At 54.9% G+C, this 136,716-nt stretch overlaps 9 protein-coding genes and 2 long non-coding RNA genes across 15 annotated transcripts; 4 read left to right on the forward strand and 7 right to left on the reverse strand.

Moving 5' to 3' along the window:
• Window positions 1-2,555: 2,555 nt before the first annotated feature.
• IL27RA (interleukin 27 receptor subunit alpha) lies at window positions 2,556-19,898 on the forward strand. The gene is given in 15 exon segments (XM_082652340.1): window positions 2,556-2,807; window positions 3,220-3,337; window positions 6,597-6,754; window positions 6,837-6,994; window positions 8,457-8,616; window positions 8,923-8,996; window positions 12,743-12,926; window positions 13,022-13,210; window positions 15,108-15,209; window positions 15,284-15,442; window positions 18,204-18,329; window positions 18,698-18,791; window positions 18,977-19,070; window positions 19,190-19,348; window positions 19,350-19,898. Coding segments are annotated over 15 exon segments (1,938 nt in total). The 5' UTR covers window positions 2,556-2,707; the 3' UTR covers window positions 19,413-19,898.
• Window positions 19,899-20,085: 187 nt separating this feature from the next.
• On the reverse strand, window positions 20,086-28,629 carry PALM3 (paralemmin 3). Its single transcript, XM_082651048.1, has 7 exons — window positions 28,465-28,629; window positions 25,810-25,858; window positions 24,830-24,910; window positions 24,168-24,310; window positions 23,945-24,029; window positions 22,233-22,278; window positions 20,086-22,136 (listed from the first exon to the last, which is right to left on the reverse strand). The coding sequence occupies exons 1-7, from the start codon at window positions 28,503-28,505 to the stop codon at window positions 20,287-20,289; spliced, it is 2,295 nt and encodes a 764-aa protein (XP_082507174.1). The 5' UTR covers window positions 28,506-28,629; the 3' UTR covers window positions 20,086-20,286.
• Window positions 28,630-33,700: 5,071 nt separating this feature from the next.
• Window positions 33,701-36,062, forward strand: MISP3 (MISP family member 3). Of its 2 annotated transcripts, XM_082652527.1 has the most exons (3): window positions 34,141-34,844; window positions 35,357-35,430; window positions 35,690-36,062. In XM_082652527.1, the coding sequence occupies exons 1-3, from the start codon at window positions 34,277-34,279 to the stop codon at window positions 35,705-35,707; spliced, it is 660 nt and encodes a 219-aa protein (XP_082508653.1). In that variant the 5' UTR covers window positions 34,141-34,276; the 3' UTR covers window positions 35,708-36,062. The 2 variants fall into 2 exon arrangements, with proteins under 2 accessions (XP_082508652.1, XP_082508653.1); XM_082652526.1 differs by lacking the exon at window positions 35,690-36,062 and having other exon boundaries at window positions 33,701-34,844; window positions 35,357-35,676.
• Window positions 36,063-39,305: 3,243 nt separating this feature from the next.
• LOC309820583 (UPF0575 protein C19orf67 homolog) lies at window positions 39,306-42,075 on the reverse strand (the record flags this gene model as incomplete). Its single annotated transcript, XM_082651410.1, has 6 exons — window positions 39,306-39,480; window positions 39,945-40,079; window positions 40,421-40,606; window positions 40,693-40,793; window positions 40,911-41,055; window positions 41,741-42,075. 6 exons carry the CDS (start codon window positions 42,073-42,075, stop codon window positions 39,306-39,308), a joined length of 1,077 nt encoding a protein of 358 aa, XP_082507536.1.
• Window positions 42,076-43,266: 1,191 nt separating this feature from the next.
• Window positions 43,267-46,549, reverse strand: SAMD1 (sterile alpha motif domain containing 1). The gene is made up of 6 exons (XM_082651366.1): window positions 46,511-46,549; window positions 45,269-46,381; window positions 44,555-44,849; window positions 44,368-44,464; window positions 44,158-44,269; window positions 43,267-44,003 (listed from the first exon to the last, which is right to left on the reverse strand). Exons 2-6 carry the CDS (start codon window positions 46,223-46,225, stop codon window positions 43,845-43,847), a joined length of 1,620 nt encoding a protein of 539 aa, XP_082507492.1. The 5' UTR covers window positions 46,226-46,381; window positions 46,511-46,549; the 3' UTR covers window positions 43,267-43,844.
• Window positions 46,550-48,378: 1,829 nt separating this feature from the next.
• Window positions 48,379-65,148, reverse strand: PRKACA (protein kinase cAMP-activated catalytic subunit alpha). Of its 3 annotated transcripts, none has more exons than XM_082650499.1 (10): window positions 64,980-65,148; window positions 57,470-57,531; window positions 56,887-57,015; window positions 54,115-54,213; window positions 53,005-53,087; window positions 52,102-52,228; window positions 51,914-52,009; window positions 51,688-51,810; window positions 49,479-49,643; window positions 48,379-49,065 (listed from the first exon to the last, which is right to left on the reverse strand). In XM_082650499.1, the coding sequence occupies exons 1-10, from the start codon at window positions 65,023-65,025 to the stop codon at window positions 48,940-48,942; spliced, it is 1,056 nt and encodes a 351-aa protein (XP_082506625.1). In that variant the 5' UTR covers window positions 65,026-65,148; the 3' UTR covers window positions 48,379-48,939. The 3 variants fall into 3 exon arrangements, with proteins under 3 accessions (XP_082506625.1, XP_082506626.1, XP_082506627.1); XM_082650500.1 differs by lacking the exon at window positions 64,980-65,148 and adding an exon at window positions 61,546-61,587; XM_082650501.1 differs by lacking the exon at window positions 64,980-65,148 and adding an exon at window positions 57,655-57,865.
• On the reverse strand, window positions 57,591-60,003 carry SMIM46 (small integral membrane protein 46; the record flags this gene model as incomplete). Its single annotated transcript, XM_082652005.1, has 2 exons — window positions 57,591-57,596; window positions 59,761-60,003. The coding sequence occupies 2 exons, from the start codon at window positions 60,001-60,003 to the stop codon at window positions 57,591-57,593; spliced, it is 249 nt and encodes an 82-aa protein (XP_082508131.1).
• A 2,937-nt stretch (window positions 65,149-68,085) lies between the features above and the next one.
• On the reverse strand, window positions 68,086-76,202 carry ASF1B (anti-silencing function 1B histone chaperone; the record flags this gene model as incomplete). Its single annotated transcript, XM_082651604.1, has 4 exons — window positions 68,086-68,292; window positions 68,674-68,850; window positions 70,789-70,904; window positions 76,094-76,202. The coding sequence occupies 4 exons, from the start codon at window positions 76,200-76,202 to the stop codon at window positions 68,086-68,088; spliced, it is 609 nt and encodes a 202-aa protein (XP_082507730.1).
• A 675-nt stretch (window positions 76,203-76,877) lies between these two features.
• Window positions 76,878-91,450, forward strand: LOC309819764. Its single transcript, XR_014296473.1, has 3 exons — window positions 76,878-76,953; window positions 77,771-77,874; window positions 91,323-91,450. It is a non-coding gene; the product is annotated as an uncharacterized lncRNA (long non-coding RNA).
• Window positions 91,451-93,632: 2,182 nt separating this feature from the next.
• ADGRL1 (adhesion G protein-coupled receptor L1) lies at window positions 93,633-120,693 on the reverse strand. 2 transcript variants are annotated; one of them, XM_082650218.1, is made up of 23 exons: window positions 120,566-120,693; window positions 116,391-116,604; window positions 112,351-112,460; window positions 108,657-108,671; window positions 104,263-105,063; window positions 103,100-103,414; window positions 102,230-102,333; window positions 101,758-101,943; window positions 101,391-101,429; window positions 101,038-101,221; window positions 100,732-100,854; window positions 99,994-100,208; window positions 99,529-99,699; window positions 98,881-99,090; window positions 98,568-98,788; window positions 98,294-98,360; window positions 97,807-97,898; window positions 96,972-97,140; window positions 95,566-95,694; window positions 95,283-95,379; window positions 95,061-95,189; window positions 94,905-94,922; window positions 93,633-94,417 (listed from the first exon to the last, which is right to left on the reverse strand). In XM_082650218.1, exons 1-23 carry the CDS (start codon window positions 120,633-120,635, stop codon window positions 93,675-93,677), a joined length of 4,422 nt encoding a protein of 1,473 aa, XP_082506344.1. In that variant the 5' UTR covers window positions 120,636-120,693; the 3' UTR covers window positions 93,633-93,674. The 2 variants fall into 2 exon arrangements, with proteins under 2 accessions (XP_082506344.1, XP_082506343.1); XM_082650217.1 differs by lacking the exon at window positions 108,657-108,671.
• Window positions 97,014-99,458, forward strand: LOC309819763. Its single transcript, XR_014296472.1, has 3 exons — window positions 97,014-97,092; window positions 98,911-99,049; window positions 99,258-99,458. It is a non-coding gene; the product is annotated as an uncharacterized lncRNA (long non-coding RNA).
• Window positions 120,694-136,716: the final 16,023 nt, after the last annotated feature.

Here is a 136,716-nt window from a genome sequence, read left to right on the forward strand (position 1 = left end):
TCCGCAACGGGAGAGGCCACAACAGTGAGAGGCCCGCACACCATAAAAAAAAAAAAAAAAAAAAAAGTTAAAAAAAAAAAAGTGTGGTTTCTGGACCGGCAGCATTAGCATGGCCTGGAAATTTGCTGTCAATGCAGATTTTCAGACACTCTGCACATAGGGCCCAGTGATGTGTGTTTTAACAAGCCCTCCAGGAGATTCTGAGACTTGCTCAAATGAGAACTATTATCATAGGCTGTTGGGAGGATTAAATCAATTAAACAAATATACATATTTAGAGCAGTGCCTGGCCCCACAGTGCATACTGTGTAAGCACTCATTATTCTTGTTATTATGGAGAAGGCCTGGGACCCTAGCAGTATGGTGGTGATGGGGGGGCTGGCTGTGCCCTCTCTCCCGGTCTGGTGGGGGTCTGGGTTCCTGGTCTCTGCTAAGTGGAGGCCTTCTCACCTCTCTCTGTTGAAGATGACAGTGAGCTGGACCACGTCACCCCATCCCTGGTGAAAGGTTATTGCTTGGTCCGGGAAACGGGAAAGGTCAGTGCTGGAGGGGTGGAGGGGGCCGTGTGCCTGCCTCCTCTCTGCTAGTGGAGATAAAGGAGGTCACTTCGCTCCCCCATGACAGGCATGACAAGAGGGGGGAGCTAAGATGTATAAATGGGGGACCAGGAGGCGGTGGCGGCACCAACCACAGGAAGCTGCCTTGCTGTGCCGCCTCTCACATCTCAGGCAGCCCTGTCCAGCATGGCCAAACGTCCTCTGCTGCTGCTGCTGGCCATGGGGGTGCTGGCTGGGGAGCTGTGGACAGAGGCCCAGGCAGCACCCTACGGAGTGAAGCTTTGCGGCCGTGAATTCATCCGAGCAGTCATCTTCACCTGTGGGGGCTCCTGGTGGAGACGGTCAGACATCCTGGCCTACGAAGCTATGGGTGAGGCTGGGGAGGTGCTGTGTGTGTGTTAGGGGCATTGACAGGACACAAGATGGGTCCAAGGAGCCAGGGACAGAGGTGAGATGAGGGGCTGGGGCAGGAGAGTCCCTCCTCCACCACATGCAGCTGGGGAGATGGGCCAGGCCCTCAAAGCTGTGTCAAGGCTGGGGGAGCCGTATAGGGGAGGGGCAGCAAGCCATCCACACCAGCTAAAAGTCTGCTTCTACTTGGGAGCCCTGTGCCCTGCATTAGGCAAGGCTGCTCTTTGCACAACACTGGGAGGTGCCTTTCAGAAGCCGAAACTAACGTGCTTTCCAAGCCTTCAGGGAAGGGAGTGTGAGGGATGTGGTGAGTACAAGGCTAGATTTGCCACCTAGTAGGTGACCCTCCTACCAAGTTGCTTTCCTCCCCTGATCCTCTTTATCTGCAAAAGGGAGGCACAGCCCCTGTATCTTGCAGGTTTGTTAAGCGGCAAAATTCAGTGAAAACAGATTAGGACAAAGTTGAGTGCCTACCATGTGCCAGACACTATTCTAAGTTTTTTTTTTTTTAAATGGGTATTAATTAAATCATCTACTCTGTATAAAACCCTGGAAGGTAGGAGTTATTATTATCCCCGTTTTGCCAACAAGGAAACGGAAGCTGAGAGATGATAATGGGATTGGTGCTCAGTCAGTTCAGCTCCCAAACACATGTTCTTAACCATCAGGTCCTCAGTAAATAAATAGTAGGGGAAAAGATATGACAGAAGAGGAAAGTCAAGCTCAATGAGGTTGAGTAAGCTGCCCATCAAAGCGGGAACCCAGGCCTGAATGGAATCAAAATCTTTATTCAGGAGGCTGAGTCACAAGAACAGAGAAGTACCTGGACCAGCCAGGAGCCTGGACTCTGGGTTTGACAGATGAAATCAGCAGCCTCTGCTAGAAGGGGAACTGGGCAGCCAGGGAGCACCAGGGTGAATGCCCCAGCCCTGCCATCCACCTAACCGGTATCCAGCTGGGCACCTGTTTCTGGCCCCTCATGCATTCATTCATCAGCGAGTCTCAGAGGTCAGGCACTGTGGACTTGGACAGAGTCCCCCCACCCAATCCTGACCTTTGAGCAGCCTGCCTATCCTGACCCTACCCTGACCCTGACCTCTCCGCAGCCCATATCATGCCTTTCCTGTCCTATACCGTCTCCTGCTGCAAAGGATGCCCATACTCTACCCAACCTGGCCACACTGAGACCCTTACCCAAACTGTGACTCTCTCCTGTCCCAACTGTGACCACTGTCCCCTTGCCAGCCCCAATTATACCACCACCCCATTCCAGCCTTTGCCCGCTCCCGTCCCCCTGTCGGCCAGCCCCTCTTCCTCCGACCTCGCCTGCTGGGGGTTCTAAAGCTGCGGACCCCAGGGTTGGTGGAGGGACCCCTGGGTTCCCTTCATATCCTGGGGTGGGAAGCTCAGTGGGGAGAACGGATCAGAACCTTCTCCAACCCCAAAGATAAAAAGTTCCAAAGGACTCGGCATCCTGTTGGGGGAGGGGAGGGGCAGGTGTCTGCGGAGCTCGGCCACGCCTCAGCGCCGCCCACCCCCTACTACCCCTCCTCAGCCCCCGCGAGGGACTTTCCGGTGCAGCGGAGGGGCGGGGAGCCGAAGCGCAAGGTGCGGAGGCGGCTGGGAGGGGCGGCTCCGCTTCCCTTTGCTGTTCGGGCGCTGGACCCCGAGAGACAAGCGGGCGGCGCTGCAGCGCTGGGCCTGGCAGGGCCGGGCCGGACTGGGGGCGCGGGGACGCCATGCGGGGAACCCAGGCCGCTCCCTTCCCGCCGTGGCGGCGGCCGAAGCTGGTTTTGCTGCCTCTGTTGATGCTGCTGTTCTGCAGGACTCGGCCCCAGGGTGAGTTACGGAGCGAACTCGTGTCGGCGCTCTGCCGCCGCGCTCCGCGGAAACGCATATCCTCCAGGGTGAACCGCAATTTTTTGGAATGAATGACAAAGGTCCGGATGCCACTCTGCTCCCCCCCGGGACAGGGACCGGGCGATGAGAGGAGTTGGGGAATGGGCGGCAGCGAGGTGGGAGCCAGGGTCCGGGGTTGGGCGGGGGTAGGGGAAAGGGCTCTTCGGGTGGTAACAGGATGTAGCTGGTAGAGGGAGGGGAGGAGTTATGCCCGAAGCCTGGGGAGCGGTGCCCAACGCCCCCTTCCTGCTGATCACTTCCGTAAGGGGTAGGGGGAGTTCAAGTTCTGGGGTGTGAGGGCGGCTGGGGGAATTGACCCCCTTCCCTCGGACCCTCCCTCCTCCCTCTCCAGGCAGCCCTGGGCCATTGCAGTGCTATGGATTTGGACCCTTGGGCGACTTGAACTGCTCATGGGAGCCTCTTGGGGACCTGGGAGCCCCTTCCACGCTGTACCTCCAGAGCCAGAAGTAGTGAGTACAATGGAGTGATTTGGGGAAACAGAGGCTTTGGAAGAGTGACCACTCAGGTTCTAGACTTCTCAGGTTGAGAGGACCCATTAGTCCTGCCCACCCGCACCCCCCAGCCCTGCCCCACTCTCAAGCCCTTCACTTCCAGGTTCCCTCATTTCCTTGCTGTGTTACCCTGGACCAGTCACTTTCCCTCTCTGAGCCTCTGTTTCTTCTTCTATCAAGTAGTGATAATAATGGAACCTGCCTCTCAAGGCTGGTTCTGAGAATTCAATGAGTTAGGCACTTGGGAAAGAAAATGCTTAATGATTAGAAGCTGTTTTTATTGCTGTGTGACCTTAGGCAAATAGCTTAACCTCTCTGAGCATATGAAAAGATCATTTGGTCTGGTGCCAGGGATGCAGCAGTGAAAGAGACACAGAAAGCCTTGTGGAGCCCACATTCTGAGGGGGTGACTGATGTTGCTTCACAATGAATCACACCTGGAAACACAAATTCATTTCAAATTTGGCTAAGTGAGAGGAGAGGGAAAGGAACATTTGAAGATGGGAACTGGGATGGGAGGCTGGTCTTTTTTTTTTTTTAACGATGGTAAAATACACATAAAATTTACCACTTTTTCTCAGCCTTTTTTAAGTGTACAGTTCAGTGGAATTAAGTACAGTCACGTTGTGCAACCATCACCACCACCCATGTCCAGAAGAGGGGCGGGGGCTAGGGTTTTAAATTGGTAGAGGATGAGGGAGTAAGAGAAGGTCTTCCCCTTTTTTTTTAACGAGGTGAAATTCACATAACATGAAATTAACCATTTGCCAGTGAACGGTTCAGTGGCATTGAGTACATTCACAATGTTGTGCAACCAGTGCCTCTATCTAGTTCCGAAACATGTCCATCACCCCAAAACGAAGTTCCATCCCCAACAGCGGTCACTTCCCATTCCCTGACAACTACTAATCTACTTTCTGTCTCTGAGTTTGCCTGTTCTGGACATTTCACATAAATGGGATCATATGTGGTCTTTTGTATCTGGCATGTGGTCTTTTGTATCTGGCTTCTTTCACTTAGCATGTTTCTCAGGTTCATTTATGTCGTAGCGAATCAGAACTTCGTTCCTTTTTGTGGCTGAACAATATTCCACTGTATGGATATACTACGTTCATCCACTCATCTGTTGATGGACATTTGGGTTGTTTCCACCGTTGGGCAATTGCAATTGGGCGATCGTGACTAGCACTGCTTTGAACATAATGTATACACGTTTTTGAGTCCTGTTTTCAGTTCTTTGGGGTATATGCCTAGGAGTAAGATGGCTGGGGCATATGGCAGTTCTGTGTTTAACTTTTTGAGGAACCACCTAACTGTTTTCTGCAACAGCTATGCCGTTTTATGTTCCTACTAGCAACATAACATAACACATGTGTTTTTGTTGTTTTTTTCTGAAGGCCTTGATTTGAACCTTTGAAATCCAACCCTTCGGGATGTCCTCAACTCCTCTCTCTCTCTCTGTCACCCACAGCAGGCCTTGCCGGCTCTACCTTCTACATTATGCAGAATCTGGCACTCCTCACTTCCTCAGCACCCACCATAGTCCAGTTCCATCATCGCTGGCCTGGACCGTGCGGTCACCTCCTCCCTGGACTCGGTTTCCACCCTTAGCCCCACAGTCTGTTCTCCACCACAGCATCCAGGAAACACCTGTGAACTTCGGTTTTATTTTTTTTTTTAATATTTCTTTCTTTCTTTATTTGGCTGTTCTGGGTTTTAGTTGCAGCATGTGGGATCTTCGTTGCGGCATGCGGGATCTAGTTCCCTGACCAGGGATCGAACCCGGGCCCCCTGAATTGGGAGCACGGAGTCTTTATTTTATTTTTTTTTATTTTATTTTTGGCTGCGTTGGGTCTTCATTGCTGTGCACCGGCTTTCTCTAGTTGTGGCGATTGGGGGCTACTCTTCTTTGCGGTGCGTGGGCTTCTCATCGCAGTGGCTTCTCTTGTTGCGGAGCACAGGCTCTAGGCGCGCAGTATTCAGTAGTTGTGGCACACAAGCTCAGTATTTGTGGCTCACGGGCTTAGTTGCTCTGCGGGGCATGTGGGATCTTAACGGACCAGGCCTGGAACCCCTGTCCCCTGCATCGGCAGGCGGATTCTTAACCACTGGACCACCAGGGAAGTCCCGCACCTGTGAACTTCTGAATCAGGGCATGTCCCTCCCCAGCTCACAGCCCTCCAGGGCTCCCACCTCACTCAGGGTAAAAGCCGAAATCCTTCCTGCAGCCCATCAGGCCCTGTATAATCTGCCTGTCACCTCCCTGCCCTCACCTCCTCCCACTTGCTCGCTCACTCACTCTACCCCAGAGGACAAGCCTCCTCCTCACTGTTCTTCGTAAAACACCAGGCACAGTTTGGCCACAGGACCTTTGCACCAGCTGCTCCCTCTTCCTAAAATGCTCTTCCCGAGGTATTGCGTTGTTCCACACCGCATCCTTCAGGCCTTTATTCAAATGTCTCATCAGAGAGCTTTCCTGACCACCTTTCCTAAAATAGCACTGTCACTCTTCATCTTATCATCACACTGAATCCCTCTCACCCTGCTTTATTGTTCTCTGTATCGCTTATACCACCATCAGTTATATATTTATGAGTTTCTCATTTGCCTCCCCCACTGGAACACCAGCTCCGGATAGTGGATCCTTGCCTGCTTTGGTCGTAGTCCTATTCCCAGCTTCTACAACAGAAGTATATATTTGCTGAGTGAACAGTTGCGTAGATGTCAATGTGCGTATACGTAATAGGTGCTCAGTAAACAAAATAACCAATGCTCATGTAACATGTATCGTGTCCCTGACACTTGCTGTTCTAAATGCGGTCCATTTCTCATCTCATTGTTCCCCTCCCCATTCAGCCCTTTCAGCAAGCACTTTTAAAAAAAGACATTTATTTATTTGGCTGTGCCAGGTCTTAGTTGCGGCACGCTCGTTGGGACACGCGGGATCTAGTTCCCTAACCAGGGATCGAACCGTGGTCATTGGGAGCACCGAGTCTGAACCACTGGACCACCAGGGAAGTCCCTCAGGAGGCAATTTTATCACCCTCGTTTTGTAGATGAGGAACCTGAGGCACAGAGAAGTTAAGTTGCTTGCTCAGGTCACACAGCTCTGAAGAAGGAGAACTGGGATTTGAGCCCAGGCAGAAAATATGTTATCATTACGGCTCTGGGCCCAGCCCACCGTATGCTGCCCCGATTCTCGCATCTCTCCTCACAGCCATTCCAACAAAACCTGGACAGTGGCAGTGCCCACTGGGCAGAGCCGGGTGACCATTCCACGGGAACAGCTCACCACGTCTGACGAACTCCTTGTCTGGGTGGCCAGGGCAGGCCAACCTCTCTGGCCCCCAGTCTTCGTGAACCTCGAAACCCGAAGTAACAGGCGGGAGTGGGGGTTTGCTATGTGTGGGGTGGGTGGTCTTGGAGGCCCTGGCTCAATGCACCTCCCCTTCCTCAGTGAAGCCGGATGCCCCCCAACTGTACCCTGATGTGGACTTCTCAGAGGATGACCCCCTAGAGGCCACTGTCCAATGGGCCCCTCCTATGTGGCCACCCCATAAGGTCTTGGTCTGCCAGTTCTACTACCGAAGGTGCCAGGAGATGGCCTGGATGCTGGTGAGTGTCAGGGACCCTTTTCCCCCACCCTACTCTGGGCGGGGCCCGGGACATCATTCCCAAATCAGACACCTAGCTCAGAGCTCATTCCTCAGCTGGCCCTGGAGTCTGTCCACATTCCTCACAGAAGGCCTGTACATGCATCTCGTTCAGTTAAAAAATGTTCCCCCAAGATAATCTATAAATTCCATGCAGTCCCAATCCAAATTCCACTTGGAATTTTTTTTTTTTTTTTTTTGGCCACGCCGCGAGGTTGTGCTTGCGGGATCTTAGTTCCTCGACCAGGGATTGAACCCGGGCCCTCGGTAGTGAAAGCAAGGAGTCCTAACCACTGGACCTCCAGGGAATTCCTTCCACTTGGAATTTTTGAGAAACTCGGTAAACTTCCTCTAACATTTTTGTGAATGAATAAAAATCCTCAAATAGCTTACCTTAACCTTAAAATAAGAGGTTAACAGCAGACACTTAGCATCTACTGTGTGCTGTCTATTGAATCCTTACAAGAACTCTTTGAGGTAGATGTGTTTTATGCCTACCCATTTTACAGGTGATGAACAGAGCCTGGTTTTCAGTAAACGATCAAAAGTAATAAAAGCAGCTCACATTTCTGAGCACCTGCCACACGTCAGGGCCCAAGCTAAGCAATCTTGATGAGTACCAACCTCCCTATATAGTAGATGCTTTTAAGATCTCTATTTTATAGTTGGGGAAGCTGAACCTCAGAGAGGTTAAACAACTTTCCCAAGTTCACACAGCAAAAAAAATGGAAGACAACTCCAGTGCAATGGGACCCCAGGAGTTGGGGAGCCTGCCCATGCACTTTAAGAGCACAGCACCAAAGTTGCAAGTATTTTTCATCTCATATCTCATTGGCCAGAACTTAGTCACATGGTCTCACCTGATTGCAAGGGAGACTGGGAAATGTAGTCTTTATTCTTGACACACGTTCCTGACAGATACTCAAGGGTTCTATTTCCAAAGGAAGAAGGGGAGAATGGATATTGGGGATAACCCACTGTTTCAGTTACAGCTTTTCATGCAAAACACTACAATATAGAGCAGAGTTGTTGTCACTATGAATATTCATGCAATTCAGAGCAATGCTCAGATGCAGTCTTTGCAATCTAACTGCCTGGGTATGAATCTCAGCTCCAGAACTCACCAGCTATGTGACCTTGGGTATGTCACTTCCCCGCTCTTGGCTTCAGTTTTCCTCATCTGTAAAATGAGAAGAATATTAATAATAGAATTTACCACCTACTGCTATACCTGGCACAGAGGATAATCAACTTGTCTCTTTTTTCCAGGGATTGTCCCAATTTTAAAACCAAAAGCCCTGTGTCCTAGGAACCCACTTGATCCCAGGCAAAGCAGGACAGTATTGGTCATGCTATTGACATATAAGGCCAGGTACTTTCAATTCAATCTTCAGCCTCATCATTCTCCCCTGTCTCTCCCCCAGCTGGAACCTGAAGTGAAATCCATACCCCTGACCCCTGTTGATATCCAGGACCTGGAGCTAGCCACTGGCTATGAGGTATCTGGCCGCTGTCACGTGGAGGAAGAAGAGGATCTGTGGAGCGAGTGGAGCCCCATTCTGTCCTTCCAGACGCCACCCTCTGGTGAGGATCTCTGGGCTTACCCCTACACCCTCAGCCCCTCTCCTGGAAGTCTGGCCAATCATGCCATTCTTATTTGTCATATTTTATAGTTGGGAAAGCTGAACCTCAGAGAGGTTAAGCAACTTTCCTAAGCTCACACAGCAAAAAAAAAAATTGAAGACAACTCCAGCGCAGTGGGACCCCAGGAGTCGGGGAGCCTGCCCTTGCACTTTAAGAGCACAACCCCAGAGTTGCATGTATCTTTCATCTCATATCTCATTGGCTAGAACTTAGTCACATGGTCTCTCCTTTTTTCATCCTTTCCAGCTCCAAAAGATGTGTGGATATCAGGGAACATCTGTGGGGCACCAGGCGGACAGGAACCCCTGCTTCTGTGGAAGGTGAGTTGTGAGGACCATGTCTCTGCACGTGTCAGGAAACCCCAAATAACAGTGACGTAGAGGACTTCCCTGGTGGTCCAGTGGCTAAGGCTCCGTACTCCCAGTGCAGGGGGCCCGGGTTTGATCCCTGGTCGGGGAACTAGATCCCACATGCTGCAGCTAAAGATCCCACATACTGCAACTAAAAGATTCCTCATGCCACAACGAAGATCTTGCGTGCTGCAACTAAGACCCAACACAGCCAAATAAATAAAATAAATAAGTATTAAAAAACCAAAAAACAATGTTGTAGGGAGTTCCCTGGTGGTCCTGTGGTTAGGACTCTGGGCTTTCTCTGCCGAGAGCCTGGGTTCAGTGCCTGGTTGGGAATGAAAATCCTGCTGAGCAGTGGGGCAAAAAAAAACAAACCAACCAAGAAAACAAAAAAACAAGCCAAACCAAAAAACCCCCCCCAAAACAATGATGTAAACAAGACGAAGGTTACTATGCTGCCCTCTTGAGGTTGCTTCAGGGCTTCAAGGAGGGGATGCTCAGAGAGGTCCTGGCATAGTGCTGGGTGCAGAGAAAGACTCCACCAATGTTGGCTGAATCTAGGAGATCTGAGCTGAGACATGAAGATGGGTACAAGTGTTCCAGTCGGGGGGACACCAGGTGCAAAGATTTAGAAGCAAGACTAGGCTCAGCTCCACAAAATACAGCAGAATATGCGAAGGACTTTGATGCTAGTATTAAAGGGCATTGTGAGATGACAGACAAGAGTGAAACAGTCCTCACTGATGCAAATCTGCTGAGCACCTACCGTGTTCCAGACATTTCAAGGCCCTGGCTCACAGTAAATATGGCAAGAGACAAAACAACAGGGCTCATACTTTCTTGGGCCACACAATCTAATATCACTAACTTTAACCATGCATAATACTTACAGAGCTCTTATTATGTGCCAGGTCCTCGCCTCCAACACTTATTTACATTCACTAACTTTACAGATGAGAAAATGAGACATAGAGAGGCTACCCCAAACCAAACAACAGCTATGTGGCAGAGCTGAGGTTCTCTGGCTTTCAAACCTTAATTCACAGTTTCAGTGCCTCTTTTATTTTTTTTTTAATTCATTTTTTTTCTTACTTTTTTGGCCATGCTGCACGACATGTGGGATCTTAGTTCCCCAACCGGGGATCAAACCTGTGCCCCCTGCATTGGAAGTGCAGAGTCTTAACCACTGGACTGCCAGGGACGTCCCTCGTGCCTCTATTTTATAACACATACTTTGTAATGCCCCCTTACTATACTGAAATGAAATACATAGCTAATATAACCCATATATACATATATTTTAAAATGTGTATAATACAGTGTATTGTATTATAGCATACTGTGTAGAGTGTATTGTAATATTCAGTAGAAAATAAAGGGGAAATAAGGCTACTACATAATGGCAAAATATTCAGTTCACCAGTATGATATGAATAGTAAATCTGTATGTACCTCATAACGTGGCTTTAAAATACATAAAGTAAAAATCGAGGGACTTCCCTGGTGGCGCAGTGGTTGGGAGTCCGCCTGCCGATGCAGGGGACGCGGGTTCGCGCCCCGGTCCGGGAGGATCCCATATGCCGCGGAGCGGCTGGGCCCGTGAGCCATGGCCGCTGAGCCTGCGCGTCCGGAGCCTGTGCTCCGCAACGGGAGAGGCCCGCATACCGCAAAAAAAAAAAAAAAAATCGATAGAACTACAAGGAGAACTCCATAGAGTCCACAACCGTTGTGGGAGATTTTAACATACCCCTCTAAGTAATTTCATAACAAGCAGATGGAAAAACAAGTCAAGATCCAGAGAATCTGAACATATGCATAACAAACAACCTAATGGACTCACATAGGAAACATCAGAACATGCATTCTTTCCGAAAGCCAACAGGACATTTACCCAAATCATCCACATGCTAGGCTATTGAGCTGGTTTCCAAGGACTTCAAAGGGATGAGGTGATGCTGGGCACATTGAAAAATTCTCTGATCAGAACACAGATTGTGCTGGAAATAGATAATAAAAAGTGCTTAGAAAGTCCCCGTATGTTCTGAATATTTCAAAATTCAGTGAATGTTAAAACCAGATCCCAAAAGTTTTCGTATTTATACATCAAAATGTGTTTGGTTCTAGGATCAGTTAAAATTATTAGACAGGGTTTTTCATCTATAGAAGTCTCCAGTTGGGATGACCTTCAAAAGTTACAAGGGACGTGGGACAATTTTTTTATTTCTAGGAGAGGGTAGTGTCCCTGGCTCTTGCCCATCAAATACCAATCATTGAGGCAACCAAATATTCTCACAAGTTTCCCCAAAGCACTCTGGAGGGTACTATCCTCTTTGCTATGCGTAATTACTCCTCTATACAACAGTGGGAATTTTGCAGTCCCTGAGAACTGCACAAGACAGACTAAGGTAAGGTGAGGGAAGACAGGGTCATATAAGTGCATGGTCAGATCCTGCCTGTCGTTAGTTAAAATCTTTTTTATTTATTTATTTATTTTACTTATATTTTTGGCTGCATTGGGTCTTCGTTGCTGCACGCGGGCTTTCTCTAGTTGCGGCGAGCAGGGACTACTCTTCGTTGTGGTGCGCGGGCTTCTCATTGCAGTGGCTCCTCTTGTTGCAGAGCATGGGCTCTAGGCGCACGGGCTTCAGTAGTTGTGGCACGCAGGCTCAGTAGTTGTGGCTCACGGGCTTAGTTGCTCCGTGGCATGTGGGATCTTCCCGGACCAGGGCTTGAACCCATGTCCCCTGCATTGGCAGGTGGATTCTTAACCACTGTGCCACCAGGGAAGTCCTAGTTAAAATCTTGATAATTTGTTTGTCATGGTTTTTCTTTTTTGCATTAATTTTTTTTAATTAAAAAAAATTTTTTTTGACCACGCCGAGCCTCACGGGGGATCTTAGTTCCCCGACCAGGGATCAAACCCATGCCCCCTGCATTGGAAGCGCAGAGACTTAACCACTGGACTGCCAGGGAAATCCCTGCATTAATTTTTTTTTTTTTTTTTTTTTTTTTTTGTGGTACTTGGGCCTCTCACTGTTGTGGCCTCTCCCATTGCGGAGCACAGGCTCCGGACCCGCAGGCTCAGCGGCCATGGCTCACAGGCCCAGCCGCTCCGCGGCATGTGGGATCTTCCCAGACCGGGGCACGAACCCGTGTCCCCTGCATCGGCAGGCGGACTCTCAACCACTGCGCCACCAGGGAAGCCCCCTGCATTAATTTTGATTGATTAAAATATTGCGTACAGCAGGGTCCTACTGTATAGCACAGGGAACTATATTCAATACCCTGGATAAACCATAATGGAAAAGAATATGAAAAAGAATGTACACATATGTATAACTGAGTCACTTTGCTGTACAGCAGTAATTAACACAACATTGTAATTCAACTATACTTCAACTACAACTATACTGAAAAATAAAAAAAAATTTTTTTAAATATTGCATTAAAATATAATTCATCTTGATTGAATTTTTGGTATCCTCTTGTTTTGTCACCAAGGTGAGTGCCTCACTCACCTCACCCTAGTTCTGGCCCAGGAGCTGTATTCTAATTCCACCTCTGCCACTGAGCCACTCTTGAGACTCGGTTTCTTCATCTTAGAGTGAAACAAAAACATTTCACAGACTGGTTTGTCAGGTGACCTCACTGAGAAGCACAGTATGTGCCTGATAAATGGGAGATATTAACCACTTCTTCCCCTCATCCCTCAGGCCTCGGGACACTGCGTGCAGGTGAGCTACAGAGTCTGGTTCCAGATTAAAGATCAGGAGGTGATCCAGGAGGAGACCTCATGTTGCAACATCTCCATCCCCACTCAAGCGGAGTGGGCTGGGGTGTCCGCCATCAACGCCACAAGCTGGGAGCCTCCTACCAACCTCTCTTTGGCCTGCTTGGGTAAGAGGCTGTGAGCTTCCTCTGAGCAATGCTCTGGAGGTGCAAGAGGGGACTTCCCGAGTGGACAGCTGAGATTTCTCCTCCTTATCCTCTAGGTCCAGGCTTTGCCCCTCGTGGTGTGGTGGTCAGCATCATCCCTGTAAGCTCGGATCTGCTGGTGACTTGGCAACAGGGGTCCGGGGGGCTGCAGGAGCATGTGGTGGACTGGGCTCGAGATGGTGACCCCCTGGAGGATCTCAACTGGGTCTGGCTTCCTCCTGGAAACCTCAGTGCTGTGTTGCCAGGTGAGGCCCCAGGACACCTGGGTTCCCATTTCAGCTGTTGGAGAGTGGACTGATGGCTGGATTTGCAGAAGAGAGTGTTCAAGTATCATTAATTCGTGCAAGAAATATTCATTGACTACCTACTGTGTGCCAGGCCATGTTCTAGACAATGGTACACAGTGATGGTCACTGATGCGTATTGGCATTTACCATAAGCATTAAATCATACAAACTTCCTTATAAAGTAGGTTTCTGCTATTATCATACAGAGAAAGAAAAAGGCCCAGAGAGGTTAAGCAACTCACCTGAGGCCATACAGCAAGTATGTGGTAGAACCAGGATTTGAACGACATAGTCGGGCTCCTGAAGCTAAACCCTGAACCATCACCCTACTGTCCTCTCAGCAGCATCCCCACCCTCATCCCCACCAACATCTCCATCCTCATCTTGTAGGGCAGGCACCCAATGAAACAAAAAACAAGTACATCTGTAATGTAATTGGGGCAAAGTAAATCAGGGTAAGGGAGAGGAGGGAGGATAGCTATGTCAGAAAAAAAAGGTAGGAAAGGTCTCTCTGGGAAAGTGCCATTTGAACTAAGATCTGAAGGAGGCGAGACAGAGAGCCATGAGGATGTCTAAGGGAAAAGCAAGAGGGAACAAACAGTGCAAAGGCCCTGGGGCAGGATTGTGCCTGATGTGTTAGAGCAGCAGTGAGGAGGCCAGTGTGGCTGGAGTGGAATGAGCAAGGGGGAAAGTGGGAGGAGGTGAGGGCAGGGAGGTGATGGGGCAGAGTGTGCAAAGCCTTGTGGGTCATGCGGAGAACTTTGGCTTTTGCTCTGAGTCAGGTGGGAGCCACAGAGGGTTCTGTGCAGAGGAAGGGTGTGTCCTGACTCAGGTGCTTACAGGCGCCCCCTGGCTGCTGTGGGAAGAACAGACTGGGAGGGCAAGGGTTGGAGGTAAGAGACCCAGGAGAAGGGACTGTGTATGTCCAGGTGGGACATGGTGGGAACTGGACCAGGTGGGGACCAAGGAAGGGAGAGAAGCAGGCAGATTCTTGTTGGGGAGTCTTAGAGCAGAATTTGGGGGACCCGTTTGGATATGTTGCACCTCATGTGCTCATCCAAGTGGAATTGTCCATGGGACTATCAGATACTCAAGTCTCAGGTCTAGCAATAAGTTCTAGGCGGAGATTTAACACTGGGGAGTCTGTCCTTGGTGTAAAGAACTTGAGAGAGTGTGAGAAGGTGTTGAGCGAGAGATATAGCACAGAGTCCCAAGACCCATGAGTATATATGGACAAAAGAAGAGGAGCCCCAATTCTGGAAAATTCCCAGTTGGGGAAGCCCATATGGCAGCATTAGGTTTTGAGAAGGGATTTCAGGAGCCTTACTTACTGTAATGAGCGGTGTCAGGGCCCCACTCATAGTCCAGCATTTGACTATCTCCCAGCCTCTGGCACCTGCATTCCTGGCCTGAGGGCTTTTTCTGATCTGAAGCATTTTGCCTGCCTGGACAGCTGGAAGTGCCGGGGAATCAAAGCCCCTCAGAAGCGGCCCTCTACCAATGACTGATGTTGGTTGATGGATAAATACCCCAGCTCCCACCCTCCTCGGGTGGGACGGTGCTCAGGATCATGCTCTCTGCTGCCACATAGAGTTCGCCAGCAGGACTGAGCCTTGGTTGGCCATGTTGGGAACTTGTTCTCTAACACATATTTACTGGGTGACTCTCCTTCCCTGCTTCACTTCCCCACTGCCCTATTGGTGTTTTCTGGGGTTGCCTCCCAGATCAGTTACATTTATTCAAATTCTTATATCAAGGTGTCCTTCTGGGGACACAAATGAAGATTCCTACAAAATAAGAAATGAGTCGGGAAGGGGAGCCAACTCTAACTGGTCTTTGCTCCTCCCCCACTCAGGGGATTTCGAAGGAGGGGTGCCCTACCAAATCACGGTGACAGCAGTCTCTCCTTGGGGCTTGGCCCCTGCCCCCTCCGTCTGGAAGTTCAGAGAGGAACTAGGTAAGTGGTGGGGCTGGAGGATGGAGGGTCCTGGAACCCTGGCAGAACTTGACCCGCTGACTTTCTCTCACCAGTACCCCTGGCAGGGCCAGTGCTTTGGCGACTCCAGGATAGCCCCCCAGGGACCCCTGCTGTAGCGTGGGGAGAGGTCCCAAGGCACCAACTTCGGGGCCATCTCACCCACTACACCCTGTGTGCACAGAGTGGGACCAGGCCTTCTGTCTGCATGAATGGTGAGCTCCACTGCCGCCTGCCCCTGTTCCCAGCCCCCACAAGACCCACCCATCAGCCTACCCCTCCCCTTACCCCCAGATGGGCCCCTTTGGCTCCCTCTCAGCCCCTGGGAGAACACACACTATCATGGGTTCCCTAGTGGATAATAACCCCGGTGGCTATCAACGTAATAGACTGTCATTTGGCTATTAAAAAAGGAGACTCCGATCTATATTTATTGACATTGAAAGATGCCTGTCATATCTTATTAAGTGAAAAAGATAAAAGGATTGTAAAACTTTGTGGGGTTCCGTTTTTGTAAAATAAACCCAGCACTGAGTGAAGCAGAGGCACAAATATGAAAAGAAATTCCCCCACAATGTCAATAGGGACTGTAGGATTACATATGATTTTTTTTTTTTTTTTTTTTTTTTGCGGTATGCGGGCCTCTCACTGTTGTGGCCTCTCCCGTTGCGGAGCACAGACTCCGGACGCGCAGGCTCAGCAGCCATGGCTCACGGGCCCAGCCGCTCCGCGGCATGTGGGATCCTCCCGGACCAGGGCCCGAACCCGTGTCCCCTGCATCGGCAGGCGGACTCTCAACCACTGCGCCACCAGGGAAGCCCACAAATTCCTTTTTAAAATACCTTTTTTACCCTTTCCACTCCAGTTTTATTGAGATGTAATTGACAGCATCACCGTGTAAGTTTAAGGTATACAGTGTAACGGTTTGGCTTACGAATATTGTGAAATGATTCCCATAAGTTTAGTTAACATCCATCATCTCATATAGATACAATAAAAAGAAAGAGCAGAACAATAATAAAAATTAAAAATATCCTTTTTTTCTAATTACCAAAGTTATCTGTTCTTTTTTTAAAAACTGACACATTGAAGTATACTCAAGTATATCGTCATTCTCATCATTTCACTGATACGGACAATGCAGCTTCCATATTTTGCCATGTGTACGTTAACATAGAGATAGGAGTTGTGCTTTTTGAAAATTTTAAACTTCTTTATTATAGAAAATTTCAAGCACAAACAAAAGTTGGAAAAAGGGCTTCCCTGGTGGCGCAGTGGTTGAGAGTCCGCCTGTCGATGCAGGGGACACGGGTTCGGGCCCCGGTCCGGGAAGATCCCACATTCCGCGGAGCGGCTGGGCCCGTGAGCCATGGCCGCTGAGCCTGCGCGTCCAGAGCCTGTGCTCCGCAACGGGAGAGGCCACAACAGTGTGAGGCCCGCATATCACAAAAAAAAAAAAAAAAAAAAGTTGGAAAAACAGTATAACAAATCCTTGTGTACCCACCATCCAGTTTCAATGGTTTTCTGCATTTTATCAATCATGTTTCAATTTATCCCCCCCCTTTTTTTTTCTAGAGCCTTTGGCATCATTTCACCCCTAAATAATTTGGTACTTCAGCATTTGTCTCTAACCGATAAAGCCTTTTTTTTTAACATAGATACTTTGCCATGATTGCACCTTGCACAAGTATATAGATATCCTTAGGTTAAAAATCATATATATTTATGTGTACATGTACCTATAATTAAAAGAGGACTATGTTATAGGCCCCTGAAGCTTATGAACGTGATGTTTTGCAACTTTCTTTTTCTCACCCGATTTCACTTGGACACCTTTCTGTGGCAGTATATCTTGATCTGTATTCATGTCTCCTGTAATCCTATAACAAACCAAAAAGCTGCTTCCTCTCTTGGCTTAAAAACCAAAAAGGGCAATTCAGTTAAAAAGTAAACAAAAACAGTTCCGGGAGATGCAAATGTATTCCCCTCGTCTGGGGTGAATTTCCCTTCACTGGATTCTGTGCAGGTGAGGGATATGATACTCATGCATCCTTTTATTTATGCAAATATACAGTCGACCCTTGAACAGCAGGTTCGAACTGCGCAGGTCCAGTTATACATGACTTTTTTCAATAGTAAATAGTACAGTACTATCTGCGTTTGGTTGAATCTGCAAATGTGGAACTGGGCATCCAGAGGAACCACAGATAAGGAGGGTGGACTATAAATTATACTGTACTTAGATTTTTTAAAGAGTGGAGGGTCGGCACCCCTAACCTCTGCATTGTTCAAAGGTCAACTGTATATCTTTTTTTTTTTGGTTTCGTTGGGTCTTTGTTGCTGCACGCGGGCTTTCTCTAGTTGCGGCGAGCGGGGGCTACTCTTTGTTGCGGTGCACGGGCTTCTCATTGTGGTGGCTTCTCTTGTTGCGGAGCGTGGGCTCTAGGCGTGCAGGCTCAGTAGTTGTGGCGCACAGGCTTAGTTGCTCCACGGCATGTGGGATCTTCCCGGACCAGGGCTTGAACCGGGGCTTGAACCCGTGTCCCCTGCGTTGGCAGGCGGATTCTAAACCACTGTGCCACCAGGTTAAGTCCCCTGTATATCATTTTTGAGTGCTTTTTATGTGCAGGCGCTGATCCAGGTGCTGGGAATATGGCCCTCGTGGAGCTAACTTTCTAATGGGGGACATGAAGGTATAGACAAATAAGGTCTAAGCAGTGTGTCAGATGGTGATAAGTGGTGGATGGAGAATAAAGCAAGGAAGATGAGTGGTGAAGCAGGCGCTATTTTACTGGCGGGGCGGGGGCGGTCAGGGAAGGCCTCACTGAGAAGGTGACCTTGCAGCAAAGAGCTGAAGGAGATGAGGAAGGAGCCATGTGGATATCTGGGGGAGAGTGTTGCAGACAGCATGGCACGTGCAAAGGTCCTGAGATGGGACTTGACTGCCTCCCCAACCGCTCTGGGTGTGTCCTTCAGTGAGTGGCAGCACCCGGACCATCACCCTGCCCGACCTTCACTGGGGTACCTGTGAGCTGTGGGTGACCGCGTCCACCATCGCAGGACAGGGCCCACCGGGTCCAAGCCTCCGCTTTCACCTACCAGGTATGGGCCTGGGGCAGGACTGCCATGGGAGGGGTCCCGGAGAGAGGGGCATTGGAGGGCGTTATGTAATCATTACTGAACTTCAGGGGGTGGACATGTAGACTTCGGGATGTTGACGATGCTAAATACTGCTGTGGATTATCAAGCAATGTGTGTCTGACCCTTTCACCCCATCCCTGACCTTGACCTTTTCACAAGCCCCACTCCCACCCCAAGATTTCCCCCACCCTTAGCCCCTACCCATTCATAGGCCCTGCCCTTTTATCCACCTCCCTGACCTATTCCCAGCTCCACCCATGAGCCTTACCTGACCCCTCCCCACCTCCCTGGTGTCCAGATGTTCTTCTGCCCCTCCCCCCTCCCTCCAGATAACACCCTGAAATGGAAAGTTCTGCCAGTTGTCCTTCTCGTATGGGGTTTGCTCCTGACGGGCTGTGGCGTGAGCTTAGCTACCTCTGGAAGGTGAGGCTGTCAGACACATGGGTCTCTGCCCAGGTTGGGAGGACAGCTGGACATTAGCTGAGCTTGGGGAGAGATGTGGTAAGGGGATGATGCTTCAGGGCTCTGTGACGTTCCTGGACCCTACGATCTGGGCATGGGTGTCTAGCCGCCTGGATTCCCTGCCCTGACTCTTACCTGCTTGCCAGGTGCGTCCACCTGCGGCACAAGGTACTACCCCACTGGGTCTGGGAGAAGGTTCCTGATCCTGCCAACAGTAGTTTCAGCCTGCCCCACATGAAGGTGAGCAGAAAGCTGGGCTCATCAGGGCCCTTTGGGGGATTGGGGAAACCTCAGACAGTGGGGAGTAGGTGAGAATTGGCGGGTATGAGGGGAGGAATCTCAGCCTCTTCTCTTCCCAGGAGGTGCCCCAGGCCCAGCCCCCTGGGGACTTGCCCATCCTGGAAGTGGAGGAGATAGAGCAGGTACCGATTATGGAAGCCCCCCAGGCCTCAGCCCCACTGGACTCTGGATATGAGAAACACTTCCTGCCCACACCCGAGGAGCTGGGCTTTCTGGGCCACACCCCAGGTTCCAGGTTACGGACTGAACCAACCCCAGGAGGGGAGAGGGGTGCTCATTTGACAGATGAAGACACTGAGGCTCAAGGAAGCTGAGTCACTTGCTTGAGGACACCCAGCCAAGGAAGAGCTGAGATTGAAGGACCCCTACAGAAAAGGGCCTGGTCCTACAGGGAATATACGGATGGATGAGGGAGCAAACAAAAATACATAAAATCCAGAGTGGCGGGTGCCTTCCCAAATCTGTCCTGCTGCTATAACAGAACTGTAGTTGGGTACACTCCCAGCCTCCCTTGCAGCTGGGTGCAGCCACAGACTGAGTTCTTATGAGTGGAACATAAGCAGAAGTGACATGTGCCTCCAGTGGGTCTGCGTGGGGGCTCTTCCACATTCCCTTCCCTTTCCCATGAGCTGGAGCATTGATGTGCCCTGTGATCCAGCTTTGGCCACACCCAAGGTGAAGGCGGAGCAAGAAATGGAAAGGAACCCGAGTTCCTGAGTGATTGCCTGGATCAGAAGTGCCCAGAGAAATAAATTCTTTCTGTTTTGATAGCTACTGTAGCTTGAGGTCTTTTTGTTACAGCAGCCATATCTACACTCTCACTGATTCATAATCTTTGATTCTAGCAGAGTGAAGCCCTCCACTTCCCACCAGGAGACGGTGAGGTGGCTCTGTGCCAACAACAGACACACTCACACTGTCCAAATGCTCAACATTTTATTTTCAAGTATAAAGGCTTTGTCACAGAAAGGGGCCAGGGTCACAGGCAGTGTGCAAGGGGTCCAGGAGCCCAGGTGGAGATGGACATGTGGACCAGCTGGCTCCCAGGTGCCATCACCAGTCCCGTGGTGCCCTGTCTGCGCCTGGGACCATCTGCTGATGCCAAGAGGCCGAGGTAGCTGTGAGAGGAGCTGGGAGTGGGGTAGAGGGCGTGGGCTCACATAACCGCACAACACTGGCACGTCTTCTGCTTAGGGCCACTCGCCTCTTCGCCCTCGGGAGGGGCAGATGGCTCCGGCTGCTGGGCAGGCGCGTAGGTGGGCACCGCCTGGGCACTGGGGTTGGCCCTGGGCTCCTCCACCTGAAGCAGTGGCTGGCACTCAGCAGGCTGCTCCTGAGCTGGGGTCTCTGCCAGGAGGGGGGTGGCATCCCCAGAGGGGTCCTGGCCCTCATCAGAGGTTTGGGGCTTCACTGCTTCCGCTTCTGGGGAGCCTTCCTGCTTCTCCTGGGGCTGCTGTCCTTCTTCCTCCGGCCTTGGCTCCTCCTTGGCCCCCAGGGGAGCCACTTCCTCACTCACTTCCTCTGCCTGACACTCCTTTCCTCCTCCTGACTCTCTCTGCTCTTCCGGACTCAGATCTCCCTCGGCCCCTTGAGTCTTCTCTGTCTGCAATGGCTCTTCACCTGCCATTCTCTCTGCCTTCTGTGATTCCTCATCTCCTTTTGTCTCTGTCTCCGACGGCTGCTCACCGCCCGTTTTCTGTACCTTCAGTGGTTCCTCATCTCCTTTTGTCTCTGCCTCCGACGGCTGCTCACCGCCCGTTCTCTGTACCTTCAGTGGTTCCTCATCTCCTTTTGTCTCTGCCTCCGACGGCTGCTCACCGCCCGTTCTCTGTACCTTCAGTGACTCCTCGTCTCTTTTTTCCTTTCCCTCCAATGCTTCCTCACCTCCTATTCTCTCTCCCATCAGTGATTCCTCACCTTCTTTCCTTTCTGTCACCAATGGTTCTTCAATTGCCTCTAACTTTTCCTCACCTCCTTTCTGCTGTACTCCCAACGGCTCCTCGCCTCTTTCCCTCTCTGCCCTCAGAGGTCCTTCAACTTCTTTTCTTTCTGCCGACAGTGGTTCGTCACCTCCTCCCATCTCTGTCTCCACCTTTTCCTCAACTCCTCTCCTCTCCGGCTCCAAGGATTTCTCACTTCCTTTCCTCTCCACTGCCAGTGACATCTCTGCTCCTTCTGGCTCTGCGCCTGCCATTCCCTCACTTCCTCTCTTCCCCGCTAATTCCTCTGCCCACCTCCTCTCCGCCTCCCACGTTTCCTCCCCGCCTCTGCCGCCTGCCCCCAGTGGACTCTCATCCTTTCCCTCCCTTCCCAGTGCCTTTGGCCCTTCCAAGCCCTCCAGCCCCAGCTCTTCCCACTGCTCATTGAGGGTCACTCTCTCCACCCAAATGAAGGACCCCTCCTCTCCTCCAAAGCCCCCCTGCCCATCACCATCAGCGCTGCCCCTGGGGGCACCTTCCCCTTCTCCAGAAGCTGCTCCCCCCGGTCCCTCCTGCAGCCTCAGTGAGCTGGTCTGTGCAGCCTCCAGGCCTCTGCCCGCCTCCCCCATGGCCTCTGAGTCGCTGCCCTCTGTGCCTCCCACCCCTTCCCAGACTACCTCCACGATATCCCTGTCCTCCCTGACCCATGAAGGGAGCTCTAGGCGTCCGGCTTCCTGTCTGTCCCCGATGGCCTCCATGACCATCTCCTCCACCTTAGCCTCCAGCTCTGGGCCTGTGGGCCCCGTGGTACAGTCCTCCGTGGCCCTCAGCCCCTCCCAGACCACCTTCACCGTGCCTTCCCCTTTGGCCTCATTCACTCCCCCGTCAGACGCCGCCACTCCCTGACTCGGTGCCTGCTCCGGAGGGGGGCTGGATCCAGGGCAGGGGCCATTGGCTTCTGAGGAGGCCACTGCTGCCCCAGGGATCCTCCTTGGGGCTGGCGGAACCCCGACAGACTCGTCTCTGGACTTAGAGGGGTCCACTGGTCCGGCTGGTATGGAGGCGCTCTTGTTTAGATCAGTCTGGTCTGGGGGCGTGAGGGGAGAAGGGGAAAGGAGAGATGGGGCAACAGAGTGAGATTCAGGTCCTTCCTCTTGTGACCCCCAGACCTCAATACACCCACCTGCAGGACCTGCCTCCACGGTGGGCTGGGATAGAGGACGGTGACCCTGCAGGGATGGAAGAAACAAGGTCAGGCCGGCCCACATCTCCACTTCCAGCCTCCTGCATGCCAGTACCCCTCCCCTGCTCAAACACCATCGATGGCTCCCCGTTACCTTCAGGACCAAACCCTCTGTTGTACCTCAGCCTTCCTGACCTGTCTCATCTCCCTCTGCTCCATTGCGTTGCACACAGTAGGTGCCCAATCAATACTGTGGCCATGCAGCCAATCCCTCTGTATTGGGGACCTACTCTGCCAGCTACTGAGGTTACTTAAGGGACACTTAAGCCTTTTGCTATTGGAACTTACATTCCAGTGGGAGGAAGCAGGTAATAAACATAAAACAAATCTGTAATTCAGGGAGTGAGAAGGGCTATGATAGGAAAAAAAGAAAAGAAAAGAAAAGCAGGATAAGGGGCTGGGGAATGCCTGGGAGGTGATGGGGTGCCTCCTTTAGGTATAAGATGCAGAAGGGCCTCTTGGAGGAGATGACATTGAACAAAGGCCTGAAAGGTGAGAAGAGCCAGCCTTGAGTCAAAAGGTAGGAAAGGGCATTCCAGGCGGAGGGCACAGCAAATGCAAAGGCCCTGGGGCTACAGTGATTTAGGCAAGTTCAAGGAATAGAACAGAGGGTCAGGGTGGCTAGAGTGGAGTGAAGGAAGGGATCAAGGGAAAGATGAGCCCAAGGGAGGGGAGCTGAGGACACCCCTGCAGGCCACCTATGCCAAACCCCACAGATCTCCTATCCTACCCTCCTCTTTCCAGCCTCTAGGCCTTTGTCCAGGCTGTTTCCTCTGCCTGTATTCCTGATTCCCTTCCAGATTCAGCATAGATGTCACTGCCTCCAGGAAGCCGTCCCTGAGCCCCCAACCTCACTCAGGTACTTCTTATGAGCTTCCCCTATATCCTGGGCTCCCCCCTCACAGACTCGTTGCACCCCATCTCCTCATCTGGACCGTGAGCTCTCTTGGGCCAGGAATCATGCCTTGCGCATCTCTAGCAGGGAATTCCCGGCTTAGACTAAAAACCCAACAAGTGCTTCCTATCCCAATTAAAGGTCTCCTCTCCTCTTTCGTCCTGAAACAGGCACCTGGGAGCCAAGGTAAAGCATCAGGGAGAGGTGGGGACTGTGGAAAACCCACACATCACCGTGGCCAGGTGCAAATATTACTGGATCTTTGGACTTCAAGGAAAACACGGAGAGTCAGATTTTAATGTGAAGTTGTCTTGGTTTTCAAAAACCTGTATGTTGTATGGCCTGCGTTGTATCTTAATAGAGACATTACCAAAACAAACCCCAAAACTCCAAAAGCCACGTAGATGCCCCAAATCATGCGAGCATCTCACGATGACCCTTTCCCACCTTTGAGACTGAATTCCATGAACACTTCCCCACATTTGCTGACTGCTTTCCTCATTCAGGTCGTATTGGCAACCATATATCAAAACGGTCCCTTGTGCCCGTTCCGGGTACTAAGCTATGATCTCACCAACCCTCTCTCACACCTCTTCCAGGTGTGTGCTGTTGTTATGCTCATTTTAGAGATGGGGAAACTGAGGCTTGGGCAAGGAAAGCAGAGGACCCAGAATCTAAACTGTGCTTGGAGAGGTCCTGCTTTGGGTTCTGCTTGCCACACCCCCTCCTCCCACCGCCTGCTCCCCTAGCTCCTCACCTGTCGGCGCCAGGTGGGCTTGCCTGTGGGCTTGTGCTGGGCACCTGTGGATGCACTTTGTAACAGCTGCAGCTGGGACTGGAGTCTGGGGAAGAGAAGGGGCTGCTGGGAGCCTGGACCTCGGGCTTATGGACCAACCCCACCCGAAGTGTCAGTTGGAGCGGGCTGAGGGGCCTGGCCTAGTCAGGCTGGGGCAAAGCTGTCAGGCAGGGGCCCTACTCACGTGAACAAGCTGCCTTCCAGGTTCCGGATGCGGGCCTGAGCCTGGTCCTCAGGTGACTGGGGGTCCTGTGAGGCGGGGTCCTGGGGCCGCTCCGGCTCTTCAGCTGCCCCGTCCATTAGCCAGCGTTCCCGGAGAGACTTCCTCTGGGCATGGGAAGGGGCGCATGGACTACCCCATCTCATGTAGCGCCCCCCTCTGGATGTCCCACCGTGGGCAGATTTCTTATTGCCCTACGACCACCCAGATGGGACACACATTTCTCCCTCAGGCTGGGATACGTGCCCCAACGATGCCAGGTGGGGCAGACACCCCGTTACCAACCCATAGCTTTCCCACGCTGGAAAAAAAACACCCATCGATCTCCCCAACCTTTCCAGAATGGGACAAACACCCCCAAAGGTGAACTCAATGTCCCTATGAGCCCCTCCCTACCCCAAAGAGGAACAAACACCTCCATTGTCCCCACACTCTTCCCAAAGGTGGAACAAATGTCCCCATCACAACCACCCACTCTCCCAAGCTGGGGAGGACGCCCACCCCCAAAGCTGGAACCAATGCCCCCCCATGTTTAGACAGAGCCTCCTTTGGTTCCCAGAACTGACTCTCACAGACACTCCCACTTCATTGCCCGGGCTAAGCAGGCGCCCCTGCCCGCCCCCAACCTTGAGCCGCTCCACACGGAGTTTCTCCTCCTCCAGCTCCCGGCGCGCGGCGCTGATCTCCTCCTGCAGCCGCCGCTTCTCCTGCGCACAGAGGACCAGGAGCTGCCCGCGGGCCGGGTGAGGCCGGGTGGGGCCGCCTTCCCCCCTTCCTCCCTCCCTCCTCCGCCGGGCTCCCGGGGGCTCCCGGGACTCCCGGGACTCCCGGGACTGCAAGCCGCGCCGTGGGCGGAACACAAGTCTGGGCCCCGGGCCGGGAGGGGGTTGCGGAGGCCCTGACTCAGCAGCGGGTGGGGGCGGGGCCGGCGGGGGCGGGGCCGGCCGCGCCCGGGATGCTGCAGAGGCCTCGCCCGCGCGGAACTGGGGTCTGTGGGTGGGAGGGCCTTGGAATGGGAATCCGGGGGTAGGGGGTGTCTGAGATATGGAGTTAAGAGGGACGGGATTCAGAGAGATGGGGGTCCAGATATGAAGATCAAAGGGAGGCGGCTAGTGAGATGGGGGGGTCGGAAATGGAGGTGCAGTCATGGAGATCCAGCGAGACTAGGATGTAGAGAAGGGGTCCAGAGAAATGGGGGTTAGTGAGATGGGGGGTTCAGAGAGATGTGGTCCACAGAGATGGAGATCTAAATATGGGAGTTTAGAGAGATGAGGTTCAGATATGGGGGTCTGAGAGATGGGGTTCAGACATGGGGTATCTTGGAGACTGGGGTTCAAGAATGGAGCATCGGCTGCTATAGATTTCAAGAGTGCGGAGTTCGCAGCTCTCCATTCTAGGGGTGTCAGTGATCAGAGGAACTGGGGAGCGGAGGGGCCTGAGGATTTAGGTGGGGCGCCCCGAGAAAGGCTGGAGCTGAGGGTGCTTCCCGCACCTTCAGAGCCCTAGGCCTGCTCCCTGTGATAGGAGGGAGGAGAGGAAAGGGCTTGGGGCAAGGCTAGGGTTGCCCAGGGCTCCAGGCTGACCGCACTGGTAGGGCTTCACTTACCGCGATGACCTCTAGCCGCTGCCGGTAGAGGGAGCTCTCTGCCATTGGCCTGCAGGGAGAGGGAGGCGGCTGCCAAAGGGGTCTCCCAGGGGCCCACACCTCAGCAGGCTCACCTCTCGAATACCCCTCTCTGAGCCAAGATCCCTGAGCTGCTGGGAAGCCAACCAAAACCCAGCACTTTCCTCTATTTCCCCTTTGCACCTGGGAGGGGTCGGGGCAGAGGGCAGGGGTTCTGTGAGGGAGAGAGAGCAGAGACCATGACAGACTGAGCTAAATCCCTTCCTAGGCTTGACAACACCTCTCTGAGCCTCAGTTTCCCCATCTGTAAAATGGACCAGGATAGCTTGACCTTCACCTTGCAGAGGTGAGATGATGGCCTTGCAAGGAAGTATCCATGCAGGAAAAAACTTAGGACATAGTGCTCCAAAAACAGTAGCATAGTTTATTATTAATAATAATTTTAGGGAATTCCCTGGCGGTCCGGTGGTTAGGATTCCGTGCTCTCACTGCCGAGGGCCCAGGTTCAATCCCTGGACGGGGAACTAAGATCCCACAAGCCGTGTACCTCAGCCAAAAAGAAAAAAATAAAAAAATTTAAATAATTCCCACGACTAATAATGTTTTTGATTAATTATAATAACCATTCCCAGAAACTCTCGAATCCCACCAAACCCGAACAAGGTCCTTTCTGGACCTTGGCTCCTACACAGCATCCCTTAAGTGCTGGGGGGTGAGGGAGTCTGGGGAGAAAAGGGTCCATCCCACCATGGACACATGCCATTGCCATGGTAACTCCGGAGTTGCCTCCTCCACCTGCAAGCCACCATCCCTGGGGGCAAGGGTCACCAGGTCACACTGCCTAGTGCCGGACTCTGAACTGGGAGGAGGGGGAGGGGGACTCGCCGTTTAAGGTTTAACCTGAGATTACCCCCATTGTTGTCCTCCTCAGAGCACCCCAGGATCCCCAATTCCCAGCCTCCAGGGCCACCCCTAGTCCATTTGGGCTCCCCCTGGAAGCTGGAGGCTGACTGGTACTGCAGGGCACTTCAGGGACAGTTGTCATTACATCGGCCTCTCATCAGAGACATGCATTGAGCACTGACTACGTGCAGGTGTTTCACAGGCCAATAACTAGAAGGATATATCTGTCTGCCTGTTGGCCCTGACGCTTAGCCCAGGGTGGGCACAGAGCAAGCCCTCAAACATTTATTAAGTTGAGCACTAACTAACCTCATTGCCCAAACTCTGGTGGGGCCTCCCTGATCTTCTCTGGCCTCACCATGAAGGTATAATAGTGAGTTCACACTTAGCACTTACTATCTATAGCACTCTAAGTGCTCTATGGGGCTTTCGCTAGGCTCCCACAGCCACCTCCCCCTCCCCCTCCCTGCCCTGATCTTGAGACACTGTAGTCAACTTTTTGCTGAGTTGACATTCCAACTGAGAAGAAAATCAGCCAACCATTAGCCAGTGCACACCAGGTGCCAGGCACTGTTAAATGCTTTACTCACAGTAACTTATTTAACCCTCTCTACCATCTTAGAAGGTAAGTATCAATAGTAGTACTGTCCCCATTTGACGGATGAGAATACTGAGGCCCCAAGAAGTGGCAAAAAGACTTGTCTAATGTCCCTGAGTCAGGATTGGAACTCAAGGCTCTCAGATCCCCAGTACTGGGAACACTGTGGGGAAGAGGGAAGTCTAGGCATCCTCCTCTCGACGACCAGGAGACAAGAGATCTGTCTGGGGTGTCCCCAATTCCAGTTGGGGCAGGATGCTGAAGTCATGCTTTCCAAGGTATCCCAAAGGAAGCTCAGACCCCCTGTTAATAAGTTTGCCCCTGGGGGGAAGGCTAAAGTCCCCCCTCTGCTCTCCCACCCCCAAGATGTAATCTCCCTGCCTCTTCCTTGCTGGGGGGAGGATCAGATTCCCATTGCTAGGCAACCAGGTTTGTAGTTGGTGAATAATGCAACGGGGAACCCAAAAGAGTGAAGAACCAAATTGGGGTCCCTGGGGGGAGCCCCTTTTCCAGAACTCTTTACAAACCTCTGGAGCCCCTCCACCCTCTTACTTTAAAAAGCCCTCACACCTCGAATATTAAAATAATCTGCACATTTCGTTAGATGTTGCTTATCTCTAACTCTGCAAGAAGAACATTCACGGTGGTGGCTTTTTGCCCCACCAAGAACAGTCGGTGGTCATTTCATTAAGCAGGTGATCATTTCCATTTTCCCATTCTCTTTCCCAGTTTGGGAGCTGTTAACTTTTCCCTGTTGGATCTCAAGCATTTCCTCCCACCCTGGACACTGAGGGATGATTCTAGAGGCAAAACATAGGAGTCAGAGACCTTGACATTCCCTGCCCCTCACCCAAGTAATAGCCCCACCCCCCAGGCTGGACTTTGGGCTTGGGCCTGCCAGCGGAAAGTCCCCAAAAAAGAAGGGGGTGAGGGTTCACACCTCCCACCCGACTTTCTGGGGAGGGGGGGCATTGAAGAGCCTGGGGGGCTGGCTGCCGGCCACCCTTCACTCTCCCTGGCCCCCTTAGGAGAGGCTAGCTGGAGGTCTCACCTCCCCTGCTCCGTGGAAAGGCCAGTGTCTTCCATGAGCCCCTCCCAGGCCCTGCCCACTGGCCCCCCTGACCCCAGACACTTACATGGGTGTGGCCGGAGACCACACCTGGCTTTGCAGGGCCATCTCTGCCCAGAAGCCCACGTTCTGGTCCCTGAGTCCAGGACCCACCACCCGCTTGCCGAAAGGTGCCCTGGAGGCTGTGACTTGGCTGTCGGGAGTGGGGGGGGGCTGCAGGCGGGCACTGGGAGAGCTGGTCCAGCTGGTTTGGGCCAGGAGGCGGGAGACGCATGGGCCGGGGCGAGGGGGGCCGGGGGCTGGCGGGGCAGTTCTGGGGAGGTACTATCAGCTGTCCTGATCAATTATTTACCAGCCAGTGGCCTCGTTGCTGCACTCAGCTGCCTCCTGGCAAACACACTCTCACATGTGTGGTCTAGCGGGTGGACGGGCGTTTGGAGTCCCTGACCCCCTCAGACAATGGTACCTCCACTTGCCACCCTAGACATTTCTAGTCCAGTCGCCCACCAAGGGTCACCCACCTTTGAGTACTGTTGAACACCACACAAGGGATACTTTTACAGGCTAGCTGCCCTCCCTTCTTGGACCCTGGTTCTGGGGCGAGGAGGAAGGGCTGATCCAGCTAGAGGATTCTGGAGACCAGAGCCTGTGCCCCATGGGAACCAGAACGTCTGGGCTCTGGACAACTCTGGGCAACTTCCCCTAGGTTTCTAGGCTTCGGTTTCCCCTTTGGGAGAATAAGAGAATTAGATCAAACAGCCTCCAGGACCCTGGACACCCCTTAGATGTGATAACAATTGGGGGAGTGTGGTGATGGGAAAGGTCTAGAGAGCTTCCTACCTAAATCTTGAGGGTCCCTGTTCTACCCCACATCCCATTCTTAAAGGGCCAGCACCCCTTTTCTCAGCTGATTATATGTTTCATCCAACCACTCTCTTGGGGAAATCATTTTTACTCTCCAGGCTGGTATCCTGCAGCCCCCAGTGCTTCCCTTATCACAGCCCTGGTCACACTGTGCAATTCTGACATAAACCTCAATGAGAAGAGCCCTTGTCCTGGGCTCTTTGCTTTACTTATTTATTTTTTTAAATTTTAAATTCATTTATTTTTATTTTTTATTTTTTGTGGCCACGCCGCACTGCATGCAGGATCTTAGTTCCCCGACCAGGGATCAAACCCCCTGCATGGAAGCGCGGAGTCTTAACCACTTGGCCGCCAGGGAAGTCCCCTGGGCCCCTTGCTTTAGAGGGCCTGCTTCCCATGGGGCAAAGGGAATGTACCCAGCTAAATCGTCCCTCCCTGCTCTAGATCCTACGCAGGGTGTCCAAGAAGTGGCCAAGGGCAGCTGTGGGCAGAGGGGTGAGGAAAGAGCATGGGCGTGTGGGATGGGCTCCCTAGGTGCTTGCACAAGGCTCCTCGCTGTGTAGGACACTTTGGGGTGGGAAGCAAAAGGGGCCAGACTGAGGGCTGGGGTTTTCCTGTGTCCCACATTCAAGTACACAACTCCTAGGGATTCAAAATATTTTCAATTGAACGTGGTCATCTAGGTCATTCTACAAGTATATTTGTCATGATAGGAAGAAGGAAATATATATATATATATATATATATATATATATATATATATATATATATATATATATATATGCAGCGCCACACGGCTTGCAGGATCTATTTCTCGACCAGGAGTTGAACCCAAGCTTCGGCAGTGAAAGGGCCGAGTCCTAACTACTGGACCATCAGGAAATTCCTCTGAGAGAACATTTTTTTTTTTTTTTTTTTTTTGCGATACGCGGACCTCTCACTGTTGTGGCCTCTCCCGTTGCGGAGCAACAGGCTCCGGACGCGCAGGCTCAGCGGCCATGGCTCACGGGCGCAGCCGCTCCGAGGCATGTGGGATCAGGGCACGAACCCGTGTCCCCTGCATCGGCAGGCGGACTCTCAGCCACTGCGCCACCAGGGAAGCCCCGAGAGAACATATTTTTAAAAATAAGTTTTTAATTGCGGTAAAATACACACAACAAAATTTACAGTTGGTGGCATTCAGTACATTCGCAGTGTTGTGCAACTTTTGCCACCGTCTTGTTCCAGAACCTTTTCATCACCCCAGAAGGAAATCCGGTACCCATTAAGCAGTCACTCCCCATTCCCCCCTACCCCCAGCTCCTGGCAACCACCGATCTGCATCTGTCTCTATAGATTTACCTATTTTGGACATTTTCTATCAACGGGATCATACAGTATGTGGCCTTCTGTGTCTGGCTTCTTTCACTGAGCATAATGTTTTCAAGGTTCATCCACACTGTAGCATGAATCAGTGCTTCATTCCTTTCTATGGCTAAATAATATTCCATTGTATGGATGGATCACATTTTTTTATCCATTCATCTGTTGATGGACATTTAGGTTGTTTCCACCTTTTGGAGGAGAGAATATCTTTTACTTCATTGCTTGTAGTTTGATTTAATAACTGTTAACTCTTTGGATGTATAAATATAGGCTTCCCTTTGTACCCTTGTCGTGTGTTCCACCTTGAGGCAAGATTGTTCTGTTTATAATTGTGTCTGTCTCCCAAGCTCAACTGCAACTTCCAAGTCTGGTTTATCTCTTTGTCCCAGCATTGGGAACATTCTTAAACAAGTGTTAGGTGTCAGGCACTGTTTTAGGCGTGGGGGAGTTAGGTGAGCATGACAAACAGAAAATGCTGTAATGCGGCTCACTTTGCAGCCTGGGGTTGGGGGAGACAGATAATATACAAATAAAGGAAGAAATAAAGGTAATTGATGATAACTGCAGTATTGGGTGAGTTACAGAAAATAACAGGGATAGGGTTAAAGAACAGCTGTGTTTGATGTAGGCTGGGTGATCAGAGACCGCTTCTCTGAAGAACCAAGACCTGAATAGCAGAAGCCAACCGTGTGATGAGTCATTCCAAGCAGAGGGAAAGGCAAGTGCAAAGGCCCTGGGGGTGGGAATGCAGCTGGGGGGTTTGAGGAAAGCATGAAGGCTGGGATGGAGGAGTGATCAAGGGAGATGTCAGGAGATGAGATCTGAGAAGTGGGAAGGGCCTTCTGAGCCAGGGTAGGGAATTTGGATTTTTCTTCTAAGTCTGGTGGGGAGTCACTGGAGGACAGTGAACGTCTGGGACAAGGGTGGCGAGAAGTGGACGAATTCAGAATATATTTTGGAGGCAGAGCAAACAGCAATCCAATATATGAATGGATTGGGGCAGGGGCTGAGGGAAAAAGAGAAATTGAGGCTGACTTCTACATTTTGGGCATGAAAAACAGAATGAGTGAGTTGCTATACATAGTAGAGAGGAATAGAGTTGGGGGAAACCAAGAGTTCAGTTTCTAACGTGTTCATTTTGGCATATCTATTAGACTAGGGACTGTTGGATATGAGTCCAAAACCCAGGGGAGAAGTCAGAGCTAGAGACATAAATTTGGGAGACATCAGCATAGGGATGGTATTTAAAGCATGAGATTGGAGTTTGTCAAGGTCTGAGTGTTGGCAGGAAAGAGACTGTACTTAAACCAAGTAATTGATGAGAACTCGTAGAAGGAAATAATCAAGGCATAGTGCATAGCCTGGATTCGCCACAGCCAGGAGCTGTTACCACCCCATGGACCTGGAGGGAGAGAGCTACGTGGAGCTGCTGCCTGCTGTGGAGGGACACAGCCAACAAAGCTTGGAGGAAGGGGGCATGGGATAAACATCCTGACCTCACTCACCTCTCTCCCATCAGCCAAACCCAATGGAAGCCAGAGGGGAAGGAAGCCCATTGATGCAGGTGAACCAGAAGTCTGAGAAGGGGTGCCTGGGAGGTAGGAGGGAAATCAGGAGAGGATGGTGTCCTCCAAGTCCAAGGAGCTAATGGAGAGGGAATCAGGGAGGAGCCAGTGATCAGGTCTGGCAAATGGAGGTCATGGAGGTCCTTGGACAGAGAAGGTTCAGTGGCGTGGTGGAACCAAGAGCCCAGTAAGCATGGCTGGAAGAGGGACAGGAGGTGATAAAGAGTCCACTGTAGAGACAACTCATTCCAGAAGTACAGTTTTCATCCTCATCACCTCCCGAGGGAGTAAGCACTATTATCCCCGTTTTACAGACAAGGAAACTGAGCCTTGGAGAAGGCTGACACTTAGGTTCTGAGTGGGCGGGAATCAGGTGGGCCTGATTCCAATTGGGTCAATAGAGTCAGAGGAAGGAAGGAGGTCAGATGGTCAGAGGGAGGAGGGTAGCAGCTTGAGATTGGGATCAAGGAGAGAGTAGAGTGGGAGGGTGGACAGAAAGGGGAGTCACCAGGGTAGGCAGAGAGTTGGGGGATTATTGGGGCTCCTGAGGCTGTGTAGCCCCCCCACTTTCTTTAGGTAACTATATCTTTCTTATTGGTCACCCCAAAATGGTGGGGGGTGGAGGCAGGTTTTGGAGAGAGCCCAGGGGAAGAGAGTGGAAAATGTCGCTGGGGGTAGGTCGCCTGCTCCCGGCATCGATCCTGGCCTTGAACGTCACAATCTGGCCCCAGCTGCAGGGAGCTACTTCTTCCTGCAAGCCTGGATACTTCTCTGAGCCTTCCCAGTCGCCTGGGTCCAAGGTGACCGCCTTTCAAACCTCAGCCGCTCTGCTGAGCCCTGGGCGTTCTGTGTGTGCGTCCCTCCCTCGTCCCTCAATCTGGGAGTGCACTTGGCGGTGGACGCCTCGCGTACTTTTCCTGGAGAGGGTGAGGGGAAGGGCCCTCTGGGCTTGGCGCGGGCGCTGGCTCACCGCTCGGAACCTTGCTGAACCCAGGCACTGGGAGGGAGACTGGGGCGGGCGGTGAGGCGGTTCCTGGCGCCCCCTCCAGCCCGAGCTGTGCGCTGCAGGGGTGGAAGGTGGAAGGACAGCCCAGACGCCGTGGGCGTTGCTGCTGCGCGGAACAGGCAAGGCCCCGGAAAGATGGCTTCGGGGGACACCCCACCAGAGGACAGCGTTCAGAGGCCCAGCCAGGCGTGCAGCTAGGGCCAAGCCTCCTGGCAATGCCGGGGACGTGAGGCCGAAAACGTTCTAGGGTGGCGCCCCCTGAGTGAACACTGCACCCAGACTGGCGTCCCAGGTAGCGGGCTAGGTCTAGGGAAGTCCTCTTTTAAACGGGCCAATGCCCTGAGCTGACTTGAGGTGTGCTAGTGGAAGCAATCCAGCGCCCAGCTGAGGCGCCCCCGTCTCGAGGGCGGGGCTAGGGCGGAGCCCGGAGTCCTGCCTGCAGGTGCAGGGGGCGTTGCCCGGCCCTGCCCCCGGGGACAGTTCTTGGAGGCCAGGGGCGGGTCAGAGAAGCGGCCGGTGCAGGCTACGCCTTGGAACCCGCGGACGGCGACTGCAGCCACAGGTGCCGCGCAGGGCGGTGTGTTCCAGCTCTGGGCATCAAAACTCCAGCGCTGGGAGCTACGGCTTCCCAGCTGCTCCCAACCCTGGACACCGAGGCCCCCGGGCCGGAGAGCGAAGCCCTGGGGTCGTCCGAAGAGCGGGGCCCTGAGCCCCCCGGGTTAGACAGAGAAATTCCCGGGCCTGCCGCAGAGCAGGATACCGAGGTCCCCAGGCCAGGAGGCGAGGTCCCCGTGCCCTCCCCAGACCAGGGCGCGGAGACCCCCGAGCAAGAGAGCGAAGTCCTCGGGCCATCAGCGGGGCAGGAGGCAGAGCGCCCTGGACCGACCGCAGCTGAGGGCTTTGAGAGTCCTGGGCGAGGCAGCGACGACGCTGAACCGTGTGAAGCGCGAGGCGCGGGGCTCCTGGAGCAGTGTCCCTCTCAAGGTCCGGAAACCTCCTCTGAGTCAAACTCGGAATCCCCCCAGCTGCGTTTTCTACTGCGCTCCGAGACCCCACAACAGCCCCCAGAGCAGCCGCTCATGGAGACGCCCATCGAGCGCGAAATCCGCCGCAGCTGCGAACGCGAGGAGAGCCTGCGCCGGAGCCGGGGCCTGAGCCCAGGTCGCGCGGGCCGCGAACTCGTCGAACTGCGTGTGCGGCCGGTGCTCAGCCTGCCGGGCCCCGGCTCCGCGCTCCCGCGCGCCTTGGAGCGCGCTCGGGCGGGCGCGCAGATGCAGCGAGACATCGAGCGGGAGGCCCATCGGCAGGCGGCGCTAGCGCGCCCCGAGATCCCAAAGCAGCGCGCCCGGCAGCCGCCTCAGCCGCTGGGCGAGCTCAAGCGCTTCTTCGAGGCTGCCGGCGGGTGCGGCTCCTCGCTGGCGGCGGAGGGCAGCGCGGACCCGCAGCGGCTGCCTGAGCCCGGAGGTCGGCCACGTTCAGTCGTGCAGAGCCGGTGCCCGGTGCTGGCCCGCGCCCCGCCGCCCATCGCACCATCGCTGCTGGAGCAGGAGGTGCGCGAGGTGAATGAGCGCGAGCGGGAACTGCAGCGCCAGCGCCTCAGCGTCTACGGCACCGCCGAGTTCAAGGAGCCCGCGCCCAGCCTAACTGGTAAGCCACTGGCGCCCCTACGCTGGGAATTCCCAGGGCTCCAGCCGCTCTCACCGACTGCCCAGCTCCAGTGGCCCTCTGATCCTCAGGGTCCCCCTTCCTGGATCCCAGACTCCTCGGGCCCCTCTCAACTCACCTCTTCTGGGCTGACCATCCCTATGCTCCACACCCCCGGACCCCGTCGGACTCCCAGATCCAGACCCCTAGGCTCGTGGTGGGGGAAGGGAGGAGGATCCCACATGTCTTTGTTGGGTTCCAGGGAACCCTCCCTGGGTTCAGGCACACCTGGATCCTCCCTCTGAATTTTCGGGTTCCTACCTCCCCACCCTGGGTTTGTTTGCCTCTCTCCCCCCTCGGGTTCCTCCCTCCTCCCTCATGATGGAGGCCTCCATGGGGAGGAGGGGGGTGAACGCCTGTGTGTGTTTAAGGGGCGCGGCCGCTCTCCTTCGTCCTGGCCGCCTCCAGCTGGTGAGAGGAGGGGCAATCTCGGCTGAGCGCCCCTTCCCCCGCAGCGAGCAGGGGCGACGGAAAGCTGGCGGTGATCTGGCCTCCCCGCAGAAAGGCTTCGGAGAACGGTCTGGAGCAGGTGGGAACCCCTTTCCCCTCCTGCCTCAGGCGTTTGTCGCTGCCCCCCACCCCAACCCTCTGCGTGCGAGAACGCTGGGCTGGGGAAAGGACCCCCTGGGAAGTCACTCTGCGCTAGGACCCAAAGTCCCGGACGTGGCCCAGGGGTGTCGAGAAGGCGGTGGTCCTGGGGCCCAAACTGCCCCACCCGGGGCCTGGGTGTCCCCACTCGCGGTGCGCGGGCCCCCGAGGCATGCCTTCGGTCTGGCCCCTCTCTCCAGGAGGAGCCGAAGCCTTGAGGTTCGAGCCGGCTGGGGTCCCCGGACGAAGGTAACATGCCCGTCAGAGGACCCAGGCAGGGGCGCCCAGGAGTGCCCTCCGGATCGGCGGAAGACCTAGAGAGGGGCTACAGGTCTGAGCCAGGAAGGACGCAATCGATCAGCCCCTCCTCGAACCTGACTTTGTGAAATTGACCAGAATCGTCTATAAAACTGTTAGTCCCAATGGGGAAACACCACTATCACAACCCCGCCAGTAAAACTGCCCCGCCCTTCTCCACCTAACTGCAAACGGAGCTAGCCTCTCCTTCCGGCCTTGACTGTTAGATAGGGGTCACCTCCTCGGCTGTCCCCACTCCCCAATAAAGCCCCTTCTTTCTGGGCAGTGCAGGGCTGCTTTTTTCTGGGTCCTCTTCGTCTGCGGTGGGGTGGGGCGGGAGCGCGGCGAGAGGAGCAAGGCTTGAGAAAGTCGCCGGAGGCGCCGGCCGGAATGCAGAATGTCCCCTATCTCCCTGTTCCAGGGCCGCATATCTCCCCCTGCCCGGCCGGGGCCCTAGTGCCCCCTGGCGACGCGGGCGCGAACTGCGGCGTTGGGACAAACGAACTCATGCCCACCCTTTCCAGATTTCGTCAACATTTATTGGTGCCAAACCACATGCCCCGCGCAGGGTGCTGGCTAGACAGAGGTGATAAGAGGTTGTTCCCGCCCTTGGGGACATAAACAATGGCTACAAAAAAAAAGGGAGTGGTATTGGTTCAAGCTCCTTAGTAGGGCATGCAAGGCCATTTATAATCTGCCTAGCAATTGCAAACCTCACATGCCTACAGACCTTAGGCAGATATTAAGAGAGAGACAGGGTGTGCTGTAAAACAAATGCCTCATTTCAACAGGCAGGTAGGTGTTCTTCCATATCACCAGTGCTATGAGTGAGTGAGCTTAGTGGTGTCAAGCTTCTGCTTTCCAAAAGCAACTGGAGGGAATTCCCTGGTGGTCCAGTGGTTAAGATTCTGTGCTTTCACTGCCCAAGGCCTGCGTTCAATCCCTGGTCTGGGAACCAAGATCCCACGAGCCCCATGGTGCAGCCAAAAAAATAAAAAACAAACAAACAAAAAACCCCCAAAGCAACTGGAAGTCCAGGCTTTAAAAGAGAAATCTACCAAACTTTAATTGTGACTATTTAGAAAACTTTAATTGGTGGGGGGCAGGAGGGGACAGCAAGCAACACCTGTTTGCAGACGGGCTTATGGCTGTCAATTGGCAAGCCCTCCTTAATTTCCCTCTGTCCCAAGACAAGGGGTCCAAGGCTCCCCTGGATGGGATTCAAGATAAGCTGTAAGACTGCATCTGTGCAGTATATTCTGCAGTGTTAGTGTATCAGCTTCTTAGAGGTGCGCTGAGACCCAGAAAAGACTTTTAGAATCATTGTTTAAACTCCTGGATTTGTCCAATTCTGTATGCCGTGGGTCTAGCTCACACAGCACTGCACCCCAACAGTAGCTCAGCCCAAGGACCCACCCCTGACCCCATCATCAGCACACTGACCACATGGTTGACCATGACTCTGGGAGGTACAGAGAGAAAAGCAGGAAAGAGCCAGCACTGCCAAAGTGGAAAATGGAAACGCCAAGAACCTGTTCTTAATCCCCCCAGCAGGGGAGCTAAGAATTAAGTATGTAGAGTTAACAGAACTGCTTAAGTGTAGGCCTGGGTTCTCTAACTTTCTTGCATATTAAAATCACCTGAGGCACCCTTATGCCAAATAAATCAGAATCTGATAGAGGCCTTGGCATCAGTAAAGCTCCCCAGGTGCTTCTAACATGGAGCCAAGTTTGAGAGCCATGAGGTCGATGTAGGCTAGCATTTCTCAAAGTGTGGCATCTGGACGAGCAACGTCAGCATCACTTGGGAACTTGTAAGAAACACACATTCTTGGGCTCCATCCCAGACTTAATGACCAAACCCTCCACATGACTCTAAAGTTAGAGAATCATGGGTGTAGACAGGACCCAAGAAATTAAGCCTGTTTCCTTCCTCTCTGTGTTGTCACCGCCCACCAGAAATCTAGTTTTAAGTGGCTTGTGGATTTGTCTTAAGGGAGATAGATTAAATCTGCATGTCGCTAGTCCAAATTGAGATGTTCTGTAAGTGTAAAATACACAAAAGATTTTTAAAACCTAGTACAAAAAAAGAGGGCTATCTCATTAATAATTTCTTACATTGATTATATGTTGGAATAATATCTTGGATATATGAAGTTAAATAAAAATATCACTAAACTTATGACCTCTTTATTTTTCTAATGTGGCTACTAGAAAATTTGAAATTACATATGTGACTCGCATTTGTGGCTCATGTTAAATTTCTATTGGACTGGGCTAGTCTAAACAGTGGAGGGGGGCCTCAAATCCGTGTCAGGGAACTTCAGAACCCCTTTGGACCCGTTCAGACCTGGGTTGTGGACTAAAAAATCCTTGATGCAGTCAGAAACTGTCACCAGAAGCCTCCAATCCCACCCCGAGTGAACAAGGGTTTTGGTCCAGTCCTGATTTACTTCACCTCTCACGTTCTTTTTTGTCACTTGTAAACTGGGATAATCATAATACTTATGATAATACTATGTACCAGGGACTATTAGGTAAGCGAGTGTTTTGCTCCATGAAGCAGGGCTCCAAGTCTCTCCTCCCACTCTGAAAATGCTAGGGGGAACCAAAAGGTGTCCCTTAGTTTAAAGCGGGGGGTTGCTCGCAGCTGAGTGACAGGCGGGTCAGCAAGGACACCCCTCCCCTCGCAAGTGACCAGTTGCTATCAGAAGAACCCAGCTCAGGTCCAGGCTCCGCCACTTGGTCGCCGTAGCTCTCGGCAGGCGAGTTCACCTCTCAACCCGTGTCTTCTCTCCGGTCCAAGGTTGGGGTGAGGCTTAGCGACCCTAAGTTGGATTGCCTCCAGGCTCTCCCGCCCAGCCCGCGCCCCGGACACTCCAGGGGGTACGGCGACCTGCACAAGACAAGACCGAAAAGCTGGAAGAAAAGATCTAACCTCGGCTCTTAGGAAACTGATGGCTGGCCCTTTCCCGGGGCACGTTGGGAAATACAGTCTTTTTCGGTACAGGAAATAATTTCCGGGTCAAAACATAAGAGTGGGCGTGGCTCTGCGTCCCTTCCCACAGTGGGCGTTGAATTTCCCGGCTACCCAAAACTTGAGGTTTTCTGGGTTCCGGTTGTTGACAGGAGCAGCTACTTCCCTTTTTGCTTCATGCGCGCCTCTGCGCATGCTCTGAGCTTCCGTCCTCCCGTCGTGGACTATGGTTTTGTTTCCAGAGACTACATTTCCCAGAAGGTCGCGCGAGTGGGCGGGGCCCCCTCTCCCCAAGGGGAGGGGAGCGGCGATCCGAGCGGACGCTGAGCCTGTGACCTCTTTCTTTCTTTTATTTAACATAAAACCGGTGTGTCCACCCGCAGGGCCCCGCGGCCGGGCCGGACCCAGTGCGGACGGGCTAGCTCGGCCTGGCCCCTTGGAAGGCGAGGCGGAGCTGCACTAGGAGAACGAGTGAGCCCCTCCACTACTCCCTCTCCTGGAGTTTGGAACTGTCAAGCTCCAGCTCCCACCCTCTCTCCAGGTTCAAGACTCCTGCGCGGCCCACGCCGCGGGCCCGGCGGCGCTCGGGGGCCGGGCCGTGCCTGCCTGGCCCGTGAGGATCTGCACCAGCAGGTCGGTGGCCAGCATGTGCGACGGCTCCTCGAAGCCGATGGTCAGCAGCTGCTCGTAGTCCCCGGAAGGCTGCGGGGACAAAATCCTGGGGGCCGGGGAGAGACAGGCCTGGATGTGAGCGCCCCCTGCTACTCGGGAGCCCCTCCCCTTGAGTGAGAGGCTGTGGCTGAGAGAGGCTTTGTTTCAGCTAGGGGTGGGAAAAACCCTGGGGGAAAGTGATTTTCTTGTTGATGAGAAACATAGAGGGTAACGGCTCTGGGAGGCTGAACAACTCTGGCCCTGACCTGGCCAATTACTCAGCTAGCTGTGTGTCCTTGGGCAGGTAATTTATCCTCTCTGAGCACCTATTTCCTTCTTTGTAAAGTGGGGCTAGTAGTATAGACCTCAGCGGGTTGTTACACGAGTCTGCATAAAGCGCTTTTCAGGGCACAATAAAATGCTATCATTATTACCAGTGGAAACAGTGTTGGGGGAGGTAGATGGTGTTTGTTTGGGTTCTGCCCCTCCCTCCAGACCCCACGCCCACCTTGCCATAGCCCTAGCTCCTACCATGAAGAAAGGTCATCCTCAGCTGGTCCTAGGGGCACCCATCGGCCGATGGACCACAGCTTCTGAATCTGGGGGCATGAGTTGGTTGGACTCTTGCCTGTGTCTTCCCACGTATCTCTATAGCACAGGAAGTAGCTGGGAGGGGAAGGGGCAGCAATTAAATGTGAGCAGTTGCCTAACTTCTGTTGGAGGGCTTTAATTTTGGAGGTAAGGTAGAAACTCATCAGAAGTTGCCTTCAAGTTCTCAGGTAGGGATATGATTCAATACTGAGGCTTTTTCTCACTGTCAGCCTACTTTTAAGATGAGGGCTTTTATTTTGATGGGGGCATATATATATTTTTAAAGGTGGGGATGACCTTTCAAAGGTCCTTGATTTCCTGCTTGGCTTTCCATGCTTTGATGGTGGTGGTTCAGTGGCCCAAACTGGCATTCTCCATAGAGAGGGGAGGACTTTGATTCTGATAAGGGGACTCACTAATCCACACGGGAATCTTGCCCCTGGCTGCTGGACTCTGGGGTGGTTTCCAGGTTCCAGCGCATCTTCTTGTAGAGGTATCGGGGCAAGCGGCTGGCGGTGTAGGCGGCAGGGGCACAGTATCTAAAGATGGACACCTCGTGGGAAGGACTGATGGAGAACCTCCCGCAGAAGAAACAGGAGATGCTGGCAGGAGATGGGAGAGTGGGGAATGAGGGTATGCCCTGGACTCCTCCACCCCTGACCCCAATCCCAGTCTCCTAACCTTTTACCTTAGGGGGTCAGTCTCCTCCAGGTTCACAAACCCAAATGATGCATACATAAGGACCAGCTGTTCCAGGCGCAGAGTCAGCTGTTGGGAGATCTCCAACAGCTGCATGGAAGAGGGGGCATAATGTGATTAGCTGGCCTGCCATGAGCGTCCTCCCCATCCCCCAGGCCTGAGGGATGAAGAAAGGGGCATAGGGTCTGGGAAACCTGCTCCACACACCCCCTTTCGGATCAGCTCCTGCAGGGCTCCAAAGATGGGGGGCACACTCCGTGCAGCTGCCTCCAGGTACAGGAAGTAGGGCTCACACATCTGCAAGAAGGTGGGCATGGCCTTCGCCAGCTGTTCCTTCTGCACTCGGTCCCTGCTGAAGGGAGAAGGGGGCCTTTGCCTGAGGTCCCTGGCTCCCCCACCAATTTCTCCCATTCCACTCACTGCCCACCTGTATCCCTGACCTGGACCCCCACTACAAACCAAATCCCCCAGTGTCAGGCCTTTCTCAGAGCATCTTCCAGGACCACCAGCATCAAAAACATTTGAAACACTTGTTAAATGCAGACACCCGAGTCCCAGGACTGACTTTGACTTACTATTCCCTGGGTGAAGCCCAGAAATCTAGGGTTTAAACAACCTCCCAGGGGATTCCCATGGACATTGATATATGAGAATCACAGTCCCCTTTCCCTTGGTCTGGGAATCGTATTATCCTTTGAGGCCTCAAACTGGTAGCCAGTAGGCCAAATCTTGCTCAGATAGGTTTTGTTTAGCCTGCCCAGGGTTCAAAACCTAAGCCAACGGTTACAAAGTGGGAGAAGAGTTCTAGCGATTTGGCAACCCCAAGGGCCCACATAATAGCCCGCACTCCCTAACCCCAAATTTCTACACAGTCCTCATAACTCTTCGAAATTGGATTGCTGATCAGCTAGCTTCATTTACCTCCTCTGGCTCCTAATGCTTTTGAGTTTGCAAATCTAGTGTCTGTCACCTATTTTGTTATTCCCTTCTCTGTCTCCTCATCCATGGGTAGAACCTAGGACCCCGTCCAACATCACCTGTAGAACAAATAGCTCTGGAAATCATCTGCCTTCTTGAGCAGGTAACGGAGCTGTTCGCTGATGGGGCTGAACATGGTGTCCAAGGGTAGGCGAGGAGGGGCGGGCCCGGGGCCTGGGGCCAGAGGCTCAGGGAAAGGCGTAGAGGTGGAGGCCTCGGGCAGCTGCCCCTGAATATCCTCGGGCTCCGCCTGGGGTGAGTCCCCAGGTCGGCCAGTGGGAGGCGACCATGAGGGGTCTTCGCAGGGCTGTACCCCAGGTTCCAAGTCGTCCGGGAGCGGCGTTTCCCCAGGGCCCGCGGGGAGCGGCCCCAAGAACCACTGCCTGGTTGCCATCGTGCGGCGGGAGGCGGGGACCAGAGCTCTTTAAGCCTCCGCTGCTCACATTGGCCGCAGGTTCGACCCCGCCCAGGGTACCTCGGACTTGGCTGGGAGCGCGTCCCCCTCCATCTCACCCGGGCCTCGACCTCTCTGCCGGCGCTGCGTGGAGGGAGTTCAGTTCATTTGAATTTCAACACGCAGGAGGGGCGAGCCGTTCCGGCTCGCGCTGCGCGGCCCGGCCGCGGCGCCTCGCGCACACGCGCGCTCCCGGAACCTGGCCGTGGGGTACGCGCCGGGGGAGGCGACCTGGGCCGCTGCTGGCGCGGCAATGTCCTGGGGGTGCGACCTGGGGCCAGCGCATTTGACTCTCTGAGGCGGTTTCCTAGGGAGGAGGGGTCTCTACCGAGCGTCCAAACCCCGGGGTTGCAGGTATAGAAAACGAGGACGGCCCCGCCCCACTCGCTGAGTCTCTGACTCCCAGGACACGGAATCTGTATATTTTTTAAAAAAACTAATGGAGTTGAGAAACTGCATTAGAACTTAGCAGCACTTGTGATGTAGTGGTTGTTACTAACAATAATAAAAATTTTCACTTGGAAAAATTTTCCCATCCCATGACCTCATCTGATGGCCCAGTCCTTTCCGCCCCTTTTATGGAGAGGGCCAGGAGGCCTGGAGACCCTACCATGGGCCCAAAACAGACCCCTGCCTGCAACAGTTGTAGGCTGGATTCTTTGTAACATGCAAAGGTTGTCAGATAATAGAGCTATGAAGCCAAACATATTAATTATAAAGACTCTGGGTAAAGAACTCAGACAGGTGTCAGGCTGCACCCCGCGTGACCCTGAGCAAACATCTTTGCCGTGATGAGCCAGTTGCCACATCTGTAAAGTGGATTTTTCACGAGCCCTGCCTCATGGGGCTGTGGTGAGACCCAGAGAATGCCCGTAAAGCCTAGAGTTAACTGCTAGTCACTTAACAAATATTTGAGCACCTACTGTGTGCCCAAGCGCTGTTCTGGGAATGGGGAGATGGCAGAAGCAGCAAATATTCCTGTCCTCCTGGAGCAGTTAGCTGGCTGTGGGGCAGCCCCATTCACTACCTGTCTCCCTCCTCAAACAGTTCTGTCCTAACCCAAGACTCCCAGGAGGCTGGTGTGGATCTCCACGTCCCCGACTACATTCATAAAATGGACGCTGTGCCATGTTTTTGTTCTCTCTTTTTTTAAAATTTTATTTAAAAAACCTTCGGTGCAATATTAAAAAGCAATACAGCCAGCTGGAGCGACAATGAACAGAAAGAAATGGGAGGGGTAAGGAAGCTCCAGGGACCCCCTCCCAGCTGCTCCCAGGGGCTGGAGGCCAGGGACAGACTGGGGAGGGGCCTGGGTGGTGGGGGAGGGGGGAACGGCCACCCACCAAAATGAACAGACAGAATAAAACATTTATATAGGAAACATCTGGCTGAACTGAAGAGGATCTAGGGAAGATGGGAAGCCCCCATTTTACTTTTCCAAAAATGTCCTAGACTGGGTGAGGGGGAGGGTTGGCCTCCTGGGGTGAAATAAGTAGGCCCTGTCCCACCCGACACTCCTCTATCAGGGAGTCCAGGCTGTGCTGGGCGCCAGAGGTGTGTGTGTTGGGGAGACACAGGGAAAAGAGGAGTAGGCATGCCCCCTCACTGGAATCTGTGATGAGGGCTGAGGGTGTCCCCGACCAGCTCCCGGACTCTGGGGGTCTTGTGTAAGGTGGGGACTGGGCTGGGGCAGGGGCGAGGCTTGGCGCTCAGCCTAGGAAGCCATCGGGGTCGTCATCCTCAAAGTGGCCTTGTTGCAGCACCTTGATGTGGTGCTCGTAGATTTTCAGGGCTGGGCCGAGGCGGATGGACAGGCCGGTCAGCACATCTGTGCGCTGCATGAGCAGCAAAGACTTGCCATCGATTTCCTGGGTGGGACAGAGAGAGAGAGAGAGAGAGAGAGAGAGAGAGAGAGAGAGAGAGAGAGAGAGAGAGGGAGAGCGAGCGAGCGAGCAGCGTCAGAGCACACACCCCCACTAAGGCCCTGGAACGCTGGGGCTAAGTTGAGGGTCAGGAACTCACCTGCTCTTGGAAAGCTGTTGCCTGCTCGGGGAAGCCGGCCTCGGTGAAGTACTCTACCACATCTGTCACTGTCCACTCCACAGGATCAGCCGGCTTCTCCTTGCGCCCAGAACTGTGTTGGAACAAAGGGAACCAGTGAGCAGTGATGCTCCTCTGGTTCTGTGACACACACCTGGGCGGCACCCCTGTGTCTCAAACACCCCAACTTACGGACAGCCAAAGGGGGTCCCATCAGCCCCAGGTAGGGCTGGTTTTCCTGGGGGCAAAGGCACGGGGGATGGGGAGTCTGGCCCAGTGGCAGCAGAGGCTGGGAAATAAAAAGCATATGCCTGTGGTTTTGTCTTGGGGCTCGGTTCCTTCCCACCAGGCACCCTCCCCCACCCGGCGGGGTCCTTACCTGATCCCCCTTCCTTATTCATGGCGGCCATGGAGAACACCTGTCGGGTACCACTGCCTGGTGCTGGCCCCCGCCCTTCATCCTGGCCCTGGTGGGGTCCACAGGGTGTCCACTCCTTGATCCTCTCCTTGGCACTCTGAGGGCCCCGCTCGCCATTAAGCTGCTGGTGCTGGGCACCTGCAGGACGGTCACCCTCGGGCACCTCGGAGCCCTCAGACACTTCGTCTTCATCATCTTCATCTTCATCATCTTCATCCTCCTCTTCCTTCTCAAGCACTCGCTCTTCTCCACCTCTCTGGTGCAAGGGAGACAGGCACGCAAGGTTAGTAGCTGTTCTGGCCCTGGGCCCAATCCCTGGGATCCAGGACCAAGTGGTGTGCCTCACTACCACCTTTAATATCAACACGGACTAACTTTTACACATTCACTCCATGCCAGGCTCTGTGTTAATAAAGCCCTCAGTAACCAAATCTCATTAAACTCGCTCAACAACCCCAAGGAGTCGCTACTGTTATTAAGTCGCGTTTTACAGCATAGGAAACTGAGGCTGGGGAAGATCAAGTGACTTGCCAAGGTCACCACCCGCCGAGCCCGCCGGGAAGAAGCGCAAAGCCCCGGCCGCCTGCGGCCCGGTTACTACCGGGATTCGCGCCCCGCTACCAACTTCGCCCGCACCTGCCCACCGCGCGGCGCCCCCCTCCGCGGCGCGCTCACCTTGCTCCGCGACGCGCGGGCGCTGGCAGCCGATGGTGCCCGCCCGGGCCTGTCCCCGCGGGGCAGCGCGAGCGCTCCGAGGCGGGTGCGCTCCAGGCGGCCCCGCGCCGCCGCCTCCTCCTCTAGCAGCCCCTGCACGCGGCCGCGGGTTAGGCGGCCGCCGGCGCCGCCGCTGCCCCCGAGGTAGCGCACGACTTCCCGCAGGCTCACGGGCCGCGCCGGGCCGCCGGCCCGCGCCGCGCCCCCCTCCGGCGGCTGCTGTGGCTGCGGCGGCGGCTGCTGCTGCTGCTGCTGTGGCGGCGCCGGCGGCTGTGGCGGCGGCGGCAGCGGCGGCTCCCGGGCGGCGACGGCGGGCGGGGGGGCGCGGCGCGGGCCGGCCGGGGGCGCCACTGCCGGAGGAGCAGCGGGAGCGGGCGGCGGCGCGGCCAGGGGCGCGGCCCGCTGCGCGCGGGGGCCCGGCTGCGCGGGGCCGGGCGAGGGGGGCGCTGTGGCGGCGGCAGCGGCGGCCGCGCGGGGCGCCCGGGCCGGGGCGGCGGCGGCGACGGGCGCGGGCGGTGGCGGCGGGGCGGGCGTGGGCGGCGGCGCGGCGGCGGCGGCGGCGGGGCCCCCGCGGGGGGCGCGCGGCGGGGCCGGCGGGGTGGCTCCGCGCCGGGGCGGCTGGACGCGCGCCGCGTTGCGGTACGAGATGCTCCCCTTGTAGCTGACCCGGAGCACGGCGCGCTGCTGGATCAGTTTCTCGAGCTCGGCGCGCGTGCGCTCCGGCTCCGGGCCGTGCCGCCGCCGCACCATCCGGCAGATGCGCTCCAGGTCCGGCCGCGCCTTGCGCGAGCGCAGCGAGTCGATGGTGTCCAGGATCCACTCTTGGTAGTGCGGGGAAGCGGCGGACGACGAGGCAGCGGCCGCCGTGGTGGCGGCCGCCGCCGTCTCCGGCGGGGGTAGGGCCGGGGGCCCCGCCATGCCTCCCGCCCGGCCCGGCTGCACCGTGCGCGCTGCCTCCCTCCCAGCGCGGCGCCCCCCTCCCCGGCTCCCCTCCCTCCGCCGCTGCCCGCCTCCTCCGCCTCCCCCCCCCGGGGGGCGCAGCGCCTCGGCGGAGCGGCGGCGGCGCTGCTGTTTCTTTGCAAAAAAAAAAAAAAAAGAACGAGAGAGAGGGAGCGAGAGAGAGAGAAAAAACAGTGAGAGAGAAAGAAAAGAGAGAAAAATATATGCACACACTCACTCACTCGCACGCACGCACACACAGACCCGCTTCTGCTGGGCGCGCGCGGGGCCGGGGATGCGAGGAGGGAGGAGGGGAGCGCGGCGCGGCCGGCCCCTCCCCGCCGCCGCCGCCGCCGCCGCCGCCGCACGCGCGCCCTGCGCCCGGGACACTCCGGCCCCCCTTCCTTCCCTCCCTCCCTCCTCCCCGCCGCCCGCCTTCCTCCCTCCCACCCCCACGCGCCCGCTTTTAAGGTGGAGCCCGGGCCCCCCGCCCGCCCCCTTTACCCTGCGCTTTCGCTCACTCAGGCTCGCTCCGACCCCCCCTTACAACTCCCGCGCGCTTTTTAAGGAGGCGCCGCGGAGTTGGCGCCGGGGCGGGGGCGGGGGAAAGCGGCGGGCGGGGGAGGGGGAGGGGAGCGCCTGGGGGAGGGGAGAGGGGGCGGGCGGGGCGGGCGGGCGGTGCTCGGCCGCCCTCCAGCCATTGGGCGCGGGACCCAGACGTCCCCGGCGCCCAGCCCCCCTCTCCACGCCTCCCCGGCGCGCTCCGCTCCCGGGACCGCACTTACCGGGAACTCGCCGCCCGTGGGTCGGGCCACCGCGCTCTGCCGGGGCTGCGGGGATCCTCGGACCACCGACGCCTCCGCGCCCCTTGGGCGCGCTTGGCTCCGCGGGGAGGATGCGGGAAGGGGGGCGCGCACCGTCACCCCCACCCCATACCCCCCTACCAGGGCCGCCCCCGCCGCCGCTCGGCCTCCCGGCGCGCCGGCCCCAGCTTCTCCCTAGAGCGCCCGCCCTTTCGGCCTCTGGCTGGACGCAGAGGGGGCGCGCCTCAGAATGTGGGGACCCCTAATCTGGGGTCAGAGGGCAGTTTGGCGCCCCCTTCTCCTGCGGGGCGGGGAGAGTGGCAGAATTCCAGCTAAACCCGGTTTTACAAGGACTGCAGACCAGGTGCTGATCAGCCTGGACGCTGTGGTCCGAAATTCCCTTTCCAACCCCCTGGGGGTGTGTGGGTGGGTGACCGAAGTCAGGAACACCAGCGACACTTTTTTTTTAAACAAAACTTTATTGATAATAGTTTTCAAATATGTTTACAACAGCACACTGTTCAAGAGGAAGTTGCGTCCTTCGCAGCACACAGGTTGAATCGCCCCCGCGCCCACCCGGGGCCCCACCCCAGGCCTGAGAGCTCCTCCTGGGATGGGGAGAAATTATGAGAGGGACAAATATGGGGATGAGTGGGGTGACTCCCGACTTTTCTATTGAGAGAAAAAAACCACAATGGGGGGGCGGGGAGAACGGGTGATTGACAGCGGACAGCTAAGCAGAGGAGGAGCGCCCAGGATGGGAGGGGTGGGGGCGGAGGCTCCTGGGTGAATAAAACAAGCAGCCCCTCCCCAGCAACCTTGGCCTTGAACTCTGGGCCGTCTGCGGGGTGGGGGGGGGGGGCTTGGCCTCCTTTTGCGGGGGTGGCCTTCCCAACTGAAAGGAGGCTGGACATTAAAGTCTAGTTGAGAATAAAATTAAGAAGTTTGGGGAGAGTGTTACTGGGAGGAAAGACCCTGGGCTCGGGGCTCCCCCTCTATCTTTTCAGGGGACAACTCCTCTTTGGCAGGGAGAGGGGCAGCTGCTTTGTCTAGGTCCCGAAGCCCACGGGTGAAGACAGGTCTATTGGGGCAGAAGGGAGTGGGGACTTCCTAAAGGGGCTGAGACCCTTCCAGGCTTGGCAGGGGACCCCGAGGGGGCAGGAGGTCGGGGGAGATTAGCAGCTTGGGGGAGAGGTTGGAACCCCAGCTCCTTTCTTTACAGTCTGCTTCCCAGCCTTGTTAAAATGGATTTGGGGAGGAGGGGCATGGGAAGGGGTGGGAGAGGAAGGAGCGTGGGAGGCATTGGTGGAACTTAAATAAGATTGTAAATTGTTTTTTTAAAATATTGTATTAAGTAGCCTGCTGAACATGTCACTAAAATCTTTCCTTCCCTGGCAAGATTGCTCTGAAGGGAAGGTTACCCTTTCATTCATTTGCCCTTAGAGAGTGGTGCCTGTGGTTTTTTTTTTTTTTTTTTGGGTGGGGGGCAGGTGGCTGGAGTTAAGTTTGGGCCCCTCTTTCCACACCCTGTCCCTGACACACCAGCAAGACCTGGTCTGACCTGAAGAAGGGAAGAACTGAGAAACTCGTTTAAAACAGGCAGAAATGGGCTAGGGTGGGGGTCTGTGGGGGAGGAGGGAGGCAAAAGCAGTAGGGGGGATGGGGGGGCCAGGAGGGAGAAGGGGGTGAGGGGGAGCAGCTGGTGTTTCCCTCCAAATATCTGGGCTTCCTGCTCCCCCTACCCTGGAGGGTGGGGCGGGGGCGGGTGAAATTAGATGCAAGGGACTCTGGGGCCCTCTGGCTGTTCAATCCAACCCTCCCACCCACCACAAAAAAAAAAAAAAAAAAAAGAAACAAAGAAAGAAAACCCATGGGGGCACAGGCACACCCCTAAAACTCAGAAAACTCCTTGCCACACTTCTCACTGATGGAGACTCGGATCTCTTCCTCCTCATAGTCGTCAAAGTTACTCGTGTCCCCAGGGCCTTTAAACTTTGGTATGAAGGGAGCTTCCACCTGGAGAGGGGTCAAGAGCCATTCAGACCTCAGCAGTCAACATAATCATCGTTACAACAATAAATGCGAATGGGCTAACATTCATGAGATCACTTACTCTGACCCAGGCCTGATCTTAGCATTAGGGTATGGACTCATCTTAACAACCCAAGAATCTTATTATAGCCAATTCACCCACGGGGAAACTAATTTCCAGAGAGGGAAGTCTGTTCAAGGTCACAGAGTGGCCAAATGACCCCACAATTCTGTTTCTATACCCCCAATGCTCTAAGCTGCCTTATCTAAACTGACCCAGAGCCCGCAGCCTATTTTCAAATTCCCCTTCCCTTTTCACCTCTCCATTGGCAACACTCCCTGGCTCTTGCCCACCCCCCTCCAAAACCCTCAGAGCACAAGGGGAAGGGGGGGCCTACCTTCCTTTGGTAGATGGCGATCCAGTCGGTCGTGGCAAACCACTTGTGGTTCTTGATGTCATTGACCCCGTTCTTGAGGTTCCCAAAGCGTTTGGTGAGGTCCACCTGCAGAAGGTTCCGCAGCAGATCCTTCAGGTCGGAGCTGAAGTGGGACGGGAACCGCACCTGGAGAGGGGGTAACACAGACAGATTGGGAAACTGATCTGGAGCTTGGGGAGCCCAGAACACTGCCTTCACCATCCAATTGTCTTATTGGGTGGAGGACCCCAAACCAGAGTGTGCATCGGAATCCCGTTAGAACAGCTTGCTGGGCCCACTGGAGTTTCTGATTCGGGATATCTGATTCAGGTGGGGCCTGAAAGTCTGTATTTCTAGCCACTTCCTGAGCCATGCTGATGCTGCTGGAGAGGTAAGAGCTAGGAGGTTCCCATTTTATTCTTCTGTCTGCACCATGCGGCTTGTGGGATCCTAGTTCCCCAACCAGGGATTGAACCCAGGCCCTCGGCAGTGGAAGTCCACGGAGTCCTAACCACTGGATTGCCGGGGAAATCCAGAGGTTCCCATTTCTATTTCCTGAGAGGAGGAAACTGAGGCTCAGAAGGATTAAACAGCTTGCCCAAGATCACTCAGAGGAGCAGGGCAAGTTGGTTCCGTCTGGGGTCTGCTGGACTCCAGAACTTGCATTCTTAGCCACTGCTTCCTAAGGCAGCTCTGCTAGGGTCTGGGGACTTCAGAAGTATTCATGCTTCTGAGAGAAATAATTGTTTGTCTATTTCTCTCTCTGCATAGCTAAGGCTCTTCCATTCTCTGAGGCTCAGTTCAACTCTTCCAGAAACTTTCCCCAAATGCTTTGAGTCCACAGCTTTGTATGCAAGCAGTCACTGGATTTAGAGCTGCAAGAACCGACTTCCAGCACTGCTCTGCCTCTTCCATGCTGTGTGACCTTGGCCACGGCCCTTAACCTCTCTGGGCCTGTGCCTGCCTCTCTGGCACGGGGCAGATATCCCAGGGCTGCATGAGGGAGATAATCCCGCTGAGGGTGCGTGGGAACTGTGAAATGCTACAAAGAAGGGAGTCACACTCATTTCTCTCCCGCCTCGAAAACTTCTATGGCTTTTTCTTCTTTTTTTCCCCCACTCTGGGCCATTTTCTTGGCAATTTCTGTTCTGCCTGGTGGTAGACACCTCATCTTTCCCTTTTTTAGTGACCCCACTTTGCAGGTGGTGATTCTCTCAACCTCTCTGAGAGGCAAGTGGCTAGTTCCCCAGTTCTGAGATGGATAAGACTCAGAGAAGCGAAGACATTGGCCTGAGGTTTCAAAGCCGATGGGTGGCAGAGCTGGGACTTAGAGCCAGCTCAGCCCACCTAGGCTGAGCTGGGAGCCACTCACACCATTTCCTGGGCCAGATGGAGGGATGGTTGGTCCTCCTGGTGAGGTGGGTGAGCTGCAGTGAGAGGTGGGGTCCCCAACCTCTTTTGAGACGATGCTGCCGTGTGATCTTGAACCAGACATGTCCAATCTCTGCACCTCGGCTTCCTCACTCCCTCAGAGTGGTGGGGTACGACCGAGGGGGTGCATGGGGCAGCGGGTACTTAATGCACTCCGGGGCTCTAACGGTTCCGCCACCCCTTACCCACACCCTGCAAGTTAGAAAGTCTGCATTTGGGAAAGGAGGCAGGGCCTTATGTCCAAAGTGACTCCCCGGAGGGGTCTGGGGTAGCGCCTGGGAACTGAACATGCTTGCTTTTTTGCTGTGAAACTTGTGAAAATTCATGCTAACGGGGCCGACTAGAGACGAGACCAGCCTCCTGGCAGGCAGGGCAGGAGTTTGGGTGAGACCTGGGGTTTTGAAAACCCTTAGGATTTGGGCACTGTGGTCCAGAATCAGACAGCGAGGTTGTGTGAAGTGGTAGCCTCAGTTAGCGTAGTGCGTGTGCCTGGCTTCACCACCTGGCCTGACTTGATCAACTTCTCGATTGTTCTTTTTCTGTTTTTCTTTGGCCGCCCCACACAGCACTCGGGATCTTAGTTTCCCAGCTAGGGGTCGAACCTGTGCCCCCTGCAGTGGAAGCAAGCTCAGAGTCCGAACCACTGGACCGCCAGGGAATTCCCTAGGCTGTTCTGACAATGACGATCAGGGCTCCACAGTGAGCAGGACAGGCAGGGAAGGGTCAGGCTTAGGCCTGAGCCCCCATATCCGGGCCTCACCTTCCCAGAGACAATCTTCTCATAGATCTGGATGGGCTGGTCAGCGAAGAAGGGCGGGTAGCCAGCGGCCATCTCATAGATGAGAACCCCCAGGGCCCACCAGTCCACAGCTTTGTTGTAGCCCTGGAGCGAGAGGAGGGGAGCAGGTGAGGGGAGAAGGGTGAGGAGGGGGCCGCCGGCAGTGGAGCAGGCCTCAGAGCGGTGGGAGGGGTAGGGAAGCGCCTACTTTACTCAGGATGATCTCGGGGGCCAGGTACTCGGGGGTGCCGCACAAGGTCCAGGTGCGGCCTTTCACACGCTTGGCGAAACCGAAGTCTGTCACCTGTGGGCACAAGAATGGGCGGTTGGCCGGGAGGGTGGGAGGGTTCAGGCTGTGGCCACCTGGGGCTGCCCCTCGCCCAGCCCAGTGGGCACCTGAATGTAGCCCTGCTGGTCGATAAGGAGGTTCTCCGGCTTCAGGTCCCGGTAGATGAGATCGAGCGAGTGCAGGTACTCAAAGGTCAGGACGATCTGGGCTGCGTAGAAGCGGGCATGGGGCTCACTGATGGGGACAAGCAGGGAGAGGATGGGTGAGAGTGGGTGGCCACACCAGCAGGACCTGCCCACCCGCCAATGGCCCAGCAGGTGGGCCTATCGAGCTGCCTCCAGCCCAGCGATTAAAATGCATCAGCAGAGAAGCCTTATTCATATACAGCCCCAAACTGGAAAGAGCCCAAATGTCCGTCCACAGAGGAATGGAATCACAGATTGTGATAGATTCCTATAATGGGATCCTACCCAACACCACCACCAGGACAAACGATGAATATACCCAACAATGTGGCTGGATCAAGAAACGATTATGTGAAGCAAGAGAAGAAAGGGACAGAAGAATATGAACTGTGTGATTCCATTTATATCAAGTCCAGACCCAGACCAAACACATTTGTGGTGTTTGAAGCCAGAAAGGACGTTTGCCTTTGTTGGGGTGGTGATTTGCCAAGAAAGGCATTTGAGGGAATTTTCTGGGGTGGTGGTTACACATGTGAATGCAGCTGTCAAAACTCATGGAACAGGGTATTGAAAACCTGTGCACTTTATTGTATGTAAAGTGCACATCTATATAAATAAGATAGCACAAATTTTAAAACGACACGAAATTGCCCACTTACATGGTGACGCCTAAGTCACCGTGTTTGTTTTGTTTCGTGGTGGCTGAGACATCGTAGATTCCTCAGCTCGGGGGAACAAGAACCCACAGGGACCTGAAGAGGCCACTTCCACGGACGACACCCATGCACACCCCAGGCCCAGGGTGGCAGAGGGCGTCGGGCTCACCTGAACCTCCCGATCCGCCGCAGATGTGAGAACATCTCCCCACCAGGCACGTACTCCATGATCATGTATAAATTTGAGTTGTCCTGCGGGAAGCAGCAGCTGATCAGGGCCCCACTCCCCAAGCCCCAGGCCCCACCTGAAGGCAGGTGTCAGACACAAAGCGACAACAACAATTTTGGTTCCCATGTGAAGCGCGTTCCAAGCGCCAGGCACTGTGCTCACTGACTACCTGTCTCATTTCATTCTGCCCGTGAGAAAGAAGGGGCAGCCATGATCCTGCTTACGGGGGCCAAAAGTGAGGGCTGGCTAGAGGCACATCAGGGACCTGGCTGGCATGCCTGCGCTGCAGAGAGAACTCTGTGGTGGCTCCTGTCTGTGACTGTCTTGAGCAAGGCTCTTGGGGCCACAGTTTTGTCATCTGTCAAATGGGACCAGGATGGGCTACAGATTGTGTGAGTCCCCCCCTCAAAATAAAAGTGAGGCCCCTTGTTAAAAAAATGATTATGAATTTCAAGATGGTGGCAGCAGAGCCTTAAACAAAGCCTGGGGTCCTTGTGACTGCTGGGGTAACAGGCCCCGAGGGGCCTTTCCCAACTCTCACAGTCATGGCTTAGGACGGCACTCAAAACAGCTCACGCAGGGTGCTCATGATGCGGTTGGAACTGTCATGGCAGCCCCACCACGTGGGGCCTGCCATGATCCCCATTTTACAGATGAAGAAACTAAGGCTCATGGGGGTGAAGTTTCTTGCCAGGGTCACACCGCCAGGAAGTGCAAGGCTGGGATTTGAACCCAGGCTGAGCGGCAGTTTGTGGCTGTGTGTCAGGTTCTTGCTGTAAATGGATCGATGATTTTGAGGGATGTTATCCAGGTTGGGGGACTTGCCCAAGGTTATCAAGCTATAAGTTGGCAGGCCCAGCTGAACTTGGGGTCTATGAGAGTCCCAGGCTGACTTGCCCTCCACCCCCGGGGGCCTTCTTCACCGCTCCCCGATCAGTGGGTCTGCCTTTTCGGGCAACCACTGGTTGTGGTTGGCTGAGCCCCAGCTCTGGGAACCCAGAGGCTGCGCCACCCGGCAGTGGCCCTGGTCTGCGGCCGCTGGGACCCCACCTTGAACGAGAACTCGAGTTTGACAAGGAACGGAAAGTTGACCGCTTGCAGGATGCGCTTTTCGTTCAGGGTGTGCTCGATCTGCTTCAGCTTTACCACCTGCAGGGGTGGGAGAGGAGCGAGGAGCGGGTGTGAGAGAGCTCTTTTCTTCCCTGCCACCCAAAAGTAGATGTGCCAGGGCTGGGCTGGGTCCTCCGTCCAGAATCGTTTGAGTGCCTGGGGCCTGTCAAGCCCTGGGCTGGGTGCCTGTCCCCACATGGCATGCAGTTCAGGGCAGGAACACATGAGTCACCAGGCCACAGGGGTCAGAGCTGTGGTGGGGGAAGCTTGGGGCCTGTGGATGCCCAGATAAGGCATCCGGTGAAGCCTGGGGAGTCAGAGAAGGCTTCCTGGAGGAAGGGGCAGCTGAGTTGAAACCAAACAGACAGGTGGGAGTAGCACCCAAGGGGTGGGGGATTTAGAAATACCTTCCCTGCATCTAGAGGATACCCCGCCCCCCACAACCACTTGAACCCAGGGCTAATTCCTCCTCAGCCCTCAGCTGTCCCCAGCAGCCGTCTCACACTCTCTGACAGGAGCCCTGAGGGGTATGCAATGGGAGCATGCAAGTTTGGAAGCCCAGATGCAGAGAGGGAGGGTGCCGTGCCCAAGTTCACATGCAGCTAGTCAACATCAGTCCAGCCAGTCACACGCAGGCAGCCTGGCCCCTTGGTCAGCTCTAAGCCCCACTGCACTGGGGCTTTTTCTGCTTTGCTCACAGCTACATCCTTTGGGTCTATACCTGCACTGTCCAGTAGATTCCTCACTAGCCACATATGGTTGCTGAGTACTTGAAATTGGTTCGTTGGCTGGGGAACCAAGTTTAAAATTTGAAGAATCTAACATGAAAATTTAAGGCTTCCCTGGTGGCGTAGTGGTTAAGAATCCACCTGCCAACGCAGGGGACACGGGTTTGAGCCCTGGTCTGGGAAGATCCCACATGCCGCGGAGCAACTAAGCCCGTGCGCCACAACTACTGAGCCCGCACGCCACAACTACTGAAGCCCTTGCGCCTAGAGCCCGTGCTCCGCAACAAAGAGAAGCCACTGCACTGAGAAGCCCGCGCACCGCAACGAAGAGTAGCCCCTGCTCTCTGCAACTAGAGAAAGCCTGCGCTCAGCAACGAAGACCCAAGGCAGACAAAAAGAAAAAAATAAAAAAATAAATATATATATAGTGAAAATTTAGGGACTTCCCTGGCAGCACAGTGGTTAAGAATCCACTTGCCAATGCAGGGGACACGGGTTTGAGCCCTGGTCTGGGAAGATCCCACATGCTGTGGAGCAACTAAGCCCGTGTTCCACAACTACTGAGTCTGCACTCTAGAGCCTGTGAGCCACAACTACTGAGCCCATGTGCCACAACTACTGAAGCCCTCGTGCCTAGAGCCTGTGCACCGCAAAGAAGAGTACCCCCCGCTCGCTGCAACTACAGAAAGTCCATGCACAGCAACGAAGACCCAACTCAGCCAAAAATAAAGAAAGAAATAAAGAAATTAAAAAAAAAGAAAATTTAAAAACTGATACTTGGCACAGTTACCAGACAACTTTCAAGCCTGTTTGGAACAACCTGGGCTATGTGAATCTGCTTTTTCAATTTCTCTACTTTTTCTTGTCTTTCCAGTGAAAATTAACATCTGAATGGAGATGTGTTATATGTGTAAAATGCACGCTGGATTTCTAAGACTTAGTACGGAAAAAAAGAATGTAAAATGTCTCATTAAGGATGTTTCTACACTGGATACATACATTTAAATGATAATATTGTAGATATACTGGCTTAGTTACAACATATTGTTAAAATGAATTCTGCCTTTTTTAAACTTTTAAAACTAGGATTCTAGGGAATTCCCTGGTGGTTCAGTGGTTAGGACTCCATGCTCTCACTGCCGAGGGCCCAGGGCTCGATCCGTGGCTCGGGAACTAAGATCCTGCAAGCCACGCAGTGCTACCAAATAAATAAAAATAAATAAAATGAGGATTCTAGAAAATTTAAAACCATATGTGGCTTGTGTGATATGTCTCCTGGATGGTGCTGCTCTAGAGCATCGCCTGGCAAAATGTAGGGTTTCAAAAATATTTACAGGGGCTTCCCTGGTGGCGCAGTGATTGAGAGTCCGCCTGCCGATGCAGGGGACACGGGTTCGTGCCCCGGTCCGGGAGGATCCCACATGCCGCGGAGCGGCTGGGCCCGTGGCCCATGGCCGCTGGGCCTGCGCATCCAGGGCCTGTGCTCCGCAACGGGAGAGGCCCCAGCGGTGAAAGGCCCGTGTACCGCAAAAAAAAAAAAAAAAAAAAAAAAAAAAAATTTACAAAGGGCAGGGGGTGGTGTGATGAATTGGGAGATTGGGATTGACATATATACACTAATATGTATAAAATGGATAACTAATGAGAACCTGCTGTATAATAAAATAAAATAAAATTCAGAAACAAAATATTTACAGAAAGAAGGTCTGTGTAAACATCGCTTCCCCCAGGAAGACTTCTGGCTTCCTCGATACAGGCTAGGTGTCTGAGCCCGTGTGGGCTTTACGTCTTAGGGTGCTTTTCCTCCTGGCGAAAGCTTCCTGAAGGCAGCGTGGTACCCTTCCCGCCCTTGGGTCTGGTACATTATGGAGGCTCAGGAGATAGCTGGTGAGTGGATAGGTGGGAAGACCACTCCAGGTGGTGGGAAGAGCCCAGGCAAAGCCCTGGTGGCTGGACCAGGGCCTTGTGGCAGGGCTGGGCTCACCTTCTGTTTGTCGAGGATCTTCATGGCGAAGTGGTTCCCGGTCTCCTTGTGCTTCACCAGCATCACCCGCCCGAAGGAGCCCGTGCCGAGGGTCTTGATTCGTTCAAACTGATCCAGATGGGCTGTATTCTGTGGGCACAAGGGTCTGGAGGGTCAGGGACCACCCCCCGACACCCCGTCTAGCCTGCTAGGCCAAAGTTCGGGGTGTTCCCTCTGCAACCAGCAGAGGGGGCCCTGGGGACCAGGTGGAGCTAGGGGGGTGAGGACAGGGGGTGGAAAAACAAGATGGCGGAGGGTACATTCCTCAAGGCTGGTGGCAGGGGCCAGATCCGGCCCTGGCCTGGGGCCCAGGAGCTGCTGGCAGCTGCCTGGGGGGCAGGGGCTGCCAGTTGGACGGGATTGGTGGGGTGGGGGAACCTGGCAGTGAGTGATCAGGTGCCCCCATGGGCATCTAGGGAGAGAATGAGGGCAGGTCTGGAGCCCTCCACAGGGCCGTAAAATCCTAGCCATGGCACAGGGATGCAGTTGAGGGGCAGGGGGCTGTCAGCTATCCCTCCCAGGGCTCTGTACCCAGGGGGCTTACCTGAGCAGGATTTTCCCATTTTTTAAGAAAATCTTCTTTGGCTTTGGCTAAGAATTCTTTCACTGAAAGGAAAAGAGGAGAGAGTGAGATGGAGACCCCATCTCGTTGGCGCGGGCCTGGGCTATTCCTGGGGAGAGGCCGGTTTGTGGAAAGTGGGGTGCAGTCGTCTCAATCCAGAGCCTGACCTTCTCCCAGTGCCTTCGGGTGTCCTGGCTGAGTCTGAGGGTAGCCTGGTGGGGGGGCCCTGATCTGGGCTGGGGTCTGGGGTCTCCTTTACTACAGAGAGGTGGGGTCCAGCCTCAATTCTGTCCCAAATGGGGGACAGGGCAATTCGGGGGTCACTCTCAGGGGGACAGAGACCGGCGCCCAGGCCAGCCCACCCCCACTCGCCCCAGTTCTGACTGACATTCCAGGGCCAGGGGACGACGCCAGCCGAGGTATTTATAGCCTCGGGATTTGGCTGTTCCTCTGGCCCCTTCTCTGGGGAGGCCGGCCCAGGGTGGAGGCCTCTGGGGCTCGGGTAGCAGGCGCCCTTGGGGGGTTCAGCTGTTGCCTTGGCCCCCGGCTGGCTCCATTCCCACCTTTGCCAATGGAGGGGCCCTCGTTCCAGAGCTCGCTCAAGGGAAACCTCGCCTGATGCCTGCCCCCTACAGGCCCTTCAGCACCCCAAGGCGAACATCACCGTCTGGCTAACATTGAAGACTTCCTGGCGGAACCTGGGCTTGCTGCTTCGCGTCCACTATCTCATTTGGTTCACTTGTCAACTTTCATTTTAACCATTCTGTTTACCACCCTAGGAAACTGAGGCCTGAAAACAGGCATTCCCGCCCATGTGGAGAGGCAGCCCGGCAAAACAGTTAAGGGCCAGGATTCTGGGATAAGATCAAGTTCAGATCCCAGCCTGGTCCCTGATGAGCTACGTGACCTTAGGCAACTGATCGCACCTCTGGGCCTTGGTTTTCCTCGTCTGTAAAATGGGGATAATAATAGTAATGACCTGGTGGGGTGGTTGTGAAGACCGAATGAGTTAATCTTGGCAAAGGGGGTTTGGATGGTGGCCGGCACAGGGGTTAGTGCCATATAAATGTCAGCTATTAATTTTGCTTTTAAGTAGTTTTTAAAATGGAGATATAAAATACAGGAGGAGCACTGAGTGCTCAAATCTTAAATGCTCAACCTGATGGATTCTTACGGTATGGACGTGTCCTTGTAACCGTCCCCTGGGGTCAGGCGCGCTGTTGTTCAGGGACCCTCCCTGAGTGCCAGCTCTGTGCTGAGTGCTTTCCATGCTTAATTCCTACACTGATGGCTCAGAGCTGCTATTACTCTCATTGTACCCATGAGAAGACTGGTCTCAGATCACTTCCCGGACCCCACTGCCCACGAGGTTAACTGCTTTGCTTCTGACTGGTTGCAGGGCACCAGGATGGCCCATGGACAGAGCTGTCCTCAACCCTGATGTTCCTGGGACGGATGCCACCCTGAGGGGTCCTGCACACTGGTACTTTGGCCTTGCCTGTCAGATATCTGCCTATCTCACCCATATGCAGTGCCAGGAACCCCCACAGCCTTTTGAGTAGCCACCCCCCCGCCCCCCATCACCCGCAAGGCTCTCCCTCAGCATCTGCAGAGAAGAGCCTTCCATGGAGCTGCAAGCGTGGCAGATGGAGGAGAGACTGTGGGCTAGGAAAGCCCTACAAAGAATGACCAGGCGGAGAGGGGGTGGTCAAGGATGGCCGAGAGTCCTAGGCTGGTGCCTGGCTGAGCCACCAACTGTCTGAGGCCTCCCTGAACCTGGGGGCTGCACCACATCCAATGCTTTCTCTGGCAGAATCTTTCTTGACACACAACACATTCCTTGGAAACCTCCAAACGTACACACTGAATTCTGGACGAAGGTGGGAGTGAAGGCACCCTCCTGGGATTCTACCGTCACTCACCCAGAAAGGCAGAGAGGAGCGAGTTTAAGAGGAACCCAGGAGAAAGCCTGGTCCTGCTTCCTCTTTTGCTCTCAGCAAAATCCCTGAGAACTGCCATGTCCTGTTTTTCCCGCCTTGGTGGATCTGTCTGTCTGCTGGTACCCCACTAGGAGGCTCCACACGGTGCCTTGATTCTGACACAGCCCTGTTCTGGCCTTTCGAAATGCTGAAGGGCCCAGGCTGTGTGCTCTCTGGTGCTATCAGCTTGCCAGATTTGGGGATGGGGCACAGGGTGTGGCAGTACCAGAAAGAGTGGGCAGATAAAGAGGGATAATGATGGGGGGAACCCCAGCCAGGAGCCCCCATACTCACCTCTGCTTCCTGCCTCTTCCAGCAGAGGGCAAAATGGGGGGTAGAGTGGGATGGGGTGATCTGGGGCCCATCTACCCCTGGCCAGCGAGGCTCAGGGTGCTGGCTCTGCTTAGGTGCCCAGAGGCTGCAGCGCAGGTAGCCCAGGAAACGGACAATCACATGGCCCCAGAGAAGCAGCTGCAGCCACAGCTGGAAGGTGGTCTCTGAGTCCCCATCCCAGCCTCTACCTGACCCCAGATCCATCCCAGGCCTCCCTAAGCTCTCCTGGAACCTTCCCTTTGCAGGGAAACCAGGAATACGCAGAGCCTCGGAGCTGGCTTCCTCGGGAAGGCCTCGGGGGACAGGGGAGGAGGAGCTGGTTGCCAGGGAAGCATTTAAAGGTACCTGCTCCCGCTGGCCAAGGTTTGTAAAGGCCCCTCCTTGGCAGGAGGTGGTGGGAAGATTGTCCTGAGGGTGTCCCTCCTCAGGCTGGCCTGCCTGTCCTGGGGGTGGGGTGCTAAAGCTAACTTCCCGTTCCAGGGACTACACTGCTCCCGGGCTGACAGGCCCTGCCTTTCTCAGTGGGTGCTGGACTACCCTGAGGATGACACCCAATGTGCCCAGGGCAGTGCCCACTGGGCAGAGGGGAAGGAGTTAAGGCTCAGGCCCAGGCAGCAGCTGGGGCCTCCCTGGGGGCCAAAGAGGCCCCAGAGCTCCGTTAATTAGCCGAAAGAGCAGCTGGAGAGAAAGGCGGGAGTGGGGGGGGGCAGTGAGAGCTACCCTATCTCCTCTCCCAAGTGCTCTTTGAACCTGGAGCCCCCAAATTCTGCTACTTTGAGAAAGAAATGGGTACATCTGACTTTGTCTTGCTTCTATGCAGGGGCGGAGGGGGGAATGGCATCCTGGGATGTCCTTGGCCTCTATCAAACCTTGCCCTGTGCTTGGCTCTGCTCTCAGCCATGCAAGTCCAAACCGGAAACGAAACGCTAAACCCTGGGGTGGGGGAGGGGGAGGCAGCCTTGACCATCTTCCTCCTTCTTTCCAGATCCCAAAAGAAGTGGAGGGTCAGTGGCAGCTTCTCCCGAGAGTGCCTGGCACCCATGGCCCCTGCTGACAACAGGAAGTGGCAGAGAAGGGAAACCCAGCTGGCTGCTGTCTTTAGAGCTTGTCAGCCGGCCCATGTCTCCCACAGGAGGGGTGCCAGCCTCCACCGTGGTCCGGATTCAATTGGAGCTCACAGAGAGAGCATCCCTCAAAAAGCCAGGGCCCCATCAGGAGGCAGGAGCCCAGCCTCAGACCCCCCCAGACAACAATCTCAGGACCTGCTACTCCCCGAAACCTGGTTGTCCTGGAAATTCTGGGGCCGGAAAACCAAGCCCTGGACTGGACCATTCCCCAGCCTGAGCTGGACCCCAACACTGGACTGGACCGACCCACAGTCTGATGGACCCTCATTCTATACTGGGCCACTGTCCATTATGACGTGGACTCCATCACTGAGCTGGACCAACCCCCAATCTGAGCTGAACCTCAACACTGAGCTGGACTACCCCATTGCCCGGCTCTGAGCTGGACCCCCGCTCTGGGTGACCATCCCCTCCGTGTCTGAACTGAACCACCCATCTCGCCTGCTCTTCCCCAGGCCCCCCAGCTCAGGGTTGTTAGTAAGGGAGGGTTTCTAGGGCCAGCCAGGGGTCCACAGACTTTTCCTCTTCACCTGTTCCCTAAACTCTACTGCAGTCCTTCCCTGACTTGAGTGTCAGAGAGTGCCTGGTAAGTTGCTATAGCAACAGGGCTCAGCCTCACCATTGCTGGGGTTGGAAGCCATCACTCAAGTCTTCCTCTCAGGTCACCAGGACTATGGTGGCTGGGAAGGCTCATGAGACCTGCTGCACCAGCTTGGCTGCCCATCCCCAAAGCCCTGCCTATAGGGGGAGCCAGGGAGTTGCGGGGTGGTGTCAGGAAAAGAAAGCCAACCTGGGGCCAGTGGGGGTGCAGGGAAGGGGCAGAGAGGACCCTCAAGCTTCTGTAAGCCTGGTTGGGCTAAAGGAAAAGCTGCCTTGGCATGACCCTCTTGGGCACCCATACAACTGCCAACGCACAGACAGTGTTTGGCCCTCTGGGACTTCTGTAGTACGTTAGAGGGCCACAATTCTTCCCATTTAGGGACCTCTTGGGGGGCAGTTCTCACTCTCGGAGACTGGATCTGCTTGTCCTTGGGACCTGGGGGGGGGGATGGTATCTGGAGGGCTCCTTCTCACCAGACCTGTCCCTTCTCCCATGGACCAGCTCTCAGGGGTGTCTTTGGTCAGGGCAGCCAAGGCCTGAGCCCCACTTGGCCGCCTGTCCCAGGGCCTCTTGAGGCCACTGCCCTCTCTCAATTCCTCCAGCTTGCTCGGGGCCCAGGGCTTGGTCTTGTTTTTCTCTGCCCTCTTAGCATCTTACCCAGGCCCCTGACAATGGCTCTGGTAACTTTGGGTACAGATTTCCCTCACCCCACCCCAGGGCTCATTCTGGATCCCTACCCTCTTGGGAGGAAGCCAATGCTGTCCTGCCCCGGCATGGAGCCGGTAGTATTGGGGGCTGTGGGATGCTGAACTGGTGCCTACTAAGGCTCGGTCATCTTCCTTACTCCAGTAGGGCTGACATCTGGCAGATGAAATTCAGGTGCCCCCTGCAGGCTGGCCTGGCTACTACTACCCCACCCCCAGCCGACCCTGGTTACGAGAAGGCAAATTTTGTCTTAACTCCATCCTCTCAGAATTGGAGATTTGAAGCGAAGAGGGGCTCCCTGCCTCATCCTATTTCCTTCTCTGAGAGCCCGTGCAAGCCTCTGGAAGGAAGTACAGCTTAGGGCCTTTCCCAAAGTGTGACACAGGTCCCACTGGCGGGGCATGAAATGATTTTAGGGATGTTTCACTTTTCTAGTTACATTGTATTTTTAATGCATATCAGAGAGAATATCACTGGCACAGCAATCCTGTGATTTCATTTATAATATTGCTTAGGACAGATCAAAATTTACATCTGAACAAAAGCGAGTCAAAATTTTTATTTAAGTTAACAAAATAGAAGTGAATATAGTAAAAATCAGGGAGGCGGCTTGAGAATGTTTGAGTTGGGAAACCCTGGGGTCCAGGAAGTTGTCTGGTAGGTGGATCTGGATGTGAATCCTGCCTCTGTGGCATCATCTATGTCAAACTCAGAGAGCTTGTTTGGAAAATTCAGATAACAGCCCGCTATGAAAAATCACTCGAGCAGATAGATCTGTGGAGACCATTCAGCCTGGCACATCCTGGATGCCCAGTAAACAGTGGCTCTATTTCACCTTGAGAGTCCATTCCTGGGTGTCCGGCCTGTGCTCTGAATTAGTGGTTCCTTCCGAAGCCTCTGATCTTTTCCTTAGGGCTCCTTTTCCTTGTGTGGCTTTCCACCCCCACTCCCCACTGCATGTGTTTGATACGCCTTGAAAGTTTTCCAGGACTATGTCATCTCCCCAACTTTCAACTGAGCCACTGCAATGTACAGCTGCCTGCCTCCACCTTCCACCTCTCAGCCGGTCTCACCTGCTGGGGGCCCAGCCCCTCCCCCTCTGCCTAGTCCCCTCCAAGCTCATGCCCAGACCTTTTTTGGTCACTACCCACCTGCTCCTCTGTCATCAAGCGCTCAGCTACAGGCACTTGCCTTCCCGTCCCCCACCCATCGGTGACATGTCAGGCCTCTCCATGGTTGCTCAGTGACTCCGAGTTCTGCCATTTGAGTCTGGGTGGGAATAAAGTTCCCTGGCTTTCATGCCTGGGTCTTTCTGGGAGGGAGCATTCAGGGAACTCAGACACTGGGGTTTGAGACCAGTAACTGGGAAGAGCGTATTTTGATGTGGCCATTCCTTTTCAACTCTATTTCTGGGTAACTGGAAGGGGATCCTAGCTGAGGTCCAGCTTTAGGCCTGGAGTGATGACAATTTAAGAGCTGGAGGACTTGAGGAAGGGGCTAGAGACCATTTCTGAAGGCACTTCCAGATAAAGAATCTCTTTCCCCGGCTGGCTGGAAAAGGCCAATATATTTGGGAGCTGAGGGGGAAATAGTCCCCTCTCTGGCTGAATGCTGGGAATGATCAGAATCTGTTTGTCTCTTGGCAAAGCAAGTCATTAGATGTCAACCACTTCTCTTCCCAACTGCCATCCCTTGATACCTCCTTCTCACCATCCCAGCTCAAGCTGAATGAGCCTTGCTAAACCCAGACCCTCTTCATCCTCTACTTTTCATCCCAAGCCAGGAGCGGGTGAAGAAGCCTGGGGGACTGGGTGAATGACAGAGCCTCAGTTGTGAAACAACCATTTATTGAAGGGCCCTCCAAGGAGCCTAGAGCTCACGGAACAGCAGGAGATGGGAAGGGGCTCTCTGCTGACACCCCCCCCCCCGCCGCCCCAACCCCGGAAAGAGGATGCAATGAATTCCAGCAAGATCGGCTCAAACTTGGCTTTTGAAGCACAGAAGTAGTTCTCTAGGTTCATAAACAGTCTGCTACCCCAGCCAGGGACAGACGCTTGCTTGGAGGAGGAGGCACAGCAGAGAAGCAGAGTGACAGAGTGAGAGAGGGGCAGAGGGACCCAGAAAGATCCTGTCCCCCATGCCAAGTGACACAGAAGAGAAAAACAATGCTGGAGGTAGCTCTGGGAAGTGCTCAAAGGGGACAGAGTGGGTTTGGAGGGGGGCTGTGATAAGGTGAAGAGGGGAAGGGCAGGAGAAAGATGGCGGGGGCTGGAGGGGGGGAGGGGTGTGGTCACCAAGTGGCCAAGGTCCCTGCGGGGTGGAGGCATACCCCACAGCACTCCCAGACTGGCAGAGGCCTGGGTCGGGGTTTGGCAGTGGGTCACATCTGTGTAAGAGGTGAGTGAGGAAGTGGAGGGATTAGAATCTGGGGAGAGGGACCAGGAGAGGAGACAGTGGGGTGGTGACAGGGCCCCATGTGGGGCCCCAGCGGTCATACGTACCATGGTTGGCAGTGACAGCTGGGGGGGAGCACAGTCTTTGCAGTGGGGGGCGGTCTTTGGCAAGGGGGCTCCTACGGGGCCATCTGCGGGCCTTGGGCCCCAACCTTGGACAGGCAGAGGAAGGGGCGCTGAGGGGTAAGCAGAGAGAAATGGGGGGGGCGCGTAGGGGGAGGGGCCAGGCAGTGATGGATAGGGAGGGGGCTGGCAGCGCGGGGCCGGGATCGGGGTCACGGCCCGGGCACTCACCGCTCTCTTGCTCGCTGCCCTTCTTGGCCGCGGCGGCGTTGCCCATCGCGGCGGCGGCGGCCGGGGCCGGTCCCGGAGCTGCGGCGCGGCGGGTGCTGGAGGCGGCCCGCGGCCCCGGAGCGCGCTGGGCGGCGGCGGCGGCGGCCCCTCGGGTTGGCTGCGCTGGCTGCGGCGCCGCGACCCCCGCCCAGCCCCTGCTTCCCGCGTCTCTCCGCGCCCGCCCGCCCGGGAACCTCAGCCCAAGTCCGCTGCTGCTGTCCGTGACGCCCCCGCAGCCCGCAGCTCATTGGCCTAGGCCGCCCTGACTGACGGTGCTGCGCCGCCGCCCATTGGTTCTCCGTGACCCTCCCGTGCTGCCATAGGCTCTCGGCCCCATGACTCGCCCCTAGGACGCCTGGCCACTCGCGCGCTTGCGAGGCCCCAGCTGGGCGGGCCTACGCGTCTGATTGGCCGAGGCTCGCGACAGGGCCTGGGGTCCGCCCAGCGAGGCCGCCAATTGGCGGAGGCGCGCTGTCCGGCAAGCCCCCGGCAGAACGTTCAGTGTCAATCCGGGGGTGAGAGGGCGGGGCGGAGGTGCAGTCTGCTGCCCGGGCCCGCCCGGCGGGGCGGCGGAGGCTGGCGGGCGGCGGCGGAGCCGCGCTCCGAGGCCCAGAAGGCGGTCCAGGCGGGCGCTCGCCCGGGTCCGTGCGCGCCGCAGTCCCCCGCCCCCGCTCAGTGCTGCAGCGGCTGCCGGCCAGCCAAGGTTGGCGCCGCGGCCCCCCCACCCCAACCCCGGCGCAGCCGCTGTCCACCTGCCAGCGGGGGAGGGGCGCGGCAAGCGCCGCGGGTCATAGGTCTCCGGGCCGCCAGCCGTCGTCATTCATAAGGCCTGGCGCAGGACAGCAGCAGCAGGCCCAGGGTCCATGCCGGGGTCCTCCTGGGTCTCCCTCAGCCACAGCCCGAGCTTCAGGAGGATGCTGAGCTCCGGGAGGGGGGCGCTCAGTAGCCATCCCTTTGCTGGGTGCCCACGCTGGGCTCATGCCAGTAGTAAGAGCTGGCACTTGTTAAATACATTACTTCGTACCACACTCCTGTCACGTAGGTACTAGTCTCATCACTCCCATTTTACAGATGAGGAATCTGGGGCACAGACAGACTGAGGATTCCCTCTGTCTGGGCAATGCAAAAGGAACCTCTTCTCCTGGAGCAGAGGAGTGCAAGATAACCCCTTTTTTCAGGGTGCCCTTTAAATACAGCCTGAGGACGGTCAGTTTCCCATTGCCACATGTCTGACATTCAGGGCCAGATCATCCTACGCTGGGGTGGAGGTGGGGGGCTGTCTTGTGCACTATAGGGTGTTCAGCAGTATCTCCAGTCCCTCTACCAACGGCACGCCAGTAGAACTTCCCTCTCTTCCGGCAGTTGTGACAACTAAAACCATCTCTAGGCATTGTTGAATGTGCCCTGCGGGGCAAAACTGCCCCCAGCTGAGAACCACCGAAGTAGAGGAAGGCCCAAACAGGAAGTGACACGATGGGCAGGAGACTGGATGAGCCAGCTCTCCTTGGCTTGGGGAGGCTAGCTCGTCTCAGGTCTACAAGCCAATTCACTGCTCTGCCTCTGGACTTGTATACAACCTGCACCCCACCCAGCAGCTGTCTGGACCTATGTTCCTAAGTCCACCACAGTCTCAGGGAGGGAAGAGTCTACGTTTTTCTGTGAATTGTGGGGAAATGGCTCATCAGCCAAACCACTCCACCTGGGGCTGTGGAGTTACAAAGTAAGGCTAAGTAAAATTTACTAAAAGTGTTGCTGTGTGTATCCTTGGAGCACAATGTTAACTAATTTCTGTGGGTCAAGGTCAAAGTCTGAAAAATCACTGGTTATGCTCTATCTACAGAACAGCTGGGTTGCTTAAGTTTTGACAAAGAAAAACCCCTCCCTGGACCTCAGTCTGGAATACAACTATAACAAGCAAGACTAGAGTAAGAAGCTGAGCAAGCGGACAAGGAGCAGTCAACCTACTGGCTGGGGAAGGAGGCTGCCCGGTCATGAGGAGAGATGGACAAAACTGCCTCAGTCTACCCAAGACAAAAGCAGAAACAGTCTAGATGAAGTGCTTTTTATTTGTAGACCAACCAAACATATTTAATACAAAAACCTTTCAACAGACAAACTACCATCACAACAGCATCCATGTAGCAGCGAGGGGATGCGGGCAAGGGTGGGGAGCGTGGTGGAGGGGGGAAGGTTCTCAGGGTCCCTCCTGCTTCTCTTGTCTGCACTGTGGCCTCTGAGAGCATGAGGTCTTAGCAGAGGGCAGATCAAGGCAGCCAGAAGCAGAGGGGCCCTGATACCGATATTGAGACAGAGCACAAAAGGCCCCTCCAACATACCATCTTCCCACAAGGGCAGCCTCCAGGGAGAGCCAGATCCAGCTGGGAGGCAGCAGGAAGGTGGCTGCGACTGAGGGGAGCATCAACCATCTTTTCTCAGCATCCTGCTGATCACCCTTCTGGGAACAGAGTTTTCCAGAGGGCTACTGGATTGAAAAGACCTAAAAATCATCCTAGGAGAAGGACAGAAATTGTCTCCGAGTCCACCTTCTACCAAGGCTCCGGGCCTGTGACTCCAGAAAGCTGGGTGGGTCTGCTCAGATGTTTGGGAAGGAAAATGAATGACAGAGCCTTTGGCCCAACAGGGCTGAAGCCTTGCCAGGCATAGACCAAGAAATCCTCAAGGCAGGCCAGGGAGGTCTGTGGGAAGAGCTTTGGGTCAACGGTACTATTGGAGTACAGTGACACAGTGGCCCGCAGGTGGAGTTTATAATGTGTGTGGAAGCGAGAAAGGACACGAGAGAGAAAGAATTAAGAACTGAAGTACCTGCTTCTTTCAGGCCTGGGCAGTAGAGGTGAGATGATCCTCTGGGCCGGGGCTGGGAGAGAGAGACCTGAACCCCTTCCTTCCTTGGTGCCAAGTTTGACTGGCCTGGATATAGTTGATGGCCCCAAAGTCCTCCACGTGGCCTCCCTGAGACTCTCTGGTAGGCCCGGCTGCCCCCTCCAGATGTGCCAGGAGACTGGCCCGCAGTCCCAACTGGGCCCAGGTAGGGCCTACAGTCCCACAGTTAGATGCAGTCCATGGAGTTCTCAGGGAGGAGCCCAGGGATACAGCCAGGGAGACCTAAGCCCTTGATGGGAGTGCAGCTGAGGGGGAAGCCACAGCCCAGGGCTGGGTCGTGGTTCTCTATGGCCTCCAGCCTGTCTGTGTTGTTGTCCCAGTTGATGTGGAAGCGGGTCACCCGGGGGTTTGAGGTCAAGATGTTCCGCTGGAGCTGGGGCAGGAAAAGGAACGTAAACCCTCGTTAGCATGCCCTCGCGTTACTCCCACACAGCAGGGCGCTCTGAGATCCCGCCCCACGCCCAGGAAGACCAGACCTTGTTTATTCCATCCCCATCAACAATATGTGGAGAACTCCAGGGAATGCCTGTGCACCATGATTTAGGGCCGGGGCCTATCTAATCTTGATTCTGTGAGGCAAAATTCTGAGAAACAAAGACCTTTCTCTTTCCTGTTCTAGCCCGGCGCTCCAAGAGCTGAGCACTACTTGAAAACCTTAAGAAGTGACCTTGGCTCCCAATTCCAACGACTCAACTACCCCCAGGTGCCAAGGAGCCAGCCTGTCTGAAGCAGGAAGCGTGGAGAAAGGACCCACCTGAGAGAAGTCTGGCTTTTGGGGCGGGTTCTCCCGCAGCTCAGGGTTAGGGTACTCATTGTTGACGTAGTAGCCCACTCGGATGAACTCCTGTCCGTGGTAGGTGCAGGTGATGAGGACCACAGTCACACCCACGGCGTCCGTCTCAGGGATGAGGGATGGGTTGGGGGCATCGGCCTAGGGGAAACACAGGCCGGGCCTTAGAGCGCTGATTGCCAGTCACACCTTGACCGGTAATACGATTCTCAAGCAACGTATATTTACTGAGCCAAAAGTATGGGTCTCTGCCCTCAGGGGTTTTCAATCCAGCGGTGAAGACAGAATCAACCACACGAATGCCTGTAAAGTGCCGAGTGTGACAGGTACCATCAAGGAGAAGTATACGGTGCTGAGGAGTGTAGTAAGCAAGGGGGAGAGCGGTATAAAATGAGGCTGAAGAGGTGAGCAGCTGGGTACCAGTCAGTTAAGGGCTTGGGAAAGATCGAGAATGTTTAGCAGGAGACAAGTGTGGCATCACTCCTGCCGTCTGAAAAGACGACCCTGGAGGCCAGTGGAGCTGCGATAGGAAGAGGGCTAAGTGGGAGCAGGGAGACTAGGCAGGAGGCTACAGAGGTCATCCTGGAGAGAGGACAGTGGCTTAGATCAGGCAGTAGAGAAGGAGAGAGAGTGGACAGATGTGGGGTGTGTTGTTAAGGACAGGATCGGCTATATGACTGGTGCAAAATGAGACCAACACAAATGAAAACACAAGGGACTTCCCTGGTGGTTAAGAATCCGCCTGCCGATGCCGGGGACATGGGTTTGAGCCCTGGTCCGGGAAGACCCCACGTGCTGCGGAGCAACTAAGCCCATGCGCCACAACTACTGAGCCCATGCTCCGCAACAAGAGAAGCCACCGCAATGAGAAGCCCATGCGCTGCAACGAAGAGTAGCCCCCGCTCGCCACAACTAGAGAAAGCCTGCACGCAGTAACGAAGACCCAACACAGGCAAAAAAAAAAAGCAACAAACAAACAAATGCAAAGACGAGGCCTCGTGTTCAAAAATTAGTAAGTTTCAGCCAGTGACAGCAGAACGTCATACCAAGAGTGGGGCCCAGTGTGACTGCATGGGTCGCATGCCTAGGAAGCCGGTCCTGGCTGTGGGGTAGGTTAGGTGGATTGGATATGGGTGGGTGAGGGCTTAGGTGATGGGATGAGGCTGCTTAGACTGGGGCGGGAATAGCCAAGATCAGGTAAGTGAATGGATTTGAGCAGAGGCTCTCAAACTTTAGTGTGCCTAAGAATCACATGAAACCTGCACTTCTGACAGCCCCTGTGATGCTGGATTAGAGAGCTATTGAGCCGCTACAGTGGATCCTCATTATTCAGGCATTCCGTACTTGCCAATTCGACTACTTGCTACAATGTATTTGTAACCCCCAAATCAATATTCAGGGGCTTTCACGGTCATTTAAGGACATGCACAGAGCAGGGGTGGGTAGAACCAGGCAGTCTCAGACTGTAAACACGTGTCTTTTCTGCGGTCTCAGGGCCACGGTTTCTGCATTTTTGTTGGTGATTTTGCTGTTTAAAAGGGCCCCAAAGCGTAGTGCTGAGTGCTGCCCTATTTCTGAAAGCAAGAAGGGATGTACTTCATAGAGAAAACGTGTTAGATAAGCTTTGTTCAGGCATGAGTTATAGTGATGTGGGCCATGCGGTCAATGTGAATAAATCAACAACACAAAATAAGTTGTCTTTAAACAGAAAAACATAAAACAAGATTATGTATTGACTGGTTGATAAAAATGTGACTCGCAGGAAGATAACGCTGTATTTCCTCTAGGGGCAATGATTTAGTATTCACTAATTCACTAATTCAGTGTCTGCAGCAACTTTACAGAACATAACTCCCGTGAGTAATGAGAATCAACTGTAAATCAGTGGCTCATGGTAACAGTTATGACACAGCGGTGGAGGAGAGGGAGGTGTCTGAAGTACCTTTGAGAGAGGTCAGACAGTGCTTGAGAGCAGAGCTAGGATTTGAACCTGAACTTTGACCAATGAACCATTCTGTGTGCTTTTGGGTAGGAGAGGCTATTTCTAGGTGTCAAGGCCTAAGGCCTAGTCTTTCTTACCTGAAAGACGAACATGTGTCTCCCTGCTGGGACAGGGCCGACCAGCACTGAGTCTAAGATTTGATCAAACTCCTCACTCTCGGCTGAGCCAACGTAAATGATCTTCCATTCCAGGTCTGCAAGGATACAGGGTGTTAAGAACTGAAATGGCTTGACAGCAAGAAGGCTGGGAAAGGGCCTTCTCATGTTAGTTTTGGATAGGTTCTTAATATATTGATAGGTTTTTATTCTCAAGGACACCTGACACCCACTGGGCACTAAGTGCCAGGCACTGCGGTCCCGATCACTGGGGCAGGCGCGAAGCTCTATTTCCCGTGGGGAAATTTCTCCTGTGGGCCTAGCTTTGCCAGGCGACCTTGACTCGGCACCTCCGGGGAAACTTGGGCCTCTCAGAGCCTGAGGGTGAACCGTATGGCAGAGGTTGAATTAAGAGCCACGTGACAGAGGCGTGGAGGCGTGCTGAGGAGGGAACAGCAGGGAGTTGGGCCATTTGAGGGCCCTGCCCACTGGGTGCCAGGATAGGAAGCAGCATCCTCTTTCACACACAGGGACCAGTGCCACTGAACTGAGTAGATCCCTCGACAACTGGGGCAGGGCAGCAGACTGCAATCCAGTAGGACAGCCAGCCGGCAGGAGGGGAAGATAAGGTCGCTGGGGGAGCCAGCCAGTCCCCAGGTCCTCCAGATCCAGCACCAAGTCATGCCTGCTCTCAGGCATTAGGGCAACAGCGACTCAGTCAACAAATATGGCATCATACGGCCACCCTCTGAACCCCAATTTCCTTGCATCCCATCCAGTCGGGGACTCACATTCCTGGGTATGTTCCGGCAAGATAAAAGGGAAAGTGCTCAATGAGACCCTGCCCGTCCATCGCAGGAAATTCCCAGTGACTGCGGCCTCTTGCAGGAGGTCCAAGTGTATCAGGGGCAAGGTCATGCTACTACATGGAAATTTGGCAGGAGACCTGAAACTTATTTTAGGTTCTTTGAAATTACACAACCTATGGCTCCAGCAGCCGGGGGAAGTTTCACAAGCTGTGATTTTCGCAGGAAGCAAACTGTCTTAGAAGCTGCCCTGTTCCTTGGTCTAGTGTCCCACAAGAGCACCCAACTTTGGAAGCACGGCAGTGCCCGGCCATGACTATGGAGGTTTGTCACCAGGGCTCCGTGCCCTTTCTCGATACACTGGCCTCCTCTCCTTCTGCAACTGACACCCAGGCCTTCTACTCAGGGACCCTAACAGATCTGTAGGAGGTGGTGGCCATTGGGCTCACTGGGGTTCAGTCAAACTCCAGTCTCTTAGTATTTGCAGGGAGGAGTTAAGTTTACTAATTTATTTTTATTACAAGTAGTGGCACAACCAGAAATAACGTTTTTGGATGAAAAGAAAACAAGCTAGCTCTGTTCTCACCTTCCTAACATAGCTTTATCATTTGATATCTTTCCTTCTGGCCTTTTTTCCCATCACCAGGGGAGTCACACATGTGTGCATTAACTAATGTGCTGCAGGGGGAGACAAAAAGGAGATTTTAATAGAGCAGGCCGGGGTGTATGCCGTGGGCTCTCAGCGTTCAATACTGTCGGCAAGGGAGTTCCCTGGTGTCCTAGTGGTTAGGATTCTGGGCTTTCACTGCTGTGGCCCGGGTTCAAACCCTGGTTGGGGAACTGAGATGCCACAAGCTGTGTGGTGCAGCCAAAAAAAAAAAAAAAAAATACCGTCAGCAAAACCTAAACTAAAATTTTGTTTACCGAGAAAGCACGTTGGCTGACCAGAAGAGAGAAATGCAGGTGGACAAGCAAATGGATCACGATGGCTCCCTCCACACAGGCCAGAAAGAAACCAGAGAATTAACCAAGGACTGCAGAGAAATACTCAAGGGTTAGAGGAGCTGATAAGATCACCTATGGAAGACAGAAGATGACTGAAGTGAGGATCTACAAATCGGAATTGCCTGAAACCTGCTCAAGTGTCTTAAGCGGAAGCACCCTGAAGTGACTTCATTTTTGAATGAGATACGGGACATCAGTCACCAACACAACACAAACTGACTTCTCCTGAATATGGGACACGGTCACACACATGCAGTATTGTGTGCCTAACCTTCTGAGTAATTTCAAGGGTAAAATGACTACATTACTTTTGTTTTTTCTTCTTGGTCGTGCCACGTGGCTTGTGGGATTAGTTCCCTGACCAGAGATTGAACCCGGGCCCCCTGCAGTGGAAGTGCAGAGTCCTAACCACTGGACTACCAGGGAATTCCTTACGTTACATTTTGTCTTTATGCCTTAACTTTATAATCTAACCACTGCACAGGATGGTGCTCTACTATGTATGAAAACAAAACCCAAACCAATGATATGATGAAAGACATGTTAAAAAAAATATATCATAGTTGAACTAGCTGGGGAATCTGTTTCCTGCCTTAAAAACAACAACAGGACTTCCCTGGTGGCGCAGTGGTTAAGAATCCGTCTGCCTATGCAGGGGACGCAGGTTCAAGACCTGGTCCGGGAAGACCCCACATGCCGTGGAGCAACTAAGCCTGTGCGCCACGACTACTGAGCCTGCGCTCTAGAGCCTGCGAGCCACAACTACTGAAGCCCACGCGCCTAGAGCCCGTGCTCCGCAACAAGAGAAGCCACCTCAGTGAGAAGCCCATGCACCACAACAAAGAGTAGCCCCTGTTCGCAGCAACTAGCGAAAGCCCGGGCACAGCAATGAAGACTCAAGGCAGCCGAAAATAAATAAATAAATTTATAAAAACAACAACTTATCTAGCAGGACTTTTTCTGTTTATCACTTTTCCTTTGTTCGTAATCATACAGATGAACCTTGGCCTGACCTCAGGGTGTTAGATGTGGGTCAGAACACCTGGCTCCAAGACTTATTCAAGTAGTACCTGTTGAATTTCTCAACTAAACAAGGGAAAAACACACCCAATGTACTGAATGTAGACCCATGCCTTGGAAGCATCTGGAAAGATGCTGAGGAGAAAAGAGAGCAAAAGGGGTTCAGAACCCTTGAGAAATGGGTCAGACTGGGGATTGGGCGTTCAGCTCTTCAGTTGCCAGTGTCTGAAGTCACCAGGTAACAAGACTGAGATTCCTCCAGAATCTGAGACTTCTAGAGCCAGGCCCATTCCATCTGTCTGGGAGGCAGGAAACAAATTCTGTCTGCTCTGTGGGAAGAGGCAGAAAGGGAGTTGGCAGGTTAGAGTGAAGGACAGCTCAACAGGTACAACCAAAGAGTCTAGATTTCTAGGCCAGAGTTGGCTTTCCAACTGGAATTTCTCTGAGCAAAAGCTTTATTGTCCAGGCATAAATAATAACAGCACCCCCCTTTCCCTCCTCTGAGTCCTGTTTATGCTCCACTTCTAAAATAGGATGCCTTCTTTCCCAGGTTATAGCAAAGATAAAGAACCCTGGACACAGAACTCAGAGACAAAACCTAGGGTTAATAATTCTACAAACCGGCTGTGTGACCTTGGAGAAGTCATTCCATTTCTTTCTATTAAAAAATAATAACCAGCAGATTGATTTTAGCCTTTCCTGCTCTGATTCTATAAACAGATTAGTAAAGTAACAGAGCAGGAGCTTTGTAGGAATGAAAGTACTAGATAATGACCATGCAACCATTTTTAAATGCAAGAAGCACAAACAGGCTGATTGAAACCCGATCTCCTGCCATCTGGGAACTGTGAATCCCTTAACCTATTAGCTCCTTACATCTCCTCCTGGCTTTAAAATTAAATCTTATTCCACAGGGTCATTCTACACCTTATTTATTTATTTACACCCTGCCTTGTTCCAGAAAGGATTTAACTGGGCTTATTCTACAGTTAGTCACAAGCAGACCCCTTAATTTAAAAAGGAGAGAAACTGGGGAGAGACTGGTCCAATGGCCCAGCCCAAGCACACACACATTGTATCAACCCCAGGCTACTCCATGGGGCTGACATGCAGGCAAACCACCCACCTACCACTGAGAGGTGCTGCTTAGCACACCCTGGCCTCAAAGATCTCCACCTCAGCCGCTGCCTCTTCTCTTAACCACCAAGTGGAGAAGAGATCTAATGGAGTACTTCCCCCTGAAAGTCGTGCCAAGACTCGCTGAAGGACCTCAGATTTTTCGATTTTTATAGACCTTGACTTGAAAGGTCTTTTACTCTTTGTGGCTCCCGTCTTCTCATCTGTGAGATGAGAGCCATGTCCACCTTTGTTACACAGATGAGTAAGTACATCTGTGAAAGCACCTTGGAAAAGATGCACAAAATGTTGTGACCTCCCAGATGATTGTTTGAAGCCAGATACCTTCACGGCTCAGCCTGGAACACCCACCCCGCAAGACTAGGTCAGACCATCAAAAATGTTGGGGGCATTGCTGCAGTAGGTCAGCAGGAGTCTGGCAGGCAAACAGTAGGAACCAGCTAATGCTTGCCTGGCCATGCCACCCCTCAGATTTGAGTATGCTCACTGAAGCCCACAGTCAGAGAGGCAGAAAGAACAGGAGCTGGGGAGATCAGGTTATCCTCAAAGACTGGAGCCAGAAGCCAGGCCATGCCTCCCCGGGTGGAGTAGAGGGTTGGGGCCAGACTAAGGAGGGAAGCCAGGTTCTAGGGTATGTGGTTTGGGGTAGAAAACAAGCAGAAGTAGCTGGGGTTGGGGTTAAGTATCAGCAGGTAGGGGAGGAGATTATGGGGAGACAAATGGGGAGATGGGGACGAGTGAGGTCTTGCCACAGGGCGAAAGGATCTTCACAGGGAAAATGGGGGAGGGGGCTGAGGTTTCCATATGGGAAATTGGGAGGGGGCTGGGGTTTCCGTTGGGGAAATTCGAGGGGCCTGGAGGTTAGGATCGCCATAGGAAAAGAGTGAGGTGGGAGTGTCTCACCACAGGGGAGAGGGGATTGGTGGGGAGGACTGGGTGGCTGCAGTGGCAGTCTACCCGTACAGAAACAGAAGGTGGGGCGTTTCTTGCTACAGGGAGAAAGGGGTGGCTGAGTGTCTCTGCAGGTTAAAGAACGGAGGCTGAGAAGGTCTCTACATAGAACACAGGTGCCCAGGAGGAGCGCCACAGTAGAAAGAGGGGAATGATGAGTTCTCCACGGGGGAGAACGGGAGTAACCGTGGGGGTGGGGATAGGGTAGTTTCCAAGGGCAGGTTGGCACTGGGAGGGGGTTTGGTTCACCGGAGATCTCGGTTGGGGGAGGGGGGGTGTGTTTCACAGGGTTGGCCTCGGGGTTGCCTCCAAGGGGAGGTCGGGGTTGGCCCAGGGGAGAGGGGGTCTCCACACGGGCCCAGCCTCACCGTCTGCTAGGGCCTCATTGCACTCGAAGCTGATCTCGAACCGGAAGGGGCTGTGGAAAGGGCTCGGATTCTCCAGCACCGCCACGTTCAACACCGACACCTTAGCCATCGCCTCGTCGGGTCGCAGCCGGGGCCAGAGCTGGGGCCGAGCCCGCGTCTGGGTCCTATCGGGTCAGCGGAGCAGCGTTGCCCGAAGCCGCTCCCGCTCCCTCCGACCGCGATCTAAAGTGCGTATCTCCTCCGCGCGCCTCCTTCAAATAGCAGGTCCCACCCTCCGGCTAATCACAGTCCACGCTCCACGACTGCGCGAGCTCCCCCTCAGCCAATCCTGGAGCGTCGGTCTGCGCGCCGAGACTCCCGGGACCAATCCGTGGAGCTCCCTCTCCGGGATGAGGGAGGGAGGCGGGACCGTCTCTTAGCTTCTTTGGGTGTCCGCGGAGAACCAATCCCCAGAGTCTCCGACTCGGAAGTCTAGGGAGGGGTGGGCGGGGTCACGGCGCAGGGCCCCTCTTGGCCAATCCTGAGGGTCCCCGCACCAGCGAGGTCAGCGCTTAGCCCCGCCCTTCCGGGAGACGCATCCAGCTAGGGACAGCGCAGCCAGCCTCCGAGCGGTGGCGCGCGGCGCTCGCTTAAGAGGGAAAGAAGGGAGGTGCTCGACCTGCGGTGATTGGCAGGCAGGAGGGGGGAGGGAATAAAGCAGATTCTGTGAGAGGTTATTGGCTGAGATGGCTGCGGGAAGCGGGAGGGAAGAAGAATCGGCCGGGGATTCGTGGGAGTGGAGCGGAAGTCGTCTGCTGGCGCGGTTGAGCCGCGTGTGAAGAGGAAGGAGGAGCGTTTGTACCTTTGGCGTCTGTCAGCTGGTGAGCATTGTCGGAAGTTTCTGGAAGGGGGCTCCTGGCCCCTCGGGCCCAGCGGCCTGGGAGACGTTGTGAACGTTTAACTCACTCTTGAGGGGAGACGGTGGGGCCGGTACGCGGCGCACTGAGTCCTGGGACCGGGAGTCGGGCCTGGTTCGAATCCAGTTCTTACACCCTCGGGAGCCTCTGGGGAGGTTTCATGTGGACAGCGCTGTAAGTGGGAGTTCGAGTCCGGCCTTTGCCAGTCGCTACCCGAGGCCACGTTTCCCTGCCCATTGAACAGGGTCGTGAAAATTGACTTTCCTGACTTATGATTACATAATACGTCTAGAAACTTCTCTCCACACTCCCAGGCGTAGGCCGGACCACCGTGGCCCCCAGCCTGGAAGACTCTAGGGACCTCCGCACTCACTGTGCTTCCACCAGCGGCAACATACCTAATTTTACACTTTAGTAACCACGTTAAAAAAAAAGTTTTAAAAAGTTAATTTTAATATACTAAAATTAATATAGCCACAATATCATTTCAACATGTGATCGGTATAAAAAAATACAACAGAGGTATCTTACTTTTTGTTACTTCGTACTAAGGCTTTGAAATCCTGTGTGTTTTACACTTTATACCACATCTGTGATCCGGACCCTGCATTTTCACCGGAAATAGTTTAGGTTTCATAAAATTTACAGTTGAAATGTGGATTCACATACCCAAGCTGTACCCAGCATGCTTAAAAGTTTCCCATGAGCTCAGTCTTCTGTCGGTGTTAAATTGAAATGTTAATTGATGAAAGTTAAGCGACGGGAATGTTCTGTTTCACAGCGGCACTAAGCCACATGCAGGAGCTCGTGATCCCCTGTGGCTTCTGTATTGGACAGTGCAGATCTGAAACAAATTGGATCAGTCACCCCCGCCCCACTTAAAATGTGAGTGGTTTTCTGTTGTTCTCAGTATGAGAATATTGTCTTCAAGACTCTACATGCTTTGTTTACTAACACCCAGCCCCCAACTTCAGTCCAGCCAAACTGACCCTCTTAGTTTCGTAAAAATCTGACATGGCAGCCCCACCTCTTCTTCCAGCTCTTGCCATGACTGGTGCCTTCTTGTTATTCAGGTCACTGCTCAGATGTCCTCTCCTGGGAGAAACCTTTCCAAGGGTCCCCTGGACAGTGTTCAGACTCAGAGTGTAAGCCTGAACAGTACTGTTTCAAGCCACTAGCGCCTTTTTTTTTTTTTTTTTTTTTTTTTTACTTACTAGATTACAGGTTTATTATAGAAGGATCTAACTCAGGAAGAACCAGATGAAAGAGATGTAGAGGGCAAGGTATGGGGAAGGGGGGGTTGTGTGTGGAACTTCCATGCTCTCTGAACTTCCATGCTCTTTGAGCGCGCTCTCTCTCCCCATTGTCCACGTGTTCACCAACCCAGAAGCTCTCTGAACCCTGTCCTTTTGGGTTGTTACGGAGGCTCCATTAGGCATGATTGATTAAATCACTGACCACTGGTGATTGAGCTCAATCTCCAGTCCTTCACCCGTCCCAGAGGTGGGGGTGGGTTGAGCAAGCCACTAGCATTTCCTATCCAGCCTCCTCTGTGGCCTCATGATGCTAGGCATTATTATTATTTTTTGTATCTCTATCTCACATTAAATAAAAAAAAAATTTTTTTTTATTATAAATTTGTTTATTTATTTTTGGCTGCATTGGGTTTTCGTTGCTGCATGTGGGCTTTCTCTAGTTGCGGTGAGTGGGAGCTACTCTTCGTTGAGGTGCACAGGCTTCTCATTGCGGTGGTTTCTCTTGTTGCGGAGCACAGGCTCTAGCTACGCAGGCTTCAGTAGTTGGGGCACACAGGCTCAGTAGTTGCGGCTCGCGGGCTCTAGAGTGCAGGCTCAGTAGTTGTGGCACACGGGCTTAGTTGCTTTGCAGCACGTGGGATTTTCTGGGACCAGGGCTCGAGCCCGTGTCCCCTGCATTGGCAGGTGGATTCTCAACCACTGCACCACCAGGGAAGCCCAGATTTTTTTTCTCCCATTGACACGATTTGGCTGCAAGAAAATTCACATTACAATCAGTTATGATTTCTTGGCTGTCACTGGGCATCCTTGGGAATTTTTGTGACTTGAGAAAATCTAATTTTCAAATTATTTCCAAATGTAATTCGATTGTTTATGAATACAAAATTTGTTGAATGAAGTTGTTATGATATGTTTTCTAGACATTTAATTAAACATTTATTCATTACAACTTCGTAGTTTTCTTTTTGCATCGTGGAACTTTTTTTCCTTTATTCCCAGCCCCAACCTTTTCATAGCCTCTGAAAAGCTCATCAGCCGTAAGCATTATGTCTGTGGTGCTAATGAAGAAAATGGCCCTGTCTATAATGCCTTCTCCCTACAGCTGGCTGAATAATCTTCAGTTGTAAACCAGATCATGTCATTACCCTGCTTAAAACCTTCAAAGGCTTATCATACTTAGAATGAAACTTACGATCTTTACTTTGGCTTAGGAGGCCCTGCACACTGGCTTAAGCTGACCTCTCAAGCCTCAGCTACCAGTCTCCCTCTTGTGACCACTCTCAAGCCCTGTTGGCTTCATTTCCCGTCTTTCAATACACCAAATTTATTCCTGCTGCAGGGTTTTGCACTTGCTGTTCCTTCTGCCTGGAATGTGCTTCCTTCAGATAATTGGGTGGCTGTCTCATTCTCATCATTTATGGTTCACCTCAAATGTCTCTCCCAAAGAAGCTTTCTTGGACCACCCTAGTTAAAGTAGACCTCCATTAATTACAAAAACCTGCTTTATTTTTTATCTTAGGAGCACTTACCAGAATCTGTAGATATGTTGATTTTAATTGTGCTTCTTTTTTTTGGCCGCACGGCTTACGGGATCTCAGTTCCGCTATCAGGGATTGGACCTGGGCCAGTGGAAGCGCCGAATGCTAACCACTAGACCACCAGGGAACTCCCTAATTGTGCTTTTTATCTCTCATCATCCCTCTGTAGACTGAAAGCTGGTTGAGGACAGAGATCTCACTTGTCTCACACTGAAGTCTCAGTGTATTGCCAGAGCTTAGCATAGGAAGTCTTCAATAAATTTTTTTTTAAAGTGTAAATCCATATAAAGACTTAGCATAGTACCTGGAATGTGAAGAGTACTCCATAAACACCATAAACGTGGACTGTTAGTAGCGCATAGTAATTAGGAGATAAGTCATCATTTTTCTTATGTAGTATTTCAGGTGCACTCACACTCAAAAACAAGCATAAGGAATGCCATGACAAATATGTTTTTACCCATTACCCAGCTTAAGAAGTAAAACATTAGCGATGCAATTGAAAGGTCTTATATACCCCTGCCTGAAACCCGTTCCTCTCCCCTTTTTTTCAGATGTAACTACAATCCTGGTTTTGGTGTTTATTTTTCAGTGCATGTTTGTATATCTTTAATATGTGCCTTTAAACTATGTATAGTATTGTATGTCATGTTCTACAACTTTATACAAAAGAGTCAACTATAGCAGGCCTGAGACTGCTCTCCTTAGAAAGGCCTGTTTGCAAGGTTGGCCCTTAGTTGGTGTCTAGGAACTTGGATTTCAGGAGGGTTCACACCATTCCCTAAATAATACAAGGGGCTCATGGTGCCTAAACTGTACAAACAATGTGATTTGTGTCGAACACCTGCTTTCCTTCTGGAGTCTGGAAGTTTGGTACTTGACCAGCTGCCCCACCCGCCCCCCACCCTAATACCCTGGGCACTGTATCTCTAAGGAGCTTTCCTGGTGGACAACATTTCACACGTGTTGTCACAGCTCTGCTATAGGAACTAAGCACGTCCTTTGTAACTCCACTGGGAGAGGACTCTTGGAAGCTTGTGCCTGGTTTCCTCCAGACTTCGCCCCATGCACCTTTTCCCTTGGCTGATTTTGCTTTGATCCTTTCACTGTAAGAAATCATACCCTGGGGAATTCCCTGGTGGTCCAGTGGTTAGGTCTCTGAGCTTCCACTTCAGGGGGCACAGGTTCAATCCCTGGTTGGGGAACTAAGATCCCACATGCTGCATGGTGTGGCCAAAAAAAAAAAACAAATGCATAAACCAAAACAACAACAACAAAAAAGAAATCATACCCTGAGTAGGCTATATGCTAAATCCTGTGACTCCTCCTAGTGAGTCAGGGATGATCTTGGGGACCCCCAACACAGTATCATACCACATATATCCTGACAGGGCCGGAACTAGGATGAGGAAAGCAAGGGCACAACATTTAAGGAGACACACCCTCCAAGTCACACAAGTGCCATCCTGTACCTGCATGACTCTGAGGGTGAGTGCCTCCTAAAATTTTCATTCTAGACACCTAACTTGCTTCACTCTGGTCCCAGCCCTACCTTCATTTTTTCTTTTAATTAATTAATTAATTAATTGTGGCTGCCTTGGGTCTTTGTTGCTGCGCGCAGGCTTTTTCTCTAGTTGCGGCAAGTGGGGGCTACTCTTCGTTGCAGTGTACGGGCTTTTCATTGCGGTGGCTTACTCTTGTTGCGGAGCATGGGCTCTAGGCATGCAGGCCTTAGTAGTTGCCGCACATGGGCTCTAGAGCACAGGCTCAGTAGTTGTGGTGCACAGGCTTAGTTGCTCTGCGGCATGTGGGATCTTCCCGGACCAGGGATCGAACTCGTGTCTCCTGCATTGGCAGGCGGATTCTTAACCACTGCGCCACCAGGGAAGTCCCCCAGCCCTACCTTCTGAAGCTGCTTTTTTGGGGTCAAACATAATGCTTTTTTTAAAAAAATAAATTTATTTATTTTTGTCTGTGTTGGGTCTTCGTTGCTGTGCGCAGGCTTTCTCTAGTTGCGGCGAGCGGGGGCTACTATTCGTTGCGGTGCGTGGGCTTCTCACTGCGGTGGCTGCTCTTGTGGAGCACGGGCTCTAGGGTGCGCGGGCTTCAGTAGTTGTGGTACGCGGGCTTCAGTAGTTGTGACTTGCGGGCTCTAGAGCGCAGGCTCGGTAGTTGTGGCGCACGGGCTTAGTTGCTCTGCAGCATGTGGGATCTTCCCGAACTAGGGCTCGAACCTGCGGCCCCTGCATTGGCAGGCGGATTCTTAACCACTGTGCCATCAGGGAAGCCCCGAACATAATGCTTTTCAGAGGTATATATATGACACGTGTATAGCTCTAGTCGTTTATTTTCACTGGTGTATGGCTGTGCTGTCTGATGTAGTAACCATTAGCCACATGTGGCTATTTATATTTCAGTTAATCAAAATTAAATGAAAAATTCAATTCCCCAGTCACTTAGCCACATTTCATGTGTTTAATAGACACTTGTGGCTAGTGGTTACCACATTAGACAGCTTAGATAAAGAATACTTCTGTGATCACAGAAAGTTTTGTTGGACAGTATTTACTTATCCATCTACCTCTTGCTTGGTATTTAGCTTGTTTCCGGTTTTCTACTCTTACAAACAGTGCTGTAATGTTTATTGTTGTGCATGGCTCTTTGTGTACACATGCAGGAGTTTCTCTAGGCTACATACCTAGGAGTTGAATTGCTGGGTTTGGGGAATATTCACCTTTACTAGATATTGCCAGTTTGTTCTTCAAAATGATTGTTCCAGTTCTCACTCCCACCAGCATTGTTGCTATTGCTCAGTGTCCTTATCCATACTTGCTATTGTCAGACTCTTACATGTCTGTCTTTATGATGGGTGTGAATTATTGGTTTCAGTTTGCATTACCATGATTAATAGATTGAGCTTTTTTCATGTTTATTTACCATTTGCCTTTCGTGAATTGCCTGTTCATATCTTTGCCCATTTTCCTGCTGGATTGTCTTCATCTTACTGAGTGCAGGAGTTCTTACATCTGAGGCATGCCTTTTCATTTGTATGGTGTCTTCTGATGTTCAGAATTTATTATTATTATCATCATCATCATCATTATTTTAATGTCATCAGAATTATGAATCTACTTGTAGTTTGTGTTTTTTTGTGTCTTGCTTAAGAAATCTTACACTGCAATCAGTAAGATATCCTACTGTATTTTCTTCTGGAAGGTCTACTTTTCATATTTAGCTTAAAAAACAAACAATCTGGAATTTATTTTTGTTTATGATGTGAGGTAGGTTTAATTTTTTTCATTTGGATAACCACGTGTCCCAGCTCCATTTATTGAGTAGTCCAGTGGTTCTCAAAATGTGATCCCCTGGGGATCCCCAAGAACCTTTTAGGGAATCCATGAGATAAACTATTTTCATAACAATTCTAAGGCATTATTTGCCTTTCTCATTTGTGCTGTGTTGTCTGTGCACTGTTGGTACAAAAACAATGGGTAAAACTTCTGGCCCCTTAGCAGGAAACAGTGCAGTGTCACCATATTGTGGTAGTGGTTGTCATTGTATTCCTCACCACCACACACACGCTCAATGTTAAAACAGTTTCACTTAAGAATGTCCTTGAAGAAGCAGTGAAAGTAGTAATTGTGTTAAAGCTTAGCCCTACAGCAGGTCTTTCTAATATTCTGGGTGGTGAAATGCGACGCTTGCATAGAGCACTTCTGTCGCATGCTGGAGAATGATGGTAGTTGAGGTAATGCACAGTTGTTTGAGTGGAGGTGGAACTGCTGACTTTTTTCATGAACACAGTTTTTACTTGAATAATTGCTAATTATTAATTATTCAGACTAGGATATATGCTATGTATTTTCTCAGAAACAAATGCAGTGAGTGGTCACTTGGAGGAAAATTAACAGTGTGTTGCCAATGATAATATTTGAGCTTTTAAGCAAAACTTAGACATTTAGGAAACTTTTATTCACCACCATCAGCCTGACAACTTTTCAATATTTAAAGGTTTTCCTGATGAGATCAGTGGTGATATTATTAACAGATATATTTTAAAAATACTGTAGAGTGAAATGTAATAACTCAGCATATCAATATTTTCCTAAAGACCAATGCATGATGTTACAAAATCAGTCATAAAAGATCAATTAAAATTTGTAAGATAGACCAATGGGTTTCAGTGTAACAGAGTATGAAAAGTTTATTGATACAGTTTCATATTCAACATTGTAACTAACTTTAATACACCACCACTTGTTGAGTTTTGGTATAGTAACAAAGTAAAATATCCCCAATTAGCTGAAAAGGCTATGATACTCCTCCCTTTTCCAACTATGTATCTTTGTGAGGCTGGCTTTTCTTCACATACGTCAACCAAAACAGCATATTGCAACAGATTGATTGCAGAAGCCTGATGTGAGAATACAGCTGCCTTTCATTACACCAGACAGTAGGAGTTTTACAAAAATGTAAAACAATGCCATTCTTTGCACTACTTTGTTTTTAAAATATGCATATAGTTACTTTTTAATAAAATAGGTTATTTATTTTAACATTTAATAGATTTATTAACCAATTTAATTTAGTTAAATATTTAAAAATTTTGCTCAGTTTTAATTTCCAATTCAGTAAATATAAATAATCTCTATCCCCATAAACAACAGCTCATTAGGGTCCCCATTAATTTTTATTTTGCGGTACTTGGTCCTCTCACTGTTGTGGCCTCTCCCGTTGCGGAGCACAGGCTCCGGACGCGCAGGCTCAGCGGCCATGGCTCACCGGCCCAGCCGCTCCGCGGCATGTGGGATCTTCCCGGACCGGGGCACGAACCCGTGTCCCCTGCATCGGCAGGCGGACTCTCAACCACTGCGCCACCAGGGAAGCCCCACATTCATTTTTTAAAAAAAGATTTAATTTTTTTTTTTAGAGCAGTTTTAGGTTCATGACAGATTTCTCATATACCTCTCCCCCTCCCACATGCATAGTATCCCCCATCATTAACATCCACCACCAAAGTGGTGAATTTGTGTACAATTGATGAACCTATATTGACACATCATTATCACCTAAAATCCACAGCTTACGTTAAGGTTCACTCTTGGTGCACATTCTATGGGTTTGGATAAATGTATGACATGTATTCATCATTACAGTATGATACAGAGTATTTTCACGGCCCTAAAAATCCTCTGTGCTCCTCCCAGTCATCCCCCTCCTTATCCTCAGGAATTTTTAAAAGGGTAAAGGGATCTCAAGAACAAAAAAATATAAGATCCTCTGGATTAATCCATCCTTTTCCTAGTGATTTGTAATCTCTGCCTAGAGCAAGTTTCTATCTAGTCACAGGTCTCTTCCATTGGACTTTTTGTCTCTTCCTGTGCCAGATACCACATTGACTTAAATATTACCACACTATAACCCGTCTTGGTAAGGCTAGTTCCCCACCTTGTTCTTTCTTCTTCCATTTGTGCTGGTTATTCTTGGTCTTTGTTCTTCCGTAGAAAGTGGGGCACACAAATACTTTTTCCTATTACAAAAGTAATACATATTAATGCAAACAATTTTTAAAATACAGAGTTGCGAGAAAGTTAAAATTACCCTGTTAATATTCTGGTGTATAGCTTTATATTCTGCATATATTTTATTATTATTTTTTAAAGTCAATTAAAAATTATTTTTTCTTTTTTTAAAACGTTTATTTTTTGGCTGCATTGGGTCTTCGTTGCTGCACGCTGGCTTTCTCTAGTTGCAGAGAGATGGTGCGCGAGCTTCACACTGCGGCAGGTTCTTTTGTTGCCGAGCAGGGGCTCTAGGCACGTGGGCTTCAGTAGTTGTGGCGCGTGGGCTCAGTAGTTGTGGCACTTGGGCTCTAGAGCGCAGGCTCAGTAGTTGTGGCGCACAGGCTTAGTCGCTCCGCGGCATGTGGGATCTTCCTGCACCAGGGCTCGAACCTGTGTCCCTGCATTGGCAGGCGGATTCTTAACCACTGTGCCACCAGGGAAGTCCCTGCATATATTTTATATTTATACACACATATACACATACACACATACACTTGTATATATACACAGTTTCATATTTGTATACACACACTTTTTGTATATACATGCCATCAAAACAAAAGTAAGGTCATACTTTACCCTGTTTTTTATATCTAGGTTTTTACCCTTAGTATTATTATGAATATATTTCCACGTCCTTTAGTGTTCTTCTGCATTATCATTTTGAATGGCTGCATGGTATTCTGTTTATGGATGTGCATTATTTATGTAACAGTTTTCTTTGCTAAAATTTTAGATTCTCTCTTGTGTTTCACTCTTAGAAGCCTTACTACAGCGAACTTTTCTTGTCGCTGTCTTCATGCACATGCATGGTTCCTTAGGATCAATTCCCAGGAGAGGACTGGTTGGCTTAAAGTGAGGGCTTCAGTTGTGAGAAGCTGGGATCACTTGGACAGAGGCAAAGGTTGATGGAAGACAGTGGGGCAGGACAGACAGGAAAGAGTAGTGGTTGCAAGGGTTTTGGTCAAGGTGAGTCCCAGTGAAGTAAGAAGGGATATAAATGGGGGAGGGTCCTGTCATCACAGCTCATTGCCATGACTGAGATGTTTGAAAGGGTAAGAGAGAAGCAGAATAAGCCTGAGGATATTGTAGGGATAAAGGAGTAGCCTCAGCCTGGCACCCCTAGGCCTTCCCAAGAGTTCACGGGAGAGAGGAGGTTTTCTCAACGGCAGAGGCTCCAATGCTTTGAAGCCTTTGGGGATCTGAAGCGAATCCTCTGTTGCTCTGCATTAAGACCTTCCCTCTGGCTTAACTCACGTGAGTCCACTCTGGACAATCCTAACATACTAGCTACATAGGGACCATCAGGGTGTGGCATGATTAGTGGGCATCTCTGATGTGGGGAGCCAGATAGTCAGCTTCCCTTAGTGAATGCCGAGTGGGGTTGGTGGGCAGCGATGGGGCCTGGGCAACTGCAGCTGGGTGCAGACAGCCCTCAATGCAGCCCCTGGGACAGGAGGACCAAGATGGAGGCCTGGTCCATCTTTCTCTTACTAGCTGAGTGAACACGGGTATGTTCCTGAACCTTTCTGGGCTTCAGCTTCTGCAGTTGTATATTGGAGCTAACTAAAACCTGCCTCACTGGGTGGTTGAAAGGATTAAATTGGACAGCATATGTAAAGCGTCTACAGGGTGTGGGCACTTTGAACTGCATAGTAATCTTATTTTTTTGAGTAAGTCATTTACTCACCCTAACTTCAGTCTCCTCATCTGATATATGGGGATAATATATATCTTGTGATAATTAAATAAGATGAAATGTAGGAAAGAGCTTTGAAATGAATATCAACATAAATGTTACTGTTCCTGGGCACGTGCTAATGGTTGCCCCAAGTGTGTACAGGTGCCACTAACAACCACTGAGGGTCACAGGTTGTCAGGCACAGCAGGTTTCACTGTGTGGGTAGAGGAGTCGGATGTGTACAGTGCCGGGAAGGTAAAGGACAAAAAGGTGGAAGAACTGGCTGTGTTCTCATCTTATGCTAGGATAAAATTTCAAAGTCAGAGCATGAGGTCAAAATCATAAATAATTAAGTTTACGCTTAAAGCTCCTGAATTTGCTCACAGAGCATCTCTCTGTAAGTCTAGTAGAACCAGTTCCTCTTCAGCATAGGATAGGGTTGGGCACCAGCTAAATTGCTGAACTTAGATTTCAGGGCCATGCTGAAGTAACAACAGCATCGCACAGTGAGGGGTGCATGGGAACTGAGAGCAGCTGAGGGAATGGTCTTAACTCTCATCTCAGGCCTACTCTGGGTCCTGTGCTCCATTCAGCTGTGTGTCCTTTCACAGATATTTATTGAGCACCTAGTGTGTGCCAGACACTGTGCTAAACAGTAGGGAACAGCAGTGAAAAAACAGACCATTGTACATTATTTTCTGGTGGGGGAGGCACACAATAAACAAGCAAAAAAGGCAGTTTGTGAGATGGGAGCACTATGGGAGACAAAGCAAGACAGGGGTTAGGAAGTTCTGGAGTGGCCAGTTGCAATTTAAATGGAGTAGCCTGGGAAGGCCTGCTGGGAAGCTCTTATTTTCATAAGCCCTAAAGGGAGAATAGGTGAACCCTAGGAACAACCAGTGTAAAGGCCCTGAGGCAGGCAGGAGTTGCCTGCATGTTTGTGGACAGTGAGCACCCCAGTGTGGCTGGAGTGGAGGGAAGGAGGAGAGCCGTAGGGATGAGATCTGATGCTGTAGGGCCTTGTGGGCCATTGTGCTGACCTTAGCGTTTCGTCTGGGTGAGAGAGGAGGCCTTGGAGAGTTTTGAGCAGAGGAGGGACAAAAAATATGCTTACTGAGATCATTCTGTTTTGTGTGTCCCCTGAAGAGGGACAAGGGAGCTAGTTAGGGGACTGTTACAGTGGTCCTGGTGAAAGACAGTGGTGGCTTGAACCAAAGTAGTGAGAACTAGTTAATTCTGGGTATTTCAAAGTTAGAGGCACTACTGCATCTACTGTCAGATTAGATATGGGGTATGAAACAATGAGTGAGTTCAAGGGAGGCTCCAGGGGTCTTATCTTGAGTCTCAGGATGGACTTGCCGTTAATCAAGGTGGGGAAGCCTGTGGGAGGAACTGGAACAGTGGTGTGTGTATACATGTGCGTGGAACTGGGTTTAACTTTGAGATCCTACCAGACACCCAGGGGGAGATGTGGAGTGGGTAGTTGGATGTAAATGAATCTGGATCTCAAGATGGAAGTTCAGGCTGGAGCTCTACATTTGGAAGTCATCAGCATAATAGATAGTACAGCTGACACTTGAAAAATGCAGGGGTTAGGGGTGCTGACCCCTGTGCAATCAAAAATCTATGTATAACTTTTTTTTTTTGGCTACACTGTGGCATGCGGGGATCTTAGTTCCCAGACCCTGTGCCCCCTGCAGTGAAAGCATGGATTCTTAACCACTTGGACCACCAGCGAAGTACCTCCATGTATAATTTTTTTTTGGCGGTACGCGGGCCTCTCACTGTTGTGGCCTCTCCCGTTGCAGAAGACAGCCTCCGGACGCGCAGGCTCAGCGGCCATGGCTCACGGGCCCAGCCGCTCCGCGGCATGTGGGATCCTCCCGGACTGGAGCACGAACCCATGTCCCCTGCATCGGCAGGCGGACTCTCAACCACTGCGCCACCAGGGAAGCCCCATGTATAACTTTTGACTCCCCCAAAACTTAACTACTAATAGCCTACTGTTGACTGGAAGCCTTAACCATAACATAAACAGTCAATTAACACATATTTTGTATATGTATTATATGCTGTCTTCTTACATGAAAGTAAGCAATAGAAAAGAAACTTACTAAGAAAATCGTAAGGAAAATACATTTACAATACGGTACTGTATTTATCAATACCGAAAGCGTACATCATTTATTTATGAGATGAATCGTCTGTCAGTACCTACATCAATAAAGTCTTATAAAAAACACTGTAGATATTACACATATTACTAACACTAGACATCAAAAATGAAAAGAAAATGTGAAAAAGAAATTCATTTTTATTTACAGGTATGATGATTCATGCACTGAAAATGAAGAAGCAGCAATATGATTGCTTTATGGTAGCCTAGTGCAGTCGATGGGGCTGTGTACGGTTTGTCAGTGTGTGCATAAGTTTTGATACATTTTAACTTTTTATAATAGATATGTGTGTATTTTATGGTAGTAAATGATAAAATAGACTAGTATCTACATATATTCTGTGCATTCATGACATGCCTCTTAATTTTTTTTGAAGGTTTCGAGGTTACATGGTTCATTTGCGAGTTTTTTCCAATTGTCGCAGATCTCCAAGAATTTTTCCAATATACTTATTGAAAAGAATCCTCATCTAAGTGGACCTGTGTGGTTCAAACCTGTGTTGCTCAAGGGTCAGCTGTATTTAAAAACCATTTAATGAGATGAGATCTCCCAGGGGGTGAGTGTAGGTAAAGGTCCAAGGCTGAGCCCTTGGGCTCGCCAACATTAAGAGGTCAGGAGATGAGAAGGAACCAGTGTGGAGACTGGGAAGGAGTAGCTGGGGAGTGGGGAGGAGGAATGGCTGAGTGCGGCATCCTGGACACCAGTGTTGAGGGCAGAGGGGCATGGAGAGAAGTGCTTGCACTACTTGGTCATTCCTCTCTCTGAGCACTGTGAGAATGTGAAATACACATGATGCAATTCCACTGTGCTGTCATGACCGAAAATGCACCATTCCAGTAACGTGTGGGAGTCTAGAAATAGCAGCTGGAATCAGACAGGCACGGCATACAGTTCCTATGCTATGCTCTAATATAGCCTGTGGACCGAAGTCCAGGCTGAGAAGGGCTTGAGGCGCAACATGGCACAGTGGCCTGGCCCACAGAGACTTGGATGTGCATCCAGGTGCTATAAGCCTCAGTTTCTCCATCTGTAAAATGGAGCTCGAATAACCTCCGCCCAGAGCATTTATGAGGATTCAGAGAGAAACTGCACCTGCATTGCCTAGCAGGCCCTTGAATCTACCAGGTTCTATAAACATTAATGATTCTGTGACTCACCAGTCCTCTGCTGTGGGTTCTAAATGCGGCAGTGCAGGTTCCTCACTCGGTCCCAGCCTCACGGGGATGCTCCGTGCAGATCCACTCACCTGTTTCTTGCCTCCCCCCGCAAATGAGTCACGCTACTCTTGTCATTCCAAGAAATCTTAATTTCTTTATTGTTTGATTTTTTTTTGACTCAACAATTTTTTTAAACTTTTTTTTCTGAAACGTTCTTGTTGTTATGAGCCTTTTGTTTTGTTCTCGTTAAATGCACTCGACCCAAAATTGGTTTGGCATATCGAAAAGGAGACCAAGGAGGGACTGGGGGCATGGGAGAAGAGGGAGGAGGCCCAAATGGACAGAGAGAAATTGAGGGTAAGAGAAGGGGAACACAGAGACAGTGAGAAAGACACAGGGAAAGAGGTGGAGACACAGAGAAAAAGGCAAGGAAAACCAAAACCAAAGCCAAAAAACCCCCACCAAACCCAGAGAAAAATAAGATTTGAAAGCAAATGAATTCAGGAGCCCAAGAAAGGGAGTAGGAGAGGAAACCAAGACCCTTCCTTCTTTATACCGTCCCAGCTGGAGTGGGGGCATCAAGGCACCAGGTCTGGTTGGGGTGGGGGGACACCTGGGCTCTCGGGGTAGCTTTGTGCTGGACTGCAGTGGTTTCCAGCCCTACCAGGGGGCCCTGCCACACAACTCTGAGGCCTGGGAATCCACCTTGGCGATTCTGGCTGGAATGGGAACCAAGGGGCCCGCTGTACCCTCTCTCTCCCTTTGACTGTCAGAGTCTGGAGAGATAAAAGGAGGACTGGGCAGGGGAGAGGACGCAGGAGTTCCCCTGGGAACTCCCCCAGCCCACCCTCTCTTCCAGACCTCTTTGCTGGTCAGAGGCATTCTCTGACTCTAGCTGGGCTGATGCCTGGGCCGGGCCCACTCTTCCATCTACCCTTGTCTCCCACCATCTCTTCACAGGTCTCCAGCCACCCCTCCCCAAAGAGGAGTTCCTGGCCTAGTGAAGCCAAGGAAAGCCACGGAGCTGTCTCCTGCCCTCCTCACAGAGCCATCTGCGCAAGACCGTTCCTATCCTTACTTCACCTGCCCGTCCAGACTCACCCATGGTCTGGTGAAACGGGTTAAACTCCCTACCAGAAAACAGATGGAACCCACCTTTACCTTCTCCCTACGCCTGTCCCCCCATGTGGGACAAACCACCATCTTTGGGTCTGGCCCCTTCTCCCCTATAACTGATGGGGACAAGCCAGCCCTAGCTCCTCAGGAGAAGGGAGGGGCTTTTTAGCAGCAAAAAGGGTCCCTCCAGCCACCTATCTGTCCCTTTCCCCCAGTTCCTCCCCGGAGTTCCTCCCCATTAACCCAAAGTTCATGGCAGCAGCAGGCTGAGACCCGAAGATGTTTGAAAACTCATGGCACTTGTGAGAAAAGAGGGAGGGACAAAAGAGATGAGGGGTCAGAGCAGAGGTGGAGGGCCACCCCTGGGGAAATGGCAAATGACAGGGCTGGGCTAGTATGGCAGTGGGACTATGCTACCCCCAAAGAGTTGGGGGGAGGGTGTTGCTGGGAAGGCCAGGGTGACAGACTGGAGAGGGGACTGGGAGAGGTACTCAGGAGACATCCCAAGCCTGGAGCTTCCAGCATCTGCAGGTTTGGGGTTGAACCCTCTGAACATGGGTGTCCTGACCCCAGCCAGGCCCTGGTACCTGGCTTTGTCTCCCCTGCGGGGGCGTGTTGGGTAAGGAAGGCAGTCTCTCACCTCTCACCTCCCCACCCCGTGAAGGAGAACCACCTCACCGCCCCCAGCCCTCCCTCCTCAGTCATCTGTCAAACCCTGCTGCCCTCATTTTCCTTCCCCTCTCAACTTCTCTAGGCGGGAAATCGGCCCCTTCCTCCCAGGCCGAGTCCCAGAAGCAATGTACAAGAAGCAGGAACTCCAAGGGACAGCGCAGCCACCTTGGCAAAAGCATCTTTGGGTGTGAGGGTGCCTCCCCCGGGCCAGTGGGGAGGGGAAGGGGAGACAGGCCCCAAGTCCTGGGGCAGGCAGTGAGGTACACGCCCCAGGAGGGCTGACTGAGGCCAGGGAGAGGCGGATGAGGGAAGGAGGCAACAGAAACGGGTGCCGGGTGCCGGAAAGGAAACGGGTTCTTTGTTTCGATGTTGCTTCTAGATTTTGTTTTCTGTCTCTGGATTGTAAAAAGCTGCTCTGGCGGCCCGCCCACCCGGCTGGGGATGCACACGTACACAGAGAAGTCCTGGCTGCCAGGGCCCGGCGGCGCAGCTCTGCTCCGGAGAAATCCCGGGCTGGCCGGGCCGCAGGCTCCTGGTGGCTTCAAGTGATGAGATTTTCTTTCTTTCTTTTTTTGTTTTTTTTGTTTTTTTTTCCTTTTCCATTTCATTGAAATATTTACAGCAATGGGGACGGAGGAAGAGGAGAGAGGGAAGGGGTAAGAGGGCCCCCTAGGGAAAGATCCAAGCCCAGGACCCACTCCCCAGGGAGATCCAGACCCAAAATCTGCTCCCCATAGCCAAGCCCACAGGACTGGGAACTGCTCAAGTATGGCCACCCCTGTGGGCTGGGGGCCCTGCGGGGAGTTGTGCTTCATCAGGAGTCGCCCCAAGGGAGGGGGTCATTGGGTGCACTCAAGGAGGGCTGAGGGGGCAGGCTTGCTGGGAAGGCTGGGACGAAGAGCAGAGAGAAGGAGCTTCGGAGAAAGTTCCACCTTTAAACCACCAGCCACAACCGCCCATTCCTCTTGCCCTGGGGCTTTCTCCCCGCTAGGGCTCTCTCCCTGGTCAGAGGCCCCAGTCTCCGTGGAGCAGGGAACTGTAGTGCAGAGGAACCTGTCCATCTGTCCTGTCCCCACTGCTCCATCCTGGTGCAACTGGCAGCACTCTGGCTGCAAAGAGAGGAGCAGCTGACGGGTTCCATCCAGCAGGGCCTTTGACCCAGGGAAACCAGAGCCCTCGCTGCCCTCCAGGGAGTAGGATGAGTAGGGGGTGGGAGGGGGAAGTCAAGAGTGAGCTGCACCCTTCCAATTTCTCCTTCCTCACTCCCCTGGGGACCTCCTGGTTCCTCACTGCACTTGCCCCAAATTGAGCTGGTGCACACGGCTGGTGGGAAACCCTGTCTGTGAACCCTGCACCTCGGGCCCCCAGAGCAGAGCCCCCAGGGGGCCTGGAGGGCCCATGGCAAAGGGGCACCTGGAGAGAGTGGCCCAGCAGCCAGTCTCCATCAGCCTCCCTCTGCCACCAGAGCCCTACCCAGGGTTCAGTCCCCGGCCTGGGACACCAGCCCCTGGTCCGTGAGGTCCCTCAGAGACTGGTAACCAGTTGCATCTGCCCATCCCCATCGGGCCCTGGCCCCTCGAGGCCTGGGGCCGCCAGGTAGCCCTCGTGGCTGGGCCGCCGCACCTGGTAGTAGCCCTGCAGGGGGTTCCGGGCCACCAGGGCCGGCGGGCGCGAGGTGTAGTAGATTTCGGGGGGGCCAGGGGGTGCAGGTGGGGGTGGGGGCAGAGCCTCACTGGGCCCCTCGGGGCTGCTGTCCGGGTAGGAGGGCGAGTCCCGCAGGTTGGCCCCGCTGGCGTAGAGGGAGTCCCGGCCCGGAGGGGAGGAGAGGGGCCGGCTGGTGGCCCCGTCCTCCGCTGTGCAGCTCTCCGACTCGTCCAGATCGCTCTGGTACAGCACCGACTGGGCCCGGGGCAGCAGCAGTGGCTCCTCCAGGGCCTTGTAGAGAAGTTCGATCTCTGCCCGGTCAGCACCCCCGGGCCCGCCTGCCTCTTCCTCGCCGCTGCCCCCTGGCACTGGCGGCACGGGGGGCTCAGGCGGTGGAGGGCCCCTGGCTCCGCTGCTGCCACCCCGAAGGTTGTTGTGCACCAGCTCCGAGATGATCATCTTCTCGAAGGCGGCAGCGTCGGCCAGGTTCCGGCCTCGAGGTGGCTCGGGGGCCCCATCCCCTGGAGGGAAGTCCCCGCTTCGCAAGGAGTAACTGTTGTTGAAGTTGCCATTGAGGGGCAGCGTGTCCATGCCGCAGGCTTCTCGGCCTCCCAAGGGGTGCTCTGCAGGCAGAAGGGAGCTGCTCAGAAGGAGAGCCGGGCAGTGAGAGGGGCGCAGGCCACGTGGACGGGGGTGCCTGCTTTCACCTGGCTTTCCCTGGGTTCACCCCTGCCCCTGGGGACTGGGGTCTTGTATTCCCTCTCTTCCTCACTGGCAGTTGAGGACACCAGCTCAGCAGAAGACTAGTGGAGGTACGTGTGGGGACCAGTTCCCCCAGGGTCCCCTCGCAGCTGGGGGCTTAGAGTCTCAGCAGTATGAGGAGATCTGGGTGACCAGATCCCTTTCCAACGCTCTGTCCCCCCCATCACCTTCATTCCCCACCCAACGCGACACCCTCCAGCCAGCTGCCAAGCCAGAGACTGTCTGTATGTGTGTGTGTGGGGGTGGGGGGCACTCGAGTTCTTCTCTCTAAGTTAGGCCATTTGAGGAGGCCACTGTCACGTTCCCCTCCCGGCCTTGGAAATATTCCCAGGAAACAGTCACACTTACTGGGTTCCCGGTAGCTCCCTGCAGGTGCCGGCCAGGAGGGAAAAGAGAGAAGGAGAGAGCGGGCTCAGGATGCCAAGTCTCGGCTCCAGTTCAGGAGGCACAAGGATGCCACCTGACCTGGGCTGTCACCCTCTCCTGGCACCACAGTGCTCTCACCTGGGGAGTTGAAGACGGCGGGTGAGGAAGGATTGAAGCCCACCGACTCGGCAATGAGAGTGTTGTAGGGGCTGGTGCCCCCACGGGGCTGCAGCACAGGGTTGGTCAGCAGATGGTTCCCCATGGTACCTGCCCAGGAGGTCAGAGGTCACAAGGCGGCCAGGAGACCTGGGCTCGGGAATCTTGAGGGACTGAAGCCGGGGGTGAGGGATCCAGTCTCACCTCGGTTCAGGGTGGGTGTGCTGTTGATGTCGCCCGCCATGAAAGAGGATTCCGTCTGTTTCCTCACGGTGTCGTTCCACATCCTCCGGATTCGGCTCTGGGGACACAGCTCAGACGTGAGGGGGCCCTTGGGCCGCCCACCCTCCACGATCTTTCTGAGACCACCTGCCTGATGAGCACCACCAGGGACCTGGGCAGAGAACTGCCCTGCCTCTTGGGCTCTCGGTTCCAACACTCAGCCCCAGGGAGCCCTGCCTGGCGCCCCAGCCCCCGGCCTGGATACCTGGGTCCCCGTGTAGTAGCGGGTGTTGCTCCGTATAGCTGAGGTCTTGAGTGAGCCGTGAGCACCACCGGGTGGGGAGCGAATGCAGCAGTAGGAGTGACGCAGGCACTTGCTGTACTCCTTGTGCACCTGGGGGGGCGAGGAGGACAGGCAGTAGGTGCCCCCGCCTTGGGGGTCCACTGACCAAGCTGCTGGTGGGGATCAGAAGCCCCACTGTCTCCTGTCTCCCAACAGCCAGCCAAGAAGGCTCTCTTCTCACTCAGGCCCATCCTCCTTTCTCCACCTCCACCAATAATTTCTCATCCATTCATTCACTCAACAGATCTTTAATGAGCATCCTCTATACGCCAGGCGTGCTTTAGGCCCCGAGGACAGACACAAATCAGACCCAAAGCCCTACTTCTCAGAGCTGGTATTTTCTAGCAGACAGAGACTGAACACGGGTGAAACATCAGTGTGTTATGTAGGGCGTCTGATGGTGTGAGGTGCTGCTGAGAACCATGGCCGGGAGTTAGGCAGTGCTGTCGGTGGGGGTCGGGGGCACGATTTCAAAAAGATCAGGGGAGGCCTCACTAAGGAGACATTTCGGCAAAGACCTAAAAGAAATAAGGCAGTGGGCCCTGTGGATATGTGGGGAGGGGCGGGGGACAAGCCCTGGGGAGGGTCCATGTCTAGGTGTCTGAGGGAGCAGAAGATAGAGCATGGCTGGAGGGAAGGGAAGAGAAGGGGAAGCCCAGGTTGGACCGTATGGGCCTGGGGGCCTCTGTAAGGATGTCCCTGTGTGTCCGATGAGGACCATGGGACAGTTTTGAGCAGAACAGTCAACCTTGCACCCAAGACTTGTGATCACTGCCTCCTTCATCCCTTCCTTAGCCTTACCCCCCTCACTGTCCCCTAAGACCAACAACAGTCTGACTGGGCCTCCCCACTGCCTTCAGGATATGAATCTACAAACGCCTTGGCTCAGTTTCCCTGGCTTTAGTCTTGAGTCTACTGCCCGTACACCCTTCTCCACATTCTTCTGCTTCTGTTATCTCCTTAATTTATTTTTTTTTAAGATTCAGACTGTAACACACTTTATTTTAAAAAGAAACTTCCTATCACCACAAAATTCACATTTTATCCCACAACTATTAAAGTCGGAAATGTTCTGTCTGGGTGGCACCCAGAGTCATCTCCCTCCACATGTTTGACTTGTGCCCTACACCCTGGGGAGGGTCCATCAACCATGTCCCAACTCCCCAAATCTGCCTTGCTTTCTCGTTCCTCTAGGCCCCTGTATCTTGCTCTTTTCCAGAATCCTCTGCACCCCTGCCTAAATCCTCCCTGTGAGACTGTGCTTCCCTCCAGGCACACACAGGTCCCGCTACAGAAGGCAGGCACCTGGTCCCTTCCCTGGACCTCACCTTCTTCTGTAAGGCGCAGTGAAAGACAAAGATGAAGACCCCCTGGAAGGCGTTGAAGGTGGTGAAGAGATAGGCCATGACCACCGACTCCTTATTGATGAAGAGGAGGCCGAAAGCCCAGGTGAGGCCCAGTAGGAAGAGCAGCGCAATGGCCCCCAGGGCCCAGGATCTGGGGAGAGGTGGAGAGGGAACAGGGACATCAAAGTCCCTGCCAGCAGAGATGCCTCCCCCAGAGCCCTGCTGCGTGTCCCTCTTTGAGCAGGCCTGGACGCTGCCCTGGGATGAGCAGGCCTGCCCAGTGACACTTTCACCCAAGCTGACCCTGAGGGGCAGGCAGAGGTCAGGGGTCAGGGCTCTGTGAATGGCCAGTCATTCTCCTGCATCCTTCATCCTTTTGGCCGTATTTCCAGACCTTTAAACTATCTTTTGCTGCCTATCTGTCTTTAAGTTGCCATGAAATGGACTTTTTTTTTTTTTTTTTTTATGCTGAGTCGCATGGCTGGTGGGATCTTTAGTTCCCCGACCAGGGATCGAACCTGCGCCCTTGGCAGTGAAAGTGCAGAGTCCTAACCACTGGACCGCCAGGGAATTCCCTGGACTCACTTTTTGAACTCAGTCTCACCCTTAGCAATTATGTGCCTAAAACCACAGCTGGATGTGCTAATACCATGTTTTCTAATACTCGTTAAATAGATACATAACAAACACAGTAAAACACCATCTTTGTCCTTAAAATCACAGTATGTGACACCAGAGGCGAGAACACCACCTTTCAGGAAACGCCGGGAGAGGCCTGGAAAGTCCCGGGGCATGGGTGGGGCGAGGGGGTGCTCACTTAATGTTGTCGAGGCGACTGGAATCGGGCTTGAGCACGGAGGAGCTCCGGATCATCTTGTGCAGAGTCACCATGAGGAACACCAGGTTCACCTGGGGGCGGGACAAGGGGAGGGGCTGGGCCAGGGTCCCTCTGCCTCCTAGCGCCAGCTCCTGGCCAAGTCTCAGGCACGACCCCCCTTCTTCAGGGTCCCCTCTGCTGCTGTACCTGCCCCCAGGTGCCTGTCTACTGGTGTAACTGTTAATGTGGCTTCGGGGCCGGGGGGCAGGGCCCATGGCCTGACACAGAGCCGGGGCTCAAATCACAGCTCCTGGAAGGATGGACCTCAGTGCTGGAGCTCTACAGGCCCACTCTGCTCTCGTTTTCTTAGTTGGCTGCTCAGTTCTGATGCTTTTCAAGGGCTTGGGGAGAAGGGGGGCCTTGGGGTCAGAGCTAGGCTGGATGAAGGACAGAGACTCAGTACTGGGGGTACCGCCTTCCAACTTACCACGATAACAAAGGAGACAGGCCCAATGAAGCTCCAAATGAAATAATTGTCCACTCGGAGCCAGCAGCTGTGAAGGAAGCAGGGCCGGGGTATTGAGAGGTGGGGGGGGGGGCTCTTCCCTCCCTCTGACTCCAGGAGCCCAGGGACTCTGCTGGCTGCGGCCTCGGGGCTCAGGAGAGGGGAGGCCAGTGCCCTGAGGGTCCTGGCCCACGGGATGCTGCTGAGCAGGGAGCCAGCAAGGGGGAGAGACTCGGGGGGTGAAGGGGGCACTCACGCCTTCTCGGTGCCGTAGCTGCGGTAGTCGATGGCGGCTGCGATGCCCACCACCAGGGCTGGGAAGCAGTACCCGCCCAGGTAGTAGTATTTGGTGCGGGAGTACTCGCTCTCAAACACCTCCACCAGCAGCAGATAGAGGTGCACGCCCTCCAGGCAGAGCCAGGAGAAGGCAGCCAGGAAGAAGTAGTGCAGCAAGCCAGCGAAGATGGGGCAGGCAATCTAGAGAGTGGGGAGCACCACGGGTGAGGGGCTGCCCCGGCCGGCCGGTGCCGTCTCTCCCCCATCCTCTCCTGCCCTGGAGTCCTGCTCACCTCATACTGAGTCTTGTCTATCCCAACCAGGAAGAGCAGCTCGGCCAGGAAGAGGTTGATGCACAGGTTCTTGTGGATGGTGTTCCGGTCAGTCTGCAGTCCCCGCAGGAAGCAGAAAGTGGAGATACAGATGGCCAGGCAGACCAGGGAGATGACGATGCCCACCCAGGTGATGACTGACAGCAGTAGCTCGTTGATGCGGCCCTGGTACTGGGGGAAGGAGCAGGGGGTGTACTTAGCGCCTCTGGTCTCGCACGTGGCCAGGGCTCCGCTTAGGTGCCAGCTACGGGCAAGGCCGTGGGCCACGAGCACCACTGGTGCAGCCCACCCGGCCTTCTGCCCCCCTGGCCAACTTGCCGGCCCCCACCCCTCTGCAGGCGGCACGCTCACTTCCTCATGCTCTGGAAGGCTCGTGGAGAGATGACAAAGGTGACACCAACGTGCTTCTCCAGAGTGCCTTGGGAGAAGGTGGGACCGTGACCAAAGAGAACCAGACGTGTGGCCTCATGCCCCGGGCAAGACTCAGGCCCCCCATGCCCACGAAGCTGGCCTTCCCCGGCACCGCCCATGCAGCACTTTCTAGGATGCCATGCAAAGCCGGGCCAGAAAGTGGGCCCGCCCGGAGGAGCGGAGCGCTGGCCAGCTTACGATCTCGCGGTGAGCCATGAGCACGGCAAAGTTGGTGAGGTGGCTGCAGGCACACGTGGTGTGGGTCTTGTTGGACTCCACCAGGCGGCAGCCCTGCGTCGACCAGTAGCCCAGCATGGAACGCTCCGAGTAGTTCCAGAAGGAGCAGTTGGCATTGAAGTGGTTCTTGGCCTGTTGTGTGGTGGTGACCGGGGGGTCAGATCCGGGGAGTCCCACTCCAGCCCACACACCCGGCTATGGGGATAGCGACAAGCAGGAGACGAGTGCCTGGGGCTCTGGGCTCCAGGTGACAGTCTGAGACCTCTGGGGACAAAATGGCCCAAGCTGCTGAGGTGGGGGCTGGGGCCCCAGGGAGGGGTTGTAACTTGCTCTCGGGGTGGGTGAACACACAGTAGGGGGGCGTGCACAGCCAGGGACAATGGAGGATGCTGGGACCTCACGGAGGGAGGGGGCGCCTCAGCTCACCTCCAGGTGGGCCACAGTGAAGATGACAGGGTCCATGAGGAAAACTCGGCTGGACTCCTTGTTGATGGACGCTGCGATGACCTGGGAGTTCACCACCAGGGAGGCGCCCCCCAGGCCCCCCGCGCCCGCTTCACCTGCCAGCTTCACCGTGGCATTCTCGGTGGACAGGAAGAGGCCCAGGTTGTTGTAGAGGATGAAGACAACTTTGACCACTCCTGGGGAGAACAGGCACAGCAGGGTGTGTTGTCAGCCCCTGGCTGGTGTGCAGCTCCACCACGCTGGCCGCCAGGACCTCTGAAGCCAGGCAGGCTGCAGCCCGGGCAAGTGGGGCTCTGGGAGCCCTTCTGCGGGACCCCTGCTCAGTTATAGGCAGCTTTCAACGGCAGGGCAGTGGGCCGGGATACACAGGCCGGGTCCCCGGCCCACCTCTCACTTACTGTGTAACGTTGAGCAAATCCCTAACCTCTCTGGACCTTCATCTCAAATGGCGCAAGCCTCCCTGAACTGCCACTGCACAGGAGTGAGCCCTACTAACTGCGAAGCGTGCTTGGCTCTGTGGGGCTTCGGGGGGGGGGTCTCCACGAACCCCCTGAGATGTTAACACTAGCTTCAATGAAGGACACCTGTGTGTGGCCACGGGTCCCAACCTCCTTTCGGATTCTTCAGTGCGATAAAAGCTAAGAACCGCCGTCCTCCGCGAGAGGAGCAGGGGTGCCCGCACGGGGCTCGGGCACTGACCGTTCCGGCTGTTCTGCTTGATGGTGTTGGCGGACAGCTGGATGGAGTTCTCGCTCGGGTACTCCTGGGGGAACACCAGCTCTTGCACTTGACCCTCTGTGTTCAGGACTGTGACCTCGAGGACTGTGGGAACAGGGGACGGCAGGGCACACAAGGTTGGGGGTCTGTCCACAGTCCAGAGGCCCGGGCTGTGGCAAGAGGCCCAAGGTCGAGGGCCAGGGTATCCCCCACGGTCTCCAGGCCGAGGGGGCCCCCACCGTTCAAGATTTGTGCCCAAACTTGCCCTAGCGCGACTGTAGCACTCACCCACGTTCTGCTTGGCGGCCAGGAAGCGGGCAGGCTCCCTGACGTTGTCGGCCAGCAGGAAGGCGCCCTCCTCTAGGACATCCAGGAGCATGGTGGCCGTGTGCACCTGCTCGGTGGCATTCATGTCCTTCCAGGACTCAAGAGCCTCTGGCCGCAGCAGGTTGTCCACCGTCTCCACCACGGCCTGCAACGGTGCGGGGGCAGCTCCGTGATTCCCCCTACATCCTCCAGTTCCCTGGGCTGGGCTCTGCGCCCCCTTCTCCGAAACTCCATCCCCAGCGCCACCTGGGGCCTGCCCAGGAGCGACAAGGGCTGCCCCACCCCCTCGGCCAGCAGGAGCCCTTGAGCCTCACCTTGATATAGTCCTTACAGGTTCTCTCTCGCTTGTGCATCTGGGGAAAGAGATGGAGGTGCTCTCAGGGCTGGTCTCCCAGCCCCACTCCTCTAACCCCGACACTCATGTCTGGGCCCCAGGGAGCTTGCTCTTCTGCCTCTGCTACTGACCTGGGGCTAGGCCATGAGCGAGAACCATTCCTAAGGGAGCCCACACCCCCAGGACCGTCCAGGGCAGTTCAGGAGGGAGCCCCAGTAGACCTGGGGTCTGTCCTTCCTTCTCCCGTCACCATGGGTGGCAGCCCAGCTCCGCGGTAACAGGCCGGCTATCTCCTAAGTTCCCAGGGCAGTGCCCCCTGCCCTGCTGGCCCTGCTGCCAGGCTCTACCTTGTTGTAGTTCTTGCCAGCTGACTCGCGCTCGATGGGCCGCAGGGCCTGCAGCTGGGCATCCAGGATGTCCAGCAGCTGCTCCATCAGCTTCACAGAGGAGGACACATCACCCGCATAGATGGAGCCCCGGGTGTGGCGGGCCAGCTCGCTGGCAATGTTGGCTGCGTTCTCCCCGCTCTTGATCTGTGTGAGACGGGAGTGGGATGCCCCGGCTCTGTCAGGGACCGTTTTGCTTCCCTCTTCACGCGCCCAGCCTGCTCAGCCCCTCTCATTCCTCTCTCTGCTGCCCCTTCTCCCTGTCTGCCTTCTCCCTCCCCATCTATCTCTGCTCCCTCTGCAGGCCAGGGAGTGGACCCCTGCTTGTCTCCCCAGTTGTTCCATTGCCCCCACTGTGCCCCTGTGCCCGGGCACCCAGGGCCTGCTGTGTGAGCACGTGCGCCTGACTGGGAGGGGCAGCTTCTGCTGGTACCTTCTGGGCCACCTGGTTGACCCAGGGGGAGGTGCAGTTGCTGAGGTCAGGGCCCCGGGGGTTCCAGAGCCCCAGGGCTGGTAGACACTGGAAGGAGGCAATTCCTGTAGGGACAGACACACAGGAACAGAGAAGGGAGCCACAGGGAAGGAGAGAAGGATGGGCCAAAGCAGGGAGAAAGGAGATGACAGAGAGAGGGGGACGAGTGGGTGAGGAGAGAGGTGAGGGGAACACGGAAGACCAGACATGAAGCAGGCCGGACAGTCAAGAGAGGTGTCACTCTGAGGTGACATAAGCCACTCCTTCTTCCCCTAAACCCTCCCTCTGGGCTCCTCTTCCGTCTTTGCCTACCACAGTTGGAACCTTCTAGCAAAGCTCGCCTTGGAAGCCCCCTCCCCCCCACGAAGCCTCTTCTGACCCTCCCCTTGGGATCCCTAGAGCATGCGGTCTGGCTCCACCCTCTCTGGGCACTTCAGCTGCTGTGTCCTGTCACCAGCTGCTCCCGGGCCTCTTCCATTTCAGTCTGAAGCCAGGACTCAAGTTACCTCCCGTGGGCTCCCCGCAGGATCCACCCAGCGCTTTGCACGTGGCGGGTGCTTAGTATCGCAGGAGGGGACGGGGGACGAGGCATGGGGCACTAACTGAGCTGCTGCTGTGTCCTGGGAGCTCTGCTGGGCTCTGGGGACACAGCTGCAGACATCAGGCTTGACCCCTGCATGAAACCCACACTCTGCCAGGGGAGATGGACAGGTAAGTGCATCTACGTTGAGCTGAGTTAAGGGCATGTCCCCCGTCCCTTCCCTGGCCAGACCCAGCAGTGGCCACTCCCCAAGCCAGCTGCAGCGGAGGTAACCTCGGCTCTGCACTCACCTCGAGTCCCCTTGGGGCAGGGCCTCTCCACCAGCATGCCCTGCTGGGTGGCCGGCCACTGGACCCGCCGCACCTCTCGAGGTTCGCAGAAGAGTTCCGGGGACACGTGCAGATTGGGGGCGGGGGGCCGCCGGGTGCTGGGGGCGGGGGCAGTGGCTGGAGGTAGGTCAGGTCCCAGCTGGTTGACGGCACCCACAGGGTGCGTGGTGAGGGGCGCCCGGCGGAGTGGGGTGGTGGCCGCAGGCGAGGCTGTGCTGGTCAGGGGTGTGGGCCGGGCCGTGGTGGTCGTGCTGAGGGGCGGCGAAGTGGCTGGGCCTGGAAGGGAGAGGGGATATGAGATGGGGTTACCCCCACGCTTCAGGCCTACTGAAAGATATCCTGGTCCCCACTAGGTCTGGGAGAGCGCCCCTGGCCCGTCTGCCCACAGAGGTCCCTCGTACCCCTGGGACCATCTGAAGCATTGGAAGGTGGCAAAAATTCACTCATTTGTACTTTGAAGTCTGAGAGAGCAACCACAGAAGACGGGCCAGGAAGGAGGTGTCTGGAGGCTGTTGTACACAGCCACCTCCCGTCCTCATTCTACTCTTACTCTGGGCTCTCTGACCTGGCCACGTCCCTTCCCTCTGGGGGACTCAGCTCCTCCTTTTGGATTAGATGGGACTCCCTGGAGCCGTGGGGCTGCTCAGAGCTGGTTTGGGGCAGCTGAGGGGGCGGAATGAGACTGTGGAGGGGCCCCGAATCCCGGCCAACATCGGCGGCTCGGCTTTGCTGTTTTACTGATACTGGGCTTCCACCCAAGATTTTGGTTGAAGAGGTTCCAGGGCTCGAAATGCACAGGCCTCTAGGAGACATAGCACAGCTTGGTTAGGAGCCCAGAGTCCTTGGTCCAGATCCTCAAAGGAGCAAGCTAATCCCATACTCACCCAGTGCTTGGGTTTCCTCATCTGTAAAACGGGGCAATGATAAGCCCCGTCTCCTAGGCTGCGAGGGCCAGAGGAGTTAATTGCGTGCTTAGAACAGCCTCTGTCACCTTGCCATGTCACACTGTCATTGCCTCCAGGGCTCCCCCGAACCCACCTCCAGGCCCCCTAAGATGTCCCAGAGTGCACCCCCCGACCCTGGGACCTAGGAGGCGTTTGGGAGCGAACTTGAGCTGTCCTCACCAGCACTGGGGTCGGGTGGCCCGAACTCCAGGCTATAGCGCACCACGAAATAGTTGTTCCAGACATACAGCTGGTTGTCACGAGGGTTATAGTCAACGGAAGAGACGAACTGGTAGGGGTTGGGGAAGGCCAGGCTGACGGGCTCCTCGCGGTTGGCGTTGGTGTTGAAGGCGTAGTCCACGCGGTTGCCGGCCGCCTCGCTGTCGTCATCCACGTACACGGAACGCAGCACGTAGAGGACGCCGCACACCATGAAGGCGTTGGACGCCGAGCGCTTGTCGTAGCCGGTCTCCCACGTGCCCTCGAAGCGCAGCGTGTAGGGGTTGAGCTGGCTCACCACCAGCCGCCCGTTGTTGCCCTCGGTGGCGTAGATGACCCACAGCCCGTTCTCGTCCACGGCCAGGTCGATGTCGGTCTTGCCCCCCCAGCGGTAGGGCGAGGTATCGTGGTAATTGGCCGTGTTGATGACCGTCTCCCCGCTCTTGATGCGCGTGCGCAGATCGTACTTGACGATGTTGCGCGTGCGCTCCTTGTTGTAGAAGACGGCGCCGTCATAGACCACGAAGCCAGTGCCATCCACACGGTTGGGCAGGCGGTAGGTGGTGGTGTGGCGCGCCGCCACGTAGTCCTCCCACGAGGCGTACTCGGTCAGCGTGTCCGTGCGGTAGGGGATCCAGGGCATGACGTAGATGCGGTCACCCGCCTGCAGTGGGTCCTTGCACCATGCGCCGGACTGGTGCTCCGACTCGTGGGTCGAGGTGGGGTCCAGCACCTTCTGCAGAGTCCCTGGGCACACGAAGACTGGGCCAGGTGGGTGGGCGGGGAGGACACGGGGAGAGGAGCAGGGGCAAAGGAGGGGGAGAGAGAGAGGCAAGTTGGTCACGCGGCCAGGGGGGTGCCAGGCTGTCCCCTCCTGCTGCTGCAGTCACGGTTGCTTGGTAGGGCTGGTGATGGGAAGGGGGTTTCCGGGCTGGGACCCCTGCCCCGCCCAGCTGCCCCTCTCCCTGGAGATGTCAACCCTGGAGGCCATTAAGAGCAGGGTTAGTGGTGGGAGGTAGTGCCCCTCTTTCCTTCCCTGGCTGCTAGAGACCCCACAGGCTGGGGATAAGGGGTTTGGCAAGAGGCATCCCAGAGACGATCTCGTGTGCCTTAAGCAGGAGTGGAAAGATTTCCTCACTGCAGCCACTGGTGGCTTTGAGGTTCCAGGGACTCAGGGCCCTGCCCCTTCGCCATCATCTGCGCCCCTATGGAAGAGCTAGGGGTCAAGGGTCCCATCCTTCACCAACCACACCAGGACACAGATTTTTTTTTTAAACTCCATTTTCTTCCTCCTGCAAAAACTGCAAGGTAGAGTGATGTTTCCGTACCCACTGTGGGTGGGTGTCAGGAGCGCACTTCTATTCCAGGGTGGGAGAGGCACCCGAGGTTCCTGATGCAGCCTGTGGCAGCCCCCACCCCCAGTACCCATGAAATCAGTAGCTGAGGAAGGGTATTCGGAAAAGTCCAGCCCCTCCTGAGGGTGCCCAGCCCTGCCCCCAGCCGGCAGGGTCTCTCATGGGGGTTATTCAGCAGCAGACACTGACACTGGTGCACAGGGGTGAGGGGGAGAACTTGGGGAGGGAGAGGACTCCCGGGAGAGTTGGGTGGGGGGGAGGAGAGCTGTGTGGAGGGAAGAGAGACAAGGTGGTGGTGGTGGGGCTCGGCGAGGTCCTGGCTCCAAGGGAGGCACACTGGAGAGCACCTGGGAAGAAAGGGTTAGTGCTGGCGAGGAGAGAGGGGGGTGAGCAGAGAATTCACTCCAAGGCCCAGGCCCGACTGAGGGTCCCTTGGGGGGGCAGTCCCAGGTCCAGCTCAGAAGGGGCAAGGGAGGGAACCAGGTGCTAGGATAAAGACCCAGCCCGCCCCCAGCAGGCCCCGCCCCCCCACCTCCCCTGCCCTGACCCCGATTTACCTGCAACCATCCCCGGCTCGGGAGGAGGGACCAAGGCAGCGCTGATGTCAGAAAGGTGGGGGGCCCCGCCCCACCCCCCCATTCCCTGAAAAGGAGGAAAACCTCAACTGCATCTCGTTGGCCACCAATAGCCTGCCCACCCTTGCCCCGTCACGTCCCAGCGCCGCCTGCTCCTAGCCTCCCCTTACTGACCCGGTGGGGGGTCTGGACTTTCACAGTGTGGCCAGGCTCCCCTCCTCCTCCTGTAGAGGTGATGTCCCTCCATCCAGGATGGCTGGGGGCCTCCCTCTCACCTCCCTGCTAGCAGAACCCACGGACAGGCCAGGGTGAGAGTTTGTAGTGAATTCTCTGCTCCTGCTTGGTCTGTCACCGAAGCAGCTGGCCCCGAGGGGACAGGGAGGGCTGGGACTTGGTGCCGGCGTGGGGGGTGGGTGGGGGCTTGGACACTTCTCATTCCCCCACTTCCAGCCTCATTCTTCAGGAGGCTCAGGTGGGTGGGTGCGGAGATCCAGCCCTCCCTTCACAGCAGCAGGGGGACATTTTGACCCAAGGGTCTCCAGGCACAAGGCAGCCAGGAGCATGCCCTGTTTTAGGAGGGGGAGGGGAGCTTGGGGCTCCACCATCTCCCTGTCCCCAGTGCCCTGAGGGGTTGGCCTGCACCTTCTGTTCAGCACACTGGCCTCTGCCCTTTTCCCCTGTCCCTGGGTCTCCCCTCTCCCCAAGCTAGGTCCCCCGCCAGCTTTGTGACGACTGAGCAGATGTGCTTGTGTGTGTGGGGGGGTGGGCAGTGGGAGGTCTCAGAGCCTAGCCTGGTCGGCAGGGCATGGCGGAGGAAAACGTGGTTAGAGGTTACCCTGGGGAAGGGGGAGAAGATGAGGAAGGGTCTGCCTGGGGCCTTTGCCAGCAAGGACCCCCTCCCCAGCACCAAGCTCCCAATACCTCCTCTGCCCTCCAGCCTCCTCCCACCCGCCCTTTGAAGAGAAAAGATCCCAGGCTGCCGTATCCAAACCACCACCGGGCCTGCAAGAAGAGTGTCTGGTGCTGGGTGGGAGAGAGACTCCAGGAGAAAGAGAGGGAGAGAGTGGAGGGGTGCAGTGAGGGGCAGGGCGGTGGGCTGGTTGCCCAGGCCTCTGTGAGATGGGGGAAGGGACAAGGGGGAGGGGAGCAGCTCGGAGGGACCCCGCCCCACCTCCCTCAAAGGGGATGCTCCACCGACCACCGTAATTTCAAGGCAGAAGTGATCCTGAAAGGTCATCCCTTCCATCCGCGGCCCCTGCTGCCTGCCTCAGAGCTGCAAATTTCCCAAAACTTTCAGGGGAGGAAGCGACCATCCCCAAGAGCCCAGGCCTGCAGTTGCAGCCCTGCCCCACTCCACTAACGGACAGCTCTGCCCCCTACGGAGTTCTACCCAGCCCCCGCTGGAGGTTTCACCCGCAAGAAATTATGGTGCTCGTGGAAGTCCCCGACCCGGCCTATACCTCCCCCGCCCCCCTCTCCCTGGTCCTCTAACCACAACAGCCCAGAAGAAACCCTGACTGCAGCTTCGCAAGTATTTCAGAACCAGAGAAAATGCTCCCCGCCCCTCACTCCCCCAACCTTGAGGCCCGCCCCCACCCCCTCGTCCCGATTTGGCAGGCTGCCCTCCCCGGGCTGGGGACAGCTTATACCCCTCCCCAGGGCTGGGCCCCCCGCTGGTGGAGGACAGGGGTTGGGACTGGGGGAAACTGGTACTCCATGCTCCAAAACAGCTCTGGGCCTTGGAAACGCCAAACCAGAAGGAACTGAAGCCGCCAGGAGCCAGAGAGAGAGAGAGAGAGAGAGAGAGAGAGAGAGAAAGAGAGAGGAGGAAACTGCTCCCCAAAAGGAAAACAAAGGTGTCCCCTCCACCCTGCCTCCCCGAACCCCGACACATGTTACAAAAGCGGGGGGCAGGAGGAAGAGAGGAGAGAGACGGCTCACCCGGTGCCCTTCACCCCTGGTCAGGAGCCAGGGAAGGGGGTCCCTCCCTCCCCACCCGCCCTGGATGCTTACACACTTCTCCTGAAGGAGGCAAAAGAAGTATGAGAGAAGGCCAGGTCCCCCCCGGCCCCGCAAGGGCCAGGGACTAGGAAGGTGGGCCGGGGGGTGGGGAGGCTTGGGGGGGGAGAGAGAGAGAGAGAGAGAGGGAGGGAGGGAGAGAGAGAGAGAGAGAGAGGGGCAGAGAGAGAGACGGAAGATCCTGCCCGGGCTCAGAGAGGAGCTTCCTCAGGTGTCTGGAGGGTGGAGTCACCCGGCTGCACCAGGGCTTGCCCCACCAGGGGGACACTGGGGTGGGGAATAGCGACTGGACCAAGTTTGGGGTGGGGGGAGAAGAAGGGGCCGGAGGGGAGGGTGGGTCACATAAGTATGGTGCAGGTAAAACAAAGTCTGAGTTAGGGGTTAGCATTGGTAACAGTGCGTTTACCTTTCTGCTCCACTTCTACTTTAAGCATCGGAAGAGAGAGAGAAAACAAATTGAAAAAAAAAATGTGCAAGAAAAAAAGAGAAAAAAAAAAGATTAAATTGCTTTCGTTTCTTTTCTGGCAACACGCCCCCTTTTCCTTTCTTTCCTCACTCCTGGTTCCCCAACCCCGAAGGTAGCATCAGCCCCCGCCCCCAAGTCCTTTCCTTCAGGGAGGGTGTCAGGGAGACAGTCACAGGGAGGGGAGACACATGGGAGGACAGAGACCAAGAGAGACGAGGGGTGTGGGGGGGAGGGGGGTGTACAGGCAGGCATGGGGGCAGAGCCCTCAGATGGGAAGGGGCACCCTCAGTGCAGTGGGGACTGGGGAGGGGAGCCCCAGCTGGGAGGCGGCTCCGCTTAGGGGGGCACCAGGCAGGGATGGTGGGGAGGGTGAAGGAATCACTTAGATCCCCTTCAGCCCGGCCTGCTGCCCTCCTGCTAGAACCAGGGGCCCAGGGGAGGGGGTTCAGTGCCTCCTGGGGCCTGGTAGCCTCACGAGAGAGAACACATTGGACTCCTTCCCCTTCTGTGCCGGCCTTGCAAGACTCCAGCTGAGTTTCCCCAAACCCTCAGAACCCCAAACAAGCCAACACACAGAGAGGGTGGCAGCATCAGACACAGAATGACGGAGAGGCGGACAGGCAGAGCCCCCTGGGCCTCAAAGAGCCCGGTGGGGGAGACAGAGGCAGAGAGGGAAGAGGCTGGGGTGGGGGGGACATCACAGATGGGGCAGGACAGCAGGTGGGGCACAGACACGCTCCCACACTCCCCCGGGGCAAGCCCGAGGCTCATTTTCTCTGCCCAGCTCCCCCCTGGGGGCCCAGGAGCCGGGAGCTCCCCAGCCCGCTGTTGGGATGGGCGGGCGGCACCTGGGGGAGGAAGGGGGCATGGTTAGACTGTGCTCTGCTGCAAGGCAAATCCAGTGTTAGTCGGGCCTGTCCGGTATGTGTGTGTGGCAGGGAGCCCTGCACACCCACTGCTCCCTTCCCACGGTAGCCCCTGCACCCACCCCTGACCAGCACTGGGGTCACCCCAGCCTCTGAAGCCCAGGGCAACATGGCTGCCCAGGGCACGCCCCCTCCAGGCTCTGTGTCCCTGACCCCTTAGGAACCTCTGACCAGGGCCTCGCTCTCCTGCCACCTCTCTGGTGGAGCAGTGTTCGGCTCCCTTCCCAGCGCCTCATCCAGGGCCTGGTACGCAGGAGGTGCTCAGAGAAACTCTGGGGGATAAGTGAGTGCCCGGCTTCCCTGTTCTGCGGCGTGGCTTCCATCACCCTCGTAACACCAGCCCTCTTCTTCTGGGACCGGGAGTTAGCTCAGCCCCCCCAAGACACATCCTTCATGTCTGTGACTACGAGTGCGTGTATGCGTGTGTGCCCCTGCCTCTCCCAGGGCTCAGGCTAGCTCTCTCCCATCAGACTGGGGGCTGCCCATCCCCTGAGCCCTCCTGCTCTCTGAGGGTCACGCCCTCCCACCCACACTTGGAGTTTGGCTCCAGGAGGTCTCTAAGCCCCTCTCCTCCCCACACCCTCTAACTTTTTTCCTGCTCCTTTCCCTGCACGGTATCCACTTTGGATGACACTTGGATCAGGGGATTTCTTTTTTTCCTGCCCTTTATCTTACCTGCTTCAGGAGAAATTGGGTTTGTCATCTGTTGTTAGTTTTATTTTTGATTACTGATAGCAATTATAATAATTGGTAAAAATCATGATGAGGGAGTCACAAGAAAAGCAACAACTACCAAGTGCCCGGCGCTTACTCTGCGCCAGGAACCGTGCTAAGCACCTCTCGGGCAGCCTTTCGAGAACCCTGTCTATAGAGGGGGAAAGGGGACCAGTGAAGTGAAGCAACACGGCTGAGGCTACCTGGCTATCAAAAGCAGGCACCGTTTCCCTCACACGTACGGCTGACGGTGCACAAGGAGCTTTGACCCACGTTCTCTGTACTCCGGGCAACACCTCAGGGAAGGTGTTTGATTCCCCTCCCACCATTAAAGAGGAAGGTGTAGGTTCAGCTGGATCGAAAGGGCACCCAAAGCATTACTGAGCACATCCTGAACCAGGCTTGGGCCTGGGCGCTGGGGGGGTGAAGATGAGGCCTCTGCCCTGCAGGAGTTTACATCCAGCACTCTGTCACCAGGAGCAGCCTCTGCGGCCAGCCCTGGGTTAGGCGCTTCGCACACGTGATCTCCTGGCCTTTCGCCTCCTTCTGCAGCGGCCCAGAGAAATTAAGTCATTTGCTCAAGTTTCAGAGCCAGAAAACCCAAGGGCCGGGGCCGAGCCTCGAACCCAGCCTGATTTCCCCACTGTGCTACGCTCCCCAACTCCTGCCCCCCTTCCCTGCTGCCCCAGCCATGGGGCTGGGCGGTGTCCCCAGTGCTGTGGGGAGGCTTCAAGGATCAGATGGGCGTCCCTCTCAGGCAGTGGCTGGAGGCCTTGGTCGCTGAAAGGAAAGGGTGAGGAGTAAAAGAAGAAGGTTATGGAAGCACATAAGCCGTCCCGTCTCCCCCAGCACGTCTGCAGTCACCTGCGAGGAGAAATCAAAGGTTGGGGGGAGGGGGGAAGGCTGGGGTGGGAGGGGAAAGGAGGGAGAGTCACAGGGCCTCCTGCGCCCCCGCCCCTACCCCCTCACACTCAGACACCCTGGTGGCCCTGCCTCCTCCCGCCTCTGCCCGGAGGCCCTACCTCCAGGTTGCCTACATGAAGCTGGGGGTGCAGGGGAGGGGATGGATGATGGGGGAAAGGGAGGGAAGAGTAAGGGCTGGAAAGAAGGGCCACGTTAAGGGTGGGGTGCTGAGGAGGAGAGACCCTGTCATTGTTTGCTCCCCTTGGCCAGGTGCAAGAATGGCAGGCCCCTGGCTCCCCAGATCACCTTTCTCAGGCTTCCTGGTGCCACCCTCAGTCCAACATGGTGGCACTTCCTTTGCAGACAGGAAGTATGACTGTGGTAACGGGCAAACAAACCAAGAGTTAGGAATCTGTGGAAGATGCCCCTAGCCCTTCACACCTGATCTGCCACCAGGCCTCAGAGGGTGGTCTGCCTCCGTATGAGTACAGAGTCCAGCTTCCAGGACTGGGAAGGGGCAGGACTGGGGGCACGTGAGGGGTGAGGGGGACAAGAGAAAGGAAAGGGAACTCAGAGAAAGGGGGGTGAGTGAGAGGGAAGAGCAGGTGTGTAAGAGGGGGTCACGAAGGGAAGGGGTGAGAGAAGAGCAGGGAGGCAGAGGAATTAGAGGGCAGCGAGGTCAGGGTCCAGGGAGAGGAGAGGAGAGATGTAAGTGTGCCAAGTGGAGCACGTGGGTGTGGCCTTGGAGTGTATACATAAGCCCAAGGGCATGTGAGGAAGCAGGGTGAGCAGGCCAGAGCAACAGGAGTTGGAGAAGGTGCCCAGTGGATGGGGACAGAGTCTGTGAGGGCGGGGGTGTGGGTGGGGCAGACACCAGTGTGGACAAGGGTGTCTGGGTGAAGAGAATGTGTGAGGGAGGGAGCAGGCCCAGCTGTCCCCCGTGTGCCTGGCCCCGACTTGGCCCTGTGTGTGTGTGTGTGTGTGTGTGTGTGTGTGTGTGTGTGTGTGTGTGTGCGCTCAAGGTGTCTCCTCCTCACTCGCTTCTGGAAGGGGGAAGGGCCCGCGTCCGCATGAGGAACAAGATGACTCACTGTAGGGGACACAGTCGTACTGCACCTCCAGGTACTTGTAGGTGCCGGGACAGGGATCGGGAAAGGCGTCGGAGCCGGCGACCACCACGCACTGGGTGCGGTTGTTACACCTGTGGAGGAGAGACGGGCAGCTGGCAAAAGACAGGCCTGGAACTGGGGGGGGGGGGGCAGGGTCAGGAGAGGAATGGACAACCCCAGATTGGGAAGGAACTGTGGAGACCACGCCAGGGACCTTGTGTGGGCATTGTTTTCTGTTTCCTGCCTGCTCTCTCCTACCAGATAGGATTCTTCTATTTCTAAACCCTGGCATGGCATGAAGCTTAGGGCTGGGCCAGAGGGGTGGCCCCATAAACTGCTTCCCCAGACACACTTCATCACTTTCATCCTGAGTGTCACCAGTGCCATTATGTCCTTTTTTTTCCTTTTTCTTCCTATATTGACCATACAGCCCCCACTTTGTTCACAGAAGAGTAAGATGTGAAGCCATACACGCAAGGTGGTGTCTTTGCAAAGATGCTATGAATGAAATGCTCACAGTGTTTGCCTGTGTCCACCTCAGACCATGTCTTGACATGTCCTACCCTTTGGACAGCGCTGCTGTGAGGCTCTGCAGTCAGGACAGGGGCAGAGTCTTCACCTCATGCTGAAGCCATCCTTGGTTCCCCATGGGGAACACCCCCGAGTCCCTGTCAACTTCTCAGGAGGCTGGCTACCATGTAACAGGAGGCCTAGTTAATGACAACAAGAGATGTTTCTTGCTGTCTGTTCCCACGGTCAAGGTCTCCGTTTCCCTGGAGCAGGCCAAGTCTCGGCTGGGCAGAACGGTGACTTGACTGTGGGTGTGTTCAAGTGGTTTGGGGGAGCTTCCTGACAGGTACAGGGCAGAGGGGGCTCCTGTGTCTTCCCTTCCATCCTGCCCTTAACCAATGAGTGCTTAACTCATGAGGACCTGCTTATACCCACCCACCTCAACCCCCTTCTTTAAAAATATAACACTGACCTCATAAGGTTAAACAGAGACTTAGTTACCTATGACCCAGAGAACTAGTTCTAGTCCCCAAAGTGCTTTCACCTGCTGTAACACTGCGGGTGTATTCCTGTACGAATGCTTGTATACGAATGTTCATAGCAGCATCATTTACACAATCACCAAAAGGTGGAGACAACCCATCAACAAATGAGTGGATAAACAAAACACGGTACATCCATACGATAGAATACTATTCAGCCGTAAAAAGGAAGGAAGCTCTAATACACACTACAATGTGGACGAGCCTTGAACACATCACGCTCAGTGAAAGAAGCCAGCCACAGGAGCCACGTGTTTTACGGTTCTATTTATATGAAATGTCCAAAACAGGCAAATTCAGAGACGGAAAGTAGATTAGGGTTGCCAGGAACTCGGGGGAGGGCGGGGAACAGGGAGTGACTGCTAAGGGCGACGGAGTTTCCTTTTGAGGTGATGAAAATGTTCTGGAACTAGACGGAGGCAGAGGTTGCACAATATTGTGAATGTAACTAACGCCACTGAATTGTTCACTTTAAAATGAATTTTATCTTACGTGGATTTCACCTCCGTTAAAGATGAAAACAAAAAGAAAAACACAAAAACGCTGGCTTTCCAGCGGGAGACTGCACGTCCCAGCCTCCCGTGCAGCTGGGAGGAAGTGCCCAGGAAGTGCCCGTAACTGAGTTCTGGCCCAGGAGGTGGGAGTGGGGGTGGGGTGGGTTGCAGCGCTGAGACAGAGAGAAGCGGGTGCTGAGGGCCTTTTCAGTTCTGATCTTGTTCAGGTCACTGTGTTTATCCTGGGGGGGTCTCCGTCAGAGTAGTGGAGCTGGACCCTAACTAATATGAAGAGCCTCCAGGTGTGGCCTCATCAGAATCCCTCAGCCCCCGTGACCACCCTGCTCAGTGTCACCCCTCTAGGACTGAGACCCCACGAGCGTCGGAACTGGGTCAGTCGCTGTGCTACGTACTTGGGCACATGGCGGAGAACATCACGGACCCTGAGGCCGGTGCGGAGTGAAGTGGGCAGGGAGAATTTGGAGGCAGGAGGTAGGAGGAGAGAGAGGCTGGACTGGGACTGTCCATGCAGGGGTGTCAGGAGACGGGAAGCGGGGAAGAGGGACAAGATTGCTGGAGGGGAATGGATGTTTGATTATTTCCTTTTTTTTTTTTTTTTTTGGTCGCTCTGTGCAGCTTGTGGGATCTTAGTTTCCCGACCAGGGATTGAACCCAGACCCTCGGCAGTGAGAGAGCACAGTCCTAACCCCCGGACCGCCAGAGAATTCCCGATGTTCGCGAGAGAAACAGTGGGAGGGAGGGGATGAAGCGGTTCTGGCCTGGCCCACCCACCTGATCGCGCCTGTCTCCTGCCCAAAACTCTCGGGAGGCTTTCAGTGACCCCACCCAGTGACATACTCTAGCATCCCCAAGGAGCTGCAGAGCTGGCCCCAGGCCTCCTTCCCTTTTCCAGTTTTATGCTCAGGATCCTGGAGTGAACCTTGCATTCTCTCAGGCGTTTGGCAAAAATTCAGTGAGTGCCTGTGGTGTATCTGGCTGTGGACACAGCGGTGACAGACAAAACTCCCTTTCCCCGTGGGGCTGACAGCCTAGTGAGGGAAGACATAAAAAAGACACGATAAAGAGGCGAAACAGCCAATGGGACTGTGGATGGAAGTCAGGACTAGGAGAGAGAGAACGCAGGGAAGGGGCTGGGAAGTGGCAGGGGCGGGGGCCGGGTTGCTGTGATTTTAGAGGGTGGTCAGGCAGGCCTCACTGAGAGGTTAGTTAGGTAAAAACAAAAAATCCCTGGGGCTTCCCCGGTGGCGTAGTGGTTGAGAGTCCGCCTGCCGGTGCAGGGGACGTGGGTTCGTGCCCCGGTCCGGGAAGATCCCACATGCCGCGGAGCGGCTGGGCCCGTGAGCCATGGCCGCTGAGCCTGCGTGTGCGGAGCCTGTGCTCCACAACGGGAGAGGCCACGACAGTGAGAGGCCCGCGTACCGCAAAAATAAAAAAATAAAAAAAATAAAAAATCCCTGAGTAAGGAGAGGGAGGGGCCGTGTGGGTGTTGGGGAACAGCATTCCTGGCAGGGGGAACAGCCAGTGCAAGGGCCCTGAGGGAGCCCTTAGTGGAAGATGCCTGATGGGTGTAAGGAGTGGGCCAGGTAACTGAAGCCCAGCAAGTGAGGAGGTGCATGGAGGAGGTGAGGGCCGGGAGAGGACAGGGCAGAACGTGTAGGGCCTTGGGGGCCTCAGGGGAGGACTTAGGCTTTTGCTCTGAGTGAGGTTGGAGCCAAGGAGAGCTGTGATCTGAGGAGGGACAGGACCTGACTCAGGTGCTCCCAAGCACTCTCTGGCTGCTATGGGGGGGAACAGACTATAGCAGGCAAGGAGAGGGGGCAGAAGATACTGTAGCAGTCCTGGGGGGCTTGGTGGTGGAAGTGGCGGTCCCATCAGGGTATAATTTGAAGGAAGAGCTGACCAGCTCTAGGTGGTGCGGGTGTGAGTGTGAAAGAGCCTTCTGCAGCTTTGCACACATGCACCCCACACTCACACACTTACAGACATAAACAGTCTTCACACTCCCTCCCTCACATTCTCACACACGTTCTCTCTGACATTCACAAGCACATACACTTCTGCCATCTGTGTTCAACTGTCACCTCCTCAGGGAAGCCTGACCAGACCTCTGGGCTGTCTGTCAGTTCCCATGACATCTCACTCTGTCCCGCCACGGCGTTTACTCTGCAAGCCCCCACCAATCTCAGGATGAGCTTCTGGAGGCAACGGGCTTGTGGCAGAGGGTACAGGTTGGGGAGGTGACAGGCTGGCAGGGCATGGGCTGGGTCTTATTTGCTGTTTGCACGGGACCCGGCCCCTAGTAATTGCTCAGGAAACATGGGTCGAATGCATAAAAGGAAGACTAAAGGTGAACGGGATGTGCTGGCCAGGGGCGCATGGAGGACAGGCACCTTATTGACCCCAGGGACTGCTGCCACCCCATCTCCCAGGAGCCCCGCAGGGTGGGGCCCCTCACCTCTGGGACATGATCTTGAAGGCGTCTGGCAGATAGCACTGCACGTTCTCCATCTGGAAAGGGTCAGCGTCGCAGATCTTGTCATCTGTGCGCCCGTAGTTGGCGTTCTCCACCATGATGACGTCGCTGCCTGGGCACCGCAGCTCTATGGGGTAGCCTTCACATGCCAGCTCACGGCGCATCAGCCCGAACGGGAGCCCGGCCCGGCTCAGGCCTGCAGGGAGGAGGGGGAGAGAGTCACACCCGGGCCCAGGAAGGGAGGGAAGACCCCCGCTGAAGAGGCGCCACCTCCAGCTTCACTGTATTGGGATGCGGACCGTATGAACGTCAGTTTACTCATCTGTAAAATGGGCTTCTCAGTGTGCCCACCTGTGTAGTAAGGCCATGAACTTGGCCCAAGGAAAGTCTGGCCTTTGCCTTGGCTCCTGGGCGGTGCCCTTGAAGCCCCTGAAGTGTCCTGCTTGAGAAGAGTGTCTTTGTTTGCCTGGGGGCCTTGAGCCACGCCAGGCAGCCTGTGCTAACTGTTATGGGTTGAACTGGGTCTTCCCCCTCCCCAAATTCAAATGCTGAAATCAAGCCCTAACCCTCAGGACCTGAGAATGTGGTCGAATTTGGAGATGGCTTCTTCACAGAGGTAATCAGATTAAAATGAGGTCGTTAAGGTGGGCCATTAATAGGGCCCTATGGGGTCCTAATCCAATAGGAACGGTGTCCTTATAAAAACAGGAAATTTGGACCTAGAGGCACACACAGAGTGAAGACGATGTGGAGACACAGGGAGAAGATGGCCATCTACAAACCAAGGAGAGGGGCCATGCGGGTGCTGGGGAACAGCATTCCAGGCAGGGGGAACAGCCAGTGCAAAGGCCCTGAGGGAGCCCTTAGTGGAAGATGCCTGATGGGTGTAAGGAGTGGGCCAGGTAACTGAAGCCCAGCGAGTGAGGGAACCGATCCTTCCCTTGTGACCTTCAGAAGGAACCAACCCTGCTGACGCCTTGACCTTGGATGTCTAGCCTCTAGAACTGGGCGGGACTACATCTCTATTGCTTAAGGCTCCCAGTCTGTGGTATTTTGTCACAGCAGCCCCAGCAAACTAGTACACTCACGATGTGGTTTCAGGTAGGCACTTGGGGTCACGCGGTATCAGCTGACCTCTGGAGGGGCTGGAGGCTGAGGTCAGCCATGTCTACGCGACTGAGCCCCGGTAAAGACTCTGGACACCAAGGCTCAGGGGAGCTTCCTGGGTTGGCTGGACAACATGCGTGTTGTCACTTATCGTTGTCAGGAGAGTTCCTGCTGCCCGTGACTGCACTGGGAGTGGACCGCCTGGAACTTTCCTGGATGGTGCGCTTCTCTTGGCTGATTTCTTTTTTTTTTTGCGGTACGCGGGCCTCTCACTGTTGCAGCCTCTCCCGTTGCGGATCACAGGCTCCGGAAGCGCAGGCTCAGCGGCCGTGGCTCACGGGCGCAGCCGCTCCGTGGCATGTGGGATCTTCCCGGACCGGGGCACGAACCCGCGTCCCCTGCATCGGCAGGCGGACTCCCAACCACTGCGCCACCAGGGAAGCCCTCTCTTGGCTGATTTTAATCTGTATCTGTTCACTGTAATAAACTATAACCACGAGTATAAGGGTGTTTCTGAATTCTGTGAATCGTTCAGGCAAATCATCAAAGCTGGGGGTGGTCTGGGGGACCCCCAGACTCGCAGTTAGTGTCAGAGGTAAGGGTGGCCTGGTGCACTTCCCTAACTTCACATCACCCCATGCAAGGTCCAGAGATGGTGCGGGAGGGAACACGCTCATGTTCTGGAAGAAACCACAGAGTCTGGCTTTGCCACTTCCCAGCTGACAGACCAGGTGTGTCCCTTGGACCAGGGCTTCTCCTGGTGTGTCCCAGGAATCAGCAGCGTACCCATCATGTTCAGAATGTAGATTCTGGGCCCCCCGACCCAGGCCTGCTGAATCAGAATCTTGGGGATGAAACCAGGAGCCTTTGGATGGATACACCCACCAGTGGTTCTGATGCACACTACAGCCTGGACAGCCACTGCTGGAGCCTCACCAGGCCTCAGTTTCTGGATCTGTAAAATGGGCCACCACAGCCCAGGGCTGTACTGGGAGGATTCCGTGCTAGAAAATGTTCTTGAAGGAGGTGCTGTGCATGGTGCTGTGCTCCGGGAGGACGTCACAGGGAGGGGCCTCCTTGCTTTCACCTAGGAAACCTCCCAGGGTTGCCATGACAATGAAAGAACTTGCCATGGGCATGCCCTGCTCTCAGAGGGGTTGCATTGTCACACGTCAGTCTCCATCCCATGCCATTCGGAGACTGAGAGCTGGGACTCAGGAGCCAGATGGCCAGGGTTTGTGTGTTTGTTTATTTATTTGTGTAAATTTATTTATTTATTTTTGGCTGTGTTGGGTCTTCGTGGCTGTGCGCGGGATTTCTCTAGTTGCGGTGAGTGGGGGCTACTCTTCGTTGGGGTGCGCAGGCTTCTCATTGTGGTGGCTTCTCTTGTTGTGGAGCACGGGCCCTAGGCGCGCGGGCTTCAGTAGTTGTGGCACATGGGCTCAGTAGTTGTGGCACGCGGGCTCTAGAGCGCAGGCTCAGTAGTTGTGGTGCACGGGCTTTGTTGCTCTGCGGCATGTGGGATCTTCCCGGACCAGGGCTCGAACCTGTGTCCCCTGCCTTGGCAGGCGGATTCCTAACCACTGCGTCACCAGGGAAGTCCCTGGCTGGGGTTTAAATCCCAGCTTGGCCACTTCCTGGCTGGTGGCCTCGTCCAGTCACTGACCACCTCTGTGCCCCCGTTTCTTTCCCTAAGGAGCTGATAACGCCTATCTCATAGATCCATGCAGAGGGTTGCAGTGCACACGGTACATAGTGAGATGGCAAGCCACTGATTACTATTATCATTCAGATGATCAAGGCAGCTAGTCTCTGTTGGACAGAGTGGGCTCAGTACCGTCCATGCCTGCTGGGGCAGCCACCTTCTTGGACACTGGTCCCAACCAAGCCTTGTAGGGTGTCAGAGAGAAGGGGGGATGCACAGAGTGGCCCTGGGCTCCAATGTGGGGACTGTCACTTGTAGATGAAGAGAAGGCACCAGTGCATGATGGCAGCAGGGCCAAATGGGCCCCTTTTTCCAGATCTAGTGCCTCCAATGCCACCTGGGGGCCCAATGGGGTTGGCAGCTAGGCCCTCGGGGTATTTTGGGATGAGTTGAGTCCCACTTGCGGGAAAGTTTTACGTGCGTTCCTCTAGCATCATCTGCTTCCGCAGCTAATTTTAGCCCTTCCTGGGCCCGGGAAGGAGGCCGGGGGTGGAGGGCTGGCTTGGATGGGTCTGGGGGTGGAAGCAGCCCCTCGCAGGCCAGCTGGCGCTGTGGGGCAGGACCTGGATAGGTAGAGAACATGGGTGCTGGGGGAGGGGAGGGTGCCAGCTGGCTGGAGCAGTGCCAAGGCCCTGTGACACGGCTGAACAATGCCCCCTTCACCTCTGTGGCTCCCCGGAGGGTGGGGCTGTATGAGGCAGCCATGGGGAGCAGGGTCCACCATGAGTGCCCTCCAGACAGGGCTCGGAGGGGCAGGCAGGGGGCACGGCCAGGGCGAGGGCGAGGCTAGCGGGCCTCCTCTCTTCCCGCCCTGCCCTTGCCCCCGCCTGGGCCCACCATGGGGATTGTAATTGAGTAATCGGTGAGGGTGGGCGGGCAGGCTCGGGGCACTAATTGTGGTGTGTGCAGGATCCCGGGAACGGCATAGGGCCGAGCCGGGTAATTAGTTGTTTTTAAATAAACGTCAGCGGGCATGCTTTAATTAAACCTTCTTCCCAGCGAGAGCCTCGGAGATGTAATCACACTGAGAGAGACACACACAAGACAGAAGAGCATCGGCTCACCAGGAAGGCCTGTCCCGGTCCCGGGAGGCCACATCCCGAATCCCAGGCTCTAGGACCCCTGGTGGGATGGACCCTGGTGCTCTGGGTTGGGGGGTGAGGGGCTGATCCGGGGACCCCTTGGTGGTGCTAGGGGGCATGATCCCCAAGTCTTCCTCTGGCCTGGTTCTGGGTGGTCTGAAGCGGGTACTGTAACGAGTGGTCGGGAGGTATTTCACTGTTTTATCTGCCCTCCTGGCAGGGATTTGCAGGCACGGCCCCTCCCCAGCCCCAGCAGCACCTACCTTGGGTGGCCGAGGTGACCAGGATGGCAGTGACGCAGAGACTCCAGAGCACGGCGGCCAGGCGGGCCATGGTGGCGGCTGGGGCGCGTCCGGGGCTCTCAGTGGCCTGTGCGGGCGGCCTCGCCCCGCATCACCAGGTGGGTACCACGGCCTGGCCCACCAGTCTGGGGAGGACAGGAAGAGTGAGGTGGGGGCTGCGGCCGACCCCCAGCGGGCCTAGTAGGAGGGGTGTTTGGGCCAGTCCCCTCTCCTCCTGCTGGTGGCTGAGGGCTTCCATCCTGCAGCCCCAGGAGGGGCTGGACGATGGAACCCGCCCGAGCCAGCCGTATCTGACAGAAGCTGCACCCTTGGGCCAGAGGCTGACTCCTTCCAAGGCCTCTGGCTTATACGGCACCCTCCACTCACACCCCAACGGATGGACCCACCCATCTGGGCATCTTGGACCTCCTGGAAGCACCTCCTGGTGTCTGACAGCCCCCCTCGGGTGGCTGGGGCAACGCTTCAGGCTGTCACAGCTATGAAGGGCCCACGTGAACCCAGGCAGGCTCAGACCCTCCATCACGGAGGAGGAGAGCCCTCTGGAAGCCTCTTCCCCGACCCGAAATCAAGACCCTGCCTGTTCGTCTCCCCCACCCCAGCTTTCTCACCCACCACAGCGTCCAGGGTGGGAGACCCAGGCGTCTTGGCCGTAGCTTGCGGCCTCTGGGTCTCGGGCAGGAATCCAGGTCCCCACCCCTGGTCCCCTGCTTCCCGTTTCTCTGGCTCTGGTAGCTAATTAGAATCCAGCTGGCTGGTGCCACAGATCAGGGACCAGGGATGACTGAGTCCCCTCTTTCCTCTCAGGGGGAACCTTCAGGGTAAGCTAGAGACAAGCAGGCAGGGTGAGGGGTGGGTGCAGCCCCTGGGGGGCCAGGGAGGGTGAAGGGGGGGGTGAAAGTTGTGTGGCGACCCCCGCAATTCTCTCCAACCCCACCCCGTCTGCCCATCCTCAGGCACAGCGGCTCTGAGGGCACAGAGCCGGGTTCTGACCCACTTCTTCTCCCTCATGGCCTCTCCTCTTCTCACTGCCTCCATCTCCCCTGGATCCTCTCGAGACTGGACACCCAGATCTTTACTTTTTTTTTTTTTTTTCGGTACGCGGGCCTCTCACTGCCGTGGCCTCTCCCGCTGCAGAGCACAGGCTCCGGACGCGCAGGCCCAGCGGCCATGGCTCACGGGCCCAGCCGCTCCACGGCACGTGGGATCCTCCCGGACCGGGGCACGAACCCATGTCCCCTGCATTGGCAGGCAGACTCTCAACCACTGCGCCACCAGGGAAGCCCCAGATCTTTACTTTTAATCCTTTGCTTTATCTACACCCCGGTTCTCCGATATGGCCCCAGCCCAGGGGCACCAGCCTGGCCAGGAACTTGCTAGAAATGCACATTCTCTGAGGAGGGTCAGCACCCCATGCTTTCTTGTTTGTTCGCTTTTTGACCGCGCCGGCGCAGCACGTGGGATCTTAGTTCCCCAAACAGGGATCGAACCCGTGCCCCCTGAAGTGGAAGTACAGAGTCTTAACCGCTGGACCGACAAGGAATTCCCCAGCACCTGTGTTTTAACCGGTCCTCCAGTGTGGTCTGTCCTCTCCCACCGTCACCCCAGCCTGTCCTACGGGCTCAACACCACCGACCAGCCAATACTTTCCAAATCCCTTATTTCCAGTTTGGAATCTCTCAAAAGAACCCCGACTACTGTTTCCCCCCCGCCACAAAATGAAAGCCTATCCGCCAGTCCAGGTAATTCCCTGTCCCCACCTCTGCTCCAGCCACTCCTGCTATTCCTCAACCACACCAGCTCCTGCCCCAGGGCCTTTGCACTTGTCACTTCCTCTGCATGTATCTTCTGTCCACCCTTTATTCACATGGCCTCTTCCTCTGCTCCCTCACCCCCTTTGGGCCTTCGTTCAAACGTAAATATTTCTCCCTTTTATGGAAGGGCCCCTGCACTGGGCAGTGACATCGTTGAATTGCTTTGTTTTGCTCCTGCTTCTAGAACAGGCCTGACACACAGCAATGAATGTTTGTTGAATGAATCTCAGAACCCAAACCTAGGAATCCTCCTCAATTCCTGACTCCTCTCCTCCCCTCCCCTTCATAAACTCCGTCAGCAAGTCCCACGGGCTCTGCCTCCAAAGTGTCTCACCGATCTGCCCACTTCTGGCCCTCAGTGCCACCACCAGGACCAAGCCACCATCCTGCTGCATCTGGACGCTTGCCCTGGCCTCCTCCTCCCAGCCTCCCTGCCTCCACGCATGCCCTCCACTCAGTGCTAAGGGACCATTTAATGATGTAAATCTGAGTATTAACCTCCCACTCTGCCCTCCCCTGGGGTCTCTGTTCCTCATCAGGGCCTAGAGGCCGCTGGGGACCCAGCAACACCATGCTCTCTAGCCTACCCACTGCCCGTTCCTAGAAGCTCCAGCTTCCTTCCAGCCCGAGCCCTTGCCTGGGCTGCTCCTCTGCTTGGAATGCTCTCCCAGCATCCCCAAACGCCTGCTGGAGCTTCTCACCATTCAGGGCTCAACCTCAAGGTCATCCCAGAAGAGTGACCTACCCTGACCACCCTAACCACTCCCGCCACCCTCACTTGCCATCCTTCAGCTCCATCCTTGTTTGTTTGTTTCTTGGCTACGCCGCGCAGCATGCAGGGTCTTAGTTCCCCAACCAGGGATCGAATCCTTACCCCCTGCAATGGAAGCACGGAGTCCTAACCCCTGGACCGCCAGGGAATTCCTTAGCCCCATTTTAAATTCACGGCACCTGAAATTACATTCTTGTATAAATTACCTTCCCCACGAGACCATGGGCAACTTGAGGCCAGGGACTCGGCACAGGTTCTCAAGAAAGATTAAGGCAGCTCGCTCATGGGGCAGGACATCCCTCCCTCCAGGCCTGTCTCGTCTCATGTGAAACGGGAAGGTAGTTTCACAGGGCAGCCCTGCAGCCCTGTTCCCCGCCCCTGACCCGCAGCAGCTCTCTGCACCCTCCCCAGCGCCCAGCCTTCAGGAAACTGCCCCCTCTACTTCCTCAGCCCACAACTGTCTCTTATCCCGCAACCCTGTCCAGATACGGCCTTTGATGGGTTTTGGTTCATTTCATAGCACTTTACAGTTTACATGGTTTGTGGGGGGGCATCCTTCACCACTTCATTTCTCCTGCACCCCATCTTCCAGCCATGGTCAGATGCGGGGGGTGGGGGACTGCCCCTAGGCTGATGGCTGCTCCCCTCCCTGACTCTCCCCTAGAGAGTTAAACTGGTTAGCATCTCCTCCCTGGCTCTCCCTTAGGGAGTTAAACTGGTTAGCGTCTGGTTAATGCTGGGGAGGCTGCTGGATGCCAGGCTCTGGGGGCAGCTGGCCAATGTGGGTCTGGACCCTGCCATGTCATGCCCCGTGACCCTGAGCGGGTCCTCCCCACTCAGGCCCCCAGTTCCCTTGCAACCTCGAATCTGCAGGGCTCTGGTAAGGACAACAGTCTACACACACGGTAGACCGGCAAGGGACCCATCAGAGGGTGCTGTCACAGCACAGCGAGAGTCAGGGCACGGGGAGGATCCATCTGAAGGAGGCGGCTCCTCTCCTCCTCCCGGGCTGCACCCCGGGACCCCAGGACCCCAGGCCTCTTGCCCCTCCACACCCCGCCTCAGGGATCCAACCAGCCTCATGGCTTTAGACACCATCTGTACCGGGACGACTGCCACATCTGCGTCCCAGCCCCGCCTCTCTCCTGTCTACACCTCCATCTGGGTCTCCAAGGCATCTGGAGCCTGACCACACTGGACACAGTCCCCCATTTCAGTGCCTGGTCCCCCCCCCCTCCTCCCAGGTCCTTAGGCCAAAACCCCAGGAGTCAAAATCTTGGGTTCCTCTTTCCCTCGCAACCACAGCCAGTTCAGGAGTAAGTCCTGGGTCTGCATCTCCAGAACACCCCAGCATCCACCTGTCCATCCACGGCAGCCCCCCTCCAGACCTGGGCATCACCATCTCTGCCAAACAGCCCTGACCTCTTCCCAGCAGCCCTCCAGCCCCTCTCACTCCTGCAGCCCAGGCTCCCCCCACCTCCCCTCACCTGCCACTGGCACCCAGAGGGATCTTTAAAAAAATTATGGTATTTTATATATATATATATATGTGTGTGTGTGTGTGGGTGTGTGGGTGTAACATAAAACTCATCATTTAACGGTTTTTAAGTATAGAATTCAGTGGCATTAACTGCATTCTCAATGCTGTGCCACAACCATTGCAATCTATTTCCAAAACGTTTGTATCACCCCAAACGGAAACTTGGTACCCCGTTAATCAAGAACTCCCTCTCCCCTCTCCCCTCAGGCCCTGGCGACCACTCATCTACTCTCTGTCTCTAAGCATTTGCCTGTTCTGGGCATCTCATATGCATGGAGTCATATCGTGTTGGCCAAAAAGTTCGGTTGGGTTTTTCCATAAGAAGTTATGGAAAAATGCGAATGGACTTTTTGGCTCATCCCCACACAATCTGTGGCCTTTTGTGTGTGGCTTCTTTCACTCAGCAAAATGTCTTTGAGGTTCACCTGTGTTGTAGCCTGTGTCAGTTATTCCTCTTTCTGGCTGAGTAATATTCCACTGTACAGCCGGACCACATTTCATTTACCCATTCATCATTAAAAAAAAAAAAATTAAAAAAAAATTTCTTGGGGGCTGTGTTGGGTCTTTGTTGCTGCGCACAGGCTTTCTCTAGTTCTGGTGCACGTGCTTCTCACTGCGGTGGCTTCTCTTGTTGCAGAGCACGGGCTCCCGGTGCCATGGGCTTCAGTAGTTGTGGCGCACGGGCTTAGCTGCTCCGCGGCAATGTGGGATCCTCCCGGACCAGGGATCGGACCTGTGTCCTCTGCATTGGCAGGTGGATTCTCAACCACTGCGCCACCAGGGAAGTCCTAAAAATTTTTTATTGGAGTATAGTTGATTTACAATGTTGTGTTAATTTCAGGTGTACCGCAAAGTGAATCATTTATACCTGTATCCACTCTTTTTTAGAGTCTTTTCCCATATAGGCCATTACAGAGCATTGGGTAAAGTTCCCTGTGCTATACAGGGTCCTTAGTAGTTATCTATTTTATATGTAGTAGTGTGTAGATGTCAAAGTTTTCGGTTTTTGTTTTGGCCGCACTGGGCAGCTTGCGGGATCTTAGTTTCCTGACCAGGGATTGAACCCATGCCCTCGGCAGTGAAAGCAAGCAGTCCTAACCACTGGCTCGCCAGGCAATTCCCTATCCATTCATCACTGATGGACACTTAGGTTGTTTCCACAGAGGGACTTTTTTTTTTTTTTTTTTTTTTTGCGGTACGCGGGCCTCTCACTGTTGTGGCCTCTCCCATTGCGGAGCACAGGCTGTGGACGCGCAGGCTCAGCGGCCATGGCTCACGGGCCCAGCCGCTCCGCGGCATGTGGGATCCTCCCGGACCGGAACACGAACCCGTGTCCCCTGCATCGGCAGGCGGACTCTCAACCACTGCACCGCCAGGGAAGCCCCAGAGGGACTTTTTAAAGACGTCGGGAATTCCCTGGTGGTCCAGTGTTTAGGACTCGGTGCTTTCACTGCTGAGGGCCCAGGTTCGAGGAACTAAGATCCCACGAGCTGCTAGGCATGGCCGAAAAAAAAAAAAAAAAATCTCGACACATTGCTCCCCGGCTTAAATCCCTGCCGAGGTTCCCACTCCACAGCCCAGGAGGTCACGCACACCCGGCTCTTGCCCCTTTCCCGCTGCTCCAGCCATGCTCCTTCCCACCATGCAGTCTTGGCCTGTGTCCCTTCGATCTCAGCTCATGTCCCCTCCTCAGAGATGTGAGTGGGCCTCAGCCACCCCACACCGTAGCACCTTGCGTTCAGTGCCCGTTTGTCCCGTCCCCACCATCCCATAACCTCCCATGTCTCCATCTTCCTCTTGGTAAAATGGGGCTACCTCACAGGGTAGCTGCACGACAAGATGAATTCATACCCGTGAAACACACAGGGCCATGCCTGGTGCATAGCGAGTACAGAGTGTCCTGGGCCGAACTGTCACCACCATCCCCACCAATCACGTCACTGCTGTGTGATCTGACTTGTCCGCTCGTGGATTTCCTTTGTAGCCCCCGGAGAAAGGAAGCTCCCGAGGCCGTCCCTTGGTGCCTAGACGTGCAGTAGGTCCTCAAACAAATATTGACCAGATGAACACAAGGATGGTGGTGGGGGCAGCTGGACGGGGCGTCTGCCCTGTGACCTGGGGCCCAAGCCTGGCCCACACAGGCTGGGCACCATTGCCTCAGGGGCACAGAAAGTGTTCCCCATGGGCTGCCTGCTGCTCCCTGAAGCCCCTTCCCTGGAGCAGCTCCTCCAGAAAGCCCCAGGCACCCCCAGAACTGTCCGCACCTCGGGGCTGCAGCAGGGGGAACTGGGCACTGCAGCTTCTGTTCCCTCTCGTCCTGGCCTGGGCATGCCCACTCGGCCCTGGGGAGTTTTACCTGCTGCCTGGTGCTCACCTAAGCGAGGAGGTGAGGTCAGACGTGGAGAGGTGGGAGCCACCTGGGAGGCCCAGGCCTGACTACCCCTGAGGCCTTGGGATGAATGGAATTGTGTTCCCCCCCCCCAAAAAGATACACTGGCATCCTATCCCCCAGCACCTCAGAATGGGATCTTCTTTGGAGATAAAGAGGTAGTCAAGTTAAAATGAATGAGGTCATTAGGGTGGACCCTAATTCAATCAGACTGGTGTCCTTATAAAAAGGGGATATTTGGACACCCCCCCCCCAACCACCAAGGAGAACGCCACGTGAAGACGGAAGCAGAGATCGGGGTGATGCGTCTACAAGCCAGGGATTGCTGGCAAACCACCGGAAGCCAGGGAAGAGGAAGGAACCAACCCTGCTGACACTTTGATCTTAGACTCTGGGCCTCTAGAACTGGGAGATAATACATTTCTGTTGTCAGAGCCCAGTCTGGGCTATGTTGTCACAGCAGCCCTAGCAAACTCGCACAGGGTGTCAGGGCACGTGGCGGGGGAGTTGAAGCAGAGATGGGGGCAGGGCCCTGAACCACACAACTTCAGGGGAGCCTTTCAACTACAGGGTGTGGGGATCCAGCTGGGATCTCCAGTTTGCCAGAACCACCCACCATGCCAGGGGCAGCGGCTGACACCTCTGTGCCCCGTTCTGAGCACTGCATGCCTGTATCTCCTTTAATGCTCAGAAGAACTTAGTAAGGGGGTGGGGAGTGTATACCCACATTTTACACAAGAGGAAAGTGAGATCCCAGGGGCACCTGACTGGCAAGGGGTCTTTGAACCCCAGGCTGAGCATGGGGAGCTCGGGAGACCTGGGGGCCTTCGAAAGCTCCCTCCTCTGGGCCCCCACTGCATCTGTGTAAGCATCCTCAGAAGTGGACACGCCCACAGGGGTCAGGTGAGCCCCCACCTGTGTCTGTCCCCACCTCGAGCCTCAGAGGGCTTGAGTGGCCCCAATTTAACCCATGGGAAACAGGGCCCACCACCCTCTGAGCCCCAGGTGTGTCGGACCCCCAGGTCACGTGGGCCGCCCACGGGTCCCACACCCGCCTCCGGGTTTGCCTGAGCCCCACATCAGTTTCGAGTCAAGGGGCGGGTGCAGTGGGGTCCCAGGGCCGGGTGACACGGCCCAGGCTCTGTCCTCAGGTGCCCTGGCATGGGGCAGGGGAGGGTGGGTGATAGGAGAAGAACCAGCTGCTGGAGGAGGGGAGGCACTGCTAGCTTGCCCTCGAGTGAGGTTGCCATGGCAACCCTCAGTGCTTGAGTGGGTGGGAGTCTGAATGTTCCGGGCCCCTCAACACAAGCTTCCTGCCTCTTGCTCCGTCCCAAGCAGCCTTGAGTCTTCCCCAAACCCAGCAGCCCGAGAGCCCAGCTCCACAGGCCCACCTCCTCCAGGAAACCCTCGGGCATGGCAGAGTGGGTAACCAGCAGGCCCTGGGATAGGTCCAAGGACTTGGCTCCTGGGTGTCAATCTGCTGTGTGATCTTGGGCCAGGCTCTTGGCCTCTCTGAGCCCATTTCCCCATCCCTACTCTGGGACTAACAGACTTCCCTCACAGAGATGGAGCAAGTGCCCAGAGAGTATCCGTCACATAACCTCCTTCAGGAAGGAGGCTGTGGGCTCAGGGAGGGCAGGGTCCCCACCAAACCCTCAGCTCCACCCCCTCATCTACCCATATCTCAGCAGAGGGCAGCCCAGTCCTCCCAGGCGCTCAAGAACCATACAGATATCCTGGGCCCCTCTTCTCCTCTCATCCCTACAGCAGCTCCTGCGTCTCCTTCTTCAGAATCTGCTCACTTTCTCCTGACTCCTTGGTCCCCTCCCTGGTCCAGCCCTGTCGCCTCCTCCCCTGTCTCCCAGCTCTCCACCCTTGCTGCCCAGTCTGTTCCACATACAGCCACCAGAGGGCGGCCGTGAGCACCCCGAGTCTGGGCACATCCCTCCTCTGCTCAGAACCTTCCAAGGCTCCCACCTCACTCAGAGCAAAAGCCAAAGCCCTTCGTCGGCCCACAAGGCCCTGCACACTCTGCCCTGTCCCCTCCCTACCCTCACCTCTTTACACTTTCCCCCTCGCTCACTAACACCAGGCACAGTCCCCTCTCAGGGCCTTTGCACTGGCCGGTCCCTCCTCCCCAGATAGCTGCAGAGCTTCTCCCTTGCCTCCTTCAGGTCTTTAGGCAAACGCTGCTGGCTCTGGGAGGCCCTGCTGGCCCCAGCACTCTTGCATCCTGCTCTGGCTTTATTTCTACGTGGCCCTCATCGCTAGCATGCCAGCCACGCGTTTTACTTACTTGCTTATTATCTCTCTCCCACTAGATGCCGGTGCCACAGGGTGGGGTTTGTCCGTCTTGTAAATTTTAAAAGGTCACTCTAGCTGCCAAGTGGCGCTGGACTGCAGGGGGTGGGACCATTCAAAACCTCCCCTTCTCCCTGGATGCCTCCTCCCCGGTCTCCCCCGTCTACCTGCTACTCCCACCACTTCCAATCTCTACCCTGCAGCCAGCGTGATCTTTGCAAAATGAAAACCCAATCACATCCCTCCCTGCCTACAGTCCTCCATGGCTCCCTATTGCCTCAGAGGCCTCAACATGGCATTTCAGGCCCTGGTCTCCTGCTACCTTCTCATCACCTTCTCTGCTCTGGCCTATCCTCACCCTCCACATCTCTCTCTCACATACCCAGAGGACTCCTGCCCTCTGTCCCTTCTTCCTCCAAAAGGCTCTGCCTGCCAGGACTGTGTTGGTCCCTCCTGTACCCACACTAGCGGCACACTGGGGCTCCACATTTCACTCCCCTAATTGGACTTGGGCTCTGCAGCTGAAAGTCTATCCCACCAGGGAAGGTTCCATCGTGGGTTGGCCTGGCTCTCTGCTGCATGCCCAGCCCCGGGCAAGGAGAGGGTTCTTGTTAATTTGTTTAATGAACAAAGACGAAACAGACCCATAGAAGAGGTTGTCCATTCAGTGGATAGTTACCTAGCTCCCACCTGGTCACAAGTGCTTTGGAGGAAAATAGGCTTGTAGGGGAGAGAGAGAGTGGAGGGGGTATGCGTGGGTGCAAATGTAGATGGGGTGGTCAGGGAACACCTGGCCAAGAAGGTAACATTTTAGCAAAGGTCTCAAGGAGGGGAGCCATCTAGGTACTGGAGAAAGCATATCCAGGCAGTGGGAACAGCATATGCAAAGGCCCTGAGGTAGGAATGTGCTGAGGTGTGGCTTTGGCCCAGTGAGTGAGGGGAGAGAGGGAAGAGGTGAGGGCGGGTTTACAGGGCAGAGCGAGCAGGGCCTGTGGGAGTGAGGTGGGAGCTGTGGAGGTTCTGAGTGGGGACAAGACGTGCCCTGACTCGGGTACTCACAGACTCCTGCTGGCAAGGGGAGATCAGACTGTGTATGTGAGGAGGGGTGTTGCTGAGAGCAGAGGGTGCTTCCCACCCCCTCCCTCTTTGTTTCTCCAGGTCCACACTGCTGTCAGAACCAGAAACCTGCAGTCTCCCCCTCCCCCTCCCCTTCCAATCTATCATCTACTAAATCATGTCAACTCTGTCTCGAAAGCCCCACACGGGTCCACCTCTAATGTCTCGAGGCCTCCACCTGGGCCTTCACCTTGACAGCTGTGGCGGCCTCCTACCCACACTGGCCTCTCCACTACCCACCCCTGCCCCACCCACCCGCCCTCTGCAGTTCTCTCCTACAAAGCAAGCCAGAGGGAGCGCATGCTAAACATTCCAGCCATGTCTCATGGGCCTTGACCCCTTCACAGGCCTCCCCAGCCCCGTGGACAGGTAGAAACGCAAACCCACAAACAGTCCTTCGGCCCCCAAGACCGGCATTCTCTCTCCCCACCTGGCCAGGAAACGTCTTTCCTTCCACCACCACCCCCCGCCCCGGAGCCACCCCCTTCTTTCTGACCTCAGGGCAGGTTCCTCCCTCTCACAAACTCTCCCTCTCCTCCACTTTATCCCTCTTTCCCCTCCAGATCTTAGCTGGGAAGCCCCCTCCACCAGGAAGCTCTCCCTGACTTGCAGGCCAACCGGGCACCTCTCTGACGCTCCTCGCCACAGTGGGTTGGTACCATGGTGGCCTGTGGTCCATTTCCACCCCAAGGTGTTCCCTGACTGGCCACAAGTCTCGCACTCACTCCAGGCATGCAGAGCAGTGCTGGCTCCCGCAGAGCGCATGGAAGAAGGCTCTGGGGCCCTCTGCTACCACCAGACTAGCAGCGAAAGGGCAGAGACCAGAGGGATGGGGACACGGTGCTCCGCAGGGCAAGAGCGAAGAGGCCCTGGGTCTCAGGGCCCTAGGTTCAAATCCCAGCTGTGCCCACTTTAGGCTGTGTGACGAGCCCCCCACCTCCCTCCTCTGCATTGTCTCTTCCCCAGGGAAACGGGTTGAAAGTCTCACAACAGTGGTTATGGAGCTTAGAAGTGATACCCAGCAATCCTACGCGTCTCTTTTAGAGCACGTACTGTGTACCAGGCGCTGATCTAGGTGCTGGAGAGACAACCATGCACGAGCCAGACACGAAGAACAAACACTAAAGAGATCAATCCCGTGACGTACTAGTGTTGTGTGTATGTGTGTGTGGAGGTGTCATGCAATCTTAAATACGGTGATGGGGAAAGGCTGGGCATGTCAGCAAAGCTCTGGGAAGCTGAGGGAGGAGCCACAGAGGTGCCCAGGGAGGAGAGGACTCGTGCAAAGGCCCTGGGGCTGGCCGGGGCCTGCCATGTTTGAGAACCAGTGAGGGAGCGAGCGCAGGGGAGTGGGAGGAGGTGAAAGGGACAGACAGCACCAGACTTGCCCCCAGTGGGGCTGTCCCTCTGCTGATGAGGGTACATCCAAGGATGCCCTGACCTCCACCACCAGGGGCAATGGGGCGGGAGGGTGGTGGTGCTCCAGGGTGGGGGTTGGGTACCTATGGCCTGGACACTGCCCACAGCCAACGGGCTAAAAATGGTTTTGCCACTTTCAAAGGGTTGAGAAGAAGAGGGAGAAGAAGACTGGTAAGCCCGCCAAAGTCTCCAGTACTTGCTGTCTTCACAGGGGGACTTTGCCGACCCCGATCTAGAGCAGTGCTACTCACCTGGGAGGGCGCACAATTTTGCTCCTCCTCCCAGGCTGTTTGGCAATGTCTGGAGACGTTTTTAGGTGTCACAGCTGGCGGGGGTGGGGGGCGGGGGGGATGCTCCTGGTATCTAGAGGGTTGAGGCTAGGGATGCTAAAATGTCCTAGGAGGCACAGGTCACTCTCCCTGCCAAGAATGACACAGCCCCAGCGTCAGGAACGCCACAGCTGGGAGACCCTGCCTGGGGTCCCTCACCTGTCTGCACCACCTCCCCCATCCTGGACAGGAGTAACCACCTGGCTGCCTGGCCCACCGGGTATTTTTAGCCTCTGAGGGAGAGGCCCTGGCTATTTTTAGCTTTGGGGGGTGGGCAAGGCTATTTTTAGCCTGGGTATCTATTTATTGCAATTTTTATCTTCCCCAAATTTTGGAGTTGGGGGGAGGGTGGCAGGGGGGCTTCTACTTGGCTAATTCCCCAGCGCCGGGACAGACCACTGAAACAAGGGTGGGGCGTGAGAGAGAGCCTGGGTTAGTGTTCCCACAAAGGAGGGGTTGCTCAGTCCTTGACCATGGCACTCCTACCCCTGGCAAGGGCAGGGGGGCCCCACATTACCCTCCAGGCTCTAAACCCTATATGCATGCAGCCCTGCAGGGGAGCCGCCTGCCCACACTGATACCCTCACACACAAGGGCACCCATGAGGCCACCTCAGGGAGAGGCCGCACAGGTGTCTTCATGGGACAGGTGCAGAGCTGGCCTGGTCTGGCCCCTGGTGGGTAGCCCTGGATCCCCCAAAGGGACCGGGGTCGATGGGGAGCCCTCACTGTGCAAAGCCTGGGGGGAGTCCCCTGGGGGTCTCCAGTCCTTTGAGAGGCCCCCTCCCACTTACTCAGCTAAGAGTTCTTGAGCACCTACTGTGGGCCAGGCATAAGTCTAGGCACCTGACATCTGAAAGCAAACCAAGTAACAAATTCCCTGAGCACTTGGATCCTGGTCGGGGAGACAGACGATAAACAGGCACAATATATCAGGAAATCACAGAGTGTGCGAAAAGCCGTCCGCGCGACGGAAAGTCAGGAGGCGGGTGGGAGGCTGCAATTTTAAACAGGTTGCATGGGTAAAGGTTACTGAGGAGGTGACATCTGAAGCGGGTGAGGGAACAAAGTCTTTGCAGATGTCTGGCTGAGGGGTCCAAGTGAAGGAGCGGCCATTGCAAAGGTCCTGGGGTAGGACTGCGTTTAGGAGCGGTGAGGAGAGAGCGGGTGAGGGGGAAGAGGTGACAGGGAAGGTCATGCAGGTTTGGACCACAGGACACCCCACGGGATTGGGATGTGCTGTGGTGCCAAGACGCAGGGGCTGCTGTTTTCCGAGTCAAGGGCTGCCTCTCCCCAGCTGGGACTCTGGCCCTTCTGGATGGGGAGACACCAGCCTTCTCCCCCACTGCTACAACAGGAGCCCCTTGACTGAAATCGCTTTTGTCACCGGACTGTGTGCTCCCTGAGGACAGGGCTGGGGCACTGTCCCCACGGCGTCCCCAGCACAGCGCCTAGTGAAAAGACACTTGGCAAATACCCACAGATTTCATGAAAAGGTGCACCCAGCCTCGCTCCAAGGAGCCCTACATACATACACCTGGGAGCATGCCTGCAGGGGCCCACAAGATGCAGAGAGCTGCTCACACACGGAAACACACACACACACACGCACGCACACGCACACACACTGCCAGCCCCTCTGCAAAACTCACAAACACGAGTACAGAGGAGACCCTTACGAACACAGGACCAGCCTGTCGGACACGTGGCCGGCTGCACACAGGCTCGGCCAGGTCACCATCCCAATCACACAGAACGGGTACACACAGGTGCGGACAGATGTGTTAACAGAGGACTGGATTCCAGGGGCTGTGGGAGCCACTTCCAGACCTCTGTTCAGCGGCCCCCTCCCGCCTGGGACCCCACTTTCTGTTTCATCAGGGTGGCCGAGGCGAGAGCTGGGAGGCGTGCCGGTGCGGTCAGGTCCAGCTCCGGACCCAGGGAACCCCCATCTCAGAGCACCCCGCCCCCCGCCTCCCTGGAGGGTCTGGAGGAGGGGAAATATCTGGCGTCTGGAAATTGAATCCTCGAGAGGAGCCCACACAGAAACCAGAGCCTCCTGTGTGTCCTTGGCCACACGTCTGGCTGGAGAGGTAGGAGGGGGCAGAGACTGAAAACTTCAGCTCCCCGTGGCCAGAGGGTGGGGACATCGGGGATCCCTCTCCTCCTGTTCTCCATCACGGGCACCCATTCTGGGGCCAAGCAGCACAGCCTCCTGGGATCGGCACCCCCACCCCCAGATGCCCAGGCTGGGGCTGAAGCGCCACACTCTCTCCTGCCAGCCTGGGCACCCAGGGAGGACGCAGATGCCAGGCGCAGGCAGCAGGCAGCCCCGCACATGCAGGTGGACCCCAGGCCGGGACCAGATCGCTTGATGCGAACAGACCCCAGAGCGGCCAGGGCGCCCGCTGGCCCCTCCCCCACTGGCCGGCAGGGTCCTCCTTGGGCCCCCCCAGGAGAAGAGGCTCCCCAGGGCAGGCTGAGAATAGAAACCAGGCTTCGAGTCTCCCGCGTTCCACCTCCTCCCTGCAGGCCCCACAGCCCAGATGCGCTGGTCCCCAGCTACCTGCCCTCCCCCAACCCCGGGCATCGTCTCCACGTCCAAGGGCAGACATAGCACGGGTGATCCTGCCTTAGGCCAGCTCCCCACGAGCGGATGTTGGGATGGGCACCCCCTGGAGTGAGGGAGGGCCTGGTAGGGCACTGGAGAGCAGGAGTAACACGCATGGGGTGAGCTAAGGCCCCGTGGGAGGCCAATGAGGAAGAAGAAGGTGGCAATGCCAGCAGAGGGGCCGGGCACTCACATGTGAGCACACACGTATGTGCTCGGTGCGTGGGGGCCACTGTTGCCAGCCAGGGATCGAATTGGTTCCCTTTTCTGCTTTCCAGATGATTTTTTCATCTCTGTAATTAATGGGCAAGTCAGTTCTGAACAGCATGGCAGGCAAATTGCTAGTTAGGAAGATCACGGATAACTTTCTCGATATGACAATGAAAGTTGTATTCCTTCTCTTAGTCTCCCTGTTTTCATCCTACTTTTAAGCAATACATTTGGCATTAGCGGGAGGGGAGTGGGGAGGAAGGAGAAGTCACCTGCCCCCAGAGCTGGGGCCTGACCCAGGCCGACCCGGAGTCCTGAGCCCCTGGCCATGGAGCAGATGGAGAGGATGAGAGACGGGGACCCTCCGTGGGGCACCCTGACACCCCGATGACCGATTCAGGGCATCAGGCCTAGGAGACCACGTGGAGGGCAGGGAGCCCCCCAGGCTGCTAGCCAGGGTGAAGGAGTTGGGACTGGGGTCAGGTTACAGGCTTATGCCGGTCCTTGGGTGCTGGAGAGGGGAGCAGAGATCAACGGCCTCTCCCCAAGGAGGATTGAGATCCACAGGCCCAGAGCAGATAGCCACTCTCAAGCGTAGTACCCCACACCTATCCTCACACTCCAACCCCGTCTCCTCGATGACTCCTGAAGCAGCTAAGAGAACAGGGCAAGCAGAGAGAGGGAGAGAAAGAGAAAGAGGCGGAGAGACAACCAGCCATCTTGGTAGCCATTTTGAGCCCCTCCCCCTGCTTCCCCCTGCACACCACATGTTTGGAGGTGGGCAGCGGAACCCAGGCCTTGGGTCCTGCAGAAGCCGGGAGGAAAGGGGGCCCTGTTCTCAAGGCTGGGACGGAGGGACACCCACGCAGCTGCCATGACTGTGGGGGGGAGAGGTGGGGGAGGGAGGAGTGGACTGCGGGGGAAGGTACAGTGAGGTGCTGGGTAGGGATGGGGCTGGGTGCTGACCGAGACTGGGAGACTAGGGACAGGGATGTGCGTGCGGGCTGTGTGCAAGCAGGGGGCTGGCTGTCTTCAGATGGGTGCCAGAGGTGCACTGGAGAAATGTCTGTGGGGCCACTTTTTGGCCAGGGCTGGAGCACACACAGCGCTGCCCACCCTCTTCTGCACGGACTCCGGTCACAGGACCCTCAGATGGAAAGATGACAGTTGAAACCCCCAGGCTTTACCCAGTGAACACCTGGGAGAGAGGGAGGGCTTGCTCTCAAAGCCCGAATCCGGGTGGATTAAACCCAACAGCTTCCCACGCTTAACTGGTACCGCGGAGGAATGATGCTCTCGGTGGCTACAGCCGGCCAGACACCCAGACAGACCCCTCCCCATCCCCCGCGCCTCTGCCTCCCAGAGAAAAACAACCCCCAGCCCGGCATCCTGCGGTGCCAGCCCCCAACGCGGCTCCTCTGGGGGCCGGGGCCCGCGCGCGGCGCGCACACGCACCCTCTCCGCTCACACCCAAACACCTACACAAACAGGGCGCCAAGCACCCGCGCGCACACGCACCGGGGACACGCAGGCACCGCCGCGCCGCTTCCCCACAAAGGCTGGCGCGCGCGCGGGCACACGCAGCCACGCGCGGGCACACTCGCGGTCCCCTCCC

Source organism: Grampus griseus, assembly GCF_964374135.1.
Source record: "Grampus griseus genome assembly, chromosome: 3".
NCBI classification, from domain to species: domain Eukaryota; kingdom Metazoa; phylum Chordata; class Mammalia; order Artiodactyla; family Delphinidae; genus Grampus; species Grampus griseus.

What these genes read in the sequence shown, in the direction of transcription:
- ADGRL1 (XM_082650218.1), bottom strand. Translation starts at nt 120,635, where the DNA reads ATGGCCCGCCTGGCCGCCGTGCTCTGGAGTCTCTGCGTCACTGCCATC. An exon ending in GCCACCCGACCCCAGTGCTG is followed by an intron (nt 103,415 to 104,262) that starts GTGAGGACAGCT and finishes TCTCCCTTCCAG; the next exon opens with GCCCAGCCACTTCGCCGCCC. An exon ending in CCTGTAAGGACTATATCAAG is followed by an intron (nt 101,222 to 101,390) that starts GTGAGGCTCAAG and finishes GCACCGTTGCAG; the next exon opens with GCCGTGGTGGAGACGGTGGA.
- PALM3 (XM_082651048.1), bottom strand. Translation starts at nt 28,505, where the DNA reads ATGGCCCTGCAAAGCCAGGTGTGGTCTCCGGCCACACCCAT. An exon ending in TCCGTGTGGAGCGGCTCAAG is followed by an intron (nt 24,311 to 24,829) that starts GTTGGGGGCGGG and finishes TCCCATGCCCAG; the next exon opens with AGGAAGTCTCTCCGGGAACG. An exon ending in CTGGAAGGCAGCTTGTTCAC is followed by an intron (nt 24,030 to 24,167) that starts GTGAGTAGGGCC and finishes TCTCTTCCCCAG; the next exon opens with ACTCCAGTCCCAGCTGCAGC.
- SAMD1 (XM_082651366.1), bottom strand. Translation starts at nt 46,225, where the DNA reads ATGGCGGGGCCCCCGGCCCTACCCCCGCCGGAGACGGCGGCGGCCGCC. An exon ending in CCCGCGCGTCGCGGAGCAAG is followed by an intron (nt 44,850 to 45,268) that starts GTGAGCGCGCCG and finishes CCCTTGCACCAG; the next exon opens with AGAGGTGGAGAAGAGCGAGT. An exon ending in CAACAGCTTTCCAAGAGCAG is followed by an intron (nt 44,004 to 44,157) that starts GTGAGTTCCTGA and finishes TGTCCCACCCAG; the next exon opens with GAAATCGATGGCAAGTCTTT.
- MISP3 (XM_082652526.1), top strand. Translation starts at nt 34,277, where the DNA reads ATGGAGACGCCCATCGAGCGCGAAATCCGCCGCAGCTGCGAACGCGAG. An exon ending in GCCCGCGCCCAGCCTAACTG is followed by an intron (nt 34,845 to 35,356) that starts GTAAGCCACTGG and finishes CTTCCCCCGCAG; the next exon opens with CGAGCAGGGGCGACGGAAAG.
- PRKACA (XM_082650499.1), bottom strand. Translation starts at nt 65,025, where the DNA reads ATGGGCAACGCCGCCGCGGCCAAGAAGGGCAGCGAGCAAGAGAGCG. An exon ending in AGATCCTCGACAAACAGAAG is followed by an intron (nt 54,214 to 56,886) that starts GTGAGCCCAGCC and finishes CCACCCCTGCAG; the next exon opens with GTGGTAAAGCTGAAGCAGAT. An exon ending in ACCAGCAGGGCTACATTCAG is followed by an intron (nt 52,010 to 52,101) that starts GTGCCCACTGGG and finishes TTGTGCCCACAG; the next exon opens with GTGACAGACTTCGGTTTCGC.